The 144179-nt window shown below is 44.0% G+C and overlaps 4 protein-coding genes across 5 annotated transcripts in view; 1 reads left to right on the top strand and 3 right to left on the bottom strand.

Moving 5' to 3' along the window:
* Window positions 1–37515, bottom strand: part of LOC310786364 (E3 ubiquitin-protein ligase RNF19A-like) — an 82612-nt gene extending 45097 nt beyond the window's left edge. The window contains exon 1 of the mRNA XM_083647566.1: window positions 37327–37515. The gene's annotated coding sequence lies outside the window, so the exon portion shown is untranslated. The remainder of the gene's footprint in view (window positions 1–37326) is intronic.
* Window positions 37516–45188: 7673 nt separating this feature from the next.
* Window positions 45189–61141, bottom strand: LOC310784713 (polyadenylate-binding protein 1A). The gene is made up of 15 exons (XM_083645744.1): window positions 60293–61141; window positions 59762–59955; window positions 59475–59590; window positions 58941–59080; window positions 58684–58778; window positions 58409–58546; window positions 58196–58291; window positions 57155–57427; window positions 54866–54956; window positions 53288–53401; window positions 52307–52449; window positions 51382–51466; window positions 50053–50183; window positions 45696–45789; window positions 45189–45557 (listed from the first exon to the last, which is right to left on the bottom strand). The coding sequence occupies exons 1-14, from the start codon at window positions 60483–60485 to the stop codon at window positions 45700–45702; spliced, it is 1899 nt and encodes a 632-aa protein (XP_083501870.1). The 5' UTR covers window positions 60486–61141; the 3' UTR covers window positions 45189–45557; window positions 45696–45699.
* A 5048-nt stretch (window positions 61142–66189) lies between these two features.
* LOC310776776 (14-3-3 protein beta/alpha-A-like) lies at window positions 66190–120547 on the bottom strand. The gene is made up of 6 exons (XM_083636953.1): window positions 120432–120547; window positions 109187–109514; window positions 85858–85981; window positions 67079–67242; window positions 66677–66772; window positions 66190–66480 (listed from the first exon to the last, which is right to left on the bottom strand). The coding sequence occupies exons 2-6, from the start codon at window positions 109496–109498 to the stop codon at window positions 66424–66426; spliced, it is 753 nt and encodes a 250-aa protein (XP_083493079.1). The 5' UTR covers window positions 109499–109514; window positions 120432–120547; the 3' UTR covers window positions 66190–66423.
* A 21688-nt stretch (window positions 120548–142235) lies between these two features.
* The window catches only part of LOC310777284 (grainyhead-like protein 2 homolog), a 15622-nt gene continuing 13678 nt past the window's right edge, over window positions 142236–144179 (top strand). The window contains exons 1-2 of one of the 2 annotated variants that reach the window (XM_083637594.1): window positions 142236–142549; window positions 143324–143513. In XM_083637594.1, coding sequence (XP_083493720.1) covers window positions 142536–142549; window positions 143324–143513 — 204 coding nt within the window. In that variant the 5' untranslated portion in view covers window positions 142236–142535. The remainder of the gene's footprint in view (window positions 142550–143323; window positions 143514–144179) is intronic. The other variant, XM_083637595.1, reaches the window with a different exon arrangement.

Genomic DNA, 144179 nt, shown 5'->3' with positions numbered 1-144179 from the left:
ATCGCTCCTAACCCCTAAATAAAAATAAAAATAAACAGAATTTGGGGAAAAATAAAACGGAAATCATATGGCTCTAGTCACAAGGATAATGACAATGATAATATCAGCACGAATGGCTTCTGAGCCGTCTTGAGAATTTCACATCTTATTGTGTGTTCTCCAGAGCCCAATATGCAAACAGAGCTCTCCTGTACACTGTGATACATTGAGGGCAAGAGAAACAAAGGACAAAGAAAGGTAGAGAGAGAGACAGAGAGCAATTGTGTGTTCTACAACAGCACACAGCTGCAGGGAAAAAACAAAGAAACTATGCTATGCTAGCCATTGCATGCAGCTTGCCTACCATTTCAGGTCAGATGGATAGAGATGGGATAGGCAGATAGGCAGCAAACACCATTCACAGAACTCTTAACACGTTCAGTGCCAGCGACGCCATATGGCGTCATTAGAAATTTACCGTACAGTGCCAGCGACGCCAAATGGCGTCATAACTCCAAATTGTTTTTTTGACGGGGGGGTGTCGATCTAAGCTTCTTACGTCGCCTCTAACAATATTGTAGCTATTGGAGGTCGATAACCTATTTTACAAACCCATTAGGTGGCGACAGCACTCTCCTGATCAGAGAAAAAGGAGCCAAACACACAGAAATAGTCACTGGTGAAAATGAGGAAATCGCATTGCATCCGTCCGTATGCATCGACGTGCCTCCATAAACGAGCACAACGCCAGCTGTGCCCCCAGCAGCAGCATCCGCTGTCACAACTGAGCACTTCCATGTACGCTGCAACAGCACATTCACATAATCAGCATTATTATTCCGAACTGGAAGCATGCCAGCCCGTGACAAACACACGCGGAACCAAAAAGCTGAATGTCGCGCACCATTCACTGTGTGTGCGCAGCAAACTCAGCAGAGACTGAGAGCCACCAGACACATAAGACACACCCAGGAGGCGTGTGCAGTTGAGGGGGGGGGGGGGGGGGGGAGCACGGAGAGCAGCAGAGCAGCATACACTTCACCCAGACAGACCCAGACATCAGAAAATTAGCTTCAGAGTCAGAGATGTGCTTGAAATGTTTAATTTCACAAAAGGCTCATTATCTCAGCTCGTAGAAAAAAAGGTATGTTTTTCGTTCAATCAAGCTATCTTCTCCGGCTCATAACTAAAGAACGGAAAATGGGATCAATAAACTTTTTTTTGCAGGTGATAGAAGAGAGTCTCATCGTTATTTGTGCGTGTTCAGTGTTTACATAGTAATTATTAAAAAAATTATATGACTGTTTTAAAATGCATTGCGGCCTATGTGGCACAGCAAGCAACCTTTTGCCCAAGGGCCGTGGCACTGAAAGTGTTAACCAAAACACACCACAATAGATCTCTCTTTCAGACAGTCCTCTCCTCAAGCTTTGCTTTTCCACTCATTTGCCCAGCAGGATGGGGTAATGTGTACACATCCAAGGAAATGAAGTGGAGCCAATACACACAGATTGTCTTCGGAGAGTCTTCCACTTCCACAACTACAACAAAGCCACAAAGAGGTTTAAAATCAAAAGCTGAGAGGGAAGACCATCGCCTACACACTCATGCACAGGACCGTCAGAGAGATTTGTGCTCTAAGGCCTACACACTCATGCACAGGACCGCCAGAGAGGTTTGTGCTCTAAGGCCTACACACTCATGCACAGGACAGTCAGAGAGGTTTGTGCTCTAAGGCCTACACACTCATGCACAGGACAGTCAGAGAGGTTTGTGCTCTAAGGCCTACACACTCATGCACAGGACCATCAGAGAGGTTTGTGCTCTAAGACCTACACACTCATGCACAGGACCGTCAGAGAGGTTTGTGCTCTAAGGCCTACACACTCATGCACAGGACCGTCAGAGAGGTTTGTGCTCTAAGGCCTACACACTCATGCACAGGACCGTCAGGTTTGTGCTCTAAGGCCTACACACTCATGCACAGGACCGTCAGGTTTGTGCTCTAAGGCCTACACACTCATGCACAGGACCGTCAGGTTTGTGCTCTAAGGCCTACACACTCATGCACAGGACCGTCAGAGAGGTTTGTGCTCTAAGGCCTACACACTCATGCACAGGACAGTCAGAGAGGTTTGTGCTCTAAGGCCTACACACTCATGCACAGGACAGTCAGAGAGGTTTGTGCTCTAAGGCCTACACACTCATGCACAGGACCGTCAGGTTTGTGCTCTAAGGCCTACACACTCATGCACAGGACAGTCAGAGAGGTTTGTGCTCTAAGACCTACACACTCATGCACAGGACCGTCAGGTTTGTGCTCTAAGGCCTACACACTCATGCACAGGACCGTCAGAGAGGTTTGTGCTCTAAGGCCTACACACTCATGCACAGGACCGTCAGGTTTGTGCTCTAAGGCCTACACACTCATGCACAGGACCGTCAGAGAGGTTTGTGCTCTAAGGCCTACACACTCATGCACAGGACCGTCAGGTTTGTGCTCTAAGGCCTACACACTCATGCACAGGACAGTCAGAGAGGTTTGTGCTCTAAGGCCTACACACTCATGCACAGGACAGTCAGAGAGGTTTGTGCTCTAAGGCCTACACACTCATGCACAGGACAGTCAGAGAGGTTTGTGCTCTAAGGCCTACACACTCATGCACAGGACCGTCAGAGAGGTTTGTGCTCTAAGGCCTACACACTCATGCACAGGACCGTCAGAGAGGTTTGTGCTCTAAGGCCTACACACTCATGCACAGGACCGTCAGAGAGGTTTGTGCTCTAAGGCCTACACACTCATGCACAGGACCGTCAGAGAGGTTTGTAATCTGGAAGCTGACGCAGGGAATGATTTACTCAGATAAAATGCCAAAGCTTGCTGCAGCATCCTCCCTGTGATCATAGTAAATCTGTGTTGTGCAGCATCTGGGAGGGGTGACGACTCGAGGGAGGTGGAGAAAGAATGTCTGCTAAATTTTTAGAAGAACACCGTTGCCACTGAGGTCTAACTTGCTGGCTGGTTGTCTGTCCCTTCCCCTGTGTGTGTATGTGTTTCCGTGTCCTTGGTTACACCATGGCAATAACCCATGGTGTGGAAACATACACACACACACACCCCACACACAAGCTACAGATGTCTGCAGGGCTTCAAGCATAAAAACATTCTGAGCCTGAAATGTTCCGGACCGATCTTTTTCCTTTCCTTTTTTATTTCCCTATAAAACTAGTCCAGTAACAAGGAGCTGAAAGCACTTGATACATTTCTGTGCTGAATGAATGAATGAATATTCAACACAGCATCATTCATCTATAAACCTAGAGCAATAAGGATAACTGGAGCCCCCCGGGGCCATGCACAGACTTGTACTTTTAGGCCTATATCAGTGGCCATATCTTTGGTTGAATCTATGAAGCCAGCGCGGAAATTAACATTGCCCGCTGACGGCAGCTAATTATTATTCTTTCACTCGTTCGAAGATGCATGACTGTATAGACTATATAAGTTGTTATAAAAGCGCACCGTTCGGGGGGGAGGGGGCGCACGTTCAGTCCGGAAACTCGTCGGCTACCAAGCAGGTAGCGATAACCAATGCTGTAATGAAAAATTAAGTCTGAACTGTGGATGAAATTTAACATTGGCCGCTGACGGCAGCTAATTATTATTCTTTCACTTGTTCGAAGATGCATGACTGTATAGACTATAAAAGTTGTTATAAAAGCGCACCGTTCAGGAGGAGGGGGCACACGTTCAGTCCGGAAACTCGTCGGCTACCAAGCAGGTAGCGATAACCAATGCTGTAATGAAAAATTAAGTCTGAACTGTGGATGAAATTTAACATTGGCCGCTGACGGCAGCTAATTATTATTCTTTCACTTGTTCGAAGATGCCTGACTATAGACTATAAAAGTTGTTCACGTTTGTGAAGATTATCATGCAGAACCCAGGTTCGCGTTTTCAAAAGAAAAAGTTAACTTTTGTTAACCACAGACCTTATTTAATGCATTTAAAGTCGAGCTGAACCCAAAAATTACTTTTCTTTTAGTTCAAATACCTGGGTATGCAGTGCACCTATTTAATAATGTATGCAAAAAAGATCACAAAAATCTAATTTCTTTAGTTTTTCACACTTTTTCACATCAAAAGTTCATTTTTCAAGATTTCATTGATAACAGTAATGTACAGTTTGCTGACGTCACCTAGCTAGTACTATCAAATTTCTACCCCATTTCATCCAATCATATCACGACATGCAGCTGTCAATCAAATCTTCATTTCAGGATAATTTTATCTTCCAAATGAAGTAGAAAATGGCGCCTAGTACCTGTCATCTGCCAGAATTCCTATCCCATAAACTAACTACTAACTTGGCCAATTGTTAGAAACATGAACAAAAAACAAAAACTATAATCTCTAAGAATGCAAAGAAATGTAACTGGCTCGTTAAAACCCGCATTCCAGGGATATCGTATTTACAGAAATAGCGTAAAAGGCGCGCACTTGAGAGCGTTGTTGTCAGGGGTCTGCCCTCGGACATTCCAGGCGGGCGGGCAGCACCCATGCATCGGATTGTCCGCTCGCTCCGCACGAAGCAGCTGGCTGTCTGGTACTCCGCGGATCCCACTCGTGTAGCACGACAACACGCTCAATCCCATTCTATTTGGGGGTGGAACACGCCATGATTGACCAATGCCAAAGCCAGTCGACAGAATTGTCAAATCAAATCATGGACATGATACTATGACCTGCCTCTCAATTTGTCATCTCAGACAAATTATGTTTTCAGTAACGAACGGGTTCAGTTCGACTTTAAGTGAAATCTCCATTCTAAAACCCCATAGACTTTTTCACTGAAGAATACTTACGGACTCATTCCTGCGGCTCTCTATAGTGATGTCAGTTAGATTTGTTTAGGTGAGAGCTCTGGAATATTACAGTTAAATCATCCATCTTTGCTCACTACATCTGTCTTTCTTACTGTCATGTTACTGGCAAAGCTGTAACAAATTTGGCATTGGGGAGAGTTCTATTGAAGTGAATGGGCAGGCATGGGAAGTCTGTCCCACTATAAACCCTTAGGCTATCTGTCTGTTATTAAATTATATTATATTATATTATTATATTATTACATAACATATTACATGTTTTCCTTAATCAGGTGGAAGCGTTTTTCAATCAAAGGTGAAACGACAGATATTATGGGTTATAGAGAGACTTACCCTACATGCAATTTAACGTTAGCTCCGGTTAGCCACTGCAACGTTAGCCGGCTGTTTTCAGAGCCACCGACCGACACAAAACCTGGAAGTTTCATTTCGGGTACAACATGAGGGTTTCTATATGGATTACGCCAGCTCTGGGAGTATGAAGTGCTTTGAATGCACGGATATTTGGTCACAACAAATATGCTGCTTGCCGAGCGGGGAGGCTACACCGCTTCCTGAGGTAACTTCAGCTAACAGTCCGCCCTCTAATGTGTCCGACCAGTCGTCCGTTTTCAGCAAACGTTCGTTCCACTCTTAACATTATAGACATTGGTGCGCAGACAATTGCGGGACTTCTCCCGCATTATAAATTACAAATCTGCGGGAATTGGCAAAAATATGCGCGATTCTCGCAATCCCGCGCCGAATTTTAAGCCCTGGTGCTGAAGGGGTGAAGGAAGGAGAGAGTCATGTTTGTTGGTTATCCTAAAACAAAATCCTGCTGAGATTTGGCAGCTTTCCATGCTACTACAGTACATTCACCCCTTAGATGAAGTGTCAACTTAAAAGATGTTGGAGGAAAAAGAATGGAGAAAAAGATACAAGATAGAGTGAGAGAGAACATACCAAAGGCCTCTAAAATAACACGGATAGGAAGAGGACATGTTTTGGTAGATGTGAGGGTCATTTGGGAGCTGAGACCTAATGGGTTTGCTCCTGGGTCCATTCCAAGATCAGTTCCAGTATGTAGTACAGTTCAAGTTCAAGTTATCATATGTGCACAATTCTGCTGTTAATTGCAATTGTACCTGGGCTTTTTGGGGGACAGAATGAGCAATGAACTGAGAATGAACTGAGCAATGAGGCATGGATGAATTTACATTGTATTGACATTTTTCTAGCTGGGGGAGCAATTTTCCAGTTGTTGTGGAGGCGGGTGCAACTAAATGAATGGAAAGACTCCTGAGGATGATTGTGCCTGATCAGGACAAAACAAAGGCTGTCAACTTGAAATGGCTCCCAAATATAGGAACAAAACAAATGTGCTTGACTGAAGAGGAAAATGCAAGGCAAACAAAAGTTTGGACGAAGCAATAGTGTGCTGTTGGAACTGAACAGTCCACTCACTGCTGTTGATTGTAGCAGGAACCATGTTACGCTGAGGGCCTTGTATAAACACAGGAAAATATGATGCTAAAAACACTGTGACGTAAACCTGGCAACTCATAATCAAGCCTGCCTTCTGAGGATGATTACCATCTGCCAATCACACACTAGCAAAACAAAACGTCACGCACGCAAGCATGACACACACCCCATCTCCCACTCTGTCACACACACTCACACACACACACACACACACACACACACACACACATCTCCCACTCTATCCACTTCTTAACATGCAGTGGAATCCGTATTATAACCCGCTCCTAGCCGGTTGGCCTGCATGTTAAACAACAATTAGCCGGCCTACGCGCACTCCCGCGAGTCCGTATCTATTCACCTCGGTCCCCGGTGTAACATCCGCATAATAGGAAAAGCGGTTGCTATTAAACACTGGCAGCTCATAATCCCGATCATGTCTGAGTGGGCGGGTGGTGGCACTTCACGTTCACTAGTTTATTACTTAATGAATTGTTCGGGCAATCGCTTATATCAACGAATTAAACGAGCAAACTCACGGTTTCCTCAAGTGCTGTAGTTAGAGAATTTTAGCAAAATGCTTGGACCATCGGTGAAAAAATTTACTACCAATAGCTTTCTTCACCAATGTGTTCTTATAGGTGTCTAGAATCACCTCTCAATTAGTGCAAACCCAAATCCTCGTGGAAAATCCTGGAGAGCCAATCAAAGTTAAGGTGCCCCGAGGGCTTGGGTGAAAAATATGATAAAAATTAAAAGTCTAAAATGAACTTGTGGGGTGTCTAACTAGGGGTTTTCAGGGGTGCTGAATCCATTCCAAACATTATTTTTGAGTAAAAATGTCTCCCTGACCATATGATATTGGTATATTGGTTATTGTTATGTAAAGCACAGTGTATAATCAGTCACCAGGATTTTCCACAAGGATTTGGTTTGCACTAATTGAGAGGTGATTCTAGACACCTATAAGAACACATTGGTGAAGAAAGCTATTGGTAGTAAATTTTTTCACAGATGGTCCAAGCATTTTGCTAAAATTCTCTAACTACTGCAAACGGCTTTGAATTGTTTGGTAGAGCTAGGGATCCCAACGCGCTTCGGCTATGCAGGCAGGCAGGTCCGTGCATCACACCGAGGACGAGGAGAGGAGACAGCTTACTGCTGCGCTGCTGATCCATGTCAGAAAAAGTGAGACATAGGCCTAGTGATCAATCAATCAAATCAATCGCGCTCATTTTTGGCACATTGTCACCCCTCGTTGTCGGAATGGACTCCGTTAAAACTGTGCGTCCATACTGCGTAGACAGGATAGGAGCTGACTGACTGATAGCCTATATCGAGAAAAAGTGAGACATAGGCCTAGACTAACTTTTGTGGGGAGAAATACATTTAAAACTAGTCAGATATGACTTGAATGCCACTTGTAAAATAAATCACCCACAGTGATCGACGACGGTGCGACCACTATTTTGACTGCCTCATTTTTGGCACAATGCCAGGAATGCACCCTCTGTTAAAACGGCATGTTTTTGAATGGAGTTTGGTTAAAAATTGGTAACTGTTACCTATCACATTTCTTGTTATCGATACATGCTACCGCCACCCCCCCCCCCCGCCCACTGGCAGAAAAAACGGCTCATATCCAGTTGTTTCTAAACAAAGACCCCTCGTGTTTAAAAAGGTAAAACCTGAAAATATCCTGCTCTCTCTAGCCTGACATGATCCAGACTTAAGTGTCACACACACACACACCCTACTGTATCTCCCACTCTGTCACACACACCCCATCTCCCACTCTGTCACACACACACACCCTACTGTATCTCCCACTCTGTCACACACACCCCATCTCCCAGTCTGTCACACACACACCCCCCATCTCCCACTCTGTCACACACACACCATCTCCCACTCTGTCACACACACACACACACACACACACACACACATCTCCCATTCTGTCACACACACACACCCCATCTCCCATTCTGTCACACACACACACCCCATCTCCCACTCTGTCACACACACCCCATCTCCCACTCTGTCTCACACACACACACACACACACCATCTCCCACTCTGTCACACACACACCCCATCTCCCACTCTGTCACACACACCCCATCTCCCACTCTGTCACACACACACACACCCCATCTCCCACTCTGTCACTCACACACACACCATCTCCCACTCTGTCACACATCCCATCTCCCACTCTGTCACACACACACCCCATCTCCCACTCTGTCACTCACACACACACACACACACACACCATCTCCCACTCTGTCACACACACCCCATCTCCCACTGTCACAAACACCACCATCTCCCACTCTGTCACACACACACACACACACACACACACACACACACACACACACACACCCCATCTCCCACTCTGTCACACACACCCCATCTCCCACTCTGTCACACACACCCCATCTCCCACTCTGTCACACACGCACACCATCTCCCACTCTGTCACACACACACACCATCTCCCACTCTGTCACACACACACACCCCATCTCCCACTCTGTCACACACACACACACACACACACACACCCCATCTCCCACTCTGTCACACACACACACACACACACACCCCATCTCCCACTCTGTCACACACACCCCATCTCCCACTCTGTCACACACACCCCATCTCCCACTCTGTCACACACACACCATCTCCCACTCTGTCACACACACACACACACACACACACACACACACACACACACACACCATCTCCCACTCTGTCACACACACACCCCATCTCCCACTCTGTCACACACACCCCATCTCCCACTCTGTCACACACACACCATCTCCCACTCTGTCACACACACACACACACACACACACACACACACACACACACCCCATCTCCCACTCTGTCACACACACACCATCTCCCACTCTGTCACACACACCCCATCTACACACACACCATCTCCCACTCTGTCACACACACACCATCTCCCACTCTGTCACACACACACACCAAATGAAGGGTTGTTTACACCTATTGCCAGATGCAGCAGCCACATTTGACAAGAAGTGATTAACTGTTGTAAACAACTGTAAACAAGCTGCTTAGTGTAAAGCACATGACAGGGTTTAGGGCGCAAAAGCTTTGTGTTGCGGAAAAACAGAACAGTAAAATCTAATTTGAGTTCATAATCGCCTCTCAAAAAACACACTCCTAATTTGCCCACTAAATGCAATGACATGACAGGTGGCTTGTAAATGTGAAGTGCAGCTGTGTGAGCATCAGTAGTAACAGAGGGGTCATCCCTATGTTCCCCGGGTTCTATATTCCCCGTTTTTCAGCAAAAGGGTTCTTTGGGTTAGGGTTAGGGTTAACCCTAACCCTCTTAGTGAAAAGCGGGGAACATAGAACCTGGGGAACATAGAACCCTCTTAGTGAAAAACGGGGAATATAGAACCCGGGGAACATAGACATGATCCCGTAACAGAGAGCAAAAGCTCAAAGTGTAGACTAGAGCATTTGATTCTTGTGGCTATGGAAGACGCACGTGCGATTACATAACCGCAAAAGTGTGCGATTATTATTGTTTTTTCACGTCTTTTTGAGTGTGTGTGTGTGTGAGCCTCCTCTAAACTAACGTTACACGCGATGCAGCAAACACGTTTCTCTGCCATCACACTGGGCATCAACACTAGTGGGAGACTTCTCCCATGCACTCCCGCAAATAAGTAATGTTATGCGCAGCAAGGTTCACAAACATAACATCTTACCGAGAGGGAGAGAGAGAACATCCATGATCGCTAACAGCGAGCTATGCTAATAACTAGCTAGCCGTTCAGAAACGCATGTAAACAGCCGTGTGCTTAGTGAGAACGTCAGTAAAATAAGGAGAGAGCTGCAGGTGCTTATGCAGAACTAGTGCACGTTTAAGTGCACAGTGGGTAATGACCCGCTGTGATGAAGAATATAGTGAGATTAACAAGGTCGATAGCAGCAAAACACTGTCGCAGCTGCCAGCAGCAGCACCTCCAGGCTTCTAACTAGCCTGTCACATGACGCCTTCATGGTCCCTCGATAAAGTCTGCAGATGCACGTTACCTCACCTCTCTCTCAAGAAGCGTCACGTGAGTGTGGCGTTTAAGGCCATCTGTCACTACAAAAGAAATAAACGGGGTGTATCATTGTATTACTGGACAGACATGTAACTAACTTTGCAGTCTGAGCCATCTTCTATGTGCTGTAACACAGTGCAGTTTCTATTTTTCTGGTTTTTCTTTTTTACATGTTTGGGACAGGCAAATGTTTCCAAATGTTTTATTTTTATGTAAAGATAATTTTATTTCAAATTGTTTTAATTACCGGTATTTAGTTTTAATATATTTTAAATTGTAACATATTTCATGTATTTTACAGGGTTCCAGACTACATTTTTACACTAGGTGCACCAGCACATAATTTAGGTGACCGTGCACCCAAATTTTTCACCACGCCTTTTGGCAGCGCAATAATACATTTAAAAAAATGTAAGCGTTACCTTCTTTGTCATTTTGTATACATATTGGCAAATGATTAAATGATACGATCAAAGATTTTCATGTCAATAAACATCTGTTAAAGTCACTATCACCAATCGAATTAACACAGTGGGGATTGAGCCTATGGCCCACTAACTCTAGTATTGCAGTGTTTGTGACCTAATTCACCAAAACAAATACTTAACACTGATATGAGCAGGGACCAGACTTAACACTGACATGAGCAGGGACCAGACTTAACACTGACATGAGCAGGGACCAGACTTAACACTGACATGAGCAGGGACCAGACTTAACACTGACATGAGCAGGGACCAGACTTAACACTGACATGAGCAGGGACCAGACTTAACACTGACATGAGCAGGGACCAGACTTAACACTGACATGAGCAGGGACCAGACTTAACACTGACATGAGCAGGGAGGACCAGACTTAACACTGACATGAGCAGGGACCAGACTTAACACTGACATGAGCAGGGACCAGACTTAACACTGACATGAGCAGCAGGGACCAGACTTAACACTGACATGAGCAGGGACCAGACTTAACACTGACATGAGCAGGGACCAGACTTAACACTGACATGAGCAGGGACCAGACTTAACACTGACATGAGCAGGGACCAGACTTAACACTGACATGAGCAGGGACCAGACTTAACACTGATATGAGCAGGGAGGACCAGGTAGTAGGGTCATCTGTGGCACTTCCGTGACCGTGGAGAGCGAAGGTCCGTTTCTCAATGGATTTGTCATCTAGGAGGGTTAATAAACAAATTTAGCCGGGGTGTATTTTTAAAAAAGGCGGGGAAAATATTTGAGAGACCAAAATCCAAAATGTCTGCCGTGGAAATGAACTTTTTAATGGTTTGACCTACAATGATGCACAATACATGGTTTCAGAGCTTATTCTGGTCAAGTACTACATATTTGGTGTTTATATAATGATTTGACTTATTTTTTACCTTCAAATCCAAGATGGCTGCCAATTTTGAGCTCTAAAAGGCAGTTTTTTCAAAATCGTCCATTGAGCCTTCATATTAGGCTTGAATGACAGGTCTTCTCATGATGAGTTGAATAATATACAGGATACGTACACAGAAGTAATCTCTGAGGTCAATAAAGTCAATGTTTGTGTGTAACAGTTGCTGATTTGCGGTTTCCCATTAAATAGGGTAGGCTACTGAGAATATGGTGTCCAGTTCATCCCATCACATTTTCATAATGAACCAAAAACAATTTTGCACTATAGCCTAACATAAAATAGTATTCTGTATGCAAAGCTAGCAAGGTTAGTTGCTTGAGCTGAATTTAAAGGTCAACTCAAAACAAACAATGAAATTAACTTTGAAATTAAAACTGAATCCTAGGCTACTAAATTTCATCAGCACACAGTAAAGGAAACTTGTCTTTGAACTCAGCTGACTGTCTAGTCCTAATCCCTGTTGTGCAATGTCCCTTTTCAGTGAAGTTTTAGTTTTTGTTAAGAGTATGGACTTTTAATCTTGACCTTGTTGGTAGGCAACGGCCCTTTTTCAGTCAAGCATTTTCAGATTAGCTCAGTCAGTCTGTGAAGCAGTCAGTGTCAGCACTTGCGCGAGCTCGCTTTTTCTCTAACTAATGTTAACATTACACACTTTAAGACACTTTGTTTGAGGATATAAAAGGAGGTACGGTGGTGAAGTGGTAAGCACTATCGCCTCACAGCTCGAAGGTCGTGGGTTCGATTCCCACCTGGGACGATGTGAACGCTGAAGGAATGCGTGCCCGTCCGCATGTCTCGGGCACGCCTGCGGCCTCGTGGGATAACAGCTTATCAGCGGGATATATGCCACAACACCACGCAGCTCGAGTGCTATATTGCTTTTATAAAACGGTTTCCAAGTATAATAATAATAATACTATAAGTCCGACTGGCATGGTATTCTGATAGAGTCAGTTGAAACACTACTGTAAGGCGGGACCGCAAGAACGTGCGGGTGATTTGATTGGATCGTTCTGGAGACTGAAGTTGACATTGGCCAATCCTGGCGCTTGCTGAGAAGCTGAGAGCTTTCTGGAAAGCCGACAGGCAGCTCGAGCGCAGCGCTGCATTCTCAGCGCTTGCTGAGAAGCTGAGTGCTTTCTGCAAAGCCCGACACCAACTAACGTTACGGGGTTAAATGCGGGGTTAACAGCCTTTTTTTTGCAAAGAAGACATTAGCCCGCATTTATTCTTGTACAAAACATAATTTTCTGCGAAGTATTAGTAAAGTTATAAGCGAAGATCGATTCACAAGGATCTGACAGCTGTCTCCATTTGTTTTTTTTGAGGTAACCAAAGGCTTTTAGTAAGAGAGTTGCCATGGCAACCAATAACCCATGGCCATGGGTTATTGGAGTGGGTTATTGGATTTATACAATGGCTGTGAACCAATCAGATTGCTTGATTTGAGAGAGCCGTTTTATAATTCTATTTAATCTTCAGTTATGCTTAAAGAGCATGGAGCAGGGTAATTCCTTTGCTAAATGTATACTTAACCTTGTCCCTATGTATATTTGAAAAGTTAATGCATCATTAAAAAAAAAAAAAAAAAAGTTAGAAAAAAAATATGGAGAAAAACACCTTCCTTTTTCAGAAGGAAATAACAGACTTTTATTGTGACAAGAAAAAGCCTGCTACGTCAGAGTGGGGAGTGGCTCTCGCGTGCGTGTCTCCCTCTCCCCTCCCACTGCATGGTCAAATCAGTCGCATATTCAGGACAGATAGTCAGGTCAGGTACTACGCTAGTCAAAGTCAATCAGTCAGCCAGTTAGTCGGTCGGTTAGTTGGTAGGTTAATCACTAGTTAGTTTTTAGTATATATTTAGTCAGTAGCTGCCTGTAGTAAGTCGTTGTCAGTGAGTTTTGGGTCGGGTGTCGCCAGGTTCCTGCATGCAGATAACAAGTCAGCTCCACTCTGCTGCTGCTGCCTGTCTGCGTGACACTCTTTCTATCTCTCTCTCTCTCTCTCACTCGGTGTGTGTGTGTGTGTGTACCTGCTGTCTGCGCGGTGACACGCTCTCTACTCTCTCTCTTTTTCGTCTCTCACTCGCTCCGGGAGTGAGAGGGGAGGGGAAAGAGCGAGTGGAGGGGCCCTCCGTCAGTCCCCCTCTCTCTCTCTCTCTCTCACTCGGTGTGTGTGTGTGTGTGTGTGTGTGTGTGTGTGTGTGTGTGTGTGTGTGTGTGTGTGTGTCTACGCTGTGTGACACGCTCTCTCTTCACTCGAGGGAGGGGGAGGCTGCGGCTCCTTCCTCCCGATGTTGGAGCTGCTCTGCTCTGCTCTGCTCTGCTCTGCTCTGCTCTGCTCTGCTCTGCTCTGCTCTGCGCCGCGCCGCGGCCGCGCCGGGCTGTCTGCAGCCGCTCTGCTGTGCGGGAGAAAGGAGGAGGAGGAGAAACCGCCACCTCCACAGCCAGCCACCTCACACACCCCAACTGTTTAATAGTGCCCGGCTCGCATGCCTCTCGGTCGGCTGGCCGGACAATATGCACCCCGCTGCAGCAGCAGCCTCGGGAGGTTTTCCCACTGTGTTCGGGACTTCGGCTCTAACTCGGCCAGATGGCTGGACACGAGTGATACGTCACTTTTGCGCGCGCGCGTGTGTGTGTGTGTGTGTGTGTGTGTGTGTGTGCGTGTATCGAATTACAGTCCGCACCTCGGCCCGCCTCCGCTCGCTTGTGTGTGTGTCGAATAGTCCGCACCTCGGCCCGCCTCCGCTGCTTTCAAGCTCCTTCACAACTCTCTCTCCGCGGTCCGTTGTGGGCTGTTCCTGCTCTCTTTCACTGTCAAAATTAGCCTGAGGACCATCACATGCATGTGCATAAACATTTGCTACCTCCTCTTCCTCCTGAAAACCGGCGTTAGCATCCATAGTGTGTGACTGACAGCCCTGACCTAAGTGATGACAGACAGAGGGACAGACGGGCATGCCTGGCGACTCCCTACACTGACGTCAGAGTTTTGGGGTCCAAGATGTCAAAATAAAAGTTCAAAAAATAAAACGACCCCAGAAGTCACTGTAGTGTATATGTAAGTGTCTTAATGTGAAAATCAAGTTCCTCCATAATTCACCTACACATTGACTGATTGGGGTCTCTAACCTGCCCCATGCTCTTTAAGCAAGCCAGGCTGTTTATTTTCAAAAGCAAATGCATATGTCAGTTGACAGAAGTGTGGAGACAGATAACATTAACTTTAGCTAAAAATAATAACGTTACCTAACGTTAGCTAACACCAAATATCAATGATGACTTCTGCAAATAAAAATTGTTTTTGCATTTGTTTTATATGTTCTTGATGGTAGAACTATCTTTAGACTAGTGAATAACGTTGATATCCTCAAACAAAGTGTCTTAAAGTGTGTAATGTTAACATTAGTTAGAGAAAAAGCGAGCTCACGCAAGTGCTGACACTGACTGCTTCACAGACTGACTGAGCTAATCTGAAAATGCTTGACTGGAAAAGGGCCGTTGCCTACCAACAAGGTCAAGATTAAAAGTCCATACTCTTAACAAAAACAAAAACTTCACTGAAAAGGGACATTGCACAACAGGGATTAGGACTAGACAGTCAGCTGAGTTCAAAGACAAGTTTCCTTTACTGTGTGCTGATGAAATTTAGTAGCCTAGGATTCAGTTTTAATTTCAAAGTTAATTTCATTGTTTGTTTTGAGTTGACCTTTAAATTCAGCTCAAGCAACTAACCTTGCTAGCTTTGCATACAGAATACTATTTTATGTTAGGCTATAGTGCAAAATTGTTTTTGGTTCATTATGAAAATGTGATGGGATGAACTGGACACCATATTCTCAGTAGCCTACCCTTTTTAATGGGAAACCGCAAATCAGCAACTGTTGTTTACACACAAACATTGACTTTATTGACCTCCGAGATTACTTCTGTGTACTTATACTGTATATTATTCAACTCATCATGAGAAGACCTGTCATTCAAGCCTAATATGAAGGCTCTATGACGATTTTGAAAACACTGCCTCAAAATTGGCAGCCATCTTGGATTTGAAGGTCAAAAATAGGTCAAATCATTATATAAACACCAAATATGTATTCCTTGACCAGAATAAGCTCTGAAACCATGTATTGTGCATCATTGTAGGTCAAAGCATTAAAAAGTTCATTTCCACGGCAGACATTTTGGATTTTGGTCTCTCAAATATTTTCCCCGCCTTTTTTAAAAATACACCCCGGCTAAATTTGTTTATTAACCCTCCTAGATGACAAATCCATTGAGAAACGGACCTTCGCTCTCCACGGTCACGGAAGTGCCACAGATGACCCTACTAAGGCTTAAAGCAGCTACGAGCAACTTTTTCGATTGTTATTAAACAGTATAATTACAATATTGATGCATCACATCTTACCTATAATAGTAGCTGAGACCAAAGCCGTGTGAATCGGAGATTGCTCCCTTAATGATTATTAAGTCTGTGTCTGTCTAAACTCGCGTCAACAGGGGGCTCTCTCTCTCTCTCTACCGCCGGACCGGCTACCCGGAAGTGAAACCCGGAAGTGAAACGCAGCTGCCTGCCTACCCCGTTCGCGCTGCCTAGCAACATAACATAAACAATGTGAACGCCACGCATGCTCTCGCGAACATCTCTCGTTATATTCTAACAGGTTTTTTGGAAGTTATTTTGTGGTTATGGCCGAAGTGGCTGCTGCAAACAGTTTCATTTCACTTCCTGATCTTCCCTGGCTACAGACAGACTAACACTGGCCGATTCACTCGGGGTTCAAGCGAGACTACTCTGCGTTGGTCTCGTCGACTATTAGAGGTAAGATGTGATGCATTGATATTAAATTTATACTGTTTAATAACAATCGAAAAAGTTGCTCGTAGCTGCTTTAACACTGACATGAGCAGGGACCAGACTTAACACTGACATGAGCAGGGACCAGACTTAACACTGACATGAGCAGGGACCAGACTTAACACTGACATGAGCAGGGACCAGACTTAACACTGACATGAGCAGGGACCAGACTTAACACTGACATGAGCAGGGACCAGACTTAACACTGACATGAGCAGGGACCAGACTTAACACTGACATGAGCAGGGACCAGACTTAACACTGACATGAGCAGGGACCAGACTTAACACTGACATGAGCAGGGACCAGACTTAACACTGACATGAGCAGGGACCAGACTTAACACTGACATGAGCAGGGACCAGACTTAACACTGACATGAGCAGGGACCAGACTTAACACTGACATGAGCAGGGACCAGACTTAACACTGACATGAGCAGGGACCAGACTTAACACTGACATGAGCAGGGACCAGACTTAACACTGACATGAGCAGGGACCAGACTTAACACTGACATGAGCAGGGACCAGACTTAACACTGACATGAGCAGGGACCAGACTTAACACTGACATGAGCAGGGACCAGACTTAACACTGACATGAGCAGTAGGGCTGGCACGGATCACGGATAATCCGTGACCCGTACGGATCAGCCCCCACGGTTCGGCACACGGTTCGGAACGTCGTGGTCCGCGGACCCCCCCCCCCCCCCTCCCTCCCCTTTCGTTTCATTTAACGTTTAACGTTAGTGTATGAGAACGCCCAGCGCAGCCAGACACAGACAGGAATAATCATGGCAAGCACAAGTGAGCTTCCTCAACCCTTGTCGCCGCTGTAAAGTATCTCTGAAGGCTGTGGCTAGTGGCTCCTAAAGACAGCGTGACAACAAACTTATTTCAACACCTCTGAAAAAGCACAGGAATGCGATCAGCGTGTTGCGCGCTGCACAATATAACGAGAGCCACAACACACACACGCGCACACGTTTCACAAACACATTATCACCGGACGGTGAAATGTTGCCTTAGGACACATAACAACAAAACAATACGTGGGGCCACTGAGTAGCTTAACATAGCATCAACGTTATATTTCCAGACTGACCTGGTCTGGTCTGTAGGTCTGTACCCGTGTCATGTGACTGGTGCAAGCAACAGCCACGAAGTTAGGCATAGCAGTGCCACCTAAAACAGGAAGTTTTGCCTGCCTTCAGAGTAAAAGCATACATTGTGTCACTTATGAGAAAAAAATATTTTTTGAGCTGTGCAGGGCAACAAATGGTTAGAGAATTATAATAGTATTAAAAAAATCTAATTGAAAATCTAATTTTGAGAGAAAAAATCTGATCTATATATTTTTTTGCTGATCCGAAAAATCCGTGATCCGTGGCTCAAAATCCGTCACGCGATCCGATCCGTGGGTTTTCTGATCCGTGCCAGCCCTAATGAGCAGGGACCAGACTTAACACTGACATGAGCAGGGACCAGACTTAACACTGACATGAGCAGGGACCAGGCATTTCACTAATTACTAATGGAGAAAGAAATGTAGATAAGGGTTGAATTCCAAAATGTATGGCTCTTCACTTTACAGTAAACATAACGGGCACCACGCCCACTGCCGCCATAACTGGACAGATCAGAGAATGTGTGTGTGTGTGTGTGTGTGTGTGTGTGTGTGTGTGTGTGTGTGTGTGTGTGCAACAACAGACTGAGAAATGCGAGGCTCAAGGCGTGCATGATGAAGGGAGGAGACCGTAAGATGAGAGCTGGTAGAAATGCCAGAGGTTCCTTTGTGCTTTGCCATTCCATGGGGAGAGAGTTCATGTGGCATTCCAGAGAGCAACAGATCCACCAGGACTGACCTCAGCTGACCCACTGCAGCCTGGGAGAGTAGAGTACCACTCTCACCACATACACACTGAGTGAGAACCATGCTACACTGTTGTAGACGCAATACGCAATGTTGATGGGAGGCTCATGGCTTTCCCTTGCATATTAGCTAAATGTGTTTTTTTCCCCTATCTGCTAAAGTGAACATGGAAGAATTTTCAGAACAAGTTGTTTGAAAAAACAAACTCACAAAAACACAATTTTTAACATGTGCTCCCGCTACTGTGACGACGTCGGGGTTAGAAAGCTCGACTCTGCTCTAAATGCCTCTTTTCATCCAAAGTCTGTGCTGGTGATATTATGTTTTCCGGGTTAGAGCCCAGCCGTCACAGCGCTCAACAGTGCCACTCTGGTCGAAAGCTCTGTAAAAAAGAATGTCACCTGCACAGACTTTGGATGAAAAGAGGCATTTATGAGCAGCATCAAGCTTTCTAACCCCGACGTCGAGAAGCAATGAAGCCTTCTTCTCAAGTAAGTGGCTTTGAAATGTTTCTGTGACACTTGTAAATACGTTCGCATCGCTGATTTAGACAGCTTGGGAGTCAGAGTCGCAGGCAAGTCTATGTAGGGAGACGGGACTCTTGTAGGGTAGACGATGACATCATACCCGGAAAGAGGAGTAACCGGGCTATGTGCGCACAAGGAGTCAGTCAGTCTCCGGTGTAGGGCTGTGCGATTAATCGATTTTGAATCGTAATCGAATTAATTAGTTAGGACGATGTTAAAAAAATGAAAATCGTAAAATCGTTTTTTTTTTTTTTTTTTTTCACTTTAACTAGGGTAATTATGTTACGCGGGGCGGCTCTCTCTCATGTACGCATGCTGCTACTTGTCCATTCTCCCCGCTGTAAAGTCTCTCTAGAGGCTGTGATACTGGCTACTAAAGACAGCAGCGCAATGGACTTATTTCAACACCTCCGACCAAAAAGCACAGAGTGAGCACTGAGCGCAGCTTGTTGCACTGCGGGCTGTAGCCTACAAGATAACGATTGCCACAACACACTCACGCGCGCACACGAACACAGACGTTATCACCGGACGATAAAACGTTGCCTTTACAGTTCACATAATAACAAAACAACACGTGAGGCCACAGAGTACTGATAGATTGGCTGTATTCATGGCTGTTAGCAGCCTCAGCTGACTCACCTGTCCCTGTGTGTCTGAATTTCCCCCTAACTGCTATCGCAGTTCCACGCATTCCTGTTGTGACTGTGTTATTCTAGTACAGATATAACTCCGAGCGCGGGTGGTCGCTTAGACACTAATATAATTATCTCATGGAGGAACACGCAAATCCACCAGTGTCAAGTTAGCAAGCAACAGCCAGGAAGTTAAGCATAGCAGCGGCAAGCTAAAACAGGAAGTTGGGTGGTTCTGCCTTCAGAGTAAAAGCTTAAATTTTCAATTATGGAAAAAAGGGGGAAAAAGAGCTCTGCAGGGCAACAAATGTTTAGAGAAGTATAATAGTATAATAAATCGAAATCGAAATCGAAAATCGAGTTTTGAGAGAAAAAATCGTCAATTTTAGTTTTAGGCAAAATCGCACAGCCCTACTCCGGTGTTATGATATTGTTCGCCCGACAATAAAGCTGATCAATGGTGCGTTCCTTTATCGCAAAATAACTGGGATGTGGAGGCTAAATGACGTCGCATCCATTTTGTTAGCGTTCCATTTGCAGAAACCTGGAGCTGGGAGGTTCACTGTTGCGAGTCAGCTCTTGGTCAGATCCAGCCGCTAGCCATTGTTAGCAATAACAGTTGATAACAAGGCATTTCGCGGCATTTTGCGCATACAAACACTGCAGCAACATGTCCACACAGATAGAAGTTAGGCAGTGCTGTGTGTACAGCTGATTTAATGAGACACAAACAAGACAGAAGTGCTAATAAACAGCATTTACTATGATTATAACTACTGTTGTTGCGCGAAGCAGCCATCTTGGATTTTTGACAAGTTTGGAATGGGAAATACCAGCTCTAGTGATGTCACCGTCCCAGCTCATGACCTTTGAACCGTATGATTACCAGTTCCCAGTGTTCCACCTTATTTCTAGCTGCCATGATGCCTTAAAGTCCCTGGAAACCAAAATCCACAAAAACGTTCTAACTATGTTATTTAGGGTCTTATGTTAGTAATTGTGTCCCTCAGAAATTATTATACATTACTTTCAACCCAAAGCCTTAAAATCGACACTTTTCTACAAGATTGTACAAGGTACTTCCTCATTGAAGAGAGCAGTGCGCGAGGTGCTAAAATGCAGGAGCTTATGACGTCATAAGCTCTATATAACCTTTGTACACGCCCGCAATCCGCACCCACCCTCCTTTTGTCTCTCTCTCTCTCTCTCTCTCTCTCTCTCTCTCTCTCTGTGAGAGAGCACAGAGAGAGACACACAGGCTGGTGACGCGAGGTTACTCTCTCTCTCACACACAGAAGCGCTGTGCAGTCGCAGCAAGTCTCTCTCTCTCCCTCTCCGAGCAACGAACGAACGTGTGTGTTCGACACATGCACTCGATCTCTTTCTGCGTTTCCCCCCCCCCCCCCCCCCCGTCTCGCGCTCTCTCTCTCGGAAAACCTTCTGCAGACGGGACACGCCCACACAGTCCGCGGGAGAAAATACACTCTAAAAAATAATTGATTCTCATGAGTTTTCCCACGACTGTCAAACCTAAATGTATATACTTTGCGACGTTCATCATCGTTCAAATTTGGCTGGTGGCTTATTAACATAGGGTCCTGTGATGTGATTAACTCAAAATGCTAAATAATAAAGAAATATTTCTGGTTTCCAGGGACTTTAAGTGAAATATGGGTGCTTCTTCCGGTGTAATCCTCCCAGCCCCCTCCCCCCGTTACATTACTGACACAGACACAACATACTGTAGCCCGTAGCGCGTCCAGCAAAAATCTCGTAGATAAATATCCGGAGTTGTCCAAAGAGCTGCAGCTCTTAAGTGACAGCCTATGTAAGAGCAGCGTTTATAGGAAGCCAGCCGCCGTTAGCGTTACCTGTATCGTTCCTGTTGTGTTCGGATGGTGACCTGCGTTAGGCATGGCTGTAGTAATGACAGCAATACAGTCCCTGTGATTTGTTTCTATCTCTACCGTCCTCAGACGTGAAGGGAGCGAGACGGAGGATACGTCAGCACACAGGAGATGTGTGATAGTTGGGAGAGACAGGTGAAACTTTCTGACAGCTCCTCACAGCAAAGTCTGTTCACCTCGTTTTTTCTTTTGTTTATTATTACAGGTATTAACGGCAGCATACAAACAACAACTCTGGGGTTTTTATTGCCGTCATCACTATGGCCATTTTGTAATGGAACAGAAACGACAATAAGGCCGTTACTATAGTTGTCAGCTGCAGGACGGTATGTCAACAATATGGCGCCGTCTGGGGTTAGCGAATAAGGTCTATTGTGACAAAGCAATTTTCTTTTTCCAGCGTCAGAATTTTTATGAGGAAATGCGCCAGCTGCAGCAATCAGTCACGTTCTAGACCGGACCTTGCACCCATAATGATCTTACAGCGGGGCAGTAAAAACAAGGTGGATAAAGGAATGCATGACAAAGACAGTCAAAGCCTCCTGATCATTTCTACATAACGCTACAATAACAACATGCTGGCCTACACAAGATGTTCGCTCAGTCAAGTAACGTTAACGTTAGTTAGAGCGAAGAGCTGGTGCTAATTTAGCGTTAGCCATGTTAACCTATGAAAGCGGTTATCTGACATTAATCCTGCTGCCGGTGGAAATGGTTTATGTCAGATACGATGTATGATGACGCAAGACAACATTTTAACATACCTTGAATTTGGCAAATTTCGTATAATTTAATAATTTGCCAATATGTATACAAAATGACAAAGAAGGTAACGCTTAAAATGTATTATTGCGGTGCCAAAAGGCGTGGTGAAAAATGTGGGTGCACCTAAATGATGTGCTGGTGCACCTAAATTAAAAAGTAAGGTGCACCGGTGCACCTAGTGTAAAAAGTTAGTCTGGAGCCCTGGTCATGCCGGCCAGCTAATGTTAGCAAGAACTCTTGTCTGTTGCAGCTGTAGCCTTGTCTCCTGCGTACAAAACCATCATCTGACACATTTTAATTCCATCTGTTTGTGAGTCTGGTCCGTCTGGTCATGCCAGCGAGCTAAACCAGCTAATGAAACAGAGACACAGACCGCACTGACCGGCTGCACTCCTGTGTTAGATAGCGATAATAACAATACGAGTTCCAGTCAGATATTTTCAAAATAAAACGATTCTGCACAAGTATAAAGCACACAGAAGCCATTGAAAATGTTTTCTTTTGGTATTTCCCTGTCTTTCTGTGAGTGCAATGTGCATGATGCGCTGTGGCACACACACTGATGATCAGCGTGGATCTGTTCTTGACAACTCAGAAGTCGGTCAAACTCCTACCCCTCCGTCTCCACAACGCACCACACACGTTTTCTTTCTATGCCACTCTGAAAGTCAGGGAAAACATTGTGATACAAAATGGTAACCAGAACAAAAGTCAGTATGGAGAAACATTTTAAGTTTAATTCAAGAAACAAAAATATCCTGGAAAAAATGTTGGTGGTCATAATTCTACATTGCCAGAAAACATTTGCTACTCATGCACTAGAATCATAAAACAATGCTTTTGCTTTTTGTTTTTGAATTTCACACGTGATACTTGTACTACGGAGTGACAATAAAAATCTTGAATCTTGAATCTGACATAATGTAAACCAGTCCCTCCCAATACACATTACACATATTGTAATCTAACAGATATAAATATTGGGAATATATTTTGCTGGCCTGATTTGATATTTGAAAGATTTAATTGAGGAATAATGCAACCACAGCTGATCTATAAGGTTGTTTCATCATCCCTGTTACTTCTATGACCATTTCTACACTAACATGAGGGCACTTGTGGGCAGTGGTCGCCTAAAGGTTAGAGAAGCGAGCTAAGCTTGTGACCGGAAAGCCGTCTGTTCAATCCCCGTGACTGGCAGGATAAATCTGGGTGGGGAAAGTGAAAAAGCAGCGCTTGCCGCTCCCTCATTACCACCACTGAGGTGCCCCAACCGCAACTGGTCAGCGGCCAGCAGATCAGACTGTGGTTGTACTGGTCAGCTTCCTCTGTGTGTGTGTGTGTGTGTGTGTGTGTGTGTGTGTGTGTGTGTGTGTGTGTGTGTGTGTGTGTGTGTGTGTGTGTGCGTGCGTGTGCGTGCGTGTGCGTGTGCGTGTGTGTGTGCGTGTGCGTGTGCTCACATTTCAACTGCCTATGTTGCAAAAGATTGCAGTGGTCCTCTTAACATGAAAGGACATAAACCACACCCATTTCTAGACATTCACTTTACCACACACACACACACACACACACACACACACGAAAACAACCAACTAAACAAACAGTGGATTAGAGGCCCTTTTAAGCTGTCACAGTGATTTTGCTGTTGTGTTGACCCCCAGTCAGTCCAACTCTAAACTACAGGCAAATTATAAAGGGCAGATTTGCCCATGTCTAACCCTGGTCTTGGCCCAGGCCAAGGAAGGTAAACAAGCTAAACAGGAGCTTTCCTCAGTCCAGCAGAGCAGAGCAGAGCAGAACAGAGCAGAACAGAGCAGAGCAGAACAGAACAGAACAGAGCAGAGCAGAACAGAGCAGAACAGAGCAGAACAGAGCAGAGCAGAACAGAGCAGAGCAGAGCAGAACAGAGGAGAACAGAACAAAGCAGAGCAGAACAGAGGAGAGCAGAACAGAACAGAGCAGAGCAGAACAGAGCAGAACAGAGCAGAGCAGAGCAGAACAGAGCAGAACAGAGCAGAGCAGAACAGAGCAGAACAGAGCAGAACAGAACAGAACAGAGCAGAACAGAGCAGAGCAGAGCAGAACAGAGCAGAACAGAGCAGAACAGAACAGAACAGAACAGAGCAGAACAGAGCAGAACAGAGCAGAGCAGAACAGAGGAGAGCAGAACAGAACAGAGCAGAACAGAACAGAGCAGAACAGAGCAGAGCAGAACAGAGCAGAACAGAGCAGAGCAGAACAGAGCAGAACAGAACAGAGCAGAGCAGAACAGAGCAGAACAGAGCAGAACAGAACAGAGCAGAGCAGAACAGAGCAGAACAGAACAGAGCAGAGCAGAGCAGAGCAGAACAGAACAGAGCAGAACAGAGCAGAGCAGAACAGAGCAGAACAGAGCAGAACAGAGCAGAGCAGAAGAGAGCAGAGCAGAACAGAGCAGAGCAGAGCAGAGGAGAGCAGAACAGAGCAGAACAGAGCAGAGCAGAGCAGAACAGAGCAGAACAGAGCAGAACAGAGCAGAACAGAGCAGAACAGAGCAGAACAGAGCAGAACAGAACAGAGCAGAGCAGAGAACAGAGCAGAGCAGAACAGAGCAGAGCAGAAGAGAACAGAGCAGAACAGAGGAGAACAGAACAGAACAGAGCAGAACAGAGCAGAGCAGAACAGAGCAGAACAGAGCAGAACAGAACAGAGCAGAGCAGAACAGAACAGAGCAGAACAGAGCAGAACAGAGCAGAACAGAACAGAGCAGAGCAGAACAGAGCAGAGCAGAACAGAGCAGAGCAGAGCAGAACAGAGCAGAACAGAGCAGAACAGAACAGAGCAGAGCAGAACAGAGCAGAACAGAGCAGAGCAGAGCAGAACAGAGCAGAGCAGAGCAGAGCAGAGCAGAACAGAGCAGAGCAGAACAGAGCAGAACAGAGCAGAGCAGAGCAGAGCAGAGCAGAACAGAGCAGAGCAGAGCAGAGCAGAGCAGAGCAGAACAGAACAGAGCAGAGCAGAGCAGAACAGAGCAGAGCAGAGCAGAACAGAACAGAACAGAGCAGAGCAGAACAGAACAGAGCAGAGCAGAGCAGAGCAGAGCAGAGCAGAACAGAGCAGAGCAGAGCAGAGCAGAACAGAGCAGAACAGAGCAGAACAGAGCAGAGCAGAGCAGAACAGAACAGAGCAGAACAGAGCAGAACAGAGCAGAACAGAACAGAGCAGAACAGAGCAGAACAGAACAGAGCAGAACAGAGCAGAGCAGAGCAGAACAGAACAGAACAGAGCAGAGCAGAACAGAACAGAACAGAGCAGAACAGAACAGAGCAGAACAGAGCAGAGCAGAACAGAGCAGAACAGAGCAGAGCAGAGCAGAACAGAACAGAGCAGAACAGAACAGAACAGAACAGAGCAGAGCAGAACAGAGCAGAGCAGAACAGAGCAGAGCAGAGCAGAGCAGAGCAGAACAGAGCAGAGCAGAACAGAACAGAGCAGAACAGAACAGAGCAGAGCAGAACAGAACAGAGCAGAGCAGAGCAGAGCAGAACAGAACAGAGCAGAGCAGAACAGAGCAGAGCAGAACAGAGCAGAGCAGAACAGAACAGAGCAGAACAGAGCAGAACAGAACAGACCACCCTGGGTGACTCAGCAGTGCCAAAGAATGCCCGCTATTCCCGTCAGTTGATAATGAGAGCAGGGATATGATGACGGTACAGAGAGGTCTCACCAGGGATACTACTGACTCTAAACATAACTACTGACTCTAAACATAGCTGGCCCAACCATAGCACTGGGCTACGGGGCTATACGCAGCACGTGCAGGATGTGTGGGCAGAGGAAAGCACCCATCTCTTTCAGCTAGGCCTCTTTCTTAACGCACATCGCTAGAGACAAGCATAGGTGCAGTGATGGAAAGGTAGATGAGATGGAGAGGCATACAAACAGACAGAGAGACAGGCAGAGAGGCAGACAGACAGAGAGGCGGGCAGGGAATCAGACTAGCATACAGACAGGCAGACAAACACATGTGCAGGGCTGAGTTGAGCCCAAGCCAGTGGAGTTGGCCAGTCAGTGTCTATGCCAGCTGCATTCCTGGCCTGTCTGTCTCGTGTGTAATGCTGCCTCTATGCACATTCCTGGGACTCTATTGGGAGGGGACAGTCAATGCATTAGCCAAGCTTCCACTGCAGTGTGAAACACACAAGAGCTCCTCCTGGCAAGCAAGCGCAACAGCAAGTGACTGATGTGGGACAAGTCAAACAGCCTCCCTCCCTCCCTCCCTCTCTCTCTTCACCAAAATGTGGAGCAAGCTGCAAACTGTGGGTGTGGTCACTGACTGTTTCAATGAGGAATTTCACCTTGTGCAAGCGGGTTCTGAGAACAAAGACACGAGCAATAGAAGAAACATGATATGAATGAATCTCTCTGTTAACAAAAGAGAAGGGAGCAAAGCTATACCTCACTAACATATAGCAGCCAGTAGAAAAGCTCCAGACAATGATGCATACTCTAATACTTGATCATACAATGCATTGCCAGTCTAACCCTACAAGCTACAAAGGATTAAAAGAAACTGTGAACACAACCACTCCAGCACAGTCAGTGTTAACAGGGGAGCTGTTGTTGAATGCACAAAGAGAGGCAAGGCATGCAGGCAGGCAGACAGGCAGGCAGACAGACAGACAGGGAGGCAGACAGGCAGGCAGACAGACAGGCAGGCAGGCACACAGACAGACAGGCAGACAGACAGACAGGGAGAAGAAAAGGAAAAGTTTCCAATCCCAACAAAGACAGTATAGTCTCCAGCAGCCCCTGACCCCCCCCCCCCCCTCCCTCCCTCCCTCCCTGACCTCCCCCCTCCCCTCCCTCATTTCACTCAGGAGGGGAGGAAATGAGGTAAGCGTTCAGGCATTCCTGCTCAGCTGACAGAGCTAAGAACTCTGGGAGAGGGTGTGAAAAAGGGAGGAATGAAGAAGAGAACTACGGTAGTCAACTGAGAGGCAGGGAGAAATACATTTCCCTGAAGCGAGAGGGAAGAAGCAGGGCCAACTCCAATCCATCCTGCCATCAGTTCATCCACTGTGGAAGAGCTCTACACACCCACACAGGCCAGAGTTCACCAAGAAATGATCAGCCTCTCACAGTCACAGCTCCCCTGAGTCACACCAAATCTAGAACGCAACCCCACCCAGACATACACCCATGTTCCATTCATTCATCAAAATGCTCAATTCACAACTTAACAAGCTAAATGTGCCTAGCTAGCTTGCATGACAAGGCTTCAGCCACAGCATTCTTCTAGCTACTCAACTCTCAGGCAGACCTGAGAGTTGACATTGTTTTCTCTCCACGGTACCCGAGGAAAAGAACTATCCCATGCAAAATGTCTCAACCTTGTACAGAACTGAGCTTCAGTCCTGACATTTTCATGTACAGGGTTCTTGCATGGCATGTAGTTATGGTTTCACTTGAAGGCTTTTTATTTAGCCTGACCGCTTCCATTGACTGACACATACTGTACATTGGACATGGTCTGAGCACACGTGAGTGAGTGACATGAGGTGTGCCCTTGACACTGACACCTGTTCCAGAGCTTTAAACAGGATACGAGGAACAGAACAGCAGTCATCAAGGCCCACTGAAAAATGCAAAACCTCTCGAATCACACATTGCATTGCCAGCAACATAGAAACCTCAGCTGAAACAAACTGAGTCGACAGCCTACACAGAAGTAGGGGTGCACCGATCACGTTTTTTGCCACCGATCACCGATTGCCGATCACCTATGAGAAATATCTGCCCAACCGATCATCGACCGATCACCGATTACCGATTACCGATCACCGATATATATATATATATTTATTTTATATTTTGTAGGCTAAAGGAAACTGCCAACATGAGACAGATGGGAGTTCAACCGTTTAGTTGTCAGTTCTCTTCAGTACAGTACAGCAGTATAGGCTTTTTACAGCATTATGACAGGAATAGTAGGATTGTGTGTGGTCTGGAAAAAGGAGGCAATAAAATATACAAACAGGTCAGTAACCAAGCTTGCTGTTATATAGGCCAATTATAGTGATAATTAACAACTAATAATATATAAATGATAATTAGGTAAACTGTAAGTCAGTTACTCTTAAACACCAGTCTTGAACCATGACTAAAGCCAAAGAGCTCCCACTCATAGAACCGGGGTTATGCACAATAACCGTCATACATTGGGATCCGCATAGAACGAACATCAAAACGACCCGCCCATCGAGGCCGAGTTACAGTGTTATAATTAGCAGCACTATGAGTGCGATCTACATAATGGTGACAGGGTTACATGACGGGAGAAACAACAGAATCACAAGCTACACACGAGCTAAACTCCATCTGAGTAGTGGCATTAATTAGCGCATCCGTCTGAATGGAGCGCACATCCACATAGCAGCACACTTTCGCTTCCTTCAAAGTGCCCGCGGGAACATCAATGCTTGCGTGGAAATTGTCTGTGTGTGCGCGTGCACTACCCCGACTACCACGTTAATCTGGGACTTTAATACACACGGATTTAACAGCATGCAAATGCCTCGGTAGGCGGGAGGACTGGAGATAACTTCTCTCTGCGGAGTCTGCTCTAATCACCAGCTGATTTGTGTGATTCAAAGACGCAAGAGGTGTGTTGACAGTCTGGTGCGGTGTGTGCATGGAGGTGAGTACACTGATGAAAGCAAAGCGTGTGCTTTGCAACACAATGATATAAACGTTAGAGCACAATATGAAAGTTAAACGATAGACATTGAAGACATGAAAATGGGCTGCCTCATGTTTCTCACGTGCAGCATGATCGGCTATGCGATCGGCAAAATTAAAGGAATATCGGAAACAGCAGATCACATATTTGAGGTCCAAATCGGCCGATACAGATTGCGTGCAGATCGATCGGTGCACCCCTACACAGAAGCATCAACATAGAAACCTCAGCTGAAACAAACTGAGTCGACAGCCTACACAGAAGCATCATAGAAACCTCAGCTGAAACAAACTGAGTCGACAGCCTACACAGAAGCATCAACATAGAAACCTCAGCTGAAACAAACTGAGTCGACAGCCTACACAGAAGCATCATAGAAACCTCAGCTGAAACAAACTGAGTCGACAGCCTACACAGAAGCATCAACATAGAAACCTCAGCTGAAACAAACTGAGTCGACAGCCTACACAGAAGCATCAATGTCAAAAAGATTTTCCAAAATATGTTGCAATGCCAATTGAACACCTGAGCCAGAGCTAGAAGTTCTAGCTCTCATTAACCTAGTTTACCTGTTCTAAGAAGAGTTCAACTAGGTTCATGATTACTCAACAATCGATTAATCACCGTTAGCAATTTAATCGATTTAAGCATAATTAAATGTATGTTGTATGCTACAGTATTTCTTTTTTTTTTCAGAAATGATTTACTGCCATAAGGCGGAAATTTAACTTTCACCGCCTATAGACCTTATTTGCTAACCCTGGACGGCACCATATTGTTGCCATACCATCCTGCACGCACACAGCGCTGCAGCTGACAACTAGTAACAGCCTTATTGTCGTTTCTGTTGAATTACAAAATAGCGATGGTGATGACAGCAATAAAAAACCCACAGTTGTTTGTATGCTGCTGTTAATGCCTGTAATAATAAACAAAAGAAAAAACGAGGTGAACAGACTTTGCTGTGAGGAGCTGTCAGAAAGTTTCACCTGTCTCTCCTAACTATCCACACATCTCCTGTGCTGCTGACGTATCCTCCGTCTCGCTCCCTTCACGTCTGTGGACGGTAGAGATAGAAACAAACCACGGGGACATTTGCTGTCATTACTACAGCCATGCCTAACGCAGGTCACCATCCGAACACAACAAGAACGATACAGGTAACGTTAACGGCGGCTAGCTTCCTATAAACGCTGCTCTTACATAGGCTGTCACTTGAGAGCTGCATCGCTATGTCAACAACATGGCGGCGGTGGGCGTGCCCGTACGTGAGTTACGTCAATCGAATAAGGTCTATACAGAGGAAGAAGAAAGCAATCGGGCAGAAGCATTACACCCAAAAATTACCCAATAGCACATCATAATATAGTACTTTGTTGGGTGTCTACTACTATATATTATATTATATTATATTATATTATATATTTTTTTCTTTTGGCATATTCCGTCATTTGGGTTCCATTGGACACAATGTAGACAATTTAAAGCAATTAACCATTAAGAAAGTTGAATTTCAGCCTCTGGGAAGCACCATTTTCAGATGGTGTGTTATTTATATTGTGTGCCATTCACAGCTGATCCAACACGAGGGTCGCAGGTTTGCGCCCCTGTGTTACCTCCGGCTTGGTCGGTCGTCCATACAGGCACGATTGGCTGTGTCTGCGGGTGGGAAGCCAGATTAAGGATATGTGTCATAGTCACTGCACTAGTCACCTCCTCTGGTCAGTCGGGGCGCCTGTTCTGGGAACTGGTGGGAATATAGTGTTAATTTCATCGACGAAAAATGTTAGTCGACTACCTTTTTCCCCAACACTAAGACAAGACTAAAATACTCAAACTTTTAGTCGACTAAAACTTGACTAAACAAAAAGAGGATGAGGTTGACTAAATATGATAAAAACTAACAACGACATTTGACACAGGACTAAGACTAGGGAATAGCGTGATCCTCCCACATGCTACGTCCTGTGGGTGAAGCTCACCACGGTCAGGTGAAAAGAAGCGGCTGGCAACTGCGCATTTTTCGGAGGAAGCATGGTGCTAGTCTACGGCTCTCACCAGATAGGGAGAGGGGGTGCAGCGACCGGGGCAGCAGGGGGAAATTGGCCAAGTACAATTGGGGAGAAAATCGGGGGGAAATCAAAAAAAGAAAAAAAAAGCCTTTGTAACTTTTAGGCCGAAGAAAAAGCCGGTAGTTTGGGTTTTGGGCGAATCTAAAAGGGGCTTTAGTGCCAGCCAGGGTTATCCTCAACACAAATACATCAGTCATTGTCAGCAATGTGTTTTTTCACAGCACCCCAAGTTTCAGACAGTAATTTCAACGTACAACTGTGAGACTTTAACTTTGAAATTCTCTAAATTGATACAGTAAAAACAAAAAGCTTGATTTTGAGTTGGTGTTCTCTGAGAGTTGTCCTGATCTCAAATATATAAGTCATTGGCAGAACTCAACTTATGGAGCAATGTGTAGAGGACTCCAGGTTTGAGAAAGGAAGGCATTTGAAGGTACAAATGTGGGACTTTAACTTTGAAATTATCTATTGATACAGTAAAAAATGCTTGATTTTGAGTTAGTATGCAGTAGTGCTGCACGATTAATCTAATCGCAATCGCGATGTCAGCACGTGCGATTACATAACCGCAAAAGTGTGCGATTATTATTATTATTTTCACGTCTTTTTGAGTGTGTGTGTGTGGCTGTGTGCCTCTAAAAGTTACACCCGAAGCAGCAAACACACGTTCCTCTGCCATCACACTGGGCATCAACACTAGCGGGAGACTTCTCCCATGCACTCCCGCAAATAAGTAATGTTATGCGCAGCAAGGTTACATCTTACCGAGAGGGAGAGAGAGAACATCCATGATCGTTAACAGCGAGCTATGCTAATAACTATCTAGCCGTTCAGAAACGCATGTAAACAGCCGTGTGATTAGTGAGAACGTCAGTAAAATAAGGAGAGAGCTGCAGGTGCTTACAGTATACCAGGGGTGCCCACACTTTTTCAGCTTGGGAGCTACTTTTAAAATGACCAAGTAAAGTGATCTACCAAACATATTTATTTATATATATATACACCGAGTATACAGTGGAAAACAGTGGAACAGTGGAAAAACAGTGGAAACAGTGGAAAAACAGTGGAAAAACAGTGGAAACAGTGGAAAAACAGTGGAAACAGTGGAAAAACAGTAAAAAAAAAAAAAAAAATCTCCCTCAATGCCATGCGATCGACCACACTACCTTCGCGATCGACCGGTCGATCGCGATCGACGTATTGGGCACCCCTGCAGTATACAGAACTAGTGCACGATTAAGTGCACAGTGGGTAATGACCCGCTGTGATGAAGAATATAGCGATATTAACAAGGTTGATAGCAGAGAAAACACTGTCGCAGCTGCGCAACCTGTCACATGACGCCTTCATGGTCCCTCGATAAAGTCTGCAGATGCACGTTACCTCACCTCTCTCTCAAGAAGCGTCACACATGAGTGTGGCGTTTAAGGCCATCTGTCGCTACAAAAGAAATAAACGGGGTGTATCATTGTATTACTGGACAGACATGTAACTAACTTTGCAGTCTGAGCCATCTTCTATGTGCTGTAACACAGTGCAGTTTCTATTTTTCTGGCGTTTCTTTTTTTACATGTTTGGGAGGGGCAAATGTCTCAAAATGTTTTATTTTTTTGTAAAGATAATTTTATTTCAAATTGTTTTATTTATTTAGTTTTAATATCGCCGCTGTCGTTCCAGGACCTCGAATCTCCAAAACAGCAACTTTTCAGGAAGTTAAAAAAACCTGTTTGCTCTTAAAATACTGAACCAAACGTAGTCAAAGTTGGCACGTCTTAATTATAGTTAGTTTCCCGCTGAATGTGTCATTACTTTATTAATATCTTACCTGGATAAGCTCAAATGATGTTGTTTATATTATCAGTCCGACTTGGAAGCACTCTCTCCCGGCCAGTCAGGCGGGAGAGATTCGTATGCTCATGCACGAGCCCCAAGCTCCGGGCCCCGGGGACGCCGCAGCAGCAGCAGCAGAGCCCCTCGCCTCTCATGGCCGAGGCGGGGCTTTGGTATTGGAATGAGAACAGTCTGACATAACGTTGCGTTAACGTTACTTTATTCTCGTCAGAAAACACTCCGATTTGCATGTTAAAACAAGTTTGCAGCCTAGGAATAACTGGAAAACATTTGATTGATCTATTAACGTCAGAGGAAGCCAGGATTAGTCAAAACGATATGAGAAATACACAGCACGTCTGCCGTGTGACTTTTCCGGGTTTACTGTCCTGCGTGGGGGGGTACACACGGAGGTAGGGGACGAATTTCAAGGTTTGACTGACAGATTGAGGGCGAATGGCGTTACGAGATTTACTCACAAGCTCGTTTTAATGCTTTTCCATTGGTTGCATTTGGTAAAAACCACACAGACGTGAAGGGTGACCAATGGCACTGATTTATGACAAAAAGTAAAAAAGTGAAAAAAGGGAGATTCGAGGTCCTGGCACAACAGCGACGATATATTTTAAATTGTAATATATTTAATGTATTTTAGTCTGTGATACATGAAACCGTGGTATTTTTGTCCAAGGTTTTCATACCGTCAAAAATTCATGCGGCCACATCCCTAGATAGATACCATTTGTTTATTATATCGCAATCACAATCGCAAATCGCAATATTGTCCACCATAATCGATAATCGCACCTTTCCCCCAAATCGTGCAGCACTAGTATGCAGTCAGGGTTGTCCTGAACTGAAATATCAATGTTTCCTTCCCTCCAGAAATTTGCTTGCAGAATCTCCTCCAAATTATGTAAAACGTGTCAGATAAGATGTTTTAAATCATTTGGAAGTTACCCTTTAGGCTGACACACATGGACAAGGCTGTCAACTATCCCACTACAAACAAGCAGCAACACCTCCAACCTCTGGAATTTCTCTTACCCACCACCTTTCCATCCACCCCCAGGAAAAGAACAAGCATCTGACAGGGGTAAAGGGCTAGACCTGGGGAAAGATTGCACCAGATATCTGCTTTTCAGAAACTTGAGTTTAAAGAGAAGGGAATGAGGAGTGATAGCTAAAGGGGGGGGGGGGTGTTACAGCACCCTGATGTTTTGGCCAGGCCATCACCACCCAGCCATGCAGCTGTGTTTACCTTAGGAAGAGAGAGGGAGGTCACGCAGGGTCCTCACACACGCGCGCACACGCACACACACACACACACACGCCATGCTGGGTCAACCACCTTTCTTTGGAAGAGCACACAGGTCTGGACAACAAGTGGCAAAGCCAGGGAGGCCTCTGACACACACACTGGCTTGGAGAGACTGCCTCCAGCACTCATAAGCCGTTTTCCCACATGCGCTTTGTACCGCTAAATGACCGGAACGTGGTCTATTGCCTGCATGTGTGAAAGTCGTTGTGCCGGTATAAGCGCGACCCCGTCGTCGCGGAGATTTCACCAGTTTCAAGCCAGTCAGAAGAGCGGTATGCTCTTAAGGGAGACCAAGTGGGAAACGGGTCCAGTCATTTTCCGCGACAGCGGCCCCTTCTCTCATGGGCGAGGTGTAGCCTACACACGTTGCTTAATGTTCCAGCGGGCATAATCTAATCATTCGCGCACATTAAAGCAATCTGGCGAAATTATCTTGTGATAATAAGAGCGGTAGCCTATGTCAGCTTCATGTGTGGTCGTGCTGATTTCCATTACATTACATTACATTTCGTCATTTGGCAGACGCTTTTATCCAAAGCGACTTACAATAACACACTTTTTGTCAGCAATAGAGCAATCAGCTATGGAGCACAGTCTATGACAACTACAAATCCTGAAGGAACAGTGGTACAAGTTTTAGATTAGGATTTTTTTTTTTTTTTTTTTATAAAGAGAGAGAAAGAAGAGAGAGAAAGAAGTTAGATCAAGAAGGGCCCAGGTGGAGCCTGAAAAGGTGAGTCTTTAGTCTTTTCCGAAAGATCGGCAGTGATTCAGCAGTCCTGACCGAAGGTGGCAGCTCGTTCCACCATTGGGGTGCCAGGGAGGAGAAGAGTCGAGATCGGGATGAGCGACTTTTGAGCGCCCGTAGTGAAGGAGGAGCGAGGCGCCCCGCACTGGTGGAGGAGCGAAGGGAGCGGTGAGAGGTTTGGAACCCAACTTTTTCAAAGTGCATCATCTAATCATTCGCGCACATCAAAGCAAACTACTTCCACATTTCGCTTCGTGCATTTGCTTTCTCTACATACATACAAGCTCGCCCCTCCCCCCGCCCCCCAACATACAGGCAATTTTGCTGATAGATTCCCACATGCGCGAGCCGAAGTGTGAAGGGAAATGTCCGATATTGACTTACAGGTAATTTTCCGGTACGCATGTGGGAAAACGGCTATACAAACAATACACTGATCATCGGTCTCATCAGGGTCATTTAATGCAGCGGGGGTCTCCATTAGAAATGCATAAACAACAGTGTCCAAAGGGACTCTTATCCTACAAATAATGAAAATTCAAATCTCTGACTAAAACCTATCACTAGGAGAAAAAATGCAATATTATTACTCTTTGATTGTTATTCAGGCTCATTTCTCAACCCATACATACAACAGAATCTAGGTTGAGCAGTGGTTTCCAAAGCACAAACAAGTCAGAGGATGACTCCCTTTTGGCGATACAAAAAATCTGCATTTCTGATATAGCCTACTACCTTGCCTCAATGCCATCAGAGATTCACAGGGCAACTGCTGTGTGTGCCAAAATGCACGTGTTTCAGTCCTACTCCTTCAGCCAAGGGTAATCTGAACAACATTGTAAAAACCAGGAGGAAGGACTACACTGGAGGGCTCCTGGGGAAGTGGGACACACATGTCACTCTGCTGCACAGATTCTATACATAAACTAACTTGGTATAACTTTAGTTAAGCCCAACAGTGACACACGCTTGTGATCCGTACATGCATTGCAGCAATGCCCAGACTAAAGGTGAGGTCACACGTACTCGCACACCGTCCTACATGTGAATAAACACATTCACTGTTGTATCATGGACAGGAGGACAGGAGGACTCAAGACTGTGATTCACTTGGAACTCACTGTGCAAAGCGATGTGAACCAGATATAGTTAACTTGTACACTCAATTGTAGATGACTGATGGCCATCTACCTTCTCCTCCAGATTTAGGCTAGTGCTGCTTAATGGCAGATAAACCTGCAGCCTGACTTGTCCAGGTGACTCCCTTGTATAGAAATATCCCAGTCCTATTTATAAAGCATACATGGACATATCACCACATTGCCATTAGCATCATAGTCATATGTATTAGATATCAGATGACAAAGCGCACAATCCAGAGATAATGTAATATCGGAAATGGGATATGTACATTGCATTGAAGATAATGGGGGGGAAACATCAATCACCTAGCTACCAACCAGAGTTATTCCTATATCTACTTCTATGATAGCTGTGATCCGTTACTGCCCAAGTTGTGATTGCAGTCTCATAATTGAGACTAACTTAACGTACTGATATCAGACTGAATTGTCAACTCGCGTTACACTCCATGTCAACTCGGTGGAGTGGGCGGATTCTGTACCCAGGCTAGTAGTTAGCTAGTTAGTAGTACGTGTGATAGCAATACAAACACCACTCGAGTCTCACGTAGCGTTATCTTCCACAGCAAATGATTGTGATGCTGTTAGTTAGCAGTTAACGTATCTATCTCTTGTCATGACATCCATTCATTATAGCAGCATATTGCAGCGTTTGGCTATCGTCGTTGACTGCCTCACAAACAGGAATATACCGTCAGCAAGCGTAAATTGGTAACCAGCTGGTGTCATTTAGCTTTAGTTAACGTTAATGTTGTAGCTATGACTGGCTAACGTTAGCTCCCTTTTGACTTGTCGATAGATTGCTAAACAGTTGGGCATTTTTAACGTTTGATAATGTTAACTAGCGTACATTCATTAGTTATGTCTAACGTTATTTGGCGAGACAGAAAACTTGGCGCTGATATTAGAACCACCGTATATTTTCCATAAGGTCCCTTGCAGCCTAGCCTTTCCTTACGTGAACTAATCAGAATGTCAGTCGGCTAACATTAGCAAAGACAGCGAGCGTTAGCAGCTGGCTAGCTCAGTTAACGTTAGCTAGAAACGATGAGATCGTACCGTCTGTTGCTAGTGACACTTGTTCCAGACGACAGCGACAAAAAGCGTTTTCCTAGCCGAAAACGAGTTCGACAAATCCGACACGCTAGTGCAGTACTGTAAGTTACTTTTCCAGTTTCTAGCGACAGGCTGCACTTCTTTTCTTCGGTCAGCGATCCCACCTATCCGTTCCGTTTAACGACAACAGCTCCTCCGGGGTTCGCCCGCTCTGTTGTTCGCTGCTCTCGTTCTTGCTCAGACATTCAAATAGCATCGCGAGATCTTGGCAAAAGTAGTATTGTCCAGTGTCCAAGGTTCATGTCGTGTCTTTTTTTATAGCCTAGCCTATTTTGAATTGTTCCGCAAACTCTATGACTAATAGTCAACTAAAATAATTGAGTTGGATACAGCTCATAGTCATAGCAGAGTTCAGGTCACTGGTGTCATCCTCAAGCTTCAGGCTTAAAGTCCAGACAAACAGCCATAAAACCTACCATTCCCTCAAGCTAACCAAACAGCTATTAATGGACTCTATTCAGCTTCTGTGATTTAAAGAAAAAAATAAAAGAGAAAAAGTGGGATCTCCCAGACTGTCGGTGTAAATAGAAACAGAGGATATAAAAGATCACAGAAAACCCAAGATTAGTCTTGATTATAAGCCCAAAATCAAGTGGAAATCATAGAACAGCTGCACAACATAAAAGTCAAGCACTATTGATATAGTCATCATTCATATCTTAAGAATAGCCTACAAAAATAATAAACATAATGCTGATCCTGATGTTTATATTTTTACTACTGTACTTCATATAGAGGTCCCAATTTCTGGGACATTCATATATATTAGAATATCATCTATCTATAAAATTGAGTTGTGGGCTATGTCCACTATTTCAAAATACTGTGTTCACCTTCAGGGTGTTTAAAGGGCAACCGTGCGGGTGACCTGTTGGCCGGATTTTTTAATTAGGCGATTGCCCTAATTAGCTAATGATGTGATGTCATCAGTCATGATGTCATCAGTCATGATGTCATCAGTGATGATGATGCCTAGTATCATACATGCAACATACAATGTTGTAGATTAATTGGCAGACACAGCAGTCCCAGACAGACAGATCTAATCCAAGATAGAGAGGATTACAGCATGGCTCTGTGTGTGTCTATCATTATCTAAAGAGACAGAGGAAATGACGAATGAGTTGCTGGATTTTTTACAGCCCTGATTACAGACAGTCACATATTCACTGACATTTCCGAAAACTTTCTGTTTACTTACAGCAAATCCTCCATAAGTATTCATTGCCGTAATCCCTAATAAGGAAAGAAAGCAGACCCAAACGATTAACAGCCAGAACCACACTGGGAAATAGTGATATGTGATAGTAGGAATCTAGGGTAAACTGGTGGGCTTTTTGTTTTCAATAGATGCAGGTCATAGTGCACACACATGCATCTGGCATACCAAAGTATGGGCACACATGGGCCTAACAAACAGGCTACACACAGAGTACATACAGGTGAGCAACATGGGCCTAACAAACAGGCTACACACAGAGTACATACAGGTGAGCAACATGGGCCTAACAAACAGGCTACACACAGAGTACATACAGGTGAGCAACATGGGCCTAACAAACAGGCTACACACAGAGTACATACAGGTGAGCAACATGGGCCTAACAAACAGGCTACACACAGAGTACATACAGGTGAGCAACATGGGCCTAACAAACAGGCTACACACAGAGTACATACAGGTGAGCAACATGGGCCTAACAAACAGGCTACACACAGAGTACATACAGGTGAGCAACATGGGCCTAACAAACAGGCTACACACAGAGTACATACAGGTGAGACTACTAACCTAAACTAAACTTGTACCACTGTTCCTTCAGAATTTGTAGTTGTCATAGACTGTGCTCCATAGTTGATTGCTCTATTGCTGACAAAAATGTGTTTTTGTAAGTCGCTTTGGATAAAATCGTCTGCCAAATGACGTAATGTAATGTAATGTAATGTAGGTGAGCAATATTTTCTTGTTTGAAAAGAAAAGGCATGAGAACAAACACAAAAATAATCCTCTGAGAACATCAGAAAACAGAGTGACTGATCGTGCTTTATAGTAACCTAGTATCAAACTATGAGGATGAAAGACATTTAGTCTAAATCACCCCTGTAAATCATACACAGGTATGGCCCAACATCATAAGAATCCAGGCTGGATAATCTTGTCAAATCCCAGCGGAAAGTTGTTTAGGATCAGTCATGTTATGTACTGTAGCAGATTTTAAAATTATGTTCAGTGTGGTCCAGCTTAAAAGGAGGCGTCCTCAGCCAGGGGGTGTTTCAATCATGAGAGACTCGTTGGAAAGATTAATATACTTTGTTGAACCAATAAACAGTTTAAGCGTGGCGTATGACTCCATGAAATGATGACGCTCCTCTTGATGTGAGAGAGGGGGGGCGTCAGTGCCGTATGGGATAGATAATCCCCCCATAGGGATTTCTACAGGAGCCATGAAATTGGTGGTGATCAGGGGAGGGGGTGGGGCGAAACTATTGCTCCAGTGATGATGAACAACTGCTGAGGGCTTTATATAGTACCAGGAGAAAGGCATTTGTGACATCACCAGTGACGCCACTCAAGCACCTGACGTCACCAGTGACATCACCCGGGCAATGGTGACGTCATCAGTGAGGGTGACATCATCAGTGACGCCACTTGAGCAGGGAGTTACACCCCCGAATGACAAGGTGCATGAACAGCATGGGGTGCACTAAATAATGCTGTGAGGTCAGTCTTCCATGATTGAAATATAGTCAAGACAACACTTGTGTTGGAGTGCTGGGTGAGAGAGATCCTGTGGCACCTATAAAGTTTGGCACCCAGGCTTATATAGACAGCAGGAGAGTCTGGCTTTGTTGTCAGGTTTGGCTGGCTGAGGGAGGAGAGGGGCATCCTGCACAGTCTGGTGTAATGGAGGTGGGTAAGAGGGGGGTGGCACCTTGCATAGTCTGATAGCAAATTTAATGAGCTGCATTCTGAAGGCACACTCATTTCCATGGACCTATAGCTATGTATTCTTCTGCCAGCAATTTCAACATAGGCCATACAATATCAACCATAGCCTATGGTTGAACCCTGAAAAAAATTATACAAAACGTTTTATTGTTTTTTCCCCCCCGATTTCTTATCCCATTTTATCCCCCATTAGTGCTCACTTGATTTCTCTGTCCTGGTTGCTACTCCATCCTCTGCCGATCTGGGGAGAGCCGAGACTGGCTCCATGCTTCCTCTGAGACATGGGCAGTCAGCCAGCCGCTTCTTTTCACCTGACAGAGGAAGCTTCACCGGTAGGACATAGCACGTGGGAGGTTCACGCTATTCCAACCAGTTCCCCTCCCTCTGAACAGGCGCCCTTAACGACCAGGAGGAACCACATTAGAAACCAGGATATTGCATGTTTTTGTGAAGGGGGTTCCTAATATGAAGGAAACCGCCGGGAGGCACGGGGAGAACATGCAAACTCCACACAGAAAGGCCCTTTTGACGACCCCACCCGGGCGGTGGGCACTCGAGGACATGCGGACGGGCACGCATTCCTTCAGCGTTCACATCGTCCCAGGTGGGAATCGAACCCACGACCTTCGAGCTGTGAGGCGATAGTGCTGACTACTGCACCACCGTACCTCCTACAAAACGTTTTTCAATGGATTCTGGTACCATTGGACATGTCAAACAACATACTAAAAACGACTTACAATATCACATTTTGTCAACAGTAGAGAAATCAACTATATGCAACACAGTCTATGACCAGGGACCATGATGGAAATAAGTGTTCACACTTTTCATGTTATCCCTTGGATGTTTGTCTGCATTATCCAGAATAAAATTCATTCATTCATGCAACACAGTCTATGACAGCTAAGACTAATATCTCAATCAAGACTAATATCTCAATTACTATTCAACCAAAAAAAGTGGTTTTTGTGTCTACCTCTATGACCTAGAGGTAGACACAAAACCACCTTTTTAAGGCTCACCACCTAGGTTTTGGGCTGAAGTAATACAACTGAATCAGAGAAATTACCATCAGTTAATTATTTATTAACAAATCCAAGATGGCGTCCCAAGAGGGGCCCCCAAATTCCGGTGAATAGGGTAAAAATTTTAACTAATAGATATCATGAAACTTCCCCCGTTGATCACTTAAGACAATATTATTTTGTATTACAAGTTTTCTGAAACGTTATGTTTAAATAGCCTATGTGAATTGACAGAAAATGAACCCATTAGGCCAGTCAATATTTAAAAAAAGAGAGCACCTAACCCTCAACAAATTGATACAAAAGGTTTTTCAATGGATTCTGGTACTATTGGGCATGTCAAATAACATACTAAAATCTAAGAAAATCTAACTTCCGGAAATTGTTATTTTCAAGATGGTTGAATAATAATTGAAAGTCATTATTAAGCTCCCGGCAGCTGCCATCTTGCAAATTGTTGTTGTCTTAAATGTATTCTTACACCGCCATCCCCTCTTTTAACATTTAACAAGAGAGTGCACTTGGAAGAAATACCTTGTGATTGAAAGGTCTGCTGGAGTAGGTGGTGCACTAGAAAGCAGGGTTAACTTTGAATGGAGCGTGTATTTGAGACACCTGACTGGGACGATCACATGCCAGACCATAAAATCAGATGAAGGATCACAGGACACCTCACCATGCAGACATTCATATTCACAGGCAGCAGTATGCATCCAGAGGTAGGCTGGAATTCCATTTAATCTCATTGGATTTTTACCTCCTGTGTCTCCCCTACTGAGTCCCACTCTACTCTTCCACTGTTGGAATAATGAATATCAAAATACCTGTCATTACAAAAATACAAATTCTTTAAAAATCAGCAGTATAAGGGAAAAGATGATTTCACTTTTGAGTTCTGGCTTTAGTTTTACAGCCAGGGCAGACTGAATCATTACAGATTCTCCCTATCTTTATTCTTTATTTGGATCCCCAATATTATATTAGCTTCAGCTGCCATGGTCACTAATCTTCCTGGGGTCCACACAAAACCATACAACATCAAACGTGCAATACTAACAACTGACACTCCAATTTAAGTAGCACAATTAAAACATCCTAGTGATAATTAACAGTACAATATATGAACAACAGAGGTTAAGAGTACAAAGGTTAAAACATCATGTGCTTTACATGTAAGGTGACATTCCACTTGTTTGGTCTCTCTCATAAACATCTGTTGAAGTGATTTTTTTGAACAAGTATCTGCTTCCGATTCGTTTAGTTTGTATAGATAATGAGTTCCACTGACTGGAGGCTCTATAGATAACTGATTTTTTTTCAAGTATATTTGAGTTTGGTTTAGGAAGATTCAAATAACCTAGGCTTACCTGACTGGTCTGATGACTAGGTTTTAAACCTGAATTAACTAATTGATCTCTGAAAGATTCAGGCTTCCCCTCCACTGTTGCATTTCTGGCAAATTGATCTGAGACCCGGCAAGCGGAGGATTAGGTCAACGGCATGTTGAGATCCGTTTCCCATGCTCAGAAAGATGACAAAAGCACCCTTGTGAAAGTGAAGTGTTCTGGGAAATTCACATCAGTCCTCGGCCTGCGTCCTCATGCTCTTGACACATTCACCCTCTCTGTGTTCCAAGACAGTGCACTAAGTCCCCTCCGCTCCGGTTGGAAGGATTATCTTTGTTTTAAGGAGGGAAGATGTAATGAAATGGCATTTTTACTGCTATTAACATTGGTAACAGTGTCCTATTTTAAGTGCTGGAAGGTAAACAGAAGCAGAGCCGTTTGAATAACTGTAGGAGCAGTGGGTAGTTACAGTAAACAGACCATAGCCACAAATGTAAACAGAGGGCAATGAGCAGATGCCAGCTGAGGGATGTGGTGCCCTTCCTTGTAGTAGGGACTGGGCAAAGCTATACAGGGGTGGGCAACTGGCTGCCCGCGGGCCGCATGCGGCCCTCGACCTCCCTCAGTGTGGCCCCTGGGTCAATTTCCTTTTCTTTCTTTTTTTTACAAGGCGAACGGACATTTTTTGGTTTGGTTAGACCACCCAAATATGTTTTTTATTTTACTGTACAACCCAGAACATGAAGCCAATGGGATTAGCATTGTCCATCCACATACTGTTGAATGTTAGCATTTGAGCTAACGCTATTGCAACAAACTATATCCAGGATCAACACTAGCCTGGGTAAACCCAGCCTCCACGTGACCTCTATGTGCTATCAGTCACGAAGACTCACGTGACTGATAGCACATAGAGGTCACGTGGAGGCTGGGTTTACCCAGGCTAGATAATAAACACTGCACATGCAACATTACTAATCTGATTAATATGACAGTTGCTTGGTGGATTGGATGATTGCACTCTCCCACAGTGATAAGGAAAAAACAGCACATATTGGCCATTTTTACACTTTATTCATTTGACACTGTCAGGGACCTCAGTAGCGCGTGGAAGATCCATATGAATGCAGCCACAACAGCTTGGCACCGCAAATTAGGTGCCAATCGGACTGGCACACGCCTGCCAGCACTTGAAGCTCAAAACAAGAGTGAATACCAACAGAAGAATATTGGAGGGGATGTTGGCAAAAAAAATTGGGGCACTACCCACACGTTTAGCTGCGTTGCTCATTCCACGAATGCACGATCCTTACAAGTTGTATCTCGTTGTAAAGGTGACTAATCAGGCTTTCCAACTATATCCACTCTAAACCAGACTGAGAACCTCATCTGGACATCTGCTCATATAAAAAAGGGACATAGGGGAAATGTATTATCATAACCCAGATATCAGTTTTAAGCATGGTTTTAAGTTGCACCCGCCCCCAACAAAACTGCTACATCATCTTGTAAACCATCTCATTGAGCAATAGTGACACCTGGTGGAAGACTACTAGACTAGTAGATACTATCCAACATGCTAGATGTGTATCAATTCAACATAAGACCCACATCACTTAAATGATGAAAACTGTCTGCATCCATTTAAAGGGATACTCCACTTTTTTGGAAGTTTAACTCATTTGCCACATCCCCCCACATAACCAAGATACATCATGCCTTACCGGCACTGTCCGCAGTTTACAGTGAGCTAGTCGTGAAGTTAGTATCGCCATAGAATGGAGGGTAATGGTACGGCAGTTAAAAATCTGTCAAAACACAATTCTCACGGTGCCAAAATACATGTTGTGCTTCGGGTACTCACCACACGATGAAATATTAATCCAAAATGCACATAATCTGTCTTTTTGGAAGGAAAAGAGGTCAGCGGCCATGTTTGGAAAGTAGTGCCAGCTACCTCTTTTCCTTCCAAAAAGAGATTATGTGCATCTGGTAAACCATCTGGTCACGTGTCGTGAACTCGCATTTTGTTTCATTCTGCGGGAGTGAAACAGAATGTCAGATCACATATCAGGATGTTTTTTTTTCCCCAATGATTTTTAGGACAAACATGAACAGTCAACATTAATTATTTCCTTCAGATTTTCTTTTTTATATCAAGATGGTTTTAACCAGGCTAGTGTTCACAAATTACAATGGCAGGAAATAAGCTACCTAGCAACAGAATTCAAACGCAACCATCTATATGAAAAATAAATTAGATCCCAACGGAAATTAATATGAATCAAAGACCAATTGCCTACAAAGGGGGGGGGGGGCTTTGCCCAATCAGCACAGTCAGGCCCTTTTCTATAAATATAACTACCATGTCCACAAATGTATGCATTAATCAAATTGGTGTCAATCTTATGCATAATACAACTAGTACATGTACATGGGAATGAACACTGACATTGGGTCATAGAACAGAAGAGGCATAAATATTATTCGAGAATTTATTACAGCCAGTAGTTTACGATACAAATTACTTTTCAAAATGCTCAGCTATCAGCTACCTGTACACAGCTGATATTCTGAGCACTGACACAGTAAAATGACATAAAACAGAGGAATGCATTCATTATTTTATCATTCAATTTTCTATATTTTTCTATTTTTTAAACAAAGTTTTCCTTTTTATGATCAAGGTCTAGTCAAACCATCCCTAGACCTGGCAGAGTCAATTGTTTTCATCTCTTTTTTAAGAAATAATTTATCATTTTGCAATGTTTTCAGAGTTTTAGGTTTTTCAATGTTTAAATTTTTTTTCTATCTTTTTCCATCGGTGAAGCAGGTTTCAAAATGCTCAATCTGTAAGAAAAAACAAGATCAAAGTCAACAATTTCCATATTAAAAAAGAAGCCATTTTTTTTACTCATAAGATGAAACAAATGAATTGCTTTTACAATTTAGAGTTAATTCAATTCCAAATCAGATCCTGACCCTCACCTTCTTAGACACTAGGAACCCCAGCAGGGGTGGTGGACTTCTGAGCAGCCTCCTTTGCCTGGTGGGCCTGAAGCACAGCAACAGCCTCATCCACCTGAAACAACACAGCACCGAGTTAGACCACAGCACAGACTGTTCTCATTAAAGCTGCAGGCCAAGCACAACAATCCACTGATGATGCTTTGTGACGACTAGGCTGTATGGCACACTGGCTCATTTAAATTCAGAAAGGGAACACATGGGTGTTGGTAACCTCGCCTCACCAACACCCATGTGTTGTCACTCTGGTCTCAGAGGGGAGAGAGCCTGGTATGCGTTACTACAGGCAGGAAGACAGAAGAAGACCCGGCCCCGTCTTCCGGTGGCCTGTGCTGCAGTGTTTTCATTCCCACAAAGAAATGCAACAGTAGGCAGTCGCTACGAGTTAAAGAAAAAATAAGAAGCATGGACATACCAAACAAAGTGTTTGTTTTTAGCTCACTGACTACTTCCATCACCAACTCCTCCACCCCCACCCACTATCATCTTCCCCCAGCTGACTACACTCCCCCTCCTCTTCTCTCACTGCTTTCTCTCCCCCTGACTCCCCCTCATCACTGCCTCCAAGTCAACCACCTGCTCTCTTGACACCCTCCCCACCACTCTGACCAAGGGCTGCCTCTCTGCCCTCATCCCCCACCTCACCACCCTCTTCAATCAGTCACTATCCCAAGGTCACGTTCCCTTTGTCTACAAAATCGCCGCAGTCACCCCTATTCTTAAAAAGCCCACTCTTGACCCAGTCAACCTCTCCAACTACCCGCCCCATCTCCAACCTACCTTTCCTTTCCAAAACCCTCAAACGCATTGTCGCCACCCAACTCCACTCCCATCTCCAATCCAATAACCTCTACGAACCCTTTCAGTCTGGCTTCCGTCCATTTCACAGCATTTCACTGCCCTGGTCAAAGTCATTAACGATCTACTCATCTCTGCAGATTCAGGTGCCCTCAACATCCTGATACTACTAGATCTCAGCGCAGCCTTTGATACAGTGCATGGCTTCAAATTCACTTTGCAAACTGGGAAGGAATTCGCCCCTGATGTTCTTCAGATACGGAGGATTTATAGATTTGGGGGGGGGGGGGGGATTTTTTCAGCAGATACTATAACGGACAAATATCTGTTAAAAAAATAAGTTTTTAACCGGTAGTTTATACACACCTGAGTCTAAATTACTATGGCTTTTGTCATTGTGTTTTCTTTGCAGACTAGGAGCCATAGGCTTTTGGTTCTATCAAAGCCTTTATTTTTTTGTATTGAGTGATACACTATTATAAAACAGCTCTCTCAAATCAAGCAATCTGATTGGTTCACAGCCATTGTATAATTCCAGTAACCGAGTTCAATAACCCATGGCCATGGGTTATTGGTTGCCATGGCAACTCTTACTAAAAGGCAGCTCTGCGCTCGAGCTCCATGTTGGGCTTTCCAGAAAGCTCTCAGCTTCTCAGCAAGCGCCAGGATTGGCCAATGTCAACTTCAGTCTCCAGAACGATCCAATCAAATCACCCGCACGTCTATCTTCTTGCTAGAGGTCCCGCCTTACAGTAGTGTCAAAACAAAAAGCTACTCGCTTGCAGCCAGACGCATGATGGCGCAACTCTCTTAGGCTTTGGTTACCTCAAAAACAAAATGGCGGAGACAGCTTTCAGATCCTTGTGAATCGATCTTCGCTTATAACTTTACTAATACTTCGCAGAAAATGATGTTTTGTACAAGAATAGTCGCGGGCTAATGTCTTAACCCCTCTCTCGCGCGCCCTCACTCTTAACCCCGCATTTCTAAATAAGACGTAACGTTACTTGGTGTCGGCATACGGCTCTGGTGTCGAGCTTTGCAAAAAGCTCTCAGCAAGCGCCAGGATTGGCCAATGTCGACTTCAGTCTCCAGAACGATCCAATCAAATCACCCGCACGTCTATCTTCTTGCTAGAGGTCCCGCCTTACAGTAGTGTTTCAACTGACTCTATCAGAATACGATGCCAGTCGGACTTATAGTATTATTATTATTATATTATTATACTTGGAAACCGTTTTATAAAAGCAATATAGCACTCGAGCAGCGTGTGTTGTGGAATATATCCCGCTGATAAGCTGTTATCCCACGAGGCCGCAACACACTTGCTCTCGTGATATATTGCTTAAATATAACACTCATATTAACTCATTAAGTGCCATAGACGACCTAACTCGTCTTACATAATCCAGCGCTTAAGTGCCAAGGACGAGCTAACTCGTCTTACATAAACATTTTTTTTTTTTGACGGTGGGACATCAATCAACCCCTTTTACATCTTCGAGATAACTATTTGGAGCAAGAGCATGTGTGTAATCTATTTTACCGACCACTAAGTGGCGACAGAGACCGAGAGAAGCCACAGGACCCAAAAGCCACGGGAACAAAAGCAGCCGCCTCCCGCGGAAATGGCTTGGCGATTTTACAGTCAGAAGCACACACACACAGAACGGACAGAGATCCCTTCCCCCCAGAGCCGCGGAGCAACGCACACACACACACACACACACACACACACACACACACACACACACACACACACACACACACCGCGGGAGCAAGCCATTCAAGGAAATGGCGACGCGATTTTACAGTAATCCATTTCAGACTCGTCTTGCCCGACAGGCAGGCAGGCAGCAGCAACGCGCTTCTGACACGCCCGCTGTTAGAGCCAGGAGGAAGGAGGAGAAGACAGACGGAGGGAGGAGTTTGAATGAGAGGGGTGTTTCCTGTTGTTATGGAGGAAATTACTGTTCAAAACTATTGTTTAGAATGTCTGACGGTCTTACTGATGCCAAAAATGAATGGTTAAAGTGACTGTTTCACAAAAAGCCATTTATCTCTGAATAAATTTCCAGACGCTGAAACCATGCTGTACTCAACGGCTAATATCTACATAACTACTAACTCTGCAAACTAACTCTTTTAGACAGAGAAAGCACACATTCTATTAGTTATTTTTAGATGATTGGTGTTCATGAATTCTTAACAGAAAAGAATCCTCGGCTGTTCTAAAATGAGCCAGAATCGTCAAAAACACCCCTGGCACAACTTACCTACAGGAATGAAAACATGGCTGGCATTCAATGTGTTAATAAAAATAAAAATAATAAAAATCTATCTATCTATCTATCATTATATCAGAAGTGTTCTTTGTTTTGTGTTCACACTTCAGTTAGATTTGGTTAGGTCAGAGCTATGGAATATTAAATCATCCATCTCACTACATCTGCCTTTCTTACTGTCATGTTGCTGGCAAAGCTCACATTATCTGTCTGTTTCCACCTGATTAAAGAAAATATGTGATCTGGGAGTATGAAGTGCTTTGAATGTGCGGATATTTGGTCACAGCAAGCTGTTTGCTGCTTGCTACACTGCTGCCTGTGGTAACGTTCAGCTAACAGTCCACCCTCTAATGTGTCCGACCAGTCGTCCGTATTCAGCAGTGTTCGTTCCGCTCCGTTGGCTAACATTATAGACATCGGCGCGCAAACAATTGCGGGACTTCTCCCGCATTATAAATTACAAATCTGCGGGAATTAACAAAAATATGAGCGATTCTCACAATCCTGTGCCAGTTCATCTCCCTCTCCTGTCACACCTCCACCCTCTCCTCTGTCACGCAGGGGGTCACCCAAAGCTCAGTCCTCGGCCCCCTGCTCTTCATCTGTTACATACTCCCCCCTCGGTCACATCATCCGCAAATTCAACCTGGACTTCCACTGTTATGCCGACGACACCCAGACCTACATCAGCCCTAAATCCATCCAGAACCCACCCCTCACCCACATCGAAGCCTGCATCTCCGCAATAAAAACTTGGCTGACCCACAACTTCAAACTCAACAGTGACAAGACAGAACTTCTTCTCATCGGCACCAAATCTACACTCAGCAAAACCAGACCAATTAATGTTTGAAACGGAAAGAAAAAGCCAGTACTCAAAATTGTCCTTTTTGCCATTTAATGCCAATGTCAATTAATGTTTGTAACGGCTGCCATTTTTGATGGCTTTCTACAAGAAACATGGATGTATTTCACAAGATAACTCTGCAGTGTTGCGCTGTTAACGGTCCGTGTACTGCACTGCGCTTGCAGCGGAGTTCCGCCTTTTTCTTTCTACCAAAATCATGTTATTAATGAACATTTTAGATAAATTAACGTTTGACTGAATTCAGTCTGGAGCTCTGTCACCCATGGGAACACGGAAGGAAACATAACAGACAAATACATTTGTAGGTAATATTTCACAAACAGGATAACAAATGATTTGAGAAGCTGAGCTTGATTGATTAACTGACCTTTGAGCGCAGTGACTCGGGTGACTCCAGCATGTGAAGCAGCTCTGAGTTGTCGATCTCCAGCAACATACCGGTGATTTTGCCCGCGAGGCTGGGGTGCATGTTCTGGATCAGGGGGAACAGACGCTCACCTGAGGGGAGAAGAACAGGCCACTGTCAGCAATGACTAGAGACTCAAAAGACTGTTTTGTCCAGTGTTTAAACTGAGAAAGTAGGCTACGCAAATAATTTGTGCCACAGACACTAGGGCTGCTCAATCGTCAATAATGTGCCGTTAGCAACGTTACCTGTAAAATCCTAGTCGCAACATAAAAACGTTTTATACATTATTTATAGTTATTTATGACGTTACGGTATTCATTTATTCAAAGAAAAAAATTAAGACCTTTGTAAACGGAATTGAATACCTTGTAAAAGAAATTCAAATTTTGAGGATTTCAAATTTAATACTTTTTAAAATACTTTAAAGCAGGACTTAACCCAAAACAATTTTTCTCAGCTTTTAACCTAATCTTGATCATTTTAAACAGCATAAGTGCCCTCTATGGGTTCAAACCTGCTTTTTTTGCCCAAAATGGTACAACCTGACGTCACGGCGTACTCCTTTCCGACCCGTGAAAAAAAAATCTTCATGTGATCATTACTGTAGTTCACACCAGAGCCATAATAGGAGAGGTGCAACATCACGTTTTTAGCGCAAGCTCTTTAACAGCGCAATGCATCATGGGTAATTGCCTACTGTGGCTAATGTTAGAGGCTAGTTAGTTATGTTACATGGCAGTAAAACGCCACTGAATGACCAAATTGATATAACTTTTAACCATTTCGAGTAACACTGTCTCCATACGGACCACCAGCTTTAGTTAGTTGTTTATATATAACATTCTCTATCTCTGATAGACTGAAAATACTGCCTGTCATACAAAAGAGGGGTTGGGAGGCGGGCCATAGCGTCTGTCGATTATTTGATTTGACAGTTCTGGGCACTGGCGTTGGCCAATCCTGGCATGTTCTATTTATTTGAACATGAACATTGTTTTTTTCCCCCATATTTAGTCTGTCAGTAGTCAGTACTAATATAGTAGTAGCCTACACCTGTAATGTTTTTAAATAACCAGGCAAACGATGTATGTTTTTATGTTGCCCTCTTGGCCAGGTTTTTTAACCTCGTTAAATGTAAAAATAAAGAAATAAAATACATTTTAATATTAATTTTCATATTTGAATATTCTTTTAATTTTCATATTAGAATATATATTCAAATATAGAATATTCTTTGACAGCCCTACTATGAAGCAACATGTAATGTTAAGCAGGTAATGAACGAACCCAGCATCTGCTTCTGTTCCTGAGGAGGGGCGGCAGCCAGCATGGAGGCGGTCAGGGGCTCCTGTCCTTGGACATGCACAGCAGGCTAAGGAGAAACAAAAAACAACATTGCTGCATTAGGGTCAGTCTACAGCAGGGGTGCCCACACTTTTTCAGCTTGGGAGCTACTTTTAAAATGACCAAGTCAAAGTGATCTACCAAACATATTTATTTATATATATATACACTGAGTATACAGTGGAAAACAGTGGAAACAGTGGAAAAACAGTGGAAAAAGTTGGAAAAGAAAATATATATATATATCTTCCCCTCAATGCCATGCGATCGACCACACTACCTTCGCGATCGACCGGTCGATCGCGATCGACGTATTGGGCACCCCTGGTCTACAGGATAACTTCTCTCAACTTGTTCTAAAAGCGTAAACCAGACTATAGTAACTCCACTAACTTCTTTTTGTTTGTGCATACTCTATACCAGTGATTCCTAACCGGGGGTACGTGTACCCCTAGGGGTACTTAAAACAGATTGCAAGGGGTACTTGGGAGGAGTGGGGATTACAATTTATTCACAAAATGATAAAAATATTCAAAGTAATTTCATAGGCTAATCTTGGTCAAACTAATTACTTTTTCAATTGAAAACTGTCAGAATTGTATTTTCATTTAATAATCAGAGGTGTTAGAGAGGCCTACTAAAAGTTTAATATGAGTTTAATAGAACACATTTAGGAGATAATTGAGTGGGGGGGGGGGTACTATTGGCATGGCAAAACTGCTCAAGGGGTACATAACACAAAAAGGGTTAGGAACCACTGCTCTATACTAATGGGATATGATCTTGGAATATACACTCATAAGTCAACAAGATTCCATTCAAGCTTCCTTCAGATATGCACATTCCTCTGAAACAGTGAGCTTCCTACCTGCTGCATGGTGACCTGGGGCTGTGAGGCCATGTGCTGCTGGGGGTTGCGCACACCAGGGGCATATTTGTACTGGGGCATGGCACGCACTGGAGCAGCAGTGGCTGAAGCACTGGCAGGGCGCTGGCCGAGGGCCTGGGTGGCTAAGGAGAAAAGGGACAAGATGGGACTGAATCACATATTGTGTTGTCTTCCTTTGTGCATGAACGTGAGAGGAGTGGCTACAGCGTTAGAAACTTTCAAACTGCAAGATTATTGGTTGCGATTGAAGGAGGGATTTTTACACCCAATCACAGTAAAAAATATATATACACGGGCAAGTAATGATGTCACTGCAGTTGTGGTCTCGGCTGGTCTTGAAATAAAATCCAGAGTCCGGCTTGCCCGAGACCAAGACCGATGGAGGGCGAGTCCGAGACGAGACCATCAAAATGTGGTCTTGAGACCAGTCTCGAGACCAAGACCGGTCTCAAGTACTCCAACACTATCGAAATCCCTCCAGGCCGGAACATTTTTGTAAGGGAAACACTGGACAGCGTTATGTGGTTCATGTGAAATTCAAGGACTTTGAAGCACCTTGTTTAGAAAGGAGCTATTTTCAAGGTATTCCAGGACTTCATTTTCCCCCTCAAAATCCAAGCACTTCAAGCACCTTGGCAGAACCTTGGTTTAAGCTTGGATTTAAGTGTGTTTATGTTGATGATGTGGGACTCAGAGTTTAAGCTTGGATTTAAATGCCTTAACAGATGATGCATGTTTAACAATATTAATATAGGTGTTTCATAGTATGGCACCTCTGTAGCATATTGAAAATTGGTTATTGGTATATATAAAGGTATAGGTCCTTTTTGCAGTTGCCATATTCTCTCTGGGTTCCTAATCTAAAGCAACTTTGTTGTAAATTAATATGCATCTAGTCAGAAAGGAGCCACAAGTGAGAGTTCTGCTCACAAGTTTTGCTGTTGCAGCTTCAATACTTACGCATACGCTGGGAAGTCATCATGCGTGGCACCTGGGTAGTGGTGGGACGCATGGTGTTGAAGGTCTGGGGCCTGGGGGCAGATGGCCGCATGGCATTGGGCATGTTCTGGAAGTCTGGAAGAAGAGCAAACCATGTACAACCAGTACAAACTAGGGCTGGGTATCGGTTCAAATTTCAAGAATCCATTCGATTCCGATTCAGAAGGTTCTGAATCGATTAATCCCGATTCAATTCGATTAATTTCAATATCGATTTGGTTAGTGATACTATAGTCTCGCTGGCCAGCCTCCTCTCCCTTCCGTCCGAGGAGTCTGGCGCCGCAGGTCTCCATAACTGGGATAAACCCTCCCCTGCTCTACTCTGCTCTCCCATTGGAGCGACTGTTGCAGTCGCTGCCGGATGTCCGCTGCTGCTGGCTTATGCGTGCTATTTAAGTTCCCTGGCTAACAGTCATCCTGCTTGCTGCAATACCCCCCCCCCCCTGGACTTTAGTTTCTGGAAGGCAAGTCTTTGACTGATGGACATTGTATAGAAAACGAAAGCTGAAATTCCTTGCACTTTTCCATGAATAGTGGGGGGTATTTAATGTTTTAGTTTATGTATGACCTGTGAACAAGTGGACATTTTTTGCTGGCATGTAACTTTTGTATTAAAGGCTATTTTGTTCCAAAAAACAAAAACAAAAACAGAACTATAGCCCTGAACAACACAATACTGTGCTGCAAGTTGTGCAGACTCTCCAGTCAGCATCAGTGTGACAAGCAGAGTGGACTGACACCACCAGTGCTTTCTTTAGTAATGCAGTCAGTCACTTCTCCATATCAAAACAAGACATAAGGCTCCACTCGTCGTTTATATAGTGAGAGGTAAGTCATGTACGATTCCATTGCCATGGATGTCCAGGTGTCACAGGTGATGCCGCCGACTCTCTCTGCTGACTGCAGTTTCATTTTGATGCTTGTTTTACAGATTTATACATGTTTGGGATTATGTCTACATACCATAACGTAGTTCACGTTTGGGTACCTTCAGGACCTCCGGTCGGCTGATCTTGCAAATCGCTTTGCTTTTGTCAAACTCGTTTTTGTCTTTGAATCCGAAATTGTTCCAGACATATCTGCCTTTAATTTTGCCGGCATCCGCCGTGTTGCATGTTTTGACTTCACCGAGAGATCACTTTGAGCATGCACGAAGAACGAGAGGCAGAGGCTGGTGGTGCGTTCACGGGCGAAAATAAAAAATCGATCTCTGGACATATGAATCGATAAAGGATTAAAATAAAAATGTATTCAAAATCGGAGAACCGATTTTTTTAACCCAGCCCTAGTACAAACCTAAACATCCTGCATTAGAGAAATATTTAAATTTTTGTATGTATTTTCTGACCGTTTACAGAACCCCCCCTTAATTCAATTACGATTGGGGGCTCAGGTCCTTGGCTCAGGGTTAAAAGAGGAAAACAATAATAAAAAAAAACAAATGACCAATTAGTTTATCTAAACGAATTCTACTCTGGAGAATGAATAAAGTAATAAAGACAACAAATGCTATATACTGTAAATGTGGTGGTTACTTACGTTGTGGTCGCACTCCCTGAGTAGCCCAGCGGGGGCTGGGGCGGAGCTGGGCCAGCTGGTTGGCTGAGTAGTATGCAGCACGGTTCTGGGCCTGAAGACCAAAACATTTGGTTATCATCACAAAGGTCAAACTGTTTTTCCCTATTAACAATTTCCTTAGAGCAGCCTAAATCAGTGCTTTGAGTATGCAGACCACACACACACACACACACACACACACACACACACACACACACACACACACACACACACACACACACACACACAGCACAACTTGGTGAGGTGTAAACTAAATAATATGCAGGAATCCTGAAGGTAAATTCAATACCTTTTAAGACCTTTTTAAGACTTTTTCAAGACCTCAACGACACTTTCGTCACATCGGCGTTAGGGGGTGTAAATCATAAGTTTAATGATACTATATTATATACATTCTTTGGACAACAATACGATATTTGCCGATATCACAAAGTCTGCCACGATACAATATGGATTCAATTCAGGGGTCTGCGATCGATATGGGTATGATATGCTCATTTAACACCATCAGCACAATAGCTACAGATTTCAATACCTCGTAAATAACAATTAAGACTTTTTAAGGGTCTTAATTTTCCCTAAATTGATTGATCAACTTTTAATACTTTTCAAGACCCAGCGGGTACCCTGAAACAGTGAGCTGGTATCAGTGCTTGGGATGAAAACCTGAATGCCCCTCCATGGCACATGACTGGAAGCCACTGGCCTGAACAAGTTTCTACCTCAACCATGAAGCAGTTGCAAACTGGGTGAGTGGTCTGGCACCATCAATTTACACTTCGTGATAATGACCCCTGAAAGACATTTTCAGTCAGTAGCCACTTCTAAACATGAACTGTATAACCGTAGAATCATGAGTTTGCTGTTTAATTCATTGATATGCCGAACGATTATTATGTGAACGTTAATACCGGGCACTTGTCACTAGGGGTGCGCTGATCCGGCTAAGCCACGATCCGATCCCGATTCCTGGGGTCACGATCCGATTCCAGAATCGATTCTCAATTATGTAGTTTTATATTGCAATAACACACAAAGGTAAATCTAAAATAAAAAAATACAAATTTATTAATGCTGAGCTTCAAATTCAACTTCTGAAGTATTAACACAGGGCCTAAATTCATTTTGCAAACTAGGGGGGAATTCCCCCCTTATGTTCTTCAGATAGGATGGATTTATAGACTTTGTGGGGAAGACATTAATCCAAGTATAACTACGCGTCTTATGTGCAAGAGGTGGTGGCACCGTGGCAGTACACAAATTCCAAGTAAAAGTGCAAATACTTACACACTGCTCACACTGTCATTATTAGCGCCATGCTTTACCCACAGAACCACACAGGACAGCCAGGAGAGGTGAAGGAATATAAAGGAGTTCTCTAGTGTGATTTTACCTTTCTTTTTTAATTCTTCTGTGCTTGTTTATAATTGTTTTGCCTTATTTGGTCTTTGGTGTGCTTATTCTGGTGTACAAGCACTTTGTAACCTTGTTAAGAAAGGTGCTATACACAGTTTATTTTATATTATCATATCGATGTGGTGGACATATCCCAGTGTAACATCGTAAGGCATGGTGATGACAGTGGGCAGACACTGACAGTGTTCTGAATAAACACCTGCATCAGGTTAGACAAAAGTGCCCTGCATGCATCCAGTGAAAATCACTGACCAAAGACTACTAAACGTTAGACACACTGGGTGTTGTAGAGTACATCCAGCTAATTAATCCTGCTATTAGTTTGATAAATGAAGCAAAGATTGTTGAAACCATAACCGCATATTCAGATAGCTGCTAACTTATACAGGGTTATAACGGGGCAACAAATTTGAATTATATTACATTTTGTCTTTAACAAGTTAATTCTACTATCAATCTTGTGAATGGGACGGGAAAATACTTGTCTAAAGATTTTTTTTTAATAGTTTTATTAGGATCCCCATTAGCTGCTGCAAAGCAGCCGCTAATCTTCCTGGGTCTCCTGGGGTCTTTGACTGAACAGATGCTCATACCTTTTGTCTTTTTAATACCAACTTTGGTCAAAATATAAGACGTGACAGTCACTGACAGACAGTGTTATGTGGTTCATGTGAAACTGGAATGGAGAATTGGTTCTAAACATGCAGCCCATTTGACTAAGGCGTGGTTAAGAGCAGGAGTTCACTGCATGTTTAGAAACAGCTAGTGTGAATCCAATCTCGCCACACAAACAGGCTTCCATTCCAGACAAAGCCTTCTCTCCATCTGTCTCACCTGAGGTATAGCAGCCATGAAGTAGCCAGAGGGTGGGGCAGGCTGGTAGGGGTTGAGGACAGGATTGGGCACTGCGCGGACAGTGGCCATCCTCTGCATGTACTGGTTGGTTAGGTGGGCCTGACGCTCTTCCTTACGCTGGGCTAGGGCCACATACAGTGGCTTGGTAGCAACAATGCGCCCGTTCATCTCGGTCACAGCCTTGGTGGCCTCCTCTGGGGAAGAGAAGCAGACGAAGCCAAATCCTTTGCTGCGGCCGCCCTCCATCATCACCTACAGGAGAAGAAATTGATCATAGATTCTGATTGCCCTGTGTTCAATCTTCATGAATTTGTTCATTTATAGCTGTAAAGCTACACACGGTATATGCAGGGATGCTGAAGTTAAATTCAATACCTTTTAAGACCTTAAAAAAATCAATACCTCAATGGCACTGTCATCACATCAACGATAGGTGTGTAAATCACAAGTTCCATCACGATACAATATTATATGGATTCTTTGGACAATACGATATTTTCCGATATCACAAAGTCTGCCACGATACGATATCGACTCAATTCAGGGGTCTGCGATCGATATGGAACGATATCATATGCTCATTTAACACATTGGCTACACAATTTGATACCTCTCAAATGGCAATTAAGACTTTTTAAGTGGATACCCTGCTAGAACACCCATTGGGGACTAAAACAGGGATGCAAACTCATTGAGTGAAAAATGTGATGGATACCTGGGCACTCAGAAACCATGCCCTATTTTGTGATCAAAAAGGTGACTGTCACTTGAAAGTGTCTAGTTTGCATCCCTGAATAAAATCTACATAACTGGAGACAAAACCGTAAGATGCTAAGACAGCTTATCTGAAAAGTTATACAGGTCTGTTAACTACTGAAGGTATATGAAACTTTCTATTGGGCTGTGACAATTATCAACATGGACAAATAATGAAAGCCTATAAAGTCATCAACTCACCAATCCTGACCCCAAACCATTTGAAAATTAGAACTCAGAAGTGACAATACTCAAAGTGTTTACCTTAGCGCTAGTTATGGTTCCGAATGGAGAGAATTCTTTGCGGAGACGCTCGTCATCCAAGCCATCGTCAAGGTTTTTCACGTACAGATTGACACCCTGGTGCATGGAAAGTTAAGTAGCAGTGAGATTGTAATGTTTTGTGACTGACTCAATGACAGTCAAGACCAACATTTGAGAGACTACTTGGTAAGACTGAGGAGAAGGCCAACCAACCTGGTATCTAGTCATGCGATCCTGTTTCATCTGCTCAAACTTGCGCTTGAGTTCATTCTGGCGTTCCCCCTTCTTCTGCGCGCGGCCAACATACACCTGCCGGCCATTTAGCTCTTTGCCATTCATGTCGTCCACAGCCTGCAAAGACAAACACAAAACTCATTGGTAGAAGCATAATGAATACATGGGCATGTTTGTTAACAAACACAGAGCCAAGTATGGTGAGCACAATTTTCAGTGCCCCACACCAAGAAAGACCATGAGGTGCCACTAACCTTCTGTGCATCCTCATGCCTCTCAAAGCTGACGAAGCCGAATCCCTTGGATTTGCCACCGTCATCAGTCATAACACGGATACTGAGGGCAGGCCCTAGAAAAGACAATCTCTTAATACATTTCAAAGGACAATTCTAATAGAATGGTGTCTAAATGTGCTGTCTCGTGTTACTAGCCTTTTGACAATTGTGTAAAGCTGCATTCTGGTTAGGTATGACGGCTACAGTAGAAACTAAAGCTGTCATCATGCCCTCACCATATTTCCCAAACATCTCCTTCAACTTCTCGTCATCCATGTCCTCCCCAAAGTTCTTGATGTAAACGTTTGTGAACTCCCTGGCACGGGCACCGAGCTCAGCCTCTCTTTCTTTCCGTGATTTGAAGCGTCCAACAAATCTGTTGTGTTTGAACAGGAAAGTGACAGAACAAATCATATATACCAAGTAGAAAGGACGGTAGCGTAGGATTACTACGATGACAGGAACTTGCACTGGAAAATCAAGGCCAAATCTCTACTATATAGTTATAGCATTTACCATATTGAATGTATAATACTGAAACACATGTTTATGATTCTGTAAGATGTATCTGAAGCTTGGCTTGAGGCCCTCAACTGGGTTGTATTAATGCATTTAGATGAATTTGGTTAGTTATTAGTCAACAAGATGCAGTTAAATACACCACAAAACAACCTGGCATCCTTTGATAAGGATTACATTTAAGTGCCAATGTTGTTAAATCGGCTCATAAACATTTGTATATTCGAGAGGGTAATTATAGTCCCACTTACACTTTTCTGTCATTGAGCAACATGCCATTCATTTTCTCAATGGCACGTTCGGCGGCCTCGTGGGTCTCAAAGTGCACAAAGCCGTAACCCTTTGAGCCATTTTCATCACAAACCACCTTGGAAAAAAGATATTTGAGTATATAAGCAACAATCTCAAAACATGCAACTCAAATGACTATTTTGCACACACAAACAATCTACTTCACACACCAATGCAATGTTGAGTCATGCAGAGCAATAATCTATGCCCTGGGCACACGCACGCAGACAATTGTCTCTCCACCCACCTTGCAGGAGAGGATGTTTCCAAAGGCTGAGAAGGTGTCATAGAGGGCCTTGTTGTCAATGGACTTATCCAGGTTCTTGATGAAGATGTTGCCCACTCCACTCTTCCGCAATGAGGGGTCACGCTGGGACCACATGATGCGGAGAGGTCTGCCTTTGATCACATCGAAGTTCATGGTGTCCAGAGCACGCTCAGCTGAAAAAGTGATAGCAAAAATTCAGACAAAACTGCCAAGCTCACACAACTAGTTTGTATTTAGCCTCAAGCACAAAGGTTAGGAATGGAATTATGCATTTATTTTGTGGTCCATTTGAACAGAGACTTGAATTGACCAACATGATCCTATGTTAGGCATGCAACTATAACCATAACATTCTACCTATGTAAAACTGAATGAACATTTACCATCGCAGAGCCTACTTGTTAAAATACGAGCGCTTGTCACAACAACATAGTTGCAATGCTATGATACAAAATGGAGTCTGATCGTGTAATATATTTTCCCTGCACATAGCTGCAAAGTAACCCTTACCATCAGCAGGCTGCTGGAAGTTGACATAGGCATAGCCGAGGGAACGACGGGTGATCATGTCCCTGCACACTCGGATGGAGAGAATCGGCCCGGCCGGGCTGAATTTCTCGTAGAGCATGGCCTCGGTAACGTCCTGGTGCAGGTCTCCCACATAGAGGGAGGCCATGGGGTAGCTGGGCGCGCTGGGATTCATGTCGGACGACGCGTGTTCTCAGGCAACAACACGAGGGAGGGGATACGGGGCAAAATAGCTCGATATCAAACTGGCTACTGTCGGAATAATAGCCGCCTTCGGTATGGAATGCAAAAAAAATGTCGCTCGCTTCACTATTTCCGAAAATTTGAGCGCAGACGGAACTACTCGCTAGCTTAGCAACGTGGACTAGTTAGCTTGATTAGCGAAATGTCGGAGCGGCCTAGCTGAGATGGCTCGCACAATTTCACAATTCTAGTCTGTATTCTTTCACAGACCGTTAAAAGGCCAATTTACTGGCAGTATACAAGGCCAAAGTAGTCCAATAAAAAAATTAACGATAAAGCCCTCAATCAATAGTTACGTTTAACTGGCTAACGTTAAATCACCCACGCTTTCAACAATGATGCTAAATGATTAGCTTGCTAACGTTCTTCTCGTTGCGTCTTTTTTTTCTTTTTCTCAGTACAGCGTCTTCTTCGCGTTGCTTGGTTTGCAAATCAAATCCTGCTTCACCGATTTTTCTTTTTTTTTTTTTATAAAAATATGTCTGCGTGTGTACTCTAGCTTTTGGTTTGTTTCATAATAATAAAATGTGTGCCGAGACTAGCTCCGGAGCACACCCTACGCAGACAGATTACAGGAATGAAAGGAAGGTCGGTGGGTGGAGGTTTTCCGATTCCAGTCGAACTCACATCTCCGAGGTTACGTCACGACTCTCGCGATACGTTACTAATAGATTCATTGCGGATAAATTACATTAATTTTTCACTGGTATATAGTAACATTTACGTTCTTTAAAAAGATGACAATGGTGTGTTCCTAATAATACGAAACATGTTTTCCTCCTCTAGCGGTATGCATGATAACTTTCGGTTGCATTTGTGTTTACCCGTCACGACTGTGCGTTCATAAATTGACGGTCAAATGTGTCCTTTCATCGTGTATTTTGTGTTGAATAGCTGGATGGGAAGTTATACGAAGTCATCAATGTTTCTCTGGTGAAGGAGAGGAAACGAGAGAGAGAAACAAGCCATGATATTTAGCGATGTAAATTGTAAATTGTTTTCAAGGACAAATCTGAGACTGCTTTATTATTTTACGACCAGCAGGAGGCGCAGGGAGATGGAGACTATGGCCTTGTTTCTGCCATACCATGCTGCAGGGCCTTGTCAGGGGGCAAATGCCCTGTTAAAGTGTCCTACTAAGACAGTTAATAATATACTGTGTACAGTGTAGAACCTCCTCGAGTCCAGACCCTGACCTCACTGTGGAGGGGAGAATATACTTTATCTACATGGATCAACCAACTATTTCACTATTATTGTGACAGCAGACAATTCTTTATTGCCTCATATCTGTTCACACATTCATTAGGTTAATTGGACACCCCCCCCCCCCCCACCACCACCACCACCACCACCAATTCTCAATTATTTGCTTGTTTTTGTTGGGGCGTGTTTGTCTTTTAACACCAAAGCCTTTCCAGCCCAATCTCACCATCAGTCCAGTGACGTTATCCAGGCTTCAGACAGATAAGAACCAGGGGGCCTGAGAATGACAAGACACCCTCCCATGGTCCTTGAGGGATGTTTGACTGCCGCTGGGGCTCTGTGCATGTCAGACATTCCTCACCGCTTTCCAGACAGGCCTAGTGAAGCCACAGGCCAGCATGACTCAAGTCACACTGTAGGATCACAGGCATGTGACTGGACTTCTCTATCCTGCTTCTTATACAGTAGGCCTACATCTATACCATCTGCACTATGCTATGGACTATGGAGAAGACAGTGGATTGTGATCTTACATCAATCTGTGTTTTTTAACTTGAGAGACCAGCGGAGACTCAAAACAAGCAAGCAGACCATAAAGTGGGATAAGGGACAGGAGAATGCAATAGATCACCCTAAGGATACAGTTTCATCTGTTACCGTTAGCCACACTTGTGCCCAAAACGAAGGGAAGTCTGCTAGCACAGTTCTCTGGTGAGCAAAGATGGTAGCCTATTTTTGGTCATTCTCTCATGAGTAAGGTTTAATAGACGGTAGCCTACTGCAGCTCAACATTCCTCTGTGGTAGCTTTGCAGTGTCCTCCTCCCACGTACAGTACTGGACTCATGGCAGTGGGAGAGACACACCCAGAGGGCTGCGTGGAAGGGCTTAGTTAAAAAAAAAATCCTCCTTCCTTCAGCTGTTTGCTTGAGAAGCAATAGCAGAGCACAGCGATTGGCCTTTTGATGTTAAGATTGAGGAAGAAGGGTTGTACTTGAGTCTGGTCTACTCTGCCTATTTTTTTCTGTAATGTTTCAGCCTGAATTCAGCTGTGATTAGCTTGGGCCTGGCCCTTTGAGTATAAATGAGATGTAGCAAATATACAGAAAGCTGCAATATCTTCCGTCTCTAAAGGCTCAGAGTATTCAAGGGCGGGGCTTGTGTACTTGTAGGGCAGTGGTTAATTTCATCTAGGCACAGGGAGACCTTTGGTTTTCCAGGAACAAGATATTTGTATGATCTAACTCCAAGAAGACATTACAAAAAGGAACAGAAGGCATCATTGACCACAGCAACAAGCGGCCGTTTGCAGTCGAGTCTCTGAATCAAACTGGTGTGTAATGAGGGGAGAGAGGCCTTTCTGTGGCCCTGTCTTTCTGCCTCCACCTCAGAGTGACTCACTTATTCTTGTCCAGACAGTGATTCATAGAAAATAGAGCAGCAGAGTTAAAATAGAAGCTCACTTTACAAACCATGTTATCTACAATTGTATCCCTTTATAGGAAAGATCACCACTGATAATTATATTAACTCCCCAATTAGGAATCACAGTAACATGGGTAAATTCGCCCCCGGACCACGTGTGTGTTAGGGTTGCTGTGAGACATGTGGATTTAGGTGCGGATACTTAATGTCCAAGACACACTTGGGTAACTGAAGTCTCGATAACTAGGAACGCTGTAGCACTTGATAGCTGAGTCTGCAAGGTTCGAAAGATGGAAACTGTGCAGAAGGTTGTCGAACAACTGCAGAGGACTTGCAGAGCACTTGCAGAGCAAACCTTTATAGGTCCCGAATATGACATCACCTTGTGTTGTGACATCATCAGTGAGACCATCAGAGGCAAGATTTAGACACTTATGAATCATGACATCATCACCGTCTGCGACATCATCAGTGATCTATGACATCATAGTAGGAATGATGACATCATCCTAACAGTGTGGCAACCGCGGGGGCAGGCATCCCTGGGTTGTGGCTAGATGGGGTACAGCCACGGATGGAGTGAGGCTAAATCATGGCAATTGGTATTCCATGTAATTTGTGTTACTTCTTATATAGTGTCATGACGAAAGCAAAGATACAACAGGGCAGGGTGAGATAAAGGATACATCCCCCCAATATTCAAGTAGCCTATAATACAGTGTGTGTGTGTTTGTGTGTGTGAGTATCCCCCTACAATGGTGATCACAGGTACCCATAAATTAGATGCAGGCGCAGGATGTTGCCCCCATTCCCTTCTATAGTCAACTTTGGTTGACTAATGAAGTTCATTTCCAAAATATAACTTAAATAAAGACTTAGTTTTTCAACCAACTCAATGATAATGGCGTTTAACACCGTACTCACTATAGAAAAGAGACTAAGGCCCAATCCCAATTCTAATTGTTACTCCTACCCCTTGTTTTTGAGTGTCCCTCACTTTGGCCCTTGCCCTTCAAAACGGAGCCACAAGGGGTAGGGATTGAAAACAATCACCTAGGAAATGGGACACCACTCATGACTTCATCATTTCGCCCAACTGTGATAATAAAGCTATTTATAGATACACCGTCTATTTTGTCATCATATTGCGTATTACCAGAAATTAATACATTTTATTGATAACTTACTAATATTTAAATTATACTATTTTATTCGTTGACTGGTTTGCTTGGGAGTAACTGGAAAACATGATTATAACATTATAGGCTAGCCAGGTCAGGATAGTATAGCATATTCAAATTGATTGAGTTGATATTGTAGCTACATAATATTGTTTTTTTACATTTTATTCTGGCGATTGGGTTGCTTCATAATCGGGACATTAAAGTATCCCATGTGGTTTTTGCTGGGTCGGGTGTCCAAAAATAATCTATTTTGTAGCTCCATAGTCACGTTTCAGTGTTACAGCTTTTTACATGGATCTGCTTGCAGAGGCTGGCGGGCTGGTGCTTGAAGTGGGCGCCCATACAGTCTATGTAAAAATAGTCGCAAAATACCTAACCAAAACTTTAAAAAATAAATGAATGTCTTCCTTTAATGTTGATACAAAGGCTCACTGGGTCGGAATGTTGAAACACGCATTTCAGAACTCGATATTTGCAAAGATTGCTGTTCCTCTTCCACACGCAGGAAGCCAATGCAATTCAAAACACGACCAACAGACATTAAACCCAGAAGTAGACGTTTGTTTGTAATGTCTGGTTGATCAATAATGGTTTTCTTTCAGCCCTTGGTATTTAGCAGTGGGTCGTGCTGCAGTGTGTGAATGTATGTAGGTGCGCTCGTTGTAATGGTTGTAATTGACGCTGCGTCCCAAGCGGGCGGGGTCAGGCATATTGAAACACACCACCCCTCCGGGAAACGAGAGTGAAACTAATCCAGTGTCCCCGAGTGTGAAAAGCGTCCTTTCCGTTCCATATGACTGGCGCTGAAAAAATGCAAGACCAGCGTGCTTCCGCACATGGTAAAAACATGACTACTTGACTTGGGATCATGACTAAGCAAAGAACCCAGGACCATGAAATGACCACTGAAGGGACTAGCCTCATATCAATTAAAGCGGACAACTTTAAACTTTTAAATTATCTTTTTTTATTCCACATACATGAAATTACATGTTTCCCTCCAAATAACAAATATGCTTGGGTGTTCTGTATGAAAATTCCAAAGACATGAACAAAGCTAGCCAGCCCGACAACAACCTCCCTTACCTCTCTGCGAACTACTTCTTAGCCACATGCAATTTAGGCAGGTATCAAAAGAAAAAAGGAAAATCAAAATCAAAACAAATAAAAAGCTTAATTGGAAAAAGCAGTAACTAGATAAGCACATGGGAAACTATTCTTACTGCTCTGCTCATACAAAACAGCAACAGTAAAAAGCTTGTGTGCTCTTTTGTTCTTAAACGTTTTCTATACCTCGTAATTGATACATAGAAATACAAATGCAGATCACCCGAAAACAAAAAACAAAAATAAAAAAATAAAGAGGAATAGAAAGTTGAGCAAGTGACAGTAAATGGAATGTAACCTCTCTGTTCCGACAAAACCTTGCCTTCTGCCTCCAGCACTCTCCGATGCTACCTCCACTGTCTTTACTTCTGCTGTCATTTCTCGAGCTAAGTACGGACTAACAACTGCTGCCTTCTCAGATACCACTCCCATGTGAAACCACAGATGTATCGTCAAGTGATGGTGTCAAATCAAGCACAATACGTTAACATGTTTAGGATACACATACAGTATAACCGTTTGGACTTAAAACTTGACCTGCCGCACGTTGCATGCGTTGAGAACTTGCCCCCTCACCCACCATGTTAATAATGCAACACCCCTATTGCTCCCACACGCAAAAACAAAAAGGTCAGCAGACAAGCGCCCAACCCCAAACACACCTTTCCCTTCCCAAACGACCCTCCCCAACCCTTCCCAACTGACCCTCCCGCCTCGTGATTCCAAACCTACCCTCCCCCCCTGTGCCCTTTCCCCCACAATAACTACAAAAAGAAGAAATAGTAAACAGAGGTGAGATGACTGGTGGAGAGAGGAACTAAATAGAAGAAAGAGATGGAGAGAGCTGGACGACAATGATGATAATGAGGTGGTCTCAGTGTTGATGATGATGAAGATGAAGATGAGCCGGGACGATGACAGGCAGACGGGGACGACTAGGGGGGTCTGTCTCAATCTCTGGGATCCTCTGCATCCTCGCCGTCACCCTGGTTGTCAGAGGTCCACAGCTGAAGAAGGAGGGAGGGACAACATGGTAGTGGGCAGGCAGAAGGAGAGGGGAAAAAAACATTTTTAGAGGCAAACATTTACAGAATACACAGCTTCCTCTAGATTTTGTTTTGTTCTAAACCATTTAGTCAACAATGCTGTCCAAAAGTCACCTGTGCCATTATGTTTAAGAGATGCACTTTCAGACAAACTTACTGTCAAGTTGTCTCTCAGTAGCTGCATGATCAGCGTACTGTCTTTGTACGAATCTTCACTCAGTGAGTCGAGCTCTGCAATGGCATCATCAAAAGCCTGTAGGATTCAAAACAACTTTGTTATGTATCAATAGACAGAAGTCAATGTGATTCTATGCCGAAGTGTTCCAGGTCACATTGTGTTTGTCTCTCTACATACATTTTGCTATTTTGTCTGATTGTCTATGAATGCAACTACAGTTACACATTGAGTCCTCAAGTCCTCAAGTCCTCAAGAAAACAATGTGAAAATTAAGACTTGAAAGAATACTTGGCTAGAGATAGCAGTTCAAGTTATGCTTATAAATTAGCACTATGTATATTTGCAGTGTAAAATGGCAATGTGTGGGCGTTATGTTCTTACTGTTTTGGCCAGCTTGCAGGCCTGCTCAGGTGAGTTGAGGATCTCGTAGTAGAAGACTGAGAAATTGAGGGCGAGGCCGAGACGGATGGGGTGTGTGGGCTGCATGTCTTTCTTGCTGATATCAAAGGCATCTTTGTAGGCTGCCTGTGACTTTTCAATGATGCCTGAGGGAAAGACAAGTACCATTAGAGCAGCGTCACCTATGCTATCAATGGACTGTTGTGTGTGTGTGTGTGTGTGTGTGTGTGTGTGTGTACACACAAGATATTTTCTAGAATCCATTTGGCCGATTTCTAATGCCACTGGCCGATTTCTAATGCAGATTTTTTTGTTGTTGTTGTTGATAAAATACAATGATTTTAATATAATAATGAATGAGAGTATTTGGGTAAAAAAACAAGTAGCCTATAAACCGTTATCCATTCATGCACATTGAGAATCTAATATAACAAATACTTCTATTATAAGATGGTTATCTTAGCCAGTAACATGCTTTAGATTTATTTTATTTTATTAATGACCGCGTATCTCTCTCTCGAGCGCGTATAGCGCGCGAGATGCCTAGTATCTCAAATCAGGAAAAATAGGCAGGATGTTTCACTGACCAATAGGCCATAGGCCCTCCTGGGAAAAACAAGAGTACTACTAACAGCCCTAGCTGTTGCCGTGGAAACAGGTAGGCAAACAGACTAAATACACAGGCAATAGTAGCCTTGAAAACAGCAGCTCCTTAAGTGAACATTTTCTTACTTTTAGTTGTCTGTGTTCTATATGTCTTCTGTGTATTGTGGATCATACAAACATTGCAACATGCATCAATAAGGCTATTAGTTTATTTAATTACCATTATTGTGGAGGTTTTACTAGAAGTTTCAATGTTATTCTGGCTCACTTGACGCTGCTCTAAGTTTTTTGCGGCTTCAGTCTGCACGCAAATCATCACAAACGCTGTGTATAAACGCAGAATCAAACGTTTTATGCAGAGACCGTTGTCGTCTAAACATGGCCTAAGTTGCGGAGGAGCTGGCATTATCAGTTGGGAGTCAGCCCAGGATAGTTTCCTTTGGCCAGGAGACCAGAGGTGCACAGATCTTTTCCTCTGTAGATGAACACAATGGTCTGTCTGTTGGACACAATAGGGGAACTAAGCCTTGTGTTACTTCCCCTGTTCCCACATTACACTAACCAGCCTCCCTGCTTCCCTGATCTCTGCCATCCTCTTCCTCAGAGGGGACAAACAGAAACCATGACAATCCTGCCAAATGACACTATGACTCCACTCGAGTGTTCAACCTATTTCAGGCAGTCAAATTGTTGAGTCCATTCTGTTAGGTATCCCACACTGGTTGTGAATAAACAAGACTTGCCCAGTGGATAATTAAGCAATATGCAGAGCGAGGAGGACTTTGAAATTCCCATTCGCATATGCTAACTACCTTTCAGAAGCATCTAATGACTTTCCCTAACACCTTGCGGTGATGTGGTGGTGATAAGCCATGACTAATGCCAGGATCAGACTACACGATATTTTTTGTCGTTCACGATGTCACCATGTCAGACGAGGCCATCATACTGCCATAAATTCGTGACATGTCTTGGTCGGGAGACTGGCCACACTACAAGTTTATTCTCACTTAACACCGACAGAGCATCGTACGCCACCGTCATCACGTCGTCTGCAGTCGTCAGCGAGTTCACAGGTCGTCGGGGAGGCGGACCTGTGAACGAAATCTCCCAGCATGCAATACATTGACAAGAAATAGCAACCAAATCAGCCTAAATAGGCTAAAGTGGTAGATAGAAATAATGTTTATGTTAGCACTACATGCAATTGTAGAACATTTCAATATTGGACAAAATAAAATATTGAAATCCAAACACAATCCTATGTGAAACATATATGTAATCCAGGTGCTATATATATCCCTTGTAGAATTAACGTTATTTGGATGAGTGACAGCCTCTACTGTGATGCACTGTGATGTCCGCTCCAGCCTCGAATAAGACTTGGCTTACTTCATGTGCACGCCCACTATTTTCTTGCCCGCTGCTGCGAGATGAGAAGGAAGAGAAACGAGCATGCAGCCGACTCTTCTGAGCCCATGTTATTTGTAGTGAGCAATGCCCATTGCCCAGGCGTTTAAACGCAAATTAAAACACCCTGGCCTTTTTATCTCTTTTATTCTTTTGAGCGGAGCGGAGCGGGCGAAATCTGTATCGAGCGGGGAGGCGTTATTTCGAATCGCACATAGGTTACGCAAAAACCACCTGTGCCCGCCTACGCAGCAGTCAAGCGCCGGGATTGGCCAGGAGCAAGTCTTTTCTCTTCTTTTGACAGCTGGAATCTCCCACACCACAAATCGATTTCATCAACCAACTGAATTGCGGACATTGAAATTAATTATAAGTGTATTAACGCCAATGAAAACGTAACACAAGCTTTTAACACACAATCGATTTTTAAACATTTATTTCAAAACATATTGTAAAATTCAGGCCTTGTCAGCGAAGTGACATGTTGTTTAACCTGCAAATGAAAACTATAAGCGGGGAGCGGTCTCCCCAGGACCTGATACCTGTCTTCCGGGGTGTCACACTAGGCGAAACCATGTCCAAAAGACTGACATGCCAGTCTTTTCGTCAGGGCGTCGTGAGGCGTCCTAGACGTCCCGACTGGTCCCGACGCTGGTCTTTGATTATGTCACACTACAAGAGGTGAAGACGGCCGATCGTCGTCCCCGACGGTCATATTCGGGCCCGACGCTGAAAATCTGTCGCGCACGACCAAATCGGTCGAATATCGGGCTGAATTCGTGTAGTCTGAACCAGGCATAACACTATGGATATGTCAGGAGCCACACCTCACTTTCAGTTGGGTGTGGAGCAGCAAAGCAGGCAGCTTGTCGGGGGTTTCAATGCACAATGCTTTCTTAAGCCTCTGTGCACAAACTAGTCAATCAATACAGGAGTTAGGGATTATGTGTTTGTGTCACTGACTAGGCTGATGCATTCTCTTACAGTCTATCGGGAGGACATAGTGGTCGTGATTCAAGACAGCTCAACAGAAAAGAGTGGAAAAGTGAGAACGCTGCCAATTCTTATGATGCCCTCATTGCCCTGTTAGGCCTGTCTCTAGTCTTATTCATTCATTCTCTAGTGAGAGTGGAGCCACAAGTCAGCACCTGCAGAATAGACAGGCAGGCAGGCAGGCAGGCAGACAGGCAGGCATGCAGGCAGACAGGCAGGCAGGCAGGCAGACAGGCAGGCAGACAGGCAGACAGACAGGCAGGCAGGCAGACAGACAGGCAGGCACACAGGCAGACAGACAGGCAGGCAGGCAGACAGGCTGCTCCCCTGCTGCAGCACACAGGAAGCAGTAGCCAGGACCGCACCCTGATCGCTGCCTCACTCTCTGCTGGGTATGCTCAGCTCAACTGCCATTTATGTCTGCCTGGTTAGTTGGCTACTTTATTCTACTTGTATGGCCTAGCTACTCTATATTAGGGATGGGCGGGAGTACTCGGGTACTCGTTCATAACGTCAGTACTCGAGTAACGTTTCTGCTGTTCGGGTACTCGCCCCACTCCCCACCCCTTTAAAATGGTCTAAATCTACTCATGCATCGTTATGTGGATCTGGCAGCATGAACTGCACGGGCGTCAAGTCAGCCAGAATGTACAAGTACGTCATCCGCTTTGTTGCTTTCAAAATAAAATGCTTATTGTAACGTAAGTTGTAACCTTATTTATTTTGAGTAATGCGTTACAGCCATAGTTTCACGCCATATAAGATCACGAGTATTTTGATACAAGGTTTGCTGCTTCGTTCGTGGAAATACCCTTTTCTCCTCCAACGTGCATAAATAAGCTATTTACTTTTGTTTAAGTAACATTATTTTGAAAGTTTTAACCAGAAGTTTTCCAGCTCATCCCGAAAATGGTGGCTGAAGATATGCTCCCGAAGGAGACGCGTGATTTCTAACCCCACATAGGATAAGCAATAACCACGCCCTGTGGCGCCGGGATTGGCCAGGAGCAACACTGGAGGGCACGCAGCCCAGCGATTTCATGAACCAACTGAATAGCTCTTGAGAACGGACAGCGATTTCGAGAGCGGACATTGAGAGCAGACATTGAAATGAATTATGGTCACCTACCTTCCTTAGCATAGTAATAATAATAAGCATAATAATTCTACACAATGTACACAATCTACAAAAACATGCAATAATATAAACGGTGTTGTGTTCACGTTCATAGCTCATATAATGTATCATATCGTTAATTTCAAGCTCAATTCTTACCCAGAGAAAAGGTACAGCACTGAAAATGTAACAAGCAATAGTTTTTTAAACATCTTTATTTTAAAAGATGAAAAACCCAGGTGCTTTAGTGCCAAGCTTCAATGCTCCTGGCCAATCCCAGCGCCACAGGGCGTGGTTATTGCTTATCCTATGTGGTTAGAAATCACGCGAAGGAGACAGATTCACGCTTCTTCATAGCGCACGCCCGATAAAACTCATTCAAAACTTTGCACTAGTTTACTGACTACACTGTTGTTTCCCATAACGTTAGTCACAAGAAATGTGGAGAAAGAATTGCTTTTTGGGAGACAATCGTTTCATGGTGATCCCTATTTAGCTGTAGCTGTAACGTTAATCACACTGGTCAGTGGTCAGTTTTCACTTTTTGGCAGAACACCGGACCTTGTAATCCGTGGATTTACGTTAGTGTAACAGTGATCATAAAGTAGAATGGATGATACTGGACAATGGACATGTATTGGAATTGAGCCTTTGCTTGTTTCACAACGCTATTGTCCGCTCCGAAGCGCTAATGCCATCCATCCAACCATCGGAGATGCTGTCTGAGGTAGGCTTTAGACCAGTCACCAATGTTTCTCAAACAGTGGGCGCCCCCTAGTGGTCCGCGAGTAGATTTATATTTTTTCCCTTTTTTTTTACCTCCCACTATCCAATCAGAGAACCGTTTACATTTTCTGGGAAACTCAAGGTCAGATCACGATGCTTATAAAGGACTATGTATTTTTTCACCCCGAATCCAACGCCACCACCCCTGACTCTCTCCGACTTACGGTTGTGGAGATACGTCCACTCTGCCTGCAAGGCTACAGGAGAGAGACAGAGTACAGCGGGTGGTTGAGAGTTCCAAATTACTGACCAAACACTCTATTTCAGTGATTGCTGTCAGAATATAGAGCCATTTAACACTTATTTGAACACAAAAACATCACTGAATGCAACTTGAAGATGGCAAAAGATTTGACTTTGGCAACATTGTAACTTTATTGAACTTGAAAAAACTTTCTTTGAACTTTGAATATATTTGAACTGAACAGGAGAAATAAATGTTAAAAAAAGGTAAATGGACTAACTAAAATAAATTACATATATATATTTTATATCGGTTATCTTGTTTTCGTAATTGTGGGAAGCCAAAAATTTGATTAATTGTACTGCTATTTGTCATTTAATTAGCCTGTAATTTGTAACTTACAGTTGAAGTAGTAGGCCTATTGTTTTTGGGGATGTTTTGGGAGTTAGGTGGTCCCCGAGTTTTTTTCATTAGTTTAAGAGGTCCTTGGTCTGAAAAAGTTTGAAAAACACTGCTTTAGACGTTAGCTTAGCGTCACCTCACCTAATATTACAGTCAGTCAGTCCCTCTCCTCCCATGCTCCAGGTTAAAATGCAAACGTTATGTGTGAACAGCCCCACACACAGCAGATTACCCCTGCTCCGTCATTACCATAGTAATCGAGAGTACTCGAGTATTTAAATTACTTAAAATGCCCATCCCTACTGTTTGAGAGTCTGACAACTGCTGCAAGAAAGTGTGTGTGTGTGTGTGTGTGTGTGTAGCCCTTTTCCCACATGCGCTTTGTACCGCAAAATGACCGGTACGTGGTCTAATGCCTGCATGTGAGAAAGGCACCGTGCCGGTATAAGCGCGACCCCGTCGTCGCGGAGATTTCACCACTTTCTAGCCTGTCAGAAGAGCGGTATGCGCTTTAGCGGATACTAGTGAGAAACGGGTGCAGTCATTTTCCGCGACACTCTCATGGGCGAGGTGTACACACGTTGCTTAATGTTCCAGCGGGCATAATCTAATCATTCGCGCACATTAAAGCAAACTGGCGAAATGATCTTGTGATAATAAGAGCAGTAGCCTATGTCAGCTTCATGTGTGGGTGTGCTGTGCTGATTTTCCCCTCTCCTCTCTGCTCGCTCTCTGGCCACAGTCCGTCCTCCTCCTTAAGTCACAGCCCGACAGGGACTAAGCAAATGCACGAAGCGAAAGTGGAAGTATTTTGCTTACGTTGCTGACAGCCAAGGCAAGCCCGGACACATCAAATGAAGCCAGTCTGTAAAAAGTGCTTCAACGCGATGCAGGTGAACGGATAAACAAGCAAACTTATTTCACCATTCGGAGTTTTGCCGACACGTCACTCCCCACCCGCTCTGCAGTGCCGCCCCCCCCCCCCCCCCCCCCCCCACCCCACATACAGGCAATTTCGCTGATAGATTCCCACATGCCAGAGGAGAGGTGTGAAGGGAAATGTCCGATATTGACTTACAGGTAATTTTCCGGTACGCATGTGGGAAAACGGCTTGTGTGTGTGTGTGTGCGGGGGGGGGGGGGGGGGGGGGGGGGGGTTGTGGACCAGTTAAGTTGTGGACCAGTGATGTCATTCATGCACAAATAACATCACTGGTCCACAACTTTACTCAAATCAACTCTCAATAACGGTCAAACTAAATGAATACCTGCAAAGCTGTTTATAGTTTTCTGATATACTACTGATTATATAATGATACAAAGCTGGAAAAGTTGAAAATCGGTGGGAGTGTTCCTTTAAGTGGCTGGCTGGCTGCCTGGCTGAACAGTGGCTCTGCTTAGACTTCTGACCTTTTGGCTGGCTGTTTGCCTGAGTATGATGGCTGTTTGCCTGAGTATGATGGAATGCTTTGCATGTAGAGTTCACAGTTGGACAGAATTTTTTATGTTTTTTTACATAATGGCTCTTATTCCACAAACCTATTGGAAATGCTAATCTGTTTCAAGTAAAAAAAAAACGTAGGAATCCCTCAACTGAACAGGATAGAAACATGATTTAGACTGAATCAAGTGGGTGAATTCAGACTAATATTAGGACCAGGATGTTTCTGTTTCCGCCCTGTTCGCAGGGATGCAACAAAGCACGCTCTCTGTATTGCAGCGTGAGAACATGAATGGAATATAACTTGTGTAAATTCAACAGAGAAGCTTCCACTATGTCATCAGTTCTATTAGTGGTTCTCTGGCATTGTATCAAAGTCTGAGGGGGAAACGGAAGCACAGAGAGAAGCCTTTCCTAACTACGACTAAAACATCCTGTGGCACTCATTTAATCAATGAATCTGCAAGAGATAGACGGGTGACACTGACCAATAAGGAAACTGTCCTCTAAATCAACCAGCTGTGTTTGTTGGAAGAAAATATTAAATGCCTTGGATTTATTTATTTAGCGTTTTTGCTTTTTGGCTGACTCCAATTTAGCACCAGCCCATTACAGCCCAAGTTGAGTAGTGTTGTCCCCATCTCCAGTGAATATGGATGTAATCAGGACATTACAAACATGAGGAAATGGGAAAAAAAATCTGGAAATGTCTACACTATTAGCAATGGATTGGAGTTGAAAATTCTAAATAGCTGAAATCCTGAAATAAACACTGAAAATGTATACTGGTAAATACACAGTTAAATCAACTCTCCTCTATTTAAACAATTTAATTTATTTTTTTCTGTTCAAACCACCTACAAAATATTGACAGTTTGTAGATCCTTGACCCATCTAAACTCACAGAACAGAATTCTTAAATTTAAAGCTGAAAAAAGAGGGTCTACACTTCTGCTTAATGCATCTTTTAGTTTTGCTACGGGCATCTAAAATTGTTGACTAATGACAGTATATCTAAGAAATAAGACGTGTTAGTATTAGGGTTGGCACGCTGGACGATGGCATCGTGATTGGCCGACCCCCCATCGACCTCTGAGCCGTCTACATTGGATCATCGTGATTAATTATCTGTTCGAAATAAATTTGTGACGTTTTAATAATAAAAAATACCAAGTCCACTCACCGTGACGGGTGGGGGACGCGCCGGCGGCATTAAACGAGCGCGCCCAGTTCAGACTCAGAGAAGCCTCCCCTCCCCCTCCTCCTCTTTAGTGCTTCTCTGCACTGTCACCCACGCATGAGAAGTCAGTTCTTTTGTTGCAAAAACTTTTAAGACAAAGAAGAAACTTCACGTTCTTTCCTGTTTTCAACCCAAAGTGAGTACAAGTCTTCAACTGTGAATTTAACTCGCCTGTTTCCAAAGTGAAAGTTGAAGTCGCTCACAGCAGCAGCCTCAATGATAGACGCATCAGTCTGAATGACAAAACATTAACGTTACATGTCCTCACCAACAACGTGTGTGTGTTGAATTTAATTAGCTGGCAGTAAACTGACTGAATTACTGGCTGATATAACATTAGATTCGCGTGGGCTTTTGAACCTAATGAGAGCGATTTGACGAGAGGAGAGTTGAGAGAGAAACACACCTGCTGCTGCTGAGGCTACAATCTAACGTTATATCAGCCAGTAATTCAGTCAGTTTACTGCCAGCTAGTTAAATTCAACACACACACGTTGTTGGTGAGGACCTGTAACGTTAACGTTTTGTTATTTGCGCCGTTCAAATCGTTGGTAGTGAGAGCCACTGCTTCATTCAGTCACCTGGCTCTGTGCTGTTAGCACAGAGGCTTTTTTATTAGCCTATCGAAGCCCGCTGGTCTCCGTGAAGAGCTCAGCTGTCCAGTTGTAATGAACGCATTGCAATGAATGGCATTACCACACCGCAGCAACTTAATAAAAATTATTAATTATTCCCCCCGCCCCCGCCAATGACGATGCCATCGTGGATTACGATGGTTCACTGTGGAATAATCACGATGGATAAATTCCTGACATCGCACAACCCTAGTTAGTATGTAAGTAAACAACATTTATCCTCCCTTTCTTACTGCAAGAGGAGCACATGAAGAGATTGTTGTAATCTCCATGGTGGAGCCAATGTCATAAAGCTGATCATGATAGTAAAGTGTAGGGATGCACAATATATATTGATCCGATAAATTATCGGCCGATATGGGCTATTTTACGTTATTGCTTATTATCCCAATCATACAATTTTAGCCGATAGAGCCAATAATACGAAGCCTACTTTCAAATGTCAAACAGTTGCGGCATGTCTGCCGCCGGTGTGGCTGTTTTTCATTTTCAGATGATGACATCGCCATGCTATTGCAAATTGCAAAACATGTAAATGGTAAATGGTAGGGCTGGCACGGATCACAGATAATCCGTGACCCGTACGGATCAGCCCCCACGGTTCGGAACGTCAGTGGTCCGCGGACCACTGTTGCATTTAACGTTTAACGCTAGTGTATGAGAACGCCTGCAGCGCAGCCAGACACAGACAGGCATCATCATGGCGAGCGCAAGTACGAGCCGACAAGCAGCCCGCATCATTTAAATCAGCTGTATGGGAGCATTTTGGCTTCCCTGTCAAATCCGGCTACTAAAGACAGCAGCACAACAAACTTATTTCAACACCTCCGAAAAAGCACAGGAATGCGAGCAGCGTGTTGCTGCGGGCTGCAGCTATAACGAGAGCCACCACACACACCGGACGGTGAAATGTTGCCTTAAGACACATAACAACAAAACAACACGTGGGGCCACCGAGTAGCTTAACGTTAACGGTCTGTTTCCAGACTCACCCTGTCTGTACCCGTGTCAAGTGACTGCAGGTTGGCAAGCAACAGCCAGGAAGTTAGGCATAGCAGCGTCACGCTAAAACAGGAAGTTGGGTTGTTCTGCCTTCAGAGTAAAAGCATAAATTGTATCACTTATGAGAAAAAAATATTTTTTGAGCTGTGCAGGGCAACAAATGGTTATAGAAGTATAATAGTATTAAAAAATTGAATCGAAATCGAAAATCTAATTTTGAGAGAAAAAATCTGAGATTTTTTTGAGCTGTGCAGGGCAACAAATGGTTATAGAAGTATAATAGTATTAAAAAATTTAATCGAAATCGAAAATCTAATTTTGAGAGAAAAAATCTGAGATTTTTCGGCGATCCGAACCGTGGGTTTTCTGATCCGTGCCAGCCCTAGTAAATGGCCTGTATTTATATCGTGCTTTTATCCAAAGTGCTTTCCAATCAGTAGGTACATTGATATTCACCCAATCACACAGACATTCATACACCGATGGTTGCAAGCTACCATGCAGGGTGCTGGCACAGCCATCGGGACTAATTTGGAGTTCAGTATCTTGCCCAAGGACACTTTGACATGCAGACTGGACCTCTTTGATTCAAAGCAATTAGTGGACAACCTGCTCTACCTCCTGAGCTACAGCCGCCCCTGTCCCGCAACATGTCCTGCAAGGGTTCCGAGAGGAGGGGAAAAGTCTGAGCTGGCGTTACATTAAACCAAACTTGGCGAGGAGGCAGCGGGGTTAGTTGCGTTACTGTTAGCTGGTGTGGCTAACGTTAGCTAGCTGGCCGCAGCCTATACTAGGTCCAGCAAGCAGCCCGTGTTGTAACGTTAACACTCTCCACTCAGCTAGCAAATCACTTGTTGTGACTAGGGATGTTAATGATTAACCGGTAGTCGGTTAACTGCCGTTAAGAATGTAGCCGATTAAAATGAATTGTGTGTTAATTATACCAGTCCAGCAGAGGGCGTACCTCACCCAGCTAGCACAACAGAAGGAGTGGTCACGTGAGAAGGTCGTCACACATGTCATGCATGCATGAGGAAGTAGGAAGTGAATTGAGCAAACCCAGCAAACCCCATGGCAATGAAACAAAACAGATGCTAAAATTAGCCGCAAGCTCGCGCTAGCAACAGCATGGAAGCATTACACTCTAAAAGTACATCTGTAAATATTGCGACGCCGTTCTCAAAATTTAACTCCAGGGGCAATTTATGATTCCCCGACGAGCATCGCTGAACGTCACATTACGTTCCATTATCGCTGGACGCTGATTTTGGACGCTGTCACTCATAAAAGTTATAGCTAAATATTAAATACTAGGCGATTGGAGCAGGCATCGTGCGTGCAGAGAAACTAACAATAACCGATTAACTGATTGTTAAGGTGCGCAACTAACGGTTAAGGAAAATGCATTAAATTCCCATCCCTAGTTGTGACCAAACACCAAACATCCCCACATTCAAAGCAAATCATACTGGCGTGAACCATTTAAAAATCCTCATGCTTTACCCGAAATGAAACATCTAGGTTTTGTGTCTTTGACTCCAAAAGTAACCGCTAAGAGCTCCGTTAAGCTAACGAGGGCTAATGCTTGTTGTGTTTGAGCTACACTGCAGGCAGGTCCAAAGTCTTGCCCGGGGGCCAAATGCGGCCCACAGACCGATTTTAAATGGCCCGCGGCTTGTCATTCAAAATATACAATATGTGGCCCTCCACACAGTATTGGTTAATCAAGCACGTTCACTTTGCGTTTTTTCCGTTCCCCTAACGATGACAGCACTATCATACAGTTTGTAGACAAGCACCAAGTAGGATCAATGCAGGAACTAATGTTTTCAGAAGGCAAACAAGATCCTTAGAGTACAATTGCATTGTATTTTTTTTTAAATATATATACAGTATATAACCCATATGATGAGAGAAGCAGCTGGCCCCCCGGTGTTTTCACATTATCTAATCTGGCCCCCATTCAAAAAGGTTTAGACACCCGTCAGCTACAGTAACCGGGAGCTAACGTTAAGACCATAGACTGTATAGACACAAAAAGGACAGGGTTTGGAGAATAGTCAGCAAGAGCCCAGACAGCCCAGGTTTAGGTTTAGTTGCCAGTAACAGGACAATAGTTTAAGTTAGGGACTGTCCGATATTTACGTGGACTGGAGTAAAATATGATACATCGTAAAAAAAATATATATATCAACTGCCTTCCCCGACATTTATATTAGTTTCTCTCAGCCCTCCCGCTGCGCCTTAAAAAAACACGATGCCCTCCCCCACCCACAAGTTCACCCTTTTATAATTTCATACACAACTTAGTTTGTTTGAAATAAAGCAGCAATATCAACTTTTTATCACCAGACCGTTGTATCATTGGATTGAAATTGTAGGCTATTCGTCATAATAGGCTATGGGTAGCAAGGGCAGCAATGTTTCAGTGATAAAAAAAAGAAAAAGAAAAAACAGCCATATGCATGGCAGATATTGATTTGGTTCGTGTTATAGGCTAATTATGATTTAATGAGACGTGTGGCGGCTCTGTGATTATCACCGATCATATAGTGCCATTTTGATCCATTTAATGTCAATCAGAAGAGCTCCTCCTCCTCCTCCATAATTACGTGACTGCAAGCAAAATTATGAGAACAATATTCTTCAAAGGGCGGCCTATATGCGCAGAAAGGAATCTTCTGTTGTATGTGCGGGCAGCAGGTCATCACATCTTAATATGGTCGTGTTATAGGGATGGGCAACAAATTTAGAATGTTCAAATAATCGTTTTTATTATCAAGATCGACTTTTATTATTGAAAGTCGAAAATCGTTTATTTATTTATTATTTTTTATTTTTTATTTTTACAGGCGCCTGTCTCTTTAAGAGACACATTTGTCCATGTGATGTTGCTGTAGGAGCTGCGCACTGGAGCAGAACAGACAGTAGCAGCACCCAGTAGCTCTAGAAATGTAGTAGAAATGGTCTTAAACTGTCTATATTACAGCAACACTCAGGCAGCCACAAGGAAAATGTTTCAAGGCTTGTTACTGCATGAAGTAAAGCTGATATTCTGTCTACTGTTCCCTGGGCCATCTCAGCGCTATGCTAATGCTAACGTTAGCGTAGGCTAACGTAGGCTCAGGTCTGGCTGCCTAACGACAATAGAGTGCCAAAGTCACCCCACTCCCTCTCCATGGGATTTCATCTGCCATTAATTTTCCATAGACCGGACGTAAAATGCTAATAATTTTTTTTACTTGGTCAAACCAAGCGATTCAACTATAGTTAGAATCAGGGGAGACCATGTAAAATTTTACTTGCATTTTTATTTTTTAGGGGTCGGCGAATTTCGACGAAAAGTCGACTTTGGCCCAGCGAATTTCGAATAGTGTTTTTGCTAGTAATGCCCATCCCTAGTCAGTTAGTTGACTAATGTAAAATTGCCACCGTGGTTACATACCCTTTGAAGTTAATCGTGCATGTGCATGCTTGCTCGTATCATAGAAACAAACAGCGCGACACCTCTGTGAATATGTAATATAATAATCCATGTGGGTAGGCTATATTGTCCTCCAGAGTACAGGCAAGTGTCTCCTTGGCTGCAACCAGTAGGCTAGGCAGCCAGTAGCACACAGAAGTTTGACCAAATAATAGGAAGAAACCATCTGCGTGGGGGTGGGTGGATAGGCTACATAACGAAACACAATGCAAACTAATGCAAAACAGAAAATAAAATTAAAAACTTTACATGCCCTCCACTCCTATCCAAAAATAAATTACCTTGCCCTCCCCAGTACTCAAAATAAAATCAAAATGCCATCCCCCTTTTTTTTTTACCCCCACCACCCCACCTAAATATCAGACAGTCCCTTACTATGCCTTTTGTCATTATGTTTTATCTGCAGACTAAGCAGCCATAGGCTTTCGGTTCTATAAAAGCCTTTGTTTATTTATTTTTTGTATTGAGTGATACACTTTAGCAAAACACTTAGAAGTGTTCTTCAGGGCTCCAGACTAACTTTTCCAGTTGGTCGCACAGCACATGATTTGGTCGTAGGGATGCAACGATTATTTTTTTTGATCCACGATTATAGTCTGAGAAAAAACCACGATTATCACGGTTTCACGATTATTGTTATGGACGTATAAAAATCACATGAGCATTCTCTAAATAGAGGTTTTATTGTATTTCCCCCACAATCTTAACAGTTGCTGCCTTCCGGAATACTAATGCACGATATGGATTTTTACAGCCGATAGTATAGGCCTACGCTAACCGATAAATATTCTCCTGGCCAATAACCGATACGATAAACATACTATGTTACTTTTTTCACATTTTTGTATTTAAAAAAATAAGTTCTTAACCTGTATTTTATGCACACCTGGGATTAAAAAAGAAGAAAGGGCAGATGTAGTGAGCAAAGATGGATGATTTAATATTCCATGGCTCTGACCTAATCAAATCTAACTGACATCACTATTGTGAACATAAAACAAACAACATTTCTGATATAATATGATTGTATTAGTAAAGTGTATCACTCAATATTCAATACAAAAAATATTTTATTATTACTTTATAGAAGCGAAAGCCTATAGCTGCTTAGTCTGCAGAAAAAAACACAAAAGGCATAGTAACTTAGACTCTTATTGGCATGTTACTGGCAACTAAATGTGCCGTCTGAAATGAATTTTGCATTGGGGTCAGTTCTATTGAAGTGATGATGGGGCAGGCATGGAAAGCCTCACTATAAGCCATCATGTGTCGTTTCACTTTTTACTGGAAAATGCTCCCTCTGGATTAAAGAAAGGACACTCTGTGGTGTTGACTGGTGTTTGTTATGTAAATGTGCGCATTTGTTTTCCTTGTCTCAGTCAGATCATGACTGCCAAGCAGCTAGCTACGTTAGCTTCACGTTATTAGGCCTACATGTAACGTTAGCGGGTTGCTTTTGGAGTTGACACAAACCCTTGATGTTTCTTTTCATGTAAAGCATGAGGTTCTCTATGGTTTAGGCCAGCGCTGGGAGCATGAAGTGCTTTAAATGCGGGGATGTTTGGTCACAACGAGCTTGAGGAACTATGTACGCCAGGCCATGGCCAGCTAGCTAACATTAGCCACAACAGCTAACGTTAACGTCAATGACTGTATGTTAACGCTAAACAAATCCGCTGCCTCTTCCCCACGTTTGGCTTAACGTAACACCAGCTCAGACTTTCCCCTAATCTCAGAAACCTTGCGGGACATGTATTGCAACATTTATGTTGGGCTGGCATCCATGGCTAGGCTACAGACTGGCTACTACTGGGAGACATGGCAGCTGCCTGTGTTTGGTGCCTCCGCTAAATAGTCCGTGCGGAAACGAAGCGAGAGAGACAGGTTCCTCTCCTTCCAGCGCCGTCTGCGCCGCATGGGAGTTTAAACTGACGGACTGTTGTGAAACAAAACACTCGGTGTAGCGGAGCCTCTGCGGTTATATAACCGTGACGTTTTAAATCGTGGTTAATAGTCAAACCGGTTAACCCCTGCATCCCTATTTGGTCGCACCGTTTTTTTTGTGAGGGGGGTATTCTTGTATTGTCTTATATTGTCAATAGGCTAATAAAGGATCCCATTATCTGGATGGCTGGAGAATGATCTAATGTACTATTTTAAATGCCGCATTTGTCTTATGTATCCATAGTAAATCAAGTACTTTGTGTCAAAGATAACAGCACTTGATAAAAAATAAATAAACAACAAATTCCCAACAGAAATTACTTCATTTAAATGGGTAGTGTAGCATCATAGTGGCGTTGTCTAACTCTATGATGAGCTGTTCCCAATACACATCCAGGCTTAGGGAGCACTGGCTGAAGAGCCTGTATGTATCAGTGTAATTGTACATTTGTCTTGTGTCTCTTTTTATGTATTTTCTATGGACCTAAGTCCGTCAATAAAGCTTGATTGATTGATTCATCAATATTACTCACAAAATATAACAATATGATGCATTATTATTCATTAAACTAGTATTATATAGGAATTAAAATCACCTACCACTGCCAATATCAACATTCATTAAGAGAAATGGTGAATAAAATAAAGGAAGACAGACTTTGCCTGCAGCCCCCACATCACTACCCACCCCCTGCTCTGAAAGTGAATTTCTGAACGACGGCTCCGATGTGCTTTGCTCTGACCATTTCAGAATGAATTTATGAAGACACCACGTTACCTGATGAACAAAGCCGTCCGAAAATGCATTTCTCCACGTACTCAACGTTCAGCTTCTTTACACGTAACGTCGCTCAGTGTGTGTTGTTTACAGATCGCTCTTTGTGTTTCAAGCAACGTGCATTGTCCACATGAAAAGTGATGAAAGCGGAGTCGTGGATAATTGTGTTACGCCTTTCGTTCTGCCAGTGGAGGTCGTCCTAGCGCCGGATCGGGCTCCATCCCGCCTCCACCTCAAAGTGTAGGAGCGGTGACACGCAACGGTGCGAATGGTCAGCTCATTTATTAAAAAAAAAACAGGGAAACCACCTCACACAGCAAGAAAGGCATAAGTAAAAAAAAAAGTAGCCTATACAATCATGACTACAACAGGGGCACCAGGAAGAATGCTCCGTGCCTTCACTATGAGTAAGTAGGTTAGGCTATTTATGCTCAAACATGTTGACATTAGGCAAAATGAACGGATATAATAATACGCTTCAGAGGACGTCTCAGGCGTGCATCTGTGTGTGGCGAGTCGGTCTGAGGATATTCCCTCTGTTCGTCTCTCCTCAAAACAATCCCAATTGGGGAAACCAGATCCAGAACTGCAATCTGTCTAGCCTGTTGTGCGTTCCCTTACAAAAACTACTAACGTTATAGTATTCATGTGCATTTATAGCCTACTCCCCCGACGACGAGTAATGTACTGCAGCTGTTTGATATGCGGGCGCTTTCAGAACGGACGCTAATTAGGCTACTTCATGGGAATAATTGGCTTTACAAAAAACTGAAACCAAAAGATAAGAATTAGCCTTGTACCTAATACATGATGGTGCCTCTGTGATCCATAAAGTCGATCAGATGAATATTGAAAGCCAACTGCAACACAGCCTCTACTGAGGGGATTAGAGAAGCGTGGCAGGGGGAACTTGGTATTAATTTATCTGATATTATTTGGGAAAGGAGTCTGTCTGTGGTACAACTCTGCTCAGTTAATAGCAGACACCAGCTGATCCAGTTTAAAGTTGTTCACCGTCTGCACTATTCTAAGCATAAGTTGCACAGGATCTACCCTTCCGTCTCACCACTGTGTGATAGGTGTCAGGTGTCAGAGGGCACTCTGTCTCATGCTTTCTGGTTCTGCCCTTCACTGACAGGATTCTGGGCCAAAATATTTGACTGGTACTCTTAAGGCCTACAAAATAACCCTTCAGCCGGAGGCAGAACTCGCCATCTTTGGCTGCTCGGAGTCCTCTCTGAACTTCCCTACAGCTGTGCAACAGTCTGACACTGGGGACAATTGTTGCCAAAAAACTAATTTTGAAGGAATGGAAGTCCCCCTCTTCACCTCCTTTTCAATTGTGGTTGATGGAGATGATCTGTGTCATACGGATGGAGAGGCTCAGGTTCCTGAGAACCAACTCACTTGGGACATTTCTAACGATCTGGGACCCGTTTCTATCCTACCTCGATGAGGTTAGGGGCGATGGGTGACTCGCCTGGCTGGTTTCTCATGGACCCCTCGGGTGGGGCTGCTTGGCTCTGTGTAAAAACAATTTATGTGGTAAGGCCGGCGTTGCGGGCCTTCTGAATGCGTGCCCCGCCTCCTCCTCCTCCATACAGGCAGGCTGACTCACTGCTGCTTCACATCAGCGGATCATCCTGACTCGCACCCGTGAAAGTTTTACCCGCACACTATAAAATAATGGTTGCATATGCAACTATTTTGGTCACAGTCTGGAACCCTGTTCTTTGTTTTGTGTTCACAATAGTGATATCAGATTTGGTTAGGTCAGAGCTATGGAATATTAAATCATCGATCTTTGCTAACTACATCTGCCTTTCTTACCCCCAGGTGGGCATAAACTACAGGTTAAGAACTTTTTTAAATACAAAAATGTGAAAGAATTATTATCGGTTATGTGCCATGAGAAACAGATCTTTATCGGTTATCGTATCGGCTGAAAAAAGATCCATATTGTGCATCCCTAGTAAAGTGCTCAGTTAATAGTATTGTTGGAGAAAAATATAAGTTCCATGCCATTTCCTAATCAATAAGTTATAATTGCATACACATAATTAATGCTATGAGTCATTGCATATTTGCACTGTGCAGACACATAACTAGCTTATCAAGCAGGAGATTTCTTCTCTTTGCTCCGGCCCATGACATCTCACACTGACATCTCACCCATAGCCCCATAGCAGAGGACTGCTGCTTTTGCTGAGACCTTGGTCAGTGCATCATGTTCCAATAACAATTGATACAGACAGGAGCCGGCACGACGCACACACATTTCCAAGAGATCATCCCATTCCTCTCCCCTCCTCTCTGCTCCTCTTCCTTTACGGTATAAATCTATGTTACACTGTCGGCCATTTGCTGAATATTTGACTCTGTACATTGAGCAGAATTGTGTACATTGAGGTTCAGCCCTCTGACAATATACATATATTGCAGAGAATGTATGGTAATAAATATACTTTTATGATACATCTTCCTAGACTCATTGGCTTCAATTTATTTGGTAGATAAGCTGTTATAATTATCACATTTAGCGGAGAAGAGCATTTTATTCTCTATCAAGTATCTAGTGTGATAGGCCTGATTTGGCCAGGCTAGAAGTAGGCATCAGTCATTTGAAATCTAACTTTCCTGCCAGCGCAACAAACACACACACACGCATATATAAAGCAAAAACTTATGGGGCATCTCTGCTCACACACTACTGGTGTTAAAGAAACTTATAGGGCTTACTGTTCTTCTCATCTCCTACAGCCACCTCGGCTAAGTAGCGGAAGTAATCTCCTTTCATTTTCAAGTAGAAGACTTTGCTCTCTGCTGGATTGGCATTGGGAATGAGGTACTTGTCCAACAGACCCTGGAACAGAAAACAAAGCGGACAGTTAGAAACATGCAGATTTTCCAATATACTCTCTCAGTATTTATATATATATACTCTCTCAGTGTCAGTTGTAGCTTGGACAGGTGGGTTGGGAGAGTCAATGTGTATCCCCCAGCTATGGCTACACACAAATTTGGTCTATACAATTAATTGATAAAGAACGGAACATACATTTTCATTATAAATGATAAAGAGATTACAGATATGTCTATATCTGTGATTAATCCATCTCTCATCCACTGGCCTCATAAGAGCAGTGGTAGTTACTCAAACAGTCACACATCTTGAAGAGTCCTTTCTCATCAGGCCTAAATGAGGGTAGAGAGAGAAGCTGGCTACCTCCAGCAGCCTTTGGGCACGGTCCTGCCTGGGCTACATCACAGATGCTTCAGACAGAGTGCACTGAACGGGGGCGGGCGGGCGGGCGAGCATTAAAGTGTAGGGGAGGAGAGAAGGGAGGGGCTGCGCATACGAGTGGGTGGAGGGTGAGGATGGTGGAGAGGGTGGAGGAAGAGAGGATGGGACCATGGATGGCGGACTGTGGGGGAGGAGACAAGAGGAGAAGAGAGCCAGGCTGCTGAACTCCTGATGAGCTTTCACAGAGGAAGTAGGTCACTCACAGAGCCCAGCTTCGCTCTTCAGTACACAGAGATAGACCACTTGGTAGCTTCGACCTGCTGCTAGCCTAAATGCAGGCAGGCAGAAACACACGGTACCATGCTGCGGTAATGTGGGCTCCGAAAAACCAGCAGCATTTTAACACCAGTATCTTCTTTATATATATTGTCATTCAGTGGCATGCACAGACATTTTGGGGGGCAGGTGCTCCAGTGAAAAAAGGGTACCCCTCTCATAATTATTTATATATATATATAAAAACTAGAACGGCCGCACCGCGGATATATGCCTCTGCCAACAAGTGAGCAGTCGACATCCATGTCTGTCCAGACGTTTGAACCAAATGTGAAGAAATTCCATCAAGGTGTTACTGAGATATGGCGTTAATGAGCTTGAAAATGGCGTTCATGAGGTCACAGTGACCTTGACCTTTGACCATGAAAATGTAATCAGTTCATCCTTGAGGCAAATTAGATTAAATTCCGTCAAGGCATTCCTGAGATATGTTAACGAGCATGAAACGAGAGGTTGTGATGTCACAGTAACCTTGAACTTTGACCACCAAAATCTAATCAGTTCATCCTTGAGTCTAAGTGACGTTTGAGGCAAGGGGCAGTGAGAGAGAGGGGGCAGTGAGGTGAAGCGAGCCGCTCAAACTGGAGTGGACTCCAGCCGAGCGGGACTTGGCCACACCTCTGTCTCCGCGGCTTATTTTCGACTTGCATGTGTGACAAACTGCAAAATTTCCACAATGAGGAGGACATGCTGGCTTGTGTTTCCTTTTGGCTGCAGCCCATCTGTCTCTCTGCCTTGGGGTGCGCGCACGTCACGTGAACGCGTGCATCTGCAGGTAATTGACCAAACAAAAAAAGGGGGGAGCCGACCGGCGCACAGAATCGGCTATGTGGACTGACCGGCGCAGGTCACCAGTCGAGGCCGATCAGCTGAAATCGGCCATTTCGGTCACGTGCCGATCGATCGGTGCATCCCTAGTAAACTATGTACTGTGTTTCCCCTCATCGATACAGTTGAACTGAAAAGGTGAGTAAACTCTCTGCCTCATTTCAATAATTCCCTGAATAAAACAAGACACTATTTACCCGTTACACTCGCCATCAAATCACTAAATCCCTCCACCCCCTGCTCTGAACGCAAAACTGCATTTCTGAAGGACAGCTGAGATGATGCTCTGACCATTTATTTCGTATTGGAACACAACAAATCAGCTGGATGTTTACTCTAATCATTAACCATCCATGTTCGCTAGTTAACTGCGTATGTGGGCGCTAGGCTGCTCGTTGACATAACATAGATAGGCTACCGAGGTGAAGGGGGTCGCGTATTGACAGATGCAATTCGAGTAGCTAGTTGTGGAAAACTCTGTTTCTATTTGATGGACTTTCGCTCAGTCTTTAGACAGATTGCTCATGTTTCCACCCTTACTAGAAAGAAGCGATAGTAGCAAACACTTTGTTGCACTTGTGACAACAAGCATTGTCAGCTTACATCGACTCAGTCTCCAGTGAAGTAATCCACACTTTTTGATCGTTTCCTTGCCTTCCTTGATCGTCTAGCTGCTATCTCTCTTTTCACTTTGAGTGAAGAGGTGGGTGGTGCACAACACACGCTGAAAGCAGGACAGTGGGCAGGCAGGCAGGCGCAAGTGGAGACTGACACACATGGCACCTCGCTGTTGTGTGTCTCGTCTGAGAGACGGAGAGAAAGCGAGCGATCTCTTTTAAATATATAGGCTAGACTATCATAGGCATGTCTTACGGAGTTGGTGAGGTCAAACTAGAGATAAAACGGTGAGATAACATTTATGTAGCAATTATAGGAAATATATTTTCTTAATTTATCCAGTAGGATAAGAGAACGTTACGTGAAAGCTTATTGATCCTCCGGTATTTACAATGTAACGTTACAGGTAAAGTGAACACGTTCGTTGTGTTGTTCATTCAGAGTTGGCAACGTCCACATAATATTCTGTCGGAAAACAAGTCGGGTTCAACAAAAGCACTGTGACGTTTGTTGCAACGTGAGGCGGAGTTTGGCAGTCGCAGTGTGATTCAACACAACAGCGTGATCCCTCCTGTCATGAAACTAGTTTTCTTCAAAATATATACTACTGATATCTTTTAAAACTGTCACAAGCGTAGTGACGAGACAGGAGTGTAAACACGCAACACAACGTGCTGCTTCGTTATAGTTAGGGAGCGCTAAAAGAAAAAATTAGAGCCCGACTGATAATGGATTTTTGAGGCAGATGCCGATACCGATATTAGGGAGTAAAAAAATACCGATATCGATATATCGGCCGATATTATTATTCCCCCCCTCCCCCACAATTTTTTATCCAATTTTTATCCCCCATTAGTGCTAATTTTAAATTTATTTATCCTGGTTGCTGCTCCACCCTCTGCCGATCTGGGGAGAGCCGAAAACTGGCTCCATGCTTCCTCCGAGACATGGGCAGTTAGCCAGCCGCTTCTTTTCACCTGACGGGGGAAGCTTCACCGGTAGGACATAGCACGTGGGAGGATCACGCTATTCCAACGAGTTCCCCTCCCTCCGAACAGGTGCCCTTAACGACCAGAGGAGGCACCACATCAGCAACCCTCAAATACCTTGACAAAGATATGAGTTGACATGAATTGAAATATGTAATGTAGGCAGGATATTTTACAGCTTATTAATAAACTCAATGCAATGAAACAGTAAACTTAACTAGGAATTTAATAATTATAAATAACCAGAAATATAAAAACACAATAGAACAAATAGTTAAGAAAAAATATAAAATATACACAACATGCTGTCTATAACTTAAAAAAAAAAAAAAAAAAACTGCAATATCGGCGCACCATATCGGCCGATACGATATATCGGTAATCGGCCAATATCGGCCGATAATATCGGCGAACCAATATATCGGTTGGGCTCTAGAAAAAATAATGATAATAAAATACCGATAGCAGCACCGAACGTCCAGGACCTTATTGATACTCGTGGTACCGACCAATCCGGAACCGGTACCAATTAATAAAGGTGCCCCGTACCCATCCCCATGTGTGTGCGTGTGTGTGAGAGTGTCTGTTACGCTGACTGAGAGAGGGGGAGAGAGAGAGGGCTGAAGTCATTAGGTGCGCTGTGCACCGTGTGCATATTTAATTGTCTCACGTGACGTGCCTCAGATCGGCTCTTTAGATCGGCCTTTTTAGAGAGCTCCAATCAAAGCAGATAGAGCCAATATCGGCCGATTCCGATCACGTGTCGATCGATCGGAGCACCCCTAATCAATATACACTGTTCAATTTCTATGGAACAAAGAGGATTTCAGAAACACAATTTACTAATGTGTTAGTGCAGATCTTCATGTCTTAAATAGCTGTGTCTCAAATTATTTTCTCCCTGATAGAATACCATTCCGAGTTCCCTGATTGTGTAAATTCAGCATTAGTGGTGCTGTATTGAAACCCATTCCAGACCTGTTTACCTGATCAAAATGAAGTGAACGTGACCAGTGTGTAGTCAAAACTTACCATTTTCAGCATATAGCAAGTTGCTACTTGCTACTAGCAACGAGCTAGAGTTGTTATTGTTGTTTCATAGCGACGGACGGATTTGAGAGCGACACACAGGGAGCGGAAATTAAATCCATTAATGGGCAGAGTCGGTCGGTTGGAGCCAATGGCAGAGCTTGCAGGGAGCGGAAAGGGATTTTCTTCCGCTGCCGACCGCGCCTCTTGAGTTCCTGTTGCACCACATTGAAACGGGGCTGCCCCCAGAGGTTAGAGAATTTTTTTTTTTTTTTTTTTTTTTTTAACCGATGGGTTCCCAGATTGCTAGCCGACAAACCGGCTTGACATGAAATGTGCTTCATGGAAACGTCGAGGGGCCGGTGCGATCGGGAAATGAAACTCTCTCAGCGAGGCATTGCTTCAGCGTTGCTTTGTTGTTTGCAGATATATGGTGAGTTTCCACCCCATTTGGTGCTCCAGAGTAGGGATGTAGCGGTTAACCGGTTTGACTATTAACCGTGATTTAAAACGTCACGGTTATATAACCGCAGAGGCTCCACTACACCGAGTGTTTTGTTGTCACAACAGTCCGTCAGTTTAAACTGCTGTGCGGCCGCAAACTGCGCTGAGATGAGAAAAACCTGTCTCTCTCGCTTCGTTTCCACTAGGGCTGTGGCGATTCACTTATCTCCCAATTCGATACTATCACGATACTTGGGTGCCGATTCCATATATATTGCGATTCTTAAGTATTGCGATTCTACGATTATTGCGATTCGATATTACGATTTATTGCGATTTTTGTTTATTTTTTCTTTTATTTTTTCAGTTTGTTTGCTTTTTTACACTAGATTAGAACATGGGAAAAGTTTAATCATACACTAGAGACTGTATATTATATCATGAGTAGGGCTGGGCGATATAGTTAAAAACAGGGGCGGACTGGGATCATAATTCAGGCCGGGCATTAGATACCAAGCAGGCCAGGCCGATATGGGCCGACGCGCGTGAAATTTGTCCGTTTGAAGCCCAATTTGGGCCAAGTCCAATTTTACAATGAGATGCACCCACTTTAACCCTGAAGTGTAATTATTACTTCAGACTAACTAATAAAGTAATAAAACCACTAGTAAACCAGTAGGCGGCGCCTACTTTTTTTTTTTTTTTGCGATTATCGATTCTGGAATAAAAGATCGATTCAAAAAATCGTGACATTAAAAATCGCGATACTTAAGTGAATCGATTTTTTCCCCCACCCCTAGTTTCCACACAAACTATTTAGTGGGCGCACCAACTCTCCAGACAGTAGCCAGTCAGTAGCCTAGCCATGGATGTCAGCCCAACATGAATGTTTTATGTCTATGCTCCCAACTGGGATCTGCACGCTGTGACAGAATCGCCCACACAAACGGTGGTCTCCGTCTATCTTAATTTGTTTACTGAATGGAGATCGATGTAACGTAATGTTTGTTATCTCTCCCTTGCCTTGGCATGCATACGCTAGTGTTACAGCTAACGGTAAATGATGCGAGAGACCAGAAGCAACTCAACCCAACGATCTAAAACACGTCTAAAGTAATCAGTAAGAGTATGAGAGCATTTCGGATACATAAAGGACGACCAGGGAGTTGTTCAAGATGACAATCTGCAAAACCTGCTGAAAACCAGTCGCAGTTCCCAGCTTTACATGCCCAACTAGTGAAGGCAGAATGCACCAAGTTTTAACTGAGCAAATAACGTTAGATGATTAAAAATTAATATAAATAAATGGATGACACAGTTGATGATAATACTATTACCCACATTTGTTATATTTCCCCTAAAGGAAAGAAATACACAAACTGGACAACAAGGTAATATAGTTAATCAAAATGCCTTGCACACAGAGGATCAGAGGATCTGTGTGCAAGGCAGACTTTGACTATGTTTTGTTCCAAAGGGAAATACCTCCATGAATGTTTAAATGAAAGAGGTAGCTGAGATTTCATTCCAAAGAGAGATACAGTCAGACTTTGTTTATTTTTATTTTGGACTGTAATATTTTGGTTACTGTATTATTTGTCTTCCGAAAGGCAGCAACTGTTAAAATTGTGGGGAAAATACAATAAAATCTCTAGTTAAAGAATGCTCATGTGATTTTTATAAGTCCATAATAATAATCGTGAAACTGTGATAATCGTGTTTTTTTTCTCAGACTATAATCGTAAATCAAAATTTATAATCGTTGCATCCCTACTCCAGAGGGCCAGCAACCTGCAACTGTGCCGTTTTTTTTACACTGCAGTGAGCAGCGTTTCCCCTACCATTCTACAGGCCTGGCGGGCCCGCCAGGCCAACGGCACCCCCGCCAGGCCAGAAAAGGAATTGCCCAAATTTTTTTTTTTTTTTTTTTTAGATTTCTTCCCTGCTCTCCCCAAAATCTCAATAAACCTTTATGGCTTACTATTACTACTAGTGTTGACAGTAATAGAATATGCCAAATCATTCAAAACAATAAGCATTTTGCTTTTAGGAACATTGCGCCAGCGTGCAGCGCTGCTCCAAAACGTGTCAACGTGTGTCGTTGCCTGGGAAACGCACATCCCATAATACAACTGTTCGCATCGCATCCCATAATAGTATGATGATACTTGGGATGCCATTGCGAACATAGATGCGAACAGGTTAGCTAAAAGTTTAGCGTCACCAGCGAGGGCCCCCACCATTGCGGTTGGGGTACGTTTCGAAATCCCTCCAGGCCTGAACAATTTTCTAGGGGAAACACAGGTGAGGGAAGGTCTGACAGTATATTAGGCCGCCAACTAAAGCTTCTCAAGCTGGCTGTGAGCCGCCAACTAAAGCTTCGAGAGCCGCCAGCGTCTCGCGAGCCGCGCAGACGATCGAGGGTAGAGCCATATGAAATCCGCGTTCACAGAATCGCGGACGGAATTGCAGAATTGACCAATAAAAATGGAATCTACTGTAAAACGTGGAATACTGCAGAATTTGCTATAATTGGGCAGAAATTCAATATATAATGATATTAATTAGGTGACGTCACACACACTCTCTGCCTTGTCTTCCCCCACACGTAGCTGCCTGCCCAGTGGACTCTGCAGTAACGTTAGTTAACGAGCAACAAGCGCATTAACGAGCGCATGCCATAGCACTTGACACATGCCGTTTTTACACGTTTTTTCATTCTCTAGCAGCTGCATGTTGACCCATGTCAAGTTAGCAAACATAAACCCCACATCTTCCTGTTATAACTTTCAAAATAAAATGTTTGAAGCATTTTCTGATGTTCAAAAAACTCTGAAGTGAATGTTCTGCTCTAATCTAAGGTATAGACAGACAGAAGCAGACAAAAGTCAGAGGGGAAGGGAAAGAAAGGCAAGCAAAGATGGAAAAAAGAACAGAGATGGAAAGCAAAATGAGAGCTCTGTGGGATTGGCAACAGTTGGTCATGTGCCACTCGCACATGAAGAAATACACAGGGGAGGCCTTTGACATCATTTCTACCCACTTGAGTAGAAATGGCTCATATTCTTTCTGTAGCGCACTCAGTAAATCTAACTCACGTCAGTCGGAGTGAACATAAGGGGGGGGGGGTGTCTAGGCTGCATGTTCTCTGGTATGCAGGAGCAGCATGGGGCAGCAAGAATGTTATGCAATACTAATACGCTGCTGATAGCATTAGATTACACAATAATGTCCTCCAAGCAATAAGACACATTCCTTCAAATACTGGCCTTTCATGACCATGACTTAAACACATTTACCAAGTTTATGCTGTCTATTTTTATTTGCTCAAGCTGTCATATGGCTGAATTTATGTTCAAGGCACAGTTGTCGTTGAACAATGTTGGCTGTTTGTGCAGGGATTGTGACAAATCTCAGAGTCCAACAGGAAAAAATAACATGAAATACTTCAGGACAGACAAGTGTTGTTCCAAGCAGAGTAAGGGGCAGAATGCTCCATTCTTTTACCATCATGTCACATGCTAGCTGGGAGGAGGGGTTAAAAGCTGAAAGTGACGACTTCTGCCACGACTCCCTCCGCCTCCTCCTACTTTTCCAGCATGTGCTCTATGCCTACAACTGCCTCCAGCATGTGCTCTAATCTTGCATTCCTTTATAACTGGGGACTGGTAATCTTACGACTTCAAAGGTCATGAGCTGGGCGGTGACGTCACCGAGCTGGTATTTCCCATTCCAAACTCGTAGGAGCCTCAGCAGCCCTGACCTCAAAAATCCAAGATGGCTGCGCAACAACAGTAGTTATAATCGTAGTAATATTGTTTAGCACTTCTGTTTTGTTTGTGTCTCATTAAATCAGCTGTACACACAGCACTGCCTAACTTCTATCTGTGTGGACATGAGGCTGCAGTGTTTGTATGCGCAAAATGCCATGTTGTCAAATGTTATTGCTAACAATGGCTAGCGACTGGATCTGACCAATGAACAGTGAACTTCCCAGCTCAAGTTTTCTGCAAATGGAACGCTAACAATACGGATGTGATGTCATTTAGCCTCCACATCCCAGTTATTTTGCGATAAAGGAACACACGATACGCCTACAACTGCCCCCCCCCCCCCGCAGCATGTGCTCTATGCCTACAACTGCCCCCCACCTCCAGCATGTGCTCTATGCCTACAACTGCCCCCCCCGCCTTCAGCATGTGCTCGATGCCTACAACTGCCCCCCCCCACCTTCAGCATGTGCTCTATGCCTACAACTGCCCCCCCCTGCCTCCAGCATGTGCTCTATGCCTACAACTGCCCCCCCTGCCTCCAGCATGTGCTCTATGCCTACAACTGCCCCCCCTGCCTCCAGCATGTGCTCTATGCCTACAACTGCCCCCCCTGCCTCCAGCATGTGCTCTATGCCTACAACTGCCCCCCCCTGCCTCCAGCATGTGCTCTATGCCTACAACTGCCCCCCCCTCGCCTCCAGCATGTGCTCTATGCCTACAACTGCCCCCCCCTGCCTCCAGCATGTGCTCTATGCCTACAACTGCCCCCCACCTTCAGCATGTGCTCTATGCCTACAACTGCCCCCCCCTCGCCTCCAGCATGTGCTCTATGCCTACAACTGCCCCCCCCTGCCTCCAGCATGTGCTCTATGCCTACAACTGCCCCCCACCTTCAGCATGTGCTCTATGCCTACAACTGCCCCCCCCTCGCCTCCAGCATGTGCTCTATGCCTACAACTGCCCCCCCCTCGCCTCCAGCATGTGCTCTATGCCTACAACTGCCCCCCCCCTCGCCTCCAGCATGTGCTCTATGCCTACAACTGCCCCCCCCTGCCTCCAGCATGTGCTCTATGCCTACAACTGCCCCCCACCTTCAGCATGTGCTCTATGCCTACAACTGCCCCCCCCTGCCTCCAGCATGTGCTCTATGCCTACAACTGCCCCCCCCTGCCTCCAGCATGTGCTCTATGCCTACAACTGCCCCCCCCCTCACCTCCAGCATGTGCTCTATGCCTACAACTGCCCCCCCCCCTCGCCTCCAGCATGTGCTCTATGCCTACAACTGCCCCCCCCCCCCCTCACCTCCAGCATGTGCTCTATGCCTACAACTGCCCCCCCCTGCCTCCAGCATGTGATCTATGCCTACAACTGCCCCCCCCCCGCCTCCAACATGTGCTCTATGCCTACAACTGCCCCCCCCTCGCCTCCAGCATGTGCTCTATGCCTACAACTGCCCCCCCCCCGCCTCCAGCATGTGCTCTATGCCTACAACTGCCCCCCCTGCCTCCAGCATGTGCTCTATGCCTACAACTGCCCCCCCCCTCGCCTCCAACATGTGCTCTATGCCTACAACTGCCCCCCCTGCCTCCAGCATGTGATCTATGCCTACAACTGCCCCCCCCCCTCGCCTCCAACATGTGCTCTATGCCTACAACTGCCCCCCCCCGCCTCCAGCATGTGCTCTATGCCTACAACTGCCCCCCCTGCCTCCAGCATGTGCTCTATGCCTACAACTGCCCCCCCCCCTCGCCTCCAACATGTGCTCTATGCCTACAACTGCCCCCCCCCTCGCCTCCAGCATGTGCTCTATGCCTACAACTGCCCCCCCCTCACCTACAGCATGTGCTCTATGCCTACAACTGCCCCCCCCCCTCACCTCCAGCATGTGCTCTATGCCTACAACTGCCCCCCCCTCGCCTCCAACATGTGCTCTATGCTTACAACTGCCCCCCCCCTCGCCTCCAGCATGTGCTCTATGCCTACAACTGCCCCCCCCCTCGCCTCCAACATGTGCTCTATGCCTACAACTGCCCCCCCCCCCCTCGCCTCCAGCATGTGCTCTATGCCTACAACTGCCCCCCCCCCCTCGCCTCCAGCATGTGATCTATGCCTACAACTGCCCCCCCCCCTCGCCTCCAGCATGTGCTCTATGCCTACAACTGCCCCCCACCCCCCCCTCGCCTCCAGCATGTGCTCTACGCCTAAGTAGTTGTAGTTGTAGTTGTTTGTAGTTGAAACAAAAACATAAATACTGTAGGCTACATAAATGGAAATGTTTGATCATTAATATCTACTTTTAGAAATTATATAGGTAGGTAATAGGTAATTGGTAATTATATAATTGTGAAAGTGTCTTTATTGACAGATGAAAAGGCTGTTATTTACCCTTTGTCACCAGCTGGTGAGTAAATATATGTGTAACTAAAACCATTAAAATTGACAACCGGTCCGCAACTTTATAATACCCCATGTATCTACCTTCCTTGGCGCAAAAAAGGTTGGGAACCCCTGTGTTACATAACTGGACAATCATGTAATTCAGGTTACAGCTCAAAAAACATGTTTTAGTATCACTAACCAAATCGATATTGAAATTAATGGAATCGGAATCGAATTCAATCGGGATTAATCGATTCGGAACCTTGTGAATCAGAATCAAATCGATTCTTGAAATTTGAACCAATACCCAGCCCTACTTCTATGACACTAAGGAGACCCCCTCCCCATTTTAGATATAAAAAAAAAGATACAGGCACTGGGGGGGGGGGGGGGGGGGGGGGGGTGCAGTGGTGCCCTTTAAAAACATACACTGTGTTGCTTTTATGTTGAATGCTGAACGTCAAAATTCTTATATATTCACTAGCGTTCAGGACCGGAACTCTTATATTCGCCGGTACAACAGAGCGGCACTGCGCGGAGGCGGAAGTCCCGGGCGAAAGATTTGCGGTGTACAGGAACCCTCAAAAAAGGTACGGCTGTCCCAGAGTTTATTTATGTGCTGAAATAGACTGGGGGAAACATATCTTAGTAGGCAGTGGTAAAACCATGCAGTGTGGTGTTGATGTGCTGGGCTGAGGTGGGACGTAAGCCCGTCCTCGGCCCTCTTTCCACTCTCTCTTTCTGCCTCCACGAGTCCATGTTCGGCTGAGGTGGAGGTCAGTGGCCCAGAAGCTGGTGGCTCAGCTGCTGTCATTACAGGATTAGGACCCAGTGACTCACCAGACCAGATAATGCACAGCCTGAGAGAACAGAGTAGGTCCTGCAGATGGCTACTTCAGAGATGTGCACAGGGTAACAAACACAAAAAAGATATAATCAAAAGATATAATCATCTTAATACATAGAAAAACTGGGCTCTCTATTGACATCAGTGGGAGCTGAGAATTAAAAAAATGTCGGCAAAATTAGAAAAACTTGGTAGATGGAAAGAGCTTTTGTGAATAAGTGATGAGCTGGACCCTGTGTTGTGCACAGCTGGCAACTCGTCTGGCAGTGTTTCCCGGTAGGTCAGAGAATGTCTAGCTAGCAGAAAGTAGTACCCGGCTCGTCCCCTGAAGGGGGGGTCTGGGGGAAATCCGAAGGAAATTTTGTACATTTTAAAGTGAAATGCAGCAATCTGGTGCACTTTTAGAGCAAAATGATAACGTCAGAATGCTTACATCTTTAGTAGAATTAGACTGCTTGTTCCAGGAAGAAAACATTACGTGTTCACAATCACATGAGAAATGGCTGCCTCTTTTTCAGTGGAGGTCCCTGGTTGTGTTCTAAAATTTTCTCCATCCTCACACTCTAAAAACCCAAAAAGAAAATGTTTATTTTTATTTTTTAATCTAACATTTCTTTCGGGGATGAAGTAACTGCCAGTCTATCTGTCTATACGAGGGATCAGCGGAGTAGCATTTTGGTAAACAAACCGCATCACTGGGTGGCAACGGCAATGGAACCCTATGGAGTGTGATCTTTGGGAGGCTTGAGTGTCTGACTCTAGCCGGCTGACTGTTTACATTTTAAAAACTGCGACAGTTCACACAACTTTAACACGACATGCATATATTATATATCAAACTCTTGTGCTAATTCTGCTCTCACTCAGAATGTCAAAATATAAGTGATGTGATGTATAGTTTTTGAGATATTAACGTTTGTTTGGCACAACTCATACGAGTAACTGCCGCGGGGTTCCGCATTTCTGGCTGGCAAGTGACGTCACGCTGATTCGTCCTATCTAGCTAGCTGTATCTATAAATAATAATTAGAATATTGTAATATGGATGACATTATTAATTTACTTTTTTAGATATCTTTTTCTCTTGTTTTATCATTTTGTATAAACTGACCAGCAGCAGGTTTCCTAAAGAACTTGAAGGAAGTCGGAGTCCTCTGAGTTGGGCTTGGTGCTCTTTTCCTCTTGTTTGACATAGGCTTGCTTCTCTGTAATGATAAAATAATTCAGTTTTAACATTAGTGAGAGGGAAGAAGCAGCCTGTGGGCCATATAACGCCTTGATGGAATTTCATCAAATTTGCCTCAAACATTAACTTGGCCTCAAGGATGAACTGATTACATTTTGGTGGTCAAAGTTCAAGGTCACTGTGACCTCACCACCGCCATTCCCAAGTTCGTTAAGGCGATATCTCAAGAACGGCTTGATATAATTTCTTCTGATTTGGCACCCAATTTCCAAGCTCTGTTAACGCAACATCTCAGGAGTGCCTTGACGGAATTTCTTCCAATTTGCCTCAAATGGTGATTTGGACTCAAGAATGAACTAATGGCGGAGGCATAAGTCTGCGTTGCCGTCATTCTAGTTTTATGAATGAGCTGAGCTTCAATCCGTCTTCCCGCGAGTACCCTTTCAGACAGACATCGATTCGGGGCTATGACTACCTCCACTGGCAGAAACAAAAGGCATAACTAAATGACCCACCGCTCCGCATGTGTGACTTTCACACAGGAGGCCAGGTGTAAAAATCCCACAACATTCACGGCTTTCACAGGCTGTGTGAAAGGGGCTAATGACCCCCCCCCCCCCCTCAGGAATAGCATGACATCAAGTCAAACCTGTCCTTTGCAATATCCTTTTTATGAAACAAACAACAATGACAGCATATTGGTCCTTTATTTTTTTTTCTTGTAAGGGCACAAACACTAAAGTGACACCTTATCTACCACAACCACGGTATGAGGAAACTATGCTGAGGTAAAATACTTTGGGATGTTAGCATGACTCAAGGGAGTGGATGACACATTTACATGCCATTTCCTGCACTGTATGAGGTAATGCTTCTCTGCCATCTCACATTCCTGTCTTCTCCTACAGCAAGGGCACGCATCACCTGACTGCAGCAGCCTGCATCGCTGATCAAACAAGGAAGTGTCATTCCAAAAGAGCCAGTACAGCAGCAGACAAATAGAAAGGACCAGTTGGAGCACAAGCGCGGGTCAGGCCTGTTACTAGGATTAACACACTTACCACCTCACAAAATCTGACTACCGCACAGACTGATGATGATAAAGGAAGTGAACAGGTATTAGTAAAGTCAGAATAATCACCAGTCAAGTAGGGGGAGACCAATATCTTTCTAATGCAGTATGAGCAGAGGTAGATGGTGCCTGAGGATATAGGTTACAAAATTCTCCTAAAACAGGGAGGCTCCAATCAAAATCAATTGGAGTGTTTTGTGCAATGTCTGAAAACCCTCATCACCTGGCCTATGCTCAGGTTAAAACCCTCATCACCTGGCCTACGCTCAGGTTAAAACCCTCATCATTTGACCTACCCTCAAGTTAAAACCCTCATCACCTGGCCTATGCTCAGGTTAAAACCCTCATCACCTGGCCTATGCTCAGGTTAAAACCCTCATCACCTGGCCTACGCTCAGGTTAAAACCCTCATCATTTGACCTACCCTCAAGTTAAAACCCTCATCACCTGGCCTATGCTCAGGTTAAAACCCTCATCACCTGGCCTATGCTCAGGTTAAAACCCTCATCATTTGGCCTACCCTCAAGTTAAAACCCTCATCATTTGACCTACCCTCAAGTTAAAACCCTCATCATTTGACCTACCCTCAGGTTAAAACCCTCATCATTTGGCCTACCCTCAAGTTAAAACCCTCATCATTTGACCTACCCTCAAGTTAAAACCCTCATCATTTGACCTACCCTCAAGTTAAAACCCTCATCATTTGACCTACCCTCAAGTTAAAACCCTCATCATTTGGCCTACCCTCAGGTTAAAACCCTCATCATTTGACCTACCCTCAAGTTAAAACCCTCATCATTTGACCTACCCTCAAGTTAAAACCCTCATCATTTGACCTACCCTCAAGTTAAAACCCTCATCATTTGGCCTACCCTCAGGTTAAAACCCTCATCATTTGACCTACCCTCAAGTTAAAACCCTCATCATTTGGCCTACCCTCAAGCTAAAACCCTCATCATTTGGCCTACCCTCAAGTTAAAACCCTCATCATTTGGCCTACCCTCAAGTTAAAACCCTCATCATTTGACCTACCGTCAGGTTAAAACCCTCATCATTTGGCCTACCCTCAAGTTAAAACCCTCATCATTTGACCTACCGTCAGGTTAAAACCCTCATCATTTGGCCTACCCTCAAGTTAAAACCCTCATCATTTGACCTACCCTCAGGTTAAAACCCTCATCATTTGACCTACCGTCAGGTTAAAACCCTCATCATTTGGCCTACCCTCAAGTTAAAACCCTCATCATTTGGCCTACCCTCAAGTTAAAACCCTCATCATTTGGCCTACCCTCAGGTTAAAACCCTCATCATTTGACCTACCCTCAAGTTAAAACCCTCATCATTTGACCTACCGTCAAGTTAAAACCCTCATCATTTGGCCTACGCTCAGGTTAAAACCCTCATCATTTGGCCTACCCTCAGGTTACAACCCTCATCATTTGACCTACCCTCAAGTTAAAACCCTCATCATTTGACCTACCCTCAGGTTAAAACCCTCATCATTTGACCTACCCTCAAGTTAAAACCCTCATCATTTGACCTACCCTCAGGTTAAAACCCTCATCATTTGGCCTACCCTCAGGTTAAAACCCTCATCATTTGACCTACCCTCAAGTTAAAACCCTCATCATTTGACCTACCCTCAGGTTAAAACCCTCATCATTTGACCTACCCTCAAGTTAAAACCCTCATCATTTGACCTACCCTCAGGTTAAAACCATCATCATTTGACCTACCGTCAGGTTAAAACCCTCATCATTTGGCCTACCCTCAAGTTAAAACCCTCATCATTTGACCTACCCTCAAGTTAAAACCCTCATCATTTGACCTACCCTCAGGTTAAAACCCTCATCATTTGACCTACCCTCAAGTTAAAACCCTCATCATTTGGCCTACCGTCAGGTTAAAACCCTCATCATTTGACCTACCCTCAGGTTAAAACCCTCATCATTTGGCCTACCCTCAAGTTAAAACCCTCATCATTTGACCTACCCTCAAGTTAAAACCCTCATCATTTGACCTACCCTCAGGTTAAAACCCTCATCATTTGACCTACCCTCAAGTTAAAACCCTCATCATTTGACCTACCCTCAGGTTAAAACCCTCATCATTTGACCTACCCTCAAGTTAAAACCCTCATCATTTGATCTACCCTCAGGTTAAAACCCTCATCATTTGACCTACCCTCAGGTTAAAACCCTCATCATTTGGCCTACCCTCAGGTTAAAACCCTCATCATTTGACCTACCCTCAAGTTAAAACCCTCATCATTTGACCTACCCTCAGGTTAAAACCCTCATCATTTGACCTACCCTCAAGTTAAAACCCTCATCATTTGACCTACCCTGGGGTTAAAACCATCATCATTTGACCTACCGTCAGGTTAAAACCCTCATCATTTGGCCTACCCTCAAGTTAAAACCCTCATCATTTGACCTACCCTCAAGTTAAAACCCTCATCATTTGACCTACCCTCAGGTTAAAACCCTCATCATTTGACCTACCCTCAAGTTAAAACCCTCATCATTTGGCCTACCGTCAGGTTAAAACCCTCATCATTTGACCTACCCTCAGGTTAAAACCCTCATCATTTGGCCTACCCTCAAGTTAAAACCCTCATCATTTGACCTACCCTCAAGTTAAAACCCTCATCATTTGACCTACCCTCAGGTTAAAACCATCATCATTTGACCTACCCTCAAGTTAAAACCCTCATCATTTGACCTACCCTCAGGTTAAAACCCTCATCATTTGACCTACCCTCAAGTTAAAACCCTCATCATTTGGCCTACCGTCAGGTTAAAACCCTCATCATTTGGCCTACCCTCAGGTTAAAACACTCATCATTTGACCTACCCTCAAGTTAAAACACTCATCATTTGGCCTACCCTCAAGTTAAAACCCTCATCATTTGGCCTACCCTCAGGTTAAAACCCTCATCATTTGACCTACCCTCAGGTTAAAACCCTCATCATTTGACCTACCCTCAAGTTAAAACCCTCATCATTTGACCTACCCTCAGGTTAAAACCCTCATCATTTGGCCTACCCTCAGGTTAAAACCCTCATCATTTGGCCTACCCTCAAGTTAAAACCCTCATCATTTGGCCTACCCTCAGGTTAAAACCCTCATCATTTGGCCTACCCTCAGGTTAAAACCCTCATCATTTGACCTACCGTCAGGTTAAAACCCTCATCATTTGGCCAACCCTCAAGTTAAAACCCTCATCATTTGGCCTACCCTCAGGTTAAAACCCTCATCATTTGACCTACCCTCAAGTTAAAACCCTCATCATTTGGCCTACCCTCAGGTTAAAACCCTCATCATTTGACCTACCGTCAGGTTAAAACCCTCATCATTTGGCCTACCCTCAGGTTAAAACCCTCATCATTTGACCTACCCTCAGGTTAAAACCCTCATCATTTGACCTACCCTCAAGTTAAAACCATCATCATTTGGCCTACCCTCAGGTTAAAACCCTCATCATTTGGCCTACCCTCAAGTTAAAACCCTCATCATTTGACCTACCCTCAAGTTAAAACCCTCATCATTTGACCTACCCTCAAGTTAAAACCCTCATCATTTGGCCTACCCTCAGGTTAAAACCCTCATCATTTGGCCTACCCTCAAGTTAAAACCCTCATCATTTGGCCTACCCTCAAGTTAAAACCCTCATCATTTGACCTACCCTCAAGTTAAAACCCTCATCATTTGACCTACCCTCAGGTTAAAACCCTCATCATTTGACCTACCCTCAAGTTAAAACCCTCATCATTTGACCTACCCTCAGGTTAAAACCCTCATCATTTGGCCTACCCTCAAGTTAAAACCCTCATCATTTGGCCTACCCTCAGGTTAAAACCCTCATCATTTGGCCTACCCTCAAGTTAAAACCCTCATCATTTGGCCTACCCTCAGGTTAAAACCCTCATCATTTGACCTACCCTCAAGTTAAAACCCTCATCATTTGACCTACCCTCAAGTTAAAACCCTCATCATTTGACCTACCCTCAAGTTAAAACCCTCATCATTTGACCTACCCTCAAGTTAAAACCCTCATCATTTGACCTACCCTCAAGTTAAAACCCTCATCATTTGGCCTACCCTCAGGTTAAAACCCTCATCATTTGACCTACCCTCAAGTTAAAACCCTCATCATTTGACCTACCCTCAGGTTAAAACCCTCATCATTTGACCTACCCTCAGGTTAAAACCCTCATCATTTGACCTACCCTCAGGTTAAATTGGGAAAGGTCTTTTGGAATTTACCCCCAAATGCATCATGGAGTGTGCGCTCTTCTCAATTGTGGCGCATTTCACTCCCACTCAAGACACCTGTGATTGTACACAGGGACAGACACCTGTGATTGTACACAGGGACAGACACCTGTGATTGTACACAGGGACAAGACACCTGTGATTGTACACAGGGACAAGACACCTCTGATTGTACACAGGGACAGACACCTGTGATTGTACACAGGGACAAGACACCTCTGATTGTACACAGGGACAAGACACCTCTGATTGTACACAGGGACAAGACACCTGTGATTGTACACAGGGACAAGACACCTGTGATTGTACACAGGGACAAGACACCTGTGATTGTACACAGGGACAAGACACCTGTACACAGGGAGGGACAAGACACCTGTGATTGTACACAGGGACAAGACACCTCTGATTGTACACAGGGAGGGACAAGACACCTGTGATTGTACACTAGAGCTGTCACGATTCCTCGAGTACCTCGAATAACTCGAATAATTAAATTGATCGAGGCCAAAATGATTCGCCTCGACACGCATCTGAGTAATAGAAGAGAGTGGGTAAAATAGAAATTCCGACGGAACCTTAAGGCAACACGTGAGAGCGCGTTACGTCAGTCCGTCACTCTACCTGAAACGTCAACAAACGGGAGCAGCCGAAAATGTGGCTACACTTTCCCAAGATAGACTCAGACAACACTGGTTGCAACATTTGTGATGTGAATTGCAAAGCTGGCCAGGGAAACACCTTAAACTTGAGGAAGCATGGTCAAACACAAGATATATTTACAGTAGCTAAATGCTGAAGACTGTAACGTATTACTAGATAGGCTGAGGGTGAATGAAGCAGGCAGCGCACCGCAGCTAATGTTAGCAGCACCTCCACCGCCTTGAGCTGTAACGTTGAGAGAGGCATCGACTACAACATCAGATAACGTTATTTAATTAGCTAGCGTTAGCTGGATAAGTTGTTTCACTGCAGTTGTAGTTGTTAGATAACGGGGCTTTTCACTGTCTTCACAACGACTGCAAAACAGAGATCGCTAACGTTAACGTTAGCGTTAACGTTGCTGCAGTAATTGTCAAAGGTTCAACATAACGTATTTCCTCAGCCTGTATAGTAGCTATCAACATGAAATAAAAAGCATTTGACAGCTTAAACCCGTGGCTTTTTATTTGGAAGGGTTACATTTGCCGTAATCTTTATTAACATGTCTTAAAATGCATTAGAATCTTTTTATTTTTTGGGGTTAAAGATTTTTAAGATTTTTTTTTAATGAACATTAGAGCAAATATAATACGAAAAGCCAAAGGGTTAAGCTCTCAAATGCTTTTTATTTTTATGTTTCTATGTACTACAGAGCCTGAGATATGAAGGCTTTAGTGAATACCGACCGCTCTCTCTGAGAAGTTTGGACCGTTTTCTGTGAGAAATACAAAGCTCAACCTAACATTAACGTTAGCGGCTAATTTAACAGCGTTTTGTGTGTGTGTGTGTGTGTGTGTGTGTGTGTGTGTGTGTGATCACACTAGCCTGTTGGTGTGTGAGAGAGAAAGAGAGAGTGAGTATGTGTGAGAGAGAAAGAGTGTGTGTGTCATGCAGCTGTATGCAGCTGTAAGGTAAATGAAGGATGTAAACTAGCTAGTAAGCCATTCATTCATATTATTTAACAGTTGCTGTACACTGGAAGAACTCAAACGTCAGGTTGAAAAGATGAATGGTGCCACTGCCAGTTCTATGCAATTTAAAAATCAAAATGTTGTTTTTTCTAAGAAAGAAACTAATGTAGTTGTTTATTTGAAGAGATTTATCTTATTTTTTGGTGTATATTTACGATAAGCCTTTGAAAACACAAAAAAGGGTTCTTATCCGATTACTCGATTAATCGATGGATTATTCGGTAGAATACTCGATTACTAAAAGAATCGATAGTTGCAGCTCTATTGTACACAGGGACAAGACACCTCTGATTGTACACAGGGAGGGACAAGACACTTGTGATTGTACACAGGGACAAGACATCTGTGATTGTACACAGGGACAAGACACCTCTGATTGTACACAGGGACAAGACACCTCTGATTGTCCACAGGGACAAGACACCTCTGATTGTACACAGGGACAAGACACCTGTGATTGTACACAGGGACAAGACACCTGTGATTGTACACAGGGACAAGACACCTCTGTGATTGTACACAGGGACAAGACACCTCTGATTGTACACAGGGACAAGACACCTCTGATTGTACACAGGGACAAGACACCTGTGATTGTACACAGGGACAGACACCTCTGATTGTACACAGGGAGGGACAAGACACCTCTGATTGTACACAGGGACAAGACACCTCTGATTGTACACAGGGACAAGACATCTGTGATTGTACACAGGGACAGACACCTCTGATTGTACACAGGGAGGGACAAGACACCTCTGATTGTACACAGGGACAAGACACCTCTGATTGTACACAGGGACAAGACACCTGTGATTGTACACAGGGACAAGACACCTGTGATTGTACACAGGGACAGACACCTCTGATTGTACACAGGGAGGGACAAGACACCTCTGATTGTACACAGGGACAAGACACCTCTGATTGTACACAGGGACAAGACACATGTGATTGTACACAGGGACAAGACACCTGTGATTGTACACAGGGACAGACACCTGTGATTGTACACAGGGACAAGACACCTCTGATTGTACACAGGGACAAGACACCTCTGATTGTACACAGGGACAAGACACCTCTGATTGTACACAGGGACAAGACACCTGTGATTGTACACAGGGACAGACAGCTGTGATTGTACACAGGGACAAGACACCTCTGATTGTACACAGGGACAAGACACCTCTGATTGTACACAGGGACAAGACACCTGTGATTGTACACAGGGACAGACACCTGTGATTGTACACAGGGACAGACACCTATGATTGTACACAGGGACAAGACACCTCTGATTGTACACAGGGACAAAACACCTCTGATTGTACACAGGGACAGACACCTGTGATTGTACACAGGGACAGACACCTGTGATTGGACACAGGGACAGACACCTATGATTGTACACAGGGACAAGACACCTCTGATTGTACACAGGGACAAGACACCTCTGATTGTACACAGGGACAGACACCTCTGATTGTACACAGGGACAAGACACCTCTGATTGTACACAGGGACAAGACACCTGTGATTGTACACAGGGACAAGACACCTCTGATTGTACACAGGGACAAGAGACCTCTGATTGTACACAGGGACAGACACCTGTGATTGGACACAGGGACAGACACCTATGATTGTACACAGGGACAAGACACCTCTGATTGTACACAGGGACAAGACACCTGTGATTGTACACAGGGACAAGACACCTCTGATTGTACACAGGGAGGGACAAGACACCTGTGATTGTACACAGGGACAAGACACCTCTGATTGTACACAGGGAGGGACAAGACACCTGTGATTGTACACAGGGACAAGACACCTCTGATTGTACACAGGGAGGGACAAGACACCTGTGATTGTACACAGGGACAAGACATCTGTGATTGTACACAGGGACAAGACACCTCTGATTGTACACAGGGACAAGACACCTGTGATTGTACACAGGGACAGACAGCTGTGATTGTACACAGGGACAAGACACCTCTGATTGTACACAGGGACAAGACACCTCTGATTGTACACAGGGACAAGACACCTGTGATTGTACACAGGGACAGACACCTGTGATTGTACACAGGGACAGACACCTATGATTGTACACAGGGACAAGACACCTCTGATTGTACACAGGGACAAGACACCTCTGATTGTACACAGGGACAGACACCTGTGATTGTACACAGGGACAGACACCTGTGATTGGACACAGGGACAGACACCTATGATTGTACACAGGTACAAGACACCTCTGATTGTACACAGGGACAAGACACCTCTGATTGTACACAGGGACAGACACCTCTGATTGTACACAGGGACAAGACACCTCTGATTGTACACAGGGACAAGACACCTGTGATTGTACACAGGGACAAGACACCTCTGATTGTACACAGGGACAAGAGACCTCTGATTGTACACAGGGACAGACACCTGTGATTGGACACAGGGACAGACACCTATGATTGTACACAGGGACAAGACACCTCTGATTGTACACAGGGACAAGACACCTCTGATTGTACACAGGGACAGACACCTCTGATTGTACACAGGGACAAGACACCTCTGATTGTACACAGGGACAAGACACCTCTGATTGTACACAGGGACAGACACCTCTGATTATACACAGGGACAAGACACCTCTGATTGTACACAGGGACAAGACACCTGTGATTGTACACAGGGACAGACGAGAAGAACAATGCCATAATGAGCAATAGGCTAGAGGAGGTCATTGCTCATGACAGATAATTAGAGGCAGCAACTTCTTCATCTGGATTACTGACAGTCAAACAACTAGACAAGTGCAGCTAGAGGGAAGGAGAGAAGTGAAGTAGTTGAGGTGTGGCATTTCTATATAAGGTCCAGCACCTCTTGTTGACACAAATGACACACGCAAGAAGCTGAGCTGTTGAAGGGAGGTATGGCTGAGTAACTTGACTCACTCCGCAGTCATCCTAGTTCTCTGCACATAAACTGAAGGTCAAGGGAGATGATTTGATGAAGTTGTTCGCCTGAGGTGAGGTAACCGTTTGACAACAGACAAGGCCTTGCTTCTGCCGCTCTTCAGTCGTCCTTTCTGCAAGTTAGACGTTTTTTACAACAGCCCCGACAGGCCCTCAATGTTTGGCATCACCCACTTGTGTTGTTGAATAATATTGAATGTAGATGTAATTAAAAAGCATCCATCAAAGAGGTCACATGAGATTTGATTGAATAGTTTGTCTATGTCCACTCTTTGCCAGGTAGCATCTAGAGGACCAGACTAATTACATTTTCAATAGAGATCAACCGATGATCCGTAAATCCAAAGCTAAGTCACCGAAATTGGTCAGTGAATCTCACCAGAACGTCATTGCAGATCTCCTGCAGCTCTTTCTCGATCTTTTCCCGGTACTCCTTGGCCATGGCCTGCTTCTTGTCGCTGCCCTCGGTCTTCTGCTCGATGCTAGACACCACGCGCCACGAGGAGCGCCGGGCGCCCACCACGTTCTTGTAGGCCACCGACAGCAGGTTACGCTCTTCGTTGGACAGCTGGTTGCCCTCCTCTGTCACCGCCTTCATGGCGGCGGCCATGTCATCGTAACGCTCCGCCTGCTCTGCCAGCTTGGCCTTCTGCACCAGCTCCTTCTGGGCCACCTCGCTCTTTTCCACCATGGCTGCTCACTGGAGGCTGAGTGGGGAAAAGAAGAGGAAAAGAGGGAAGCTGTTGGTCAATACGGCACATCCCAAAAAATCAAGGGAAGAAAGGGAATTATATCAAAAGGAAACAATGATGTTCTTGTCCCCCTCATTAGAAAATACAATCATTAGCATTGGACTTGAATTGGCCTTAGGGATGTAACGATAACCAGTTTGAATGATAACCGTGATAAAATTCCTTACGATAACGGCACCGTTTCAAATTTTCATTATCGTTAAAACCGTGATACCGTGATTACAGTGTGTTGAAAAACATGGTAAATACTGTCCATCATCAACCAAAGTTGGCAACAGTCTCCCAGATGCAAACGTGCAGCCTTTGAGAAATGATTTCAGTGAGTGTATCAATCCTTTTTGGGTCTGAGTTTTCAATATAAAACGTTGTAAAATGATTTCAGTGAGTCTCTCAGTACTTTTTGAACATTTTCAGCATTTTTTTACGAATACCGTGATAATACGATAACCATGATAATTTTGGTCACGATAATCGTGATGTGAAATTTTCATACCGTTACATCTCTAATTGGCCTGCCACTAAATAGATAGAATAGAATAGAAGCTATTCAGTCCAGAGAAGCTACCACCATCACTGAAAAGATCATTCACATTGGTTTCAAAAGAAATGTTTAGCATCCTCCAGTCACATGGTCTACAGTACATGCTGTTTCTGATGCTTTCTGCCCTGCCAATAAGTACTTCTAGAGGAAACACTGATTTACACCATAGCAGTCTGTAAGAGAAAGGGAGCAACTGGTATGACGGAGGTGTATATCCACCATTGTGAGTTCAACAGAGAAAAAACACACACACACACACACACACACACACACACACACACACACACACACACACGCATAAAAGACGACAAAAAAGTGCAGAAACAATACAGTTAAAAGTTTGCATGACCCCGTTCAGACCTGGCATTTAAACGGCCCAGTTCTGATATTTGGCGCTCTGATCTCAGGAAAGTACAGGTCTGAACGAGGTCAATGCGCATTGAGGTCCAATTGCCTCAAGCCACCTTCGGAGGTGGCCTGGGCTAGGGGTCGACCGATATGTGTTTTTCAGGGCCGATATCGATATCGATTATCGGTAATGAAAGACACTGATAACCGATATTTTGGAACCGATATATGTTTGCAGTAAAAATTTAAATCTTGGTGTCAAAATTTAGAATAACACGACCCGTTGTTGAAATTCATTTTCTTCAGTTTATCCAACTACAATATTATTTGAAAATATTCACTCTATTAATATTGATATGAATCAAAGTGTGTGTGTGTGTGTTAGGGCTGTTGAAACGAATTTTGATATTCGAATATTATTCGAATTTAATAATTATGAACGAAATTCGATTATTATTATTATTTTAAAAGGATTTTTTTTTTTTTTTTTAGAACACTAGAACAGTGACAAGTTCTGACAACATACCGTAAATTCCGGACTATAAGACGCACCGGTGTATAAGCCGCGGGACCAAAATTGACTATTTTTTTCTTCTATAAGCCGCACCGGTCTATAAGCCGCGGGTGTTTTGATGTTTAATTACCATATGAAAGGGTTCGTGCACAGAGAGGAATGTCGGGAAAGCGATGGCTGTTTGGGGAAGCTCCCATTTATTAACATTTCAACAAAACAAAACAAAAGTCAGGTCACTAATCCCCAGACAAAATCACACAACAATAGGCTATATGTGCAGCAAACCTGTAACCAGAGAAGTCAAGTCACTAATGCTCGTCTTCCTCTTCTTCCTGCGTACTGAAACCACCAAAGTCCTCATCTTCAGTGTCGGAAACGAACAGGTTCAGGGTGGCTTCGTCAACCACTCTCCTCTCTCCTTCATTGTCACTCAAAACCAACGAACTCCTCTTCATCTATAGCTGTGTTTCCATTACAGTTTTTCGCAAAAGAATTGCGATATTTCTACAACTTCGACAATGTACAATTGCGACTTGTAGGCGTTTCCATTGAAGTTGCGTTTGAGTGATTCCCCGTTGCAGCAGCTGCCACAGTGATTACGCACGGGGATCTGCCCCATATCCCGTCCCCTGCATGCTCAAATCCAACCAATGGTCAATGGAAATCCCAACATGAAGTTACAATGCATATAAACGAGCCTGATTATCAATTCAAAAGAAAATGAGTCGCAAAATGTTGCTGGCTGCGTGAATGCAGTCAGCGCGACAGGCAGAGGAAAAAAGGTAGCCTAATAGCCTACAACTGGTCCGATTTAGAGATGGAGGGGGGAAAAGGCTGATTTGGTTCTATAATTGCACCTGAAACGTGTGCAATGTATTAGCCTACTCACAGTCACTGTATTCACTTCAAACAGCACCACCGCACCAGTGTGTGCTTTTCATCCTCTCATCTCGCCGCTGTGCCAAATGCGCGCACACAGGCAGCCTGCTGTCACCATGGACCGATTTCTGCCATTAAACATTATCTAATTTGCCCGGCTACGCTTTTGCACAACACTCGTCTTTCTGCTAGGTAGCGTTGCTTCAAAGTTTTCCACTTGCTGCGGAGGTTTTGACACGGCTATCGAACCTTACTTACCAAACTTATTTTCCGCTCCTTTTCCAAGGGATAATATGGGTCACATGACGTGCAAATGCGAAAAATGTGTTTCCATTACACTTTTGCGATAAACTGCTATATCGACACGTCTGAAAAACCACCTCATGATCATCTACTGCTCGTTCTCATGCTGTCGAGAACGAGCAAAGCTTTTTTTTGGTGAAAGAATCCTCCAGGGCGCTTCTTGTTAACAGTCCGAGTGAGTGGCAGGTCGAACGTCAAAGGCACTTCATCCATATTTATGATCTGCTCCGGTTCGATGGAATATTCCTTGATCTTCCTTTGTGTGAATTCGCCGAAGTTTGTGATTTTCTCCTGGTAGTCGGGGGAGGGAGTTGATGGGCTTGTGGCCGTTTGCTTACCGTAATTACCATATGTAAGTGGTCACGCACAGAGGGGATTGTCGGGAAAGAGATGGCTGTTTGAGGAAGCTCCCATTTACCGTATTACCGTAACATTTCAACAAAACAACATAACACAACACCACCGTTGTTTATTTTTACAGTGCACACAGTGTCCGCGGTGTGGTGAAAAGAGGGCAAGAGAGGAAATTAAAACAGAAGTGGATTTATAGTTAGAAAGAGTGCTAAAAAAGAGAGATTTTTTTTTTTTTTTTTTTTTTTTTCTGAAAAAATCCATAGATAAGACGCACCGTTATATAAGCCGCAGGGGCCAAAAAACGGGAAAAAAGCCGCGGCTTATAGTCCGGAATTTACGGTACTTGAAGAAAAGAGTGTTAACTGAAGTTGACTGTTGAAGCTGCTATACTGATGTAAACCTACCTGTAGCTCTTAAAATGTATGTTCATTCATTGTTAAATGAAGTTGACTGTTGAAGCTGCTATACTGAATGTAAACCTGTAGCTCTTAACACATTCACTGCCAGCCGTTTTTCAATACTGTAGTTAGCTTCTGCCAGAGGGTTTTTTTGAGGATTCTGGCTCATTTTACAAGAGCCGAGGATTCTTTTCTGCTTTGACTTTGTGAACACAAAGTTCACAAAAGTACTAATAGAATGTGTGCTTTCTCTGTCTAAAAGAGTTAGTTTGTAGAGTTAGTAGTTATGTAGATATTAGCCGTTGAGTACAGCATGGTTTCAGAGATTTTCAGAGAGTTTTGAGATAAATGGATTTTTAGAACCACCTCACGTGCCTGTGATTATGGGTGCCCTTGGGCAAGTCTGTATACTGTATTGTGTTTGTGTGTGTGTGTGTGTGTGTGTGTGTGTGTGTGTGTGTGTGTGTGTGTGTGTGTCTCCAAACTCCTCCCTCCGTCTGTGCTGCTGCTGCTGGCTCCGCGGCCGCTCTCGGGCGAGTCTGGATTACTGTAAAACGGGCTCGTTCGTTTCTTGGGGTGTCGGCTGAGAGCTTTGATGAAGCTTTTGCGATTCTGGTCTTATTTATGCTCAAAGGTACTCGAGTGTGTGTGTGTGCGCGCGCGCGCGCGTGTGTGTGTGTGTGTGTGTGAAATCGAAAGCGTTTTCGCTCAGCTATTTCCTTGAGAATGGCTTTCTCCCGCGGCTGTTTTTGCTCGGCTTTCTCTCTGTCTGGAGAGCACTGTCGCCACTTAGCTGGTCGGTAAAATAGATTATACACATTCTCTTCCTCCAATATTGGTATAGGAGACGTAAAAGGGGTTGATCGATGTCCCACCGTCAAAAAAAAAAAAAAAAAATTTAAGCCGAGATATCTCGTCTTTGGCACTCAACGGTTGGATTCTGTAAGCCGAGATATCTCGTCATTGGCACTCAACGTGTTAACACATTCACTGCCAGCCGTTTTTTCAATACTGTAGGTAGGTTCTGCCAAGGTTTTTTTTTGAGGATTCTGGCTCATCTTTCAAGAGCCGAGGATTATTTTCTGCTAAGATTTTGTGAACACAAAATATCTCAAAAGAACTAATAGAATGTGTGCTTTCTCTGTCTAAAAGAGTTAGTTTGTAGAGTTAGTAGTTATGTATGCATTAGCAGTTGAATACAGCATGGTTTCAGCGTCTGAAAATTTAAGCTGAGATAAATGTCTTTTTGTGAAATTCGATAGAACAGTCACTTTAACCATTTATTTTTGGCGTAAGACGTCAGACATCTAAACAATAGTTTTGAACAGTAATTTCCTCCATAGCAGCAGGAAACCCCCCTCTCCTTCAAACTCCTCCCTCCGTGTGTGTTCTCCTCCCTCCGTGGCTGCAGCGGTACAAGCGAGGCTCTGCCTGTCTGTGCTGCCTGGCTGCTGGCGGCCGCTCTTTGGGCGAGTCTGCATGGGGCTCGTTCGTTTCGGTTGTGAGCTCAGCTGGAATTAAGCTGCGTGCGATTGTGGGCTTTCTGCCGGTGTTTCAAAGTGTGTTGCACCCATAATCTATTATGCAAATTTGCAATCCCCCACCGCCAGCTCCCAGCGCGAAAGCGAAAGCGTTTTCGCCAATCCATTTTACAGTATGAGAATGGTTTCCTCGCGCGTTCCCCTGCAGTTTTGGCTCGGCTTTTTCTAGTCTGGAGAGCACTGTCGCCACTTAGTGGGTCGGTGGAATGGGTTGTACACGTTCGGTGGCTCCCATATTTTTATAGGAGACGTGGGGGGCGTTGATCCACGTCCCACCGTCAATTTCTTTTTTTTTACGAGATATCTTGTCCACGGCAGTCAACCGCTGGTTTCTGCTTGACGAGATATCTCGTCCACGGCAGTGAACGTGTTAAAGTGAAATATTATTGCAAAAGCAGTTTAGGCTATACAAGATGTATTCTGCTGGTTTACAAACTGTATTATAATTTCCCCTTTAAATTGTCAAATTTGTAATTATTGCAATTAACAAAACAGATTTTGTTACATGGTCCAACATGATGAGCCCAGCTAAATAAATTTACTCTCTGTGGTAGAGACAAGCACCGACAGGGAAATTTCCGCACTGTGGCAAGCCTGATACCCATCAGAATCAGAATCACTTTTATTGCCACAGTATGCAAGTTACATACGAGGAATTTGTCTTAGTGTCTGTATTAGGGATGTTAATTAATGATTAACCGATAGTCGGTTAACTGCCGTTAAGAACGTAACCGATTAAAATGAATTAACTGTTTTGACCGACAAGATTGTTACTTTGTGTCATCAATTCAGTCTTCATAGCTCACAGTGTGTTAATTATACCAGTCCAGCCGAGGGTGTACCTCACCCAGCTAGCGCAACAGAAGGAGTGGTCACGTGAGAAGGTCGTCACGCATGCATGAGGAAGTAGGAAGTGAATTGAGCAAACAACATGCAACAAAACAGATGCTAAAATTAGCCGCAAGCTCGCGCTAGCAACAGCATAGAAGGATTACTCTTTATTTAATATTGCGACGCCGTTCTCAAAATTCAACTCCAGGGGCAATTTATGATTCCCCGACGAGCATCGCTGAACGTCACATTACGTTCCATTATCGCTGGACGCTGATTGTGGACGCTCTCACTCATAAAATGTATTGCTAAATATTAATACTAGGCGATTGGAGCAGGCATCGTGCATGCAGAGACAATAACACAGAAGCCTTGCTTTATGGTGGAAAAGAAGCGTGGTGGACGGCGAGGGATTTCATGAAGTTCATTGTACCAGGCGATCACGTCCCCCTTTGGCGGCTGTTCAAAGGAGGTGAGCCTTATTGTTTTTAGGCTAATTAATTATAGTTTTATTATTATTTTTGTTTCTGATTCATGCCATGAATGTCACATAAATACGATGCAGCTATTGTGTGACTGTGAGGTTAAATAGAACTTGAACTGAGAGAAAGACGAGACGTGATTTTTTTTTTCTGGGGGGGGGGGGGGGGGGACTACCTTAACAATAACCGATTAACTGATAGTTAAGGTGCATGAAAGGGGGGGGGGGGGGACTACCTTAACAATAACCGATTAACTGATAGTTAAGGTGCATGAAATTCCCATCCCTAGTCTGTATGCAGTGTAGCGGTCAGATCAATATACAGAGATAAGAAATCGAATAAGTCTAATAATTGCAGCTGTAACGTTTCTATAATAATTCAGTAATAATAATAATTGCCAAACAAAAAGCCAAAGCAGACAGCACTGTATTTTTACAGCATTACTAGTGTTTATTTGCATATGGGGTGGGGAAGTGAGGTCTGATCACAAGAAGCTATCATGGAGACACATTCTAATGCCAGGTGTGAACTACCGGTAGTCTCGGTTTCCAGACGTTTGATGAGCGGCGCCAACAGCGCCACCTAACCACCAAACGTCTGGGAATTTACTGTTCCAAATCTGGTTCATTGAGCCCGGCGAGAACGGCCGGCAGCAGACACGCCTACATTTATTATTAGAATTTTATTTGGTCGCGGCAATGCAATGTTTCATAGTTCCAATATAGAGCAAGACACTGATGTGCTGCAAAGAGAGTTTATACCTGTTGTTTATTTTACAATAATTTGTCCTACCCGGAAGTGGTCCGCTTGCTACTGTGAAGCGCTGTGAAGTCATCAGCAGGCTCTGTAACGTTAGCCTCGGGAGTCGGGCTTATCGCTGGGGGAAAGACCTCTAGCCGCCGGGGCCGGATGAAACACGTCCTATTAACAGGTTATGTTCGTTTCTAAGTGATTAATATGTTTCTCCGCAAACGTGCCGATGTTTTGCGAGACACCGGTTCTGCATGAGCGTCACTGATTGGTTCTCCGATGCAAGGCTTCCAACAGCACCACCTAACGTTATGAAAAGATTTAAATAGGAATATTCTCAGTCTTACAGTAGTGAAACGGATTAAGACAGAGCTGAGTCTAGGTGTGAACAGACGTACTTAGAGCTGGCCACTTGTGATCAGATCACCCAAGATGCATGTTAATACCAGGTCTGACAGGGCTCATGTTACATCAGCTGGGGCATGGTTTCATATGAATACATGTCCTTTCAGCCTGGTGTTAAACCTTTAGACTTGGCCCTCATATGCCCCACTTGGCCATGCAGTAGAAAAGTGAGTCATAAGTGAGTAATTATCTTGCCTAACTCAGTGAAAAAGAAAAGTATGCCTGCAAGGACTGTAGCTTGATGCGGTCATAGAGCAGTGGTTTTCAAACTTTTTATGCCCAAGGCACACCAAAGTCAAGCCAAAATCCCATGGCACACCTGTATGTGTATATCTAAAATAGTCTGTAAATGTTGTTGTTTTCTTTACTTAAAGCATCAACACACAATTTAATCAATCCAAAACAGAATATCAATCAGAGCAACCACTGTCATAGAGAAATAGATGGCTGTAATATTGCACTAGATACTGCAGCTCCAGAAAGAAAGAAAAAATCCAAGAGCTCATGACTTTCACAAGTTAAAAGCAAATGTCATCCAAAAATATGTCAGTTTGACTAAGAGCTTTTTATAGTTAGCAGTAGCACAGACAAATGACTCTATGTAGGTTAGGCCGACATCAAATATAAAGTTATAAGTATTAGACATTATATTAATGGGCATTAATGTGTGTGCTGTAGATCTATAGAAGGAGGAAAATAAGCCACCAATGAACATTTGTTTTAATTGTAGCACAGCCTTATGGACAGCCCACCTATGTATAGACCCACACACAGGAATCCTAATCACTACTAGATCAATAGCCTACATCCGTTTAACCAATCCAAAATGGCCAGCGGGCTTCCACTGAATCAATCACTGATTTTCCATTCCATACTCTGCATGTAGTTAGCCTGGTATCCAGCCGCATATGAATCGCAGTTGTCTCACTCTTCATATTGGTCTGGACCCACGCCCATCCACTGTGGTTATTCAGGACAGATACTGTCCGGGACACCTGATTGGCTGGTCGATGTAGGCGGTGGGACCCAATCTAACGTTACTGATGATGCATTACAGAGCGCTACAACAACACACCTGTATGTTAATAGCTAGGCTAGCTAGCTGTTAGCTAAGCCCACTACTGCTGCTGTAAACCACTTCACTGACACCGGGCTCAAAACCCTAATGTGAGTGACCAAACGTTTCACTTGTTAACCAGTCTGAGTCACGCTCTTTCCAGTAACATATCGGCTTTTTGAAATCCATTGAGCTGCTTGTGGCTTGCAGCTAAAGTTAATGTTAAACACATTAAGGTTGCCGGTGTAGGTACCCGGATGTAGCAGTCAAAGAGTACTGTAGGTAAGAGATGAAACATGTTTTTTTTTACAACAGCGCCTTGATGTTGCAGTGGAACCGCTGAGGGGAACAACCCAATAGCCACCGGTTCTTATCAATTTAAGTTATTTGGGGCAGAATCACAAAAGTTGTCCTGCTTTGCTACTGCGAATGGTCAAAGAGTTTGATGATTGACACAGACAGCAACCAATCATTTGGGGCTGAAAAATACATCACACAATCAGTGGTGGATAGGCTTGCATCCAGACCGTAATGAAGGATTAATTGGGGCTGGTTACCAGGCTGGCATGTGATGGTGTTTTCAAACTCTGTCCTGAGATATAGGCAAGAAAGCACATTTTAATACATTTCAGGCACCAATAGTGTAGATGGGCTATAAAAATTAAAAAAAATACTGAAATCAAAAAGGCTGGAATTTCTTCTCAGATATACGGTATGTTCTGCATAATCTTGAGTATACGAGGGATCAGCCGAGCAGCATTTTGGTAAACAAACCACGTCACTGGGTGGCAACGGCAATGGAACCCTATGGAGCCGAAGTGGCGTGAGGCGTGAATGTCTGCTCTAGCCGGCTTGACTCTGTTTACATTTTAAAAACTGCAACAGTTCACACAACTTTAACACCACATGCATTATACATCAAACTCTTGAGCTACTTCTGCTCTCACTCAGAATGTCAAAATATAAGCGATGTGATGTATCGTTTGAGATATTAACATTTGTTTGGCACAACTCCTACTATTAATAGCCACAGGGTTCCGCATTTCTGGGTGGCAAGTGACGTCATGCTGATTCGTCCTATTGAATCCCTAGCATTAGTACCACCAAAAACCAAAGTCACACCACAAAATCCAATAGCTTTTGACCATTTCAGCACCACGGAGAAAAAATATCTATAAACTTTATCCATAGAGAATGAAATTAGCTTGTAAATTTGCAATATCACTTTCACTAGCTTCATAATAAGAGGCCAAATTGAAGGAGTTGTAACCAATTTATCAGCATGACATAGGCTTGCAAATTCACCCACGGGGACATAACGCTAACGTAACATTATTTGTATGCGTGTGTATGCAGTATAGGGAATAGGGTAAAGTAACCGTACAGCTAACGCAGATGTGCACTTCACTGGCTCTCACCCATACACACCACACCCATCTGTACCTGTTGGAATGACTCGCCCAACAAGCGGAAATGAAACGCTGCTTGTCGGAGCTAAATCATTATATAATAATCATTATCGCAGACAATGTCCTAATATGTCTTGATTCATCACAGTAAGCCAAGTCCAAAGATCCCCCCATTATCGTAATTCATAGGCACCCCCCCCCCCCCAAACTAGCAACAGCAGTCGTAAAAGCCAAGAAATGGCTAACGTTAACGGGTCCTCGTGACCCGTTTCCAGTATGGCGCGGACTATTTCCCGAAACGGAAGCATTCTGAGCCAGAAATGGCTCATACGAATGTACAATGGTTTTATCGATTTACATAGTTTTGCTGACATGTAATGAACGAGCATGCCCCATCAGACGTGTGTTTTATCTCGAGGAACAAGACGACATTGTTGGCTGGCTAGCGCGACGCCCAGCCGTGTGTGTGCCCCTCTGCGTCTCCAGCCGCCTGGTCGGAGACTGGCAGATGTGCTCAAATCACACCTTGCCTAACGCACTTGACACTTGAATGAAACTGACACATGACAGGACCACGACACCACGGTTAACGTTACATTGCTGGCAGGCTACATGCAGAAAGCAAAGATTGGTACTAGCTAATACCTGGGAAATAATAGCAATATTTGCTAGCGATACCATTTCATCAGACTATTCAATTCCCATGACAGTCGCGTACTTAAATGTTAACAAAAGAACAGCAGATTTAAACAATTATCAGAGCCTGCTTGAATTAGCAGCTTTAGTAGCCAGCGCTAACGTTACATGGAATGAAAGCTTGAACCTTCAACCTGACACGCCTTCCCCGTCTGCCTGTCTGATTATCCATTTTTGCACCAGCAAGTAGCCATACCCCAAACTGTAGCTAGCCATTGTTCTTGGTCGACTGATTGTCGCCGCTAATAGCAGCCGTCCAGTCAATCGTGGGCAATGATTTTACATTAATACCGCACTTCAAAATACATTAGAAGGCATAGTGATTATTTTTGCAAATGTGAAACTGCGATAAATCCTTTCATACCTGAGTACTGGTAGATGGCGGTGATGTCGGTGCTACAGCTGATTCTCTCTCAACCCGTCCGTCTGAATGCAATCCACGGGGTTTCCCTCCAATCACACCAGCCCAAAGCACGGCCCGTGCAAGGGAGGCTGACGTCAAACGTTACCAAGGCAACGGAGCACGAGACACTCTGGGAATTGTAGTTTTTCTCTGCCTTGTCCAAATGTTATGCTGTCGTTTTGCTTCATATCTAGAGCAAAGATCAAGCAGATATAGTCATGAATCTATTAGGAATCCATATCTAAGATGATGATGATGATGATAATAATAATAATAATAATAATCATACTCATAATCATAATAATCATAATCATAATTCATCAGTAATTTCTCTATTTGTCCCCACAAACTTAGTCAATATTAGAAGATGTTGAAGTCGTGGTGGTAAATTATATTAGAAGCAGGGATTTTAGCAGCAGGAACTTGAATTGTCACCCTTGAGTGTATTACAGTGACTTTTGTGTTATGGTGTTAAGCTACATCTGACCTGGGAGACATGCAAATTTATGGAAACCTGACCTAGCAGCATCACTGTAGGCTAGCCCTATCAGGGGAATGCCTGGTGGGAACGCTGTACTGTCCAAATACCATATTTTATGTATTTGAAGAACACTCTTTTAAATAGGCTATAAATTGTAAGTGGAGACAGGACTAATGGCTTCAACACCGAAAAGAGTCTCACCCTGATAGGAAGCTTTAGACCTTGCTAACATGATTGGCATTTGACACCTGTGCCACATTGGTGCTGTGAATCACATCATGGGTGAGCCTATGTGGGGCTGCAGTTGTGCGTGAAGTTGGGGCACAGACAGGGCGTCCTGACAATGAAAGATGCTTGTGATGCTATGAGTCATAAGCAGAGGTGTGGACTCGAGTCACATGACTTGGACTTAACACTTAATTTCCCAGATCCACTTTTGTTTGAACCAAACTGACGGCCTCCAATTAAGTTGCAGCTGATCAACATAAAACAAATTTCAGGTCAACATAAAAATGTGCAGGTCTAAAATTAGATTACTTGTTTAGGACTCGAAATTCAAAGTGTAGGACTTGGGACTTTACTGTCTTGATTTGAGTGCAAAGACTTGAGACTTGTGACTTGCAAAACAATGCAATGACTTCTCAAGGCCAAATTTCTTCATTTTGGGCCTTATAGATAATGGCCTATCAGCCTAATTGCCCTGATATAACCATGATGGATGGTGGGGTGGGGGGGGGGGGGTCTCAATTTAACTACTTCTCAGTATATGTAGACGACCAAACTTCTCACATACCAAAATGACACTCCTCTGACAAAATGAGATACTGTCAGCTTTCACAGTTGTGTTGGCCTCCTCAAACTGTCTCGGAAACAATAATTAGCAGTATTTGCTGGGGATGCATTGCTGAGGGCATTACAAACTAAGTAGAACACTGAGCTAGCTTGCCTAATAGAAAGTACTATTTCTGCATTCTGGTCGGTTTCCACGGGGAAAGAGTGAAGCTATTTTTGCCTTGTCACATGTTTTCCCCTTGGGCCAAGATTTCAAGACTGTAACCTATTTAAGGGCAGATCAGATAATACTGTCTGTAGAAATGCACAGGCGCAGATATTGATAACTGTGTAGGAGTGTCTCTGAGGCAATTGGTGACATAAAATGAAAAATTGTTCTCAGTAGTCAAGGTGCGGCCGAAGAGGGGCCGCATGGGTTTTTAAGTACAGAAAAAAATCTGTAAGTTGAGTGAGGGAGCCGAGAGTTGCATGACTGGTTGGACGAGTTTTCCCACTGACTATCGACCACACCTTGAGACATGAACCCACATGCGCGCACACACACAAAACACATACAGGCACAAGCACAGGCACAAGCACACATACGCACTCACTCTCTCTCTCTTTCTCTCTCTCTCTCACACACACACACACACACACACACACACACACACACACACACACACAGTTCTTACCCATGTGCAAGTGAGTCCCAGAAAGATGTTTAAATCCAACAAGGCCACGCACAGTGACGCAGCAGCTCTGTTCGAAGGAGCACGACATTTCATAATTCCATGCCATCACTAGTTACACAATGAGACTGTCAGTAGGCTACTACTGAGCTCCTGTATTGTGTAACAAAGTAGGAACTGTAAAATCACTGGACTCATCAGCTCTTACATGTTAGAAGTAATGGCTGTTCCTGACTAAATGAATACTTAATGTGCACCAAATCAGCCGCCTCCAGGTGCATCTGGGTCTCTGGAGAAGATACTCCCTTTTCCACTGCCTCTAAATTCAGCGACATTTCCTCACACGTCCTCAGCTCAGGTTAGGTTAGGTTAAAGAGACCTGACACGTCCTCAGCTCAGGTTAGGTTAGGTTAAAGAGACCTCACACGTCCTCAGCTCAGGTTAGGTTAGGTTAAAGAGACCTGACACGTCCTCAGCTCAGGTTAGGTTAGGTTAAAGAGACCTGACACGTCCTCAGCTCAGGTTAGGTTAGGTTAAAGAGACCTCACACGTCCTCAGCTCAGGTTAGGTTAGGTTAAAGAGACCTCACACGTCCTCAGCTCAGGTTAGGTTAGGTTAAAGAGACCTGACACGTCCTCAGCTCAGGTTAGGTTAGGTTAAAGAGACCTGACACGTCCTCAGCTCAGGTTAGGTTAGGTTAAAGAGACCTGACACGTCCTCAGCTCAGGTTAGGTTAGGTTAAAGAGACCTCACACGTCCTCAGCTCAGGTTAGGTTAGGCTAAAGAGACCTCACACGTCCTCAGCTCAGGTTAGGTTAGGCTAAAGAGACCTCACACGTCCTCAGCTCAGGTTAGGTTAGGTTAAAGAGACCTGACACGTCCTCAGCTCAGGTTAGGTTAGGCTAAAGAGACCTCACACGTCCTCAGCTCAGGTTAGGTTAGGCTAAAGAGACCTCACACGTCCTCAGCTCAGGTTAGGTTAGGCTAAAGAGACCTCACACGTCCTCAGCTCAGGTTAGGTTAGGTTAAAGAGACCTCACACGTCCTCAGCTCAGGTTAGGTTAGGTTAAAGAGACCTGACACAGCTCGGGTTAGGTTAGGTTAAAGAGACCTGACGACCGCAGTAAAAGCTCTTGTGTCTGCAGGTATCCGCTCTGCTCAAGCCCATGTCACTGAATCACAAACCAGCCCCACTAGCTGAGCCTGAAGCACAACCAGCTCCAGTAGCTGAGCCTGACCTCTGACGCCATGGAAGGTAGCTAAGCAGAGAATGTCCCTACCAGGATCAACTGAGTATCAAATCATTACCCCAACCTCTTTTTGTCAAATTGCAACCCAAACAATGATATAAATCTGTAAAAACTATTGCTGTATAGAAATCAAGTCAGATTTGTCTGCCTGCCTGCTTTATATTCCCTTATAATTGTCCTGTCTTTGTTCTCGTTGCAGTTTGTCTTTATTGTGATCGTTACATGTGGTTGACTGTGCGTGTGTCGGTGCACGTATGTTTGTCTTCTCCTCTTCTGTAACGTAGTGTCTCTGTGCCCTTTGTCTTGACAGTGAATCACTATGTAAACCCTAAACCCTCTACACAAATAAAGCCACCGTTATTCCTATTGTTCCACTGTATTGGTTGGCTGGTACATTCGTCATCCTCTCTTTTGTTGCTTGTATAACCTTGTTCTTGTGTGTCTGCTTGCACTGTCTGAATATTGTTTTGGAAATGTGTGATACAAATAAACGTAATAGTGCAAGTGTTTGTGCGTGCTTTGTGCATATGTCTGCCTGCGTGTGGCCTTGGAAGTGCTGTACAGTGTTTCCCATACATAAAGGAATTTGTGGCGGGCCGCCACAATAATATTTTGACCGCCACAATAAGATGTTGACCAAAAAAAAAAAAAAAAAAAAAAAAAAAAATTACTGTGCACCTGAACGCAACATGCAAGATATCCGCTGAATAAGTGTCCAATAAATGTTCATGTCATTTTGGCCAATACTTCTGTTATAGCATTTCAGTCTGGAATATGGAATATCTTTCAATAATCTATGATTTAGCTGCTAAATTGTCAAATACCGCCATCTGCTCGCTACCCAGGCACTTATGTATGTACTTAACCTAACTAACTTAACCTAACTAACTATCCGGTGTGCACAACACTGTCAGCCTAAACTCCGGCTGACACCCCAAAAACCTACAATCCGCTACAGAAAAATGTATATTGTTTGTTTATTAACTGGCCCCTCGCCTTCTATCATTTCACGAAAGTGGCAAAGCAAGTTGAGTATCCCTGACCTATAGGGAGAAATTTAGTTTGTCATTGTAAACCCACAGCACAGTAATGATGACATGTTCAGATCTAGCCTTTTAATTTTGCTCTTAAGCTTTCTCAAAGTACACCAAATTCATGCATTTTACTTTAAAATGTTTTAAAAAATCTTGCGTGGGGGGGCATGCCCCCGCACCCCCTAGGGGGTCTGCGGTCCCCCACCCCCCTAGGGGGTCTGCGGTCCCCCACCACAAATACTCAAAATCCTGTGGGAAACACTGCTGTATGTATGATGATTTCAGATTCTGATCCGTTTTCTTTTATATCTTAAATATCCTCCTCTTTTTGTCCACAGAAGAGGTCCAAACCTGCGAAACAAGCTGGTGCGAGCTAATATTAAGACGAGCCCAAAACAGACTCTTCTAGCCCCACTGAAGGATGGGAACTATCCATGTGGCCATTGTGCCCAGTGTCACAACACATGGAGGACTCCAGTTTTTAGACATCCTAGATCAGGCAAAAGCTTACCTGTCAAGGGCTTTATCACATGTAGTACAGAAAATGTCATCTATCTATTGAAATGTCCATGTGATAAAATTTATGTAGGTAAAACAACACGTATGCTGAAACAAAGGATAAGTGAACACAAGAGCTCCATCAGACGAAATGATATGAATTATCCTGTAGCTCGTCACTTTAATTTGTGTTCTCATCCTATTTCTTGTTTTCGTTTTCAGGGCATCAAACATATTGAACTGCCAAGAGGGGGAGATATAGATAGGAGATTATGCCAAAGAGAGCTCTTCTGGATTGATACCTTAAATGCTTTAGAACCCACTGGCCTTAATGAGGATTTTGACATGAGTGTTCTGTAGATCAGGATGTTTCTTCTGTTCTTGTCTTGTTCACTAATTCTTTCTTTCTTGTGTAGAGTAGGAGGCCTGACAAATGACGGCTCCAACCTGAAACCCTTTCATAGCTCCCTGCTCTACTTTTGATATTTAGTTTTTTATCTTACTTTGATAAAAATTTAAGGTATTTTCTATACCTGTGATATTTGTTTTTTTGTGGCACTTTACTGTAATATGCTTTGATTGTTTCTTTGTTTTTCTGTATTCCCTGTGTTACACTTTTTTTCAGTTAGTCTGGTAGGTCCCTTCAGTGGGACTCACAGCCTGAGAACTACAAACACCAAAAACTACAATTCCCAGAAGGTGTTGCTTCTACCTGAGTGTGCACAGGTGTTCGGCATACTGCTGATGACCAGAGCAGGAGTCTTAACCTGCCTGTCATTTGTGATCTGTATACTCTGATGAAGGTCTTGTCGACCGAAAGCTTATCATAATAAATGTGAAATCTGTACAGATTCAAGTGTGCGGAAATTCCTTTTATATTTGTATATCTTAGTTTCCATACATAAATTATATAGTCACGACCACCTGTGTGAAAGGAACCATTGTATGGGCCAGTTATCAAAAGCTGTTGGCTTGGTCCTCTATCTGTAAAACAGGTTTAAACACCCTACTGTTTGTCCCAGGCAGCACAGTCAACAAATGAGAACTCAGACTTACTCAGAAGTATAGTCAAATGGACATGAACCTGTTTGTTTTAATCTACTTGGATCACCAGATGGGTGGGGTTTACAGCATCAGAATATGTTTGATGGTATCAGGTAAGGTTCAGTCCGGTTCAATCACACAAAATATCCTGAAAGGACTATAGAATAATTGTGAAACAGATCTGCACTCTTCATTGCACAAATGTATCTGATAGTGAAATCAGTTTAAAACAAGGGCAATATAAAATGTTTGACCCAGACGGGATATTGGGGAAGATGTGCAGGACACTCATGTCTTCCACTGGTGACTAGACTATTCTCGCCTATTAACCTTATTACTGGTGAAGAATAGCCATCTACTCACCAATCACTACAGCTATGGGACTACAACAAAACACCAAACACCAAAGTTAAACACTACCGGAGGCAATACAAAGATAATTATTTCCTGTAAGCAGCATTCTGGAAAACCGGTTTAATATTTCATAGGCATTATCCACCTTAATTACTTTTGAAATCTCTCCAGCAACACAGATCTCTTAAAGCAGTCAACAGATATGAGGGCATTAATGGATAAAGGAGGTGACTAATCAAGAACCCACATCTGTATACTATAGATGGTTTTAACTTGACAACATAAACATTCTAAATTGCCACTGGCTTACTTCCTGTTGCAGTGTTTGCTAATACAACAGCTGACAAGAAATAAGATTTGTGTTCCTAGCAACACAATTCCATTTCTCTGCTTTTGCCATGAGACATTTCCAGTGAAAGAGTGATTCATTATAACCTTGAACTTGACAATGCATCAGGAGCTCTTACATATAAAATCATCTGTTATAAATGGAGCAGATGGTGAGCATCTGTTAAGAGGTCTTGGGCTCTCACTAGGGTGTAAATTGACAAGCAAATAAAACTTGAGCAGGAGTGAATCAGCTAGTAAACCTGGGGCTCATAGCTAGAGCACAACTGAAATGCTGGAGAAGAGGTGGACGAGGGAAGGTGGGATTGGCCAGATTATTTCCTTCCTTTAAATATAGTGATAATCATAATTCTAAAATGTCAGTGGACGAGCCTTAGCAGGAACTTAACAATACAAATGAGTGTCTGGGTGGAAATTGGCACATCTTGTCGTTTCAACCAGCTGCAGCTAAACTTAGAATAGGCCTTACACTGCCAGCCTATACATCAGGTGCCAGCGCAATCAGGCCACAAAACACACACACACACACACACACACACACACACACACACACACACACACACACACACACACACACACACACACACACACACACACACACACACAAAGAATCACGGTTTTCTAGAGGGAGATTTCTACACAAGTTATGAAGTAAAATCCAGCTCAGTAATAGTTAATATAAAAATAATACCTTTATTAAAATACTATACATTACATTGCATAGACAAATATATGATTATTATATAAGAGTGAAAACATGGCTGGTTGTCAGTCCAGACTTTAGCACAGTGATATAACATCAGTGGTTGATGACAGTAGGTGCAAATGTATTGAAAACAGCTCCCCTCTATAAATTAAATATCTGTGTTGACATGCATAATACAAAAAATAATCAAAACCAATTTACAGTGTAATGTAGGTCAGACTTCTAATGCACGGTCAGTCAGAATCAAAATACCTTTGCACCATCATGACGGGATAACATCAGAGAGACACTACATTTAAGATGCTTTTCACTAACGGATCAATCTGGCAGTGTGATGCTTCTGACGAGTCACACACCTGGAAATACAGGAGTCATGAACAAACTCATTACCGAACACAATTATGTGATTAATATTAATTAATCAAGTTATTACAGACAAACTTTTCAAGGGGAACTGTAGTAGTTTATTAGTGTGCATACAACCAGTGCAAACTTTGCAATTCACTCAATAGACATTTTCTAACTAGATCAAAGGATAGACAAATATTTTAGTAATATTTAGGCTGCTCTATGAAACGAGGAGTAAAGAAAATTGTGTCAAGGATGGGTGTGCTCTGTGCTGTGAGTAGACTTGTAGCGCCCTCTCTGGTCAGTCTCATTGCTATGAGGCGACACAGAAAAACCTTACACATTAGACAAGAACTTGAAAATCTGGGGGGAAATGCAATAGACAACTTTCAGTGACAATGTAGACTTTTCAATATATTCTTCATATCAACAAATAACTATGGACAAATCCATTCTGAAAATATCTAGATGCCAGGGAAAGAATATCAGTGCAGATTTGAGGTACATTTGACTTCACTCAAAAGAATACATTGTTAGTTTTTTTTTGATGAGCATCTTCTCACAGCGCGTTCACACCAAGGTGAAAAAAAGCTTCAGTCAAAAAGGCAATGAGGCGAAAATCATGTCGTTCGCACCACGGAAATCCACTTGTGCATTTGCATTGACTTTTTATGTAATCTCTTCATGCAAATTAGCAAAAATTGGCTCGGTGTGAATGCCCAGTTAGTCATACAATTAACTCCAAGTCCTTCTGAATTAACTCTAATTTTGACCCAAACCCTGGTGCATCATTACTTGCTTTCAGTAAATCTGTTACTTGTGGCATTCATTTCAGAGTACACTGTTTTGTGATGCAGATGATTTCCAAGTTATCATTACATTACAACTGTGTTCGGCTGAGTCAGTGCTAATTCGTATTTGCATCAGAATTCAAAGCGTGTCCTGAAACAGTGGGAGCCCTGAGATGGAGAATGGTGGTAGCAACTGGAGTGAGAGATGTCCATGAAAAAATATGAGCTACTGGGTTTGCTAAATTAAATCACTATGTCACTAATACGCCCCCCCCCCCCTCCCCACCAACCCACCGAAGCAAACTGCCAACCTGTGGGAACTGAAACACTGTTATTATAAACTATATTGGTAATTTAGCAACTCACTGCACTCAAGAAAGCTAGCTGTGTCTAATGCCACCTACAGACTGTAAGATTTGAGCAGTCTTATATAATTTATTGCAGGTCTAATAAACTTGGATACAGGTTTGATGTGTGTAGACTGTACGATGATGACACCTACTGGATCGCAGGTAAGAGGCATGTCAATACACAGGAGTCTACCGTTGCCAGTGTGCGCCCAACTACACAGCGTGGGTCATCCATCTACACCGCCTGGTAGAGATAAATAATAAAGCTAAGCATGAATCGAGCCCTTACAATAGTAGTATTTATATGCATGGAAAATCACCCAAAGAAGAGGAGGAGGAGGAGGAGGAGGAGGAGGAGGAGGAGGAGGAGGAGGAGGAGGAGGAGGAGGAGGAGGAGGAGGAGGAGGAGGAGGAAAGGATGTGGACACGGTTGTGGCTATGGAAAAGAGGCCAACATGGGGTGTCAATTTTGCGAGACAGCTTGAGGTAATGTATTTATTAGCATCTACTACTAGCATTTAGCGTCTAGACTCTATACTGATATGATCATGCGGTATTTCTATGAATTGTTATCAGACATCGTCGTAGATTTCACTGTCAGAATTTGTCCTAGGCTATCTTTGGTTGCAAGACTGTGACAATGGCCGTCTTTGAACCTCTCTCACCGCGTGCGACACAGGACCAGCATTTTTGTAGCCACGACCAAAGATATTGCCATGTTTCTTTCACGTTGGTCATCTTTTGTCTGGGACAGCCCAAAATGGCGCAGTGTGAAGGGGGCTTAACTGATGCTATATGTTTATTTTCCTCCAGACTTGGTTCACACATCCTACTTTCCAGCTACGCACATACCCGATCAACTGAGCAGGTGTTCACTAAAGCAGTCTCAGCAGCTGCCTTCTGGTCATGCCCTTTGCTCTTCTTGATTTCTGCCTGCTTCTTGGCATTCTTTTGCTGGGACTGGAGCTTCTGGTGCCCACGGGCCATCTCTGCCACTGGACCTGAATAAATGGGAGAGGAAAGTGATCAGCACAACACAAGTGAAGCAGGAGATAGTTCAAAGCCTGAGAAAGGAAGAATACAACTAAGCACCTAGCTCACAAAAAACAAGAAGTACACTTCTGAGTGAGTGCATACCGATTGATCAAAACAATCTGTAATGGGTGATGAGAAGGAAACAGAAATAATTCACAATAGAAGCTTTGTGATTAGTTGAAGAGCACCTTCAGCCTTCTATCACAATTTAACCTTCTCTGTGGCTCAACTGGAAGCACTGACTTACTGTTGCCTTGGAGATCATAACATTCATTAAATAGAAGCTTGATGCCCCTTGTCAATGTACGTAATGTAATGACAGGGCAGCACTATTTTAAAATAAAAAGAAGTCATCACATTTATGTAACAGTACTCCTGTTTAAAAACCCAACTTTTCAAAGTAGGTTAATTGAAGATTTTTGGGTCACCGGGAACAGGCAATTACTTAGAAATGTCCCCAAAGAAAATCAGACTACATCCATTCAAAGTTGAGAGATACAGTTAGCCCCAGAAAGTGACCCTACTACTGCACTCCGTATATTATATAATAATATACTCGTGCAGCAGTTAGGGTCACACAGCCTTCTCATAGGCAATAAGGGGGAAAGGCTGTTAAAATGATACTGCTGCGTGAAACAATAATTTAAAAGCAGTCTTTCCACAGCCTGTGCTGAATTTACAGCAGGGTGTGTTTGATCTCACTATCATGGTGCACCGCTTGCACGCGGCGAGCAAACACATGCAGGAGAAGGCAGCGGAGCTGGGTAGGAGAGCGTTTTGAACAACCTTTCCCCCTTATTGCCTATGAGAAGGCTGTGTGACCCTAACTGCTGCACAAGTATATTATTATTAATATACGGAGTGCAGTAGTAGGGTCACTTTCTGGGGCTAAGATACAGTATGCTAGAACTAGGACAGTGCCACTGGAGTGATATCTAGACGTGAAGCGTTTGATTTAATAGGTAGAGGTGGGTGATTGATTGTTGATGTATCACTCCATCTAGGGATCAATCACTGACGTGACAGTGTTGCTCCTGAGCCGAGAGTTCTGCAACACAATAGAGATCGGTACCCAAACAGGATGATGATGATGAAATAACTGTTGTTGCCGCTTCCAAATTGTTGCATAAAATCCACTCTTATATCGTTGATATAAAAAAATCCTTGATGCAATACCATTCAGGAAGTGTGGGGGGCAGTACGGACAGCGACTCACTGTGTTTACACTATAGTTTTTGGTTCAGGTTTTAAGACCTAGACGCGAGAGTGGCGCGGCTGTAGCTGGGATGTGCTTGACGTTTGGCTCGGCCGCACGGAAATGAGAGACACGGAATCCTGATGAGAAAACGTGTGGAGCTTTTATACTATGTGCAGGTTTCTGCTCAAGGAAGTGAGCGGGAGTCTTGAAAACTCCACTTTGTCCGCCCAGCCGCGCCCGCGTAGTTACAAAATTTGGGGTGTGCACGGCCAGGCGAAAACCGTCACCCTCACAGGAGCCTTGCGGAGGGGCGTGTCTGCTGATTTGACGTCACTTTTCCGCATGGACACTCGCGGTCCTCGCCGATGCGGGAAGCATAATTCCAGTTTAAGCCTCCCTCTGAAAATACTGCTAACGCTGGCTAGTGGCTATCCTTAACATTAGCTCGCTATCTTGGGGTGATGGTTTCGCAAGCGTTGGCTAACCAACACTCTTTAAAACAGGGGTGTCAGACTCATATTAGGTAGAGGGCCGGATTTGTTCAACTGAGACCTCATGGGGGCCGGATTTTTTTTTTACTAAAATCAATTCGACTCATTTACCCATTTACTTCACAAAAGAAATACTGCTCTTTCCATTTCTCTTGAAACTGCCTGCATTCCGTGTCAACCTTTCTCTTTTTCGACAGCATCTTGCTCAGGGGCGGACTGGGATCATAATTCAGGCCGGGCATTAGATACCAAGCAGGCCAGGCCGATACGGGCCGACGCGCGTGCCGGCGTCCGAAATTTTTGCCGTTTGAAGCCCAATTTGGGCCAAGTCCAATTTTACAATGAGATGCACCCACTTTAACCCTGAATAAAGTAATAAAACCACTAGTAAACCAGTAGGCGGCGCCTGGCCTGCTGTTCAGTGAGTGGCCTGACTGCGGGCACAATTTTTTTTTTTTTTTTTTTTTTTTTGCAGGCCAGGCCAGGCCAGGCCAGGCCACCGGGCATTTGCCCAACGTGCCCGATTATGCAGTCCGCGCCTGATCTTGTTGATTCTTTTGTTTTTTGGTAGGTAGCTGAATGCGCGATTCAATTCCAGCGTGGCATCATGGCGGCTTTGTTTACACCTGATGACCTACTGACATACTTCCTTGTAGTGCAGGTTAATTAACTTATGAATGAACTCTTAGCTTGCTTATTAGCCACACGTAGTTCATGATAATGGGGTGCGAATTTAATAATAATAATATTTAAAAAAAAATTTTTTTTTTTTTTTTTAATATTCCAAAACATCTCGCGGGCCGGATGAAACCTGCCCGCGGGGCGGATCCGGCCCGCGGGCCGTATCTCTGACATCCCTGCTTTAAAAGGTCACAGAGGGAATATCCACACTTTAAAATGTGTTGGTTAGCTTAAAGCACAATCAGTTATCAGATGTTTAAGTAGCTAAAAGTACATTTAATTTCAACTAGGGTTGCCAACCGTCCCTTAAAATACGGAATCGTCCCGTATTTGTAAACAAAAAGACGTGTTCCGTATTGAACTGATACGGGACACGCTTTGTTCCGTATTCGAGAGACACTGTAGTACAAAGCTATTTGAGAGAGTAAACTCCACAGAGGAGTCTGTCAGCTGGCAGTGGCACCGCTGCCTCTCCACCTATGTAGCCGGTGTCATGTTACAGCAGCCTAGCGAGAGGCTGTGGACAGTGCGCAGGACTGGGTTCCTCATTCACCAGGAATCACAATGCCATTGTTTTTTCACAATGTCAATATATTTAGATGTGATAATAAAGGCTTCGAGAGCCTGGTTTAGGTACCTTGAAAGTGCTTGAATTAAAAGCTGTACAAACCCTGCTTACAACAGTAGGCTATTGCAGGTGTAAGACTTGTTACAGTAATCAGAGATATCCTTAGCCCCATAACGTGACTCCGCTACTGTACTCCGAGATATTCTCGTACAGCAATCATCGTCACACAGCATTTGAATCCTCAATAGGTGGAAAACGCTGTTAAAGGAACACTCTGCCCATTTTCAACCAGCTTTGTGTCATTAGAACATCAGTAGTATATCAGAAAACTGTAAACTGTTTTGAAGTCTGTCATTTAATTTGACAGTTATTGAGTGTTAAAGTGTGGACCAGTGACATCACTGGTCCACACTAACTCAAATTAATAACTCATTAACTCAAATCAACTCTCAATAACTGTCAAACTAGATGAATGACTTCAAAACCGTCATCTAGTTTGACAGTGTTTGAGAGTTGATTTGAGTTAATGAGTTATTAATTTGAGTTAGTGTGGACCAGTGATGTCACGGGTCCACACTTTAACACTCAATAACTGTCAAATTAAATGACAGCGTTTTCCACCTATTGAGGATTCGAACGCTGTGTGACGATGACTGCTGTACGAGAATATCTCGGAGTACAGTAGCAGGCAGCGTCATGTTATGGGGCTAAGATATCCTCAGTCTAATCCATACTGTAGCGATCCGGGGTTTTGACATGTAATGTGGTGATGCGGTGTTTAGATAGGAACTGATGTGTGGGGGTGTTCCTGGGGGAAATGGTGTGTAAGTGGGCTTCCTGTCTCGTGGCAGGAGTCAGTCTGTATATGTGGGAGAGCTGGCTGGTCGTGTGTAGAGCTAGCAGCGAAGCTACCGCTAGGAGCTATGAGAATGAGCCAAGAATAAAAGTCTGTACCAACGATAAGTCTCCTGGTTCCTGGACGAATACCTGAAACGTTACATTGGTGTCAAGAAGTAAAGCGGTATCGCCTCTGCGTCGGCCGAGAGGGGATTGGGTGAGAAGGAACGGCGGAGAAAGTTGGAATTGACAGCTTTTGAGCGCTCGAGCGACCTAGCGGTAGCAGGCTAGCTGCGTGTGCTAGCTGCTAGGAGCACCACGTGCGATGCCGCGCGACGGAGAATGGCCGTCGCTGAACGGGAGGAAAGGGGAGCTGACGACGGGGATCAGCTCGGTGCTTGCGGGTATGGAAGCCCATTTGTTGAAAGAAGTCAGAGGGCTATTGGAAGCTACGCCTGCCTGGGCAGAGGAGCTGATGAGGGCGCTGCGGGAAGTCATGCAGCGTGTGGACTTGCTGAGCACAGAGGTAGCGCAGTGTGGAGAACGGCCGGAGGAGCCGCAACAGAGACTGTGTTGGGCATGTGGGGGACCTGGTCACCTAGCGAGGTGGTGTCGCAGCGGTCCCGGGGGACAGACCAGGTACGCGGAGCAACGGTACTGGGGACGGCCGGGTCTCTGCTGGTTATGCGGAGCATTGGGGCACCTAGCCAGAGAGTGTCGAGAGGCTGTCGGGGACCGGAGGACAACGGGAGAAGAGAGACGTGCAGGCGGCGGGCAGGTGAGACTCTGTTGGACTTGCAGTTCGCCTGAGCACTTAGCCAGAGAGTGCACTGAGACTTTGGGGAACGGAGGAGACACACAGCCGGAGCGGAGCAGCGGAGCAGGGGAGCAGCCTGAGCAACAGGCAGAGGAACAGCGGAGCAGCCTGAGCAACAGGCAGCGGAGCAGTGCAGAGCCGGTTATACAGGTCAGGAGAGTGTGGACTGTGTGTCCAGATGGACGGGTGTTGCTAACGCCGGAGGAGCCTAGCTGCTCTGCACTCCCCACGGTAGAGGACATCATCATCAGCGACGAGACCATCAGGAGAGCGGGGATCGTGTTGAACAGCCAGAGGGAAGAGAGGGACATCATCTGCAACGCTGTTACAGTCGGGGGAGCGGCGCTCGTGTCTCCAGATGAGCGAGAGGGGTCAACGCCGGAGGAGCTGGCCCAACCTAGCTGCTCTGCACCCCCCACGGTTGCTGCGCAGAAAGCCGAGGTGGAGATCGACGCCGGTGGTGTTCGCCCTGCTGCCCTCAACACGCCGCCCCCTGGGCCTGGGGGAGGGGGACGAGAGGACTGTTCAGAGGTGTCCTGGAGGACGACGTCATGGCCATCTGGGAGGTCGACGGGCGTGAGTGGAGACGCAGGCAGGCGGAGGATGCGGATATCGGACCGGTGCTCGCGGGGGTAGCGGCCGGACGCCGGCCCCCTGCGGAGGAGATGCACGCGTGTTCCGGTGCCACGAAGGGACTGTGGAACATGTTTCCGGACCTGCGTCTGGATGAGGATGGGCTGTTGGAGAGGGCAGGGAACGGGTTCAGGGGGTTCCAGATGGTGGTACCCAGCTGCCTGCGGAAATTGGTGTTACAGTGGGCGCACAGGGGCCGCAGCGGTAAGGATCATGATGGGCCTGAGAAGATGCTCTGCGAGGTTCGTAAACTTTTCTACTGGGGCAAACACAAGGAGGACGTGCGGAGCTACTGCAGTGCGTGCAATGGCTGTGGAGCACAGAAAAGGGACCAAAAAGAGTCACCCTGCAGGGGACTAACCCCACTGGGGGTTGAGAGGGACTAGAGTGCTAAAGGTGGGACAGAAGCTTTGAAAGGGGGGATGGAAATGGTGGTGGTTTAAATGGATAGTAAAAGAGAAAAGTAAATAATGGAGAGAAATAATGTAAATGTTGGGGGTTACTGTTAAATTGAAATGTGTGTAAAAAAAGAAGAGAAATAATGTGAAGGGGACGGGCTTGTGTTGGATTGAAATGTGGGTGAAAAGGAGTGTAAAAGGAATGAAATGTTGTGGGGAATAGAATTTGATGTGGTGACGGGGAAAAAAGATGTTGGGGAAAAAGTGTTGGTGTGTTTTGGTACAGGGGGATATGTGTGGGTTGTGGGTGCCAGCGTGGGAGCTGGGCTTTTTGTTGGGTGAGGAGTATGTAGCGATCCGGGGTTTTGACATGTAATGTGGTGATGCGGTGTTTAGATAGGAACTGATGTGTGGGGGTGTTCCTGGGGGGAACGATGTCATGTCTGTATATGTGGGAGAGCTGGCTGGTTGTGTGTAGAGCTAGCAGCGAAGCTACCGCTAGGAGCTATGAGAATGAGCCAAGAATAAAAGTCTGTACCAACGATAAGTCTCCTAGTTCCTGGACGAATACCTGAAACGTTACAATACTTTTCAATAGACTAATTGTCCTTTTATTCAGAAGATTTCATCTGAATCTAAAATGTTTTGCACTAATGTTAATGATGTAAACTCTTGCAGGTCTGTCTTTCCAAAAGAATACCTATGTAAAATTGCTGTTTGCACTGTTGAAAGAAATGTCTTGAATGAGTAGGCTACATACCAATGTGAAGATAAATTAGTAAAACGTCATCTGCACTACTGTTTGTTTTTCTTAAAATGTTGAATTCCATAGCGAAAAAACTGATCAAAACCAGGATTGTGTGTTTGCATGGGTAGCCCCCCCCCCCCCCCGATCCGCCCCCGTCTGGCAAGCGAGCACTGCTTTTAACAAAGTAGTTCTGCTTGCTAATGCTGGCTCATGTAGGGTTAGCCACACAAACATAGACAAAATATATCTGTCTTTAATATCAGGAATGAATAATGTCAGGAAACGCGTTTGGTAAAAGTCTTACCTGTAGAAAATAAATATATCTCACAAAGATGGTTACACTCAGCTCCTTCCGCCTTCTTCTTCTTCTTCTTCTTCTTTTACGTTTAATGGCGGTTGGCAAACAACTTTCGGGTGCATTACCGCCACGCGCTCCTTCCGCCTGTGTTTTGCCAACGAATAATAAGCAATATAATACGTTCCGGTGAGGTTTTTCAAAGTAAAAGAACGATTCTGCACAATTATAGAGCAGACAGAGGCGATCGAAAAATGATTATTTTCCACATTAAACTAATAAACTAAGCATTTAAATGAAGCTATACAATACAAATTATGTTTCTGTATGACAATAACTGTTTCAATAACATTGAACATAACATTCTTCTCAGTATCTTAATAGATAAAAGCTGTTCACTGGAGTGCATAGCCTTTACAAATTGGACACTGGACAGGTTTGTGTTCAAAGTGGGAGCTTGCCAAACATATGCACACGCTCGGGTAGACCTCCTCTATGACATCCCACACCCAAAGTCACTAATGGTGACATTTCTGGACAGCTATTGGACACTGGACACCCCCGTGTCCAAGATGTCAGCACAAACCATATATGCATGCGCTCGGTTAGACCTCCTCTATGACATCCCACTCTCAGCTAAGGCCAGTAGGAGTAAAAAAAAAAAATGGCGGCCCGTCAAAGGCACTAATGGTGACATTAGTGACAGGTCCCAACTATATGGGACGCGTGATTTCTAACCCCACATAGGATAAGCAATAACCACGCCCTGTGGCGCCGGGATTGGCCAGGAGCAACACTGGAGGGCACGCAGCCCAGCGATTTCATGAACCAACTGAATAGCTCTTGAGAACGGACAGCGATTTCGAGAGCGGACATTGAAATGAATTATGGTCACCTACCTTCCTTAGCATAGTAATAATAATAATAATAATAAGTATAATAATTGTAATTACACAATGTAGGTAGCCTACACAATCTACAAAAACATGCAATAATATAAACGGTGTTGTGTTCAACGTTCATAGCTCATATAATATAATGTATCATATCGTTAATTTCAAGCTCAATTCTTACCCAGAGAAAAGGTACAGCACTGAAAATGTAACAAGCAATAGTTTTTTAAACATCTTTACTTTAAAAGATGAAAAACCCCAGGTGCTTTAGTCCCAAGCTTCAATGCTCCTGGCCAATCCCAGCGCCACAGGGCGTGGTTATTGCTTATCCTATGTGGGGTTAGAAATCACGCATATGGGACCCGTTTTTAGCCTAACTGAAAGAGGTTAGGGGTGATGGGTGACTCGCCCGGCTGGTTTCCCCTTGCATGAGATCCCAAGTACATCGCTTACAAGCACATAAGCACCTTACATGGCTGGTAACACCACTATAATATTGAATGTTGATTATGTTCGTATGTTTTCTTTTCTTTTCTTTTCTTTTCTTTTCTTTTGTCTGAGCCTGTTTGTTTCGTTTTGTTTTGAAAATAAAATATTGGAAAAAAAATTAGGGAGGGGGTTAAGCACTGCCTTTTCATTTTCTCCACCCAGATTTATCCTGCCAGTCCCGGGGATTGAACCGAGGACCTTCCGGTCACAAGCTCACTTCTCTAACTGTTGGGCCACCACTGCCCATCATCAGATTCAAACATTAATATAATAAGTAATACGTAATATGTAATTTGTGTTTAATTCAACATTAACTAACATTACTTCTAAATGGCTTATAAACTATAAGCTAAACTCAGTAGGAGTAGAAAAAATGTGGCAGGCCGTCAAACCCACCCAAAAGCTCACTCAGTGACATTTTCGAACAGTGGCAGCTTGCCAAACATACACTTTCGGACTCTATTGGATGTTTGTCATTCAAAATAAATTGGTGAGAATGTAGGCCTATGCTTTTAAAAGACATTGAAATACGTTCATTTTGTACATTGTACATTGCCTATGTATATGCACAGAAAATATACATTCATGACAGAAGATAGTGCAGTCAAATGAATCAAAATAAAACAAACTCCATTTTCTATATACCAACAGTGTTGTGATAATACAGTGTATACTGTCTGAATCATATTCCTGATGTAATTTCTATGTACAACTTTACAAGTCTATTGAACTGTTTTCCTATGACACATATTGCGGCCTATTGCGGGCTATGTCCAGTGTCCAATAGCTGTCCAGAAATGTCACCATTAGTGCGTTTGGGTGAGTTTGACGGGCCGCCATTTTTTTTCCTCCTACAGGCCTTAGCTGAGAGAGTGGGATATCATAGAGGAGGTCTACCCGAGCATGTGCATATGTTTGGCAAGCTCCCACTTTGAACACAAACCTGTCCAGTGTCCAATTTATAAAGACTATCCACTCCATTGAACAGCTTTTATCCATTTACATAGGCTACTGAGAAGAGTGTTCTTAATGTTACTAAAACAATTGGTGTCAAACAGAAATATAATTTGTATTGTATAGCTTCGTTTAGATGCTTTGTTTATTGTTTTAATCTGCAAACTAACCATTTTTCTATGCCTTTTAAAAACATGAATTACGCAGCTTTTACTCTGAAGGCTGAACGTCCAACCCGGAACTCTTATATTCGCTAGCTCAGTTAACCGGAAGTCTTATATTCGTTCACACACTGACGGAGCTGAACCTTCCCTGGTTTGTAGTTTAGTTTGTTCCTATGCTCTCGTGCGCATGCCCATGCCTTTGAGAGTGAAATTGTGCTGCCTTCACGTGTTCCTCGTGAGGTCCAACCTAATACCCCAAAAAACACCTTGTCGCCTTTGATTAAAGGGTTACAAAAATGGTTACAAATATATATTTGTAAGACTTATGTGATGACATGTTAATTAATTTGTTAAAATATTAAAAAGTTGATCAATTAATATTACAACCAAATCGTGCATTCATGTTATAAAAATAGATATATTTCTGACAGCAAGTCAAGGCAACATTGGTACCAGAGACGTCCTGTGACAGAGATGCTGCAGCGCTACGGAGGCATTGACACTTAAAACCTCCATTACAAATAAGCAAATGTTTTATGAGCTTAAAACAAACATCCACCCCCCACAAAACCTAAGTGCTGAAAATAATCTGAATACCAAATTCGCAGAGTCCCATCCCATCCCGCATGACATTTTCTCTGGCTGTATGGTATAGGCTATATATATATAGGCCTATATATATGCTATATTCCATTACACTCATACTTGAGGGGTGTGTTCATTGATGGTAAGCGTCATGCACCTCCCTGACTCATTAATTTGAGTTAGGCCTACTGGAACTTGAAATTAAAACACTGATGAAAACACTTGAAACACTTGTATTGTGTTACACATTTAATTAAATGTGTAACACAATACAATACATACAACAATACATATAACGGGTTAGACAGTTCAGTTCATGGGCACCTAAGGGTACACATAGCACCTTCTATACACAGCCTATGACAGCTGAAACAGAGCAATATTTGGCAAGCTGTTTGGCATTGCTCTTAGACATGCCAGCAATGTTCAGACCACTAATGGTTAATTTATGTAGCTACATGCATGGCCCAGACTTCGAATATGAGCACACAGAGTGTCGGCTTCCGTAGTAGCCTACAAACCTAAAAAAGTAGCCTAAAAACACAGCCTACCTCTAGAATCATGACCTCCTTGTGACTGCTGTCAACATAAACAACATTGGGTGTAACCTATTGATAGTATTCTGTTACATCACCACATGGCCATCTGGTAGGAAAATAGCAGGTGATTGTAATCAATTAACAGGTCATTACAATCAAGTGACATAACCAGCCAATGAGCTGTGTGTATTATAGCGCCATATTGGTAGGAAAATGCTTGTGACGTCATGGGAATATGAATTGGGGATGCAGGCAAAGCATGGCAAGTAGCTATTCACCTTATGTAGCCACGACCATTTGACCCGGTTGTGTGGTCGTGTCACGACTTCTGGCAAAAAAAAGAAAAAGAAAAAGGCTGGCTGCTCCAATATCATCTAACTCTGAATTAACTAATAATTTAGCCAAATGTAACATACCAAATAAAGCAAACGGCAATGTCTAAGAATGCAACGCCATGTAACTGTCTTGTTAATTCTCGCATTCCAGGGAATTAGTCTACATTAATGTCTGCAGGTCTTATAGACGTAGCCTACAGTAAGTGGCTCGAGTGCAGCTCGGAGGAGAGAAAACCATCTGAAGCTTTCTTTGTTGGAGTCCATGTATGTTTTACAAGAAAGTGCTCGATAATGTTATCTGACCTGGCTAACAATGGATACTCCGCTTGCTTGCTGTGTACCGAGCTCAAAGTAGTTTTACCCCCTGCACTGTCCGCTACAAAAACAACTCTCTTCTTCTGACATTCTTTTGTATTTCGCGCCGTGACCGCCGGAAGTGTTAAAACAACCCGGAAGAATTTGGCCCACCGTATGAACATAAGGTGAATAGGCTAATTGAACCATTCTGGTAACACTCTTGAATGTTTATTGTTGCAGTAGAATCTTTCGTAGGCTACTGCATCCAACACAATGTAAACAATACGGTCATGGCGAGCAAAGTAGGCTACAGACTTTTATATGCACCACTACATCCATTTGTAATATGTTCAGTGGATTCTAGATGATGCTCAGGATCTTGATGGTTTAAACAAAATGGATTATGAGTGTTGGGATACCAGGTTGACAGATTGTAGCCTAGTTGGTAATACTTGCAGTCTTGTTTTTGTTTTTTTAATATAGGCTATATATTTTATTTTACATTTTAACATTTTATAGAACAACACACAAAGAAAGAAAACAAAAACAGGCTCAGACACAGAGAAAAAAAATGGAAAAAACATAATATTATTAGACAGTCTACAACTGATTGAATGAGACACAAATAAGGGTAGCCTCAAAAAGCACAAGTCACTGGTAGGCTATAGCCTACAATAATTCCAGGTCTGTATGTCTGTCCATTGCGTATCTTGAGAACCGTTTGTCGGATCGACTTCAAACTTGGGGAGTGCACTTAGGGGGACCTGGCAGAGTACAGGTCCCCCCCGGGCCCCGCCCCCGCCCCCGCCCCCACGGGGTGGTGCATCGTGGGAACGGGCACTGCACTAGCATGCCCTTCTCAAAATAAGAACAAAATGTGACAGAATCCAAGACAAAGATGTCGTATTTATTGTCACAACGGTAGAACCCAGGTTCAGACAGAGATAATTTGCCATTTGCCTTAATGGAGAATCTCAATATTTTGTGTCTGCCTTCCTCTTATTTCTGGTCACGTCCTTCTCCTGTGGGTTCCACCTATAGGAAGGCGGCTCTGTCACCTGTGGAGCTGTGGAGGAACAGTGAACCAATCAGGAGGGAGATTCCGTTTCCTTGTTTACATAGTCGCTCAGGTGCCGCCCGCGGTGCCCATCTCCTAATTTACAAACTTCTCTCCAGACAGGACATGGACCTGACCCGCAGTGCACAACAACCTTAGCATCGCTTTGTTTGTCTGAATTAGCTTAACAGGTGGTATCAAGGAAATTCGAAGATATTTGATATGTTTTCAGTGGGTGTTTATGGAAAAAAGCTGAGTAAAGCCAGCCTCATGCGGGCCTAGCTAATCCTCTGTCAACTCGCTCTCTCCGCACTAACCTGCACAAACTAGAAAGTCTAGTTTCTCAAGCAAGTCCTGGAAAGCCTTGAGAGTCCTGGAGGCAACATGGACCTGGACAGGTAAGGGAGGATCATAGCCTACATTTTTATTTGATAATAAAGTTCTAGCTTTTTTTTATTAAATCTACACTTCACAAACACCTCATGCATGTTATTTCTGTTATTGCTTAGTTAAAATATGAGTATTATATAGGCCTATAGTTTTTTTTGCCTTTTAGTTGTACAGTATTGCATGTAGGCAACATGTTTTTTTTATGTGATCCCTTACAACAATTTAGAAATGTCACAGCAAAAATCTAAGCCTTTAAAGGAATATCATAGGGATGATGTTATATTATTGTAGTGATCATAGGAAATAAAGACACCATCAAGTACAATAAGGTCAGTATAAACTCACTATTGAGCACCACAGACACACTAGAAGCTCCTGAATATTAGTTATATACCAGAAAATGTGTGCCCTTCGAATGCTGAGAGTTTACGGACAGTGTCCCTTATAATCAGCAGCTTCTTATTGAATAATATATCTATTTTGAAAGGTAGTTCTTTGATTTTCCCCATAATTGTGATTAGTCAGCAGCTTCACATTCTGACAGTGACTCAGTGGTTTGCTGTTGCTTCAAAAGTGAGCAACGCAATTATCCCTCAAAGGAGATCTTACATAAACACACATCACAAGGAGAGGGCGATTTGATTGAGGTTTGGTGAGAACCAGCCCGGAGCGGACTTGGTGGCTTGGCAGACAGCCTCTCTCACGACAGACCGGCTCTGTCGCAATAACTCATCATTGTCTCTCGCCAATGTCGCCATTGTCTGACTCTTGTCCTGTCCCAGTAAACGGCTGGTGGTGGTGGTACCAAATGAAGTGGCGGTGCCCTCCTCCAGGAGAGTGTTCAGCAGCGAGGACGAGGCGTGGAAGACCTACCTGGAGAACCCTCTGACCGCAGCCACCAAGGCCATGATGAGCATCAATGGAGACGAGGACAGCGCCGCTGCCCTGGGCCTGCTGTATGACTACTACAAGGTGTGAAGAATTAATACCACAATAAATCAGCTTCATGTTGATACATGATGATATTTGCTAAATGCAAATCATGTGAAATTGGGAAATCCATGTTCACCGCATTGAACTGCATGGAAATATACTGTAATGTAGGAATATTTTCAAATGGTATGCCCTAATTTGTTCCTAATCTGGTTTTGTGTGGAATTCTAATTAGTTTTTGCTTTATCATTCATTCAGTGTTTCTCAAACTTTTTCACACCAAGGACCACTAAACTGACGCAAATTAGACCATGGACCCCCATTTGACAAGATTTTAGCTTTTCAATGTTTTATTACAGAAACTGTATGAAACCCATAACCAAAATAATAGTTTCGATTTTGCTGGGGATCCCCTGGAACCCCCTCAAGGACCCCTGGGGGTCCTCAGACCCCACTTTGAGAACCACAGATTTAGACAACACAATTATGTATTATAATAACTTGATATCATTATTTCAACAAAATAATTGTATTGAAAGATGACAATAATATTGAAATGCTACTCACTTTACCAAGTGAGGTGTAATCTCACCTTGTTGTTTTCTCTCAAATACAGTATATAGAGGAGATGCAACATGCTCCCTAGTTTGAGCTCAGAGCGATGGCATCCCCTTTTACCCAACTATCAAATCTCACCTTTATTAT

Source organism: Poromitra crassiceps (assembly GCF_964638095.1).
Source record: "Poromitra crassiceps genome assembly, chromosome: 1".
Classification (NCBI taxonomy): domain Eukaryota; kingdom Metazoa; phylum Chordata; class Actinopteri; order Beryciformes; family Melamphaidae; genus Poromitra; species Poromitra crassiceps.
Note: the sequence above shows the minus strand (reverse complement) of the source record. Positions and strands in the feature narration are given on the sequence as shown.

Bases quoted from the DNA above. Each gene is read 5' to 3' on its own strand.
- LOC310784713 (XM_083645744.1), bottom strand. From the start codon at position 60,485: ATGAATCCCAGCGCGCCCAGCTACCCCATGGCCTCCCTCTATGTGGGA. The intron at 58,779-58,940 runs GTGAGGGCATGA...TGTCTTTTCTAG, and splicing joins GGAGATGTTTGGGAAATATG to GGCCTGCCCTCAGTATCCGT. The intron at 52,450-53,287 runs GTAAGTATTGAA...TTTTCTCCTTAG, and splicing joins GATGACTTCCCAGCGTATGC to CCACCCAGGCCCTCGGCCAG.
- LOC310776776 (XM_083636953.1), bottom strand. From the start codon at position 109,498: ATGGTGGAAAAGAGCGAGGTGGCCCAGAAGGAGCTGGTGCAGAAGGCC. The intron at 85,982-109,186 runs GTGAGATTCACT...TTTCTGTTCCAG, and splicing joins AGATCTGCAATGACGTTCTG to GGTCTGTTGGACAAGTACCT. The intron at 66,773-67,078 runs GTAAGAACATAA...TGAATCCTACAG, and splicing joins CCTGCAAGCTGGCCAAAACA to GCTTTTGATGATGCCATTGC.